Source organism: Podarcis cretensis (genome assembly GCF_951804945.1).
Source record: "Podarcis cretensis genome assembly, chromosome: 1".
Lineage (NCBI taxonomy): Eukaryota > Metazoa > Chordata > Lepidosauria > Squamata > Lacertidae > Podarcis > Podarcis cretensis.
Window position 1 is genome coordinate 133,365,040 of NC_137170.1, and position 113,051 is coordinate 133,478,090.

General features: G+C 43.8%; 1 protein-coding gene across 1 annotated transcript; it reads left to right on the forward strand.

Moving 5' to 3' along the window:
• The first annotated feature begins 26,436 nt into the window (after positions 1–26,436).
• On the forward strand, positions 26,437–100,381 carry ADAM23 (ADAM metallopeptidase domain 23). The gene is made up of 25 exons (XM_079983800.1): positions 26,437–26,822; positions 28,200–28,426; positions 37,523–37,599; positions 43,315–43,378; positions 47,085–47,167; positions 50,328–50,391; positions 51,629–51,701; positions 54,674–54,747; positions 56,645–56,710; positions 57,871–57,942; positions 61,996–62,162; positions 62,890–62,974; positions 65,559–65,649; positions 67,114–67,165; positions 68,033–68,132; positions 68,546–68,617; positions 69,116–69,208; positions 70,984–71,064; positions 71,729–71,779; positions 74,050–74,113; positions 75,350–75,455; positions 76,293–76,412; positions 76,811–76,979; positions 80,569–80,680; positions 99,401–100,381. The coding sequence occupies exons 1-25, from the start codon at positions 26,621–26,623 to the stop codon at positions 99,631–99,633; spliced, it is 2,598 nt and encodes an 865-aa protein (XP_079839926.1). The 5' UTR covers positions 26,437–26,620; the 3' UTR covers positions 99,634–100,381.
• Positions 100,382–113,051: the final 12,670 nt, after the last annotated feature.

The window sequence follows — 113,051 nt, forward strand, 5'->3', positions numbered from 1 at the left end:
AAAGCAGGTCAGGGAAACCGAACCAGGTCGAGGAACGGCGCTGCGCCTCCCTGCTGTCCCCCGAGCTTGTGGGGCTGGCCGATGTCTGCCTCAGGCGGCAGGCTGCTATCCGCAGCATGGGGAGCCCTGCGGGGAACTCCTGCAGGGCTTCCCACGCTGTGGATGTCTGCCCGGCGCACGGGGCGCTCTGCTTCAGGGCGTCCCACCTGCCGGGTGGCAGGCTGCTATCCGCAGCATGGGGGGCCTTGCGGGGAACTCCCGCAGGGCTGCCTAGACTGCCGATGTGTTCCCGAAGTACCGGGCGCTCTGCTTTCAGTGCGCCCGGCGTTCTGGGAAGCAGGCTACTATCCGCAGCCTAGACAGCCCTGTGGGAACTCCCGCAGGGCTGCCTAGGCTGCGGATGTCTTCCTGAAGCCTGGAGAGCGAGAGGGGTCGGTGCGCATCGACCCCTCTCGCTCTCCAAGCTTCAGCGAAAGCCTGCATTCGCCCCATAGGACGCACCCAGATTTCCCCTTCATTTTTGGAGGGGGAAAACGTGCGTCCTATAGGGCGAAAAATACGGTAAATCAAGTTCCTTTTCTAGAGAGCCTATAGACTACGCCAGCAATTTAACTGATTTCTTCATTAAACACAGCCCAGACTGGTAGACTAATCCGCCCTATAAATAAGCAGGCTCTTTAAAAATAAATGCCACTGCATTTCGTACTGTCAGATCACTTTGTTCAATTATTTATCGCTCTTTTTATCATCTGCAGGAGAATTTTTATACAAAAGGGAACGGGATCTCTTATTCACTGGTTATTTATAAAACGCGTCAGTTTGAAGGATTTCTGCCCCTGACAGGGCTACCAAAGGCTGGCGGAGCAACTAGCGGCACTCTGGATTTTTAATGGAGTCTCGGAAATGAGAAGTGGGAATTAAAAAGGAACAGCGCTCCAGTCACCGCCTCTGTACGGCGTTGCTCAGTGTCGTGCGTTCCTCCTTGTTACCAGTGTGTGTCTCAGATCACTGCCTGGGAAGACATCTTTGAAATCCGTCACAGGGCTGGACCGACTTGGAACGCTCTTGTAAGAAGAAAAGAGTCTCATGGCATGGAGGAAAGGAACCCTGGTCCATGAAGCCTAGAAATCCAGGCAGAAAGTGTGTGTGGAGGGGGGGGGGGGACAGAGAGGAAAGAATGGCAACAGTGGGTGCGCAAAGGATTTCCTGGATAGGGATAAATCTTCATTTTCTTCACGTTGAATGAGCATTTGCCTGGGGTGAGGGCCAAAGAAGAAAAACTAGTTATTTTTTCTCGGAACCTCCACATTCTGCCCAGGCTGTTCCCCAGCGCGCTCTCTCTCTCTCTCTCTCTCTCTCTCTCTCTCTCTCCACCCGCCCCAAGCCTGGCTTGAGCATTTTTGATCACAACCCTTGCCCAGGGTCAGCTCTAAAGTGAGGTAGCTCCCTCAGGCGGCAAATTCTGAGGGGTGGAAAGTGACTAGAAAGATGTGTCATGTGCTCTGCCCTGCAGCCCTTAAGCTAGCTTGCTGCCCTAAGATAGCTGGCATACCGATGAGGTGATCTGAGGCAAGCCAGAGGTGGCATGCTTCTCCCGCCCAACCGGGGTGAGGGCCCAGATCTGTATCAGGTTGGCCCTGCCCTTGCCTACAGAGGTATGTGTGAAAATTTCTGGCTCTCGTGTGGCTTCAGTGCAGAGGTTGGAATCATATCCTTTGTTTTTCCCTCTTTTGCCTTGCGTCCCCAGGAAGATTGTTGTGCTCCCTTTCTGCTCCGCAGTCCTGGGAGGCGAGGAGGGCAGATGCCTAAGGACCACTCCACACCCCACCGGCCAATGACAGAAGCCAGAGCATGCTTTCCTTCTGGAGTCCCCCTCTGCGTTTTCTCCAATTTGAGCACATCACGAAGGGGACGTTTAGATAATCGATTAAGGTTCCATCTCGCTGTCATTACTTATGCAGGAAGTCCTGATGCAAACTGCCTCCTTCCAGGACTGTCAACCCCTAAAGACCTTTCCTTAACAATAAATCCTATTGATTCCGCGGGCAAAAGAACACCAAGGTGTGCGGAAATGGATCTCTTAAGAGGTCGGTCCACAACCAATGGAAATGAAGTGCTGATTCAGGGATGGGACTGGGCAGTGATGGTGGAAGGCACATGCCAGCTTCTAAAAGGGACCCCCTTTGGCCACCTCTCCAGAAGAACACCGCAGAAAGCCTAGCCCCTTCTGTTGGGGCCGGGGAAGGAGCAACTGCCCCAAGGTTGGCTTTCCTCTTCTCTCCTGCTTTGATCAGGTCATTGAAAAATATTTATAACTTGCCCTTCATCAATACAGACACCAGGACAGGGTACCGTGTATAAAATAAGCTCAGCCCACCAAACCACAAAACAATCAACAATATATGCTAGAATACACTATCCAACTAATGCAGTGGTTAAGGACAACAGAGCAAGCCATTCCTTCTGCTATTATTATTGGTTAGATTGCGGGCACAATAAATGTTGGAAATGTAAAGAGATTGAGGGCACATTCTTTCACCTTTGATGGACATGCCCTAGGATTAAGGCCTTCTGGGAGACGATTTATAATGAAATGAAAAAGGTATTTAAATATACCTTCCAGAAGAAACCAGAGGCCTTTCTCCTGGCCATGGTCGGCCAATTGGTGCGAAGGGAGGATAGAACTTTCTTTATGTATGCGACAACAGCAGCAAGAATACTCATCGCAAAGTATTGGAAGACACAAGAATTATCCACCCGAGAAGAATGGCAGACGAAAGTGATGGACTATATGGAATTGGCTGAGATGACTGGCAGAATCCGGGACCAAGGAGAAGAGTCGGTGGAAGAAGATTGGAAAAAATTTAAAGTATATCTTCAAAAATATTGTAAAATTAAGGACTGTTAGAAAGATGTTGGAAAAAGAAAATTAGGTGGTTTTGGTAGAAATGATATAAAGGATTAAGTAAAAATGAGTTGATGAAATTGACAAAAGAGAGGACGTTAAATTATAATATATTAAATTAAATTACTTAAATGAAAATAAGGTTGGAAGGATTTGCTGAAATAACGATTTGAACTAGAATACAAAATTGGGAGGTGTGAGGAGGTCAAGGAAATAAGTAAAGGAAGAAAGTTATGTAAAGGTTTAATCTGTTTATTTTCTTTTTTAAGTGAATGTATTTTTTTTTTTCTGTTGCTGTTGTACTCTTTTTTTTTGTATTTTGTATTGTTCTTTTTTCTTTTTGTAACTTTTAAACTCCGAATAAATTTTATTAAAAAAAAAAAAAAAAAGATTGCAGGGATTGCTTTTTTCTTTCTTTTTATACCTGTACAGCACTATGACCATTTTGGCTGCTATATAAGTATTTAAACAATGGCAGTGGTGAAAGGGAATGCTCCTTACAGAGGCCTTGTGCTCGGTCAAACAACAGGGAAGGGGGAGTTGCAACCATTCTGGTACCCTTGCTTGCAAGCTCTGGGATTCTGTGGATTCTCACGTCATAACAATGGACCAAGAGGAAAGGTGAGAGTTGAGGCCAGAAGCCAGCAGTGTGGAATGGTCCAGTCTGTCAATTTTCGTTTCTCTTAGTTTCCTCCCCGACCCTCCAAGCTTAAATTCAGTACTCCACATTTCCAGTTTGCAATTCCTTTTTTAAAACAAGTCCTCATAAGAATTCACCAACACTTTAGGGAGACTCTCACTCCTAATATATGCATTTTTGCATGCAGTATTCTCAATATATGCATTTTTGCAAAGTGCGTATGCATCTTTGTGGTTTATTTTCACAGTTGTATGCACAATTTACCCCACTATATGCACTTTTGTACACATTACTTGGCTGGGAAACTGCATTGCAAATTTCAGATAAGTGCATATTTCGAGTTCCTGTTTGGCAAATGGGCAAAGCTGCATTTTCCTGAAAAACCTATGCCTTGCGTGCTTTGACACCTCATTCAGATCTCTGCGATGGTTGTCCATAACTCTCCAGACAACCCAGTCAATTTGTTGCTTTTAATAGACTTTCATGATACGCAAGGTCATGGTATTATAATTACTGCCTCTATCATTTTGTTTGTCTCTTTTTAAATTGCTTCTACTAAAATGAGGGTTCCCTAATTACCGCAGAGCTTCTGACCGCTGCGTTATGGTTTAATCTGCACTGAGGTTTCAAGCTGTCCATGAATGTGGTCTGATGGGAGGAGCTTGTCTAATTGGAAAGGAAAAGCAAGATGTCGCAATAAAACTACACAGATTGTGCACCCAAGCTTTGGCACTGAGCAGTATTCACTTTGGCCACAGCTCAAGTTGTGGTTCCAGTTAGAGGAAACATGCCAATAACTTTTTGCTGATAAATGCCTATTCATTTCAATGGAAAAGGTAACCCACATGTTACACAAGCTGTAAAAACAGAACTATTCCTCGTCTGCTCCCCGCATCCCAATTGTAGGCAAGAGTGCTCCTTGTCCACCTAAGAAGACAGGGAATCACTGAGACAATGGACTTCCCCCAACCCAAATCACGAGTGAGGCAGCAAACATTAGATAGCGCCCAGGAAATTATGCAAGAATGCTGTCTCTCGTCAACTCAAATGGCATAGCTGGAAAAGTTCTTGGTAGCTTCATGGCTGGAAGTCAAATCCATGTACTTGAAGTTTTAGCAGTTTGCCCTGATCTGATTAATAAATGAACTCCTCTTGGCTATTGTTCACACCCTGTCCATTATGTGGGATGTTCAGCCAGTCTTATACTCTTTTCATGGGAAGGCAGAAAATTATTTAATGTAGTTTTAAATGTGAGTCCTTCCTATGTGCTATTCCTCCAGGACCTTTCGGCAGTTAAGGTACTTTTTTGTGTGCAACCCATCTCTTTTGTTGAGTTTATACCGTTCTGTTTTGCTTGGGATCGTTGCACTTATTTTTATACTTGTGTTTTACCCGTTTGCTTGTTTGTTTTAATAAATCTGCATTGTATCTAACGAAGTTGTTATGCCTGTGCAAGGACTTCCGCTTGTGCAGGGGAACTTCCTTTCCCTCTCATCTCCCCCAAACCACTGTGGAGGGTTGAGGAAACCCCGAGTGCAGATTTGAGCGGCATCTGGGGAGGAGGGGAAGGTCCACCGTGGAACTGGAAGTCATTATGCCATAGCTGTCAACTTATTTGGCAGGAAACTCCCTTATCCCAGCGCTGTGTCCCACTGCTGTCCCTTATTGATGATATCCCTTAAATTTCCCGGGTTTCAAAGGAAGCAGCTCCTCTCCCTCCCTCCCTCCCTGCCGGCCAGGGAGGAGGGAGGCTCCAACTGTGTTGCTTGGCTGCGTTGCTCACCCAATAAGGAGTCTAAGAATGACTGGGGGGTGGAGCTTGCATGCCTTGTGCCAATCAAATAAGCCGCGTTGCCTGGGGACTCGCCTTTGCTCAGCGCTTCCCAGCGGAGAGGTGATGGTGGCTTTCCTTGCTGCATCCCCTTTGCCGGGTTGCTGCACTGTGGGAACCACCGCTTGAGTCTTTGTTTGGCTGCTGGCTGGGCTTTCTGCCTTTGGCTCGGAGGGGCTTAGAAGTTGAAGATATCTGTGCTTGGAAAATCCCTTATTTTGGCTGCTGATCCCTTATTTTTGAGGCTGCTGGTCCCTTATTTTCAAATCTGTAAGTTGACCGCTATGCATTATGCAGGCAGGACAACTTTGTCGGATGCACTTCTTAAAACTATTTTCGCCCGAGGGAAAGGGGTTTCCTTAGGGACAGCGGTGCAAAAGGCCTGATCCTGACTGGGACCTGCGGTGGCTGCTATGTAACCTTTAAAAAAAACACAACCGCATATATAGCTCCAAACTGCATGTTCAATGTCATCTATTGATTGGTCCTGTTTTGGCCTCTCTGGCAATGCCATTTGAGGGGCAGGGCAAACAACAAAAAGCAGAGCCTGAGACCTGGGCAAGAGTCTGTAAAGTATAGAGTTACACTGAGAGTCAGTGTGGTGTAGTGGTTAAGAGTGGTAGTCTCGTAATCTGTTGAACCGGATTCGATTTCCCGCTCCTCCACATGTAGCTGCTGGGTGACCTTGGGCCAGTCACACTTCTCTGAAGTCTCTCAGTGTCACTCACCTCACAGAGTGTTTGTTGTGGGGGAGGAAGGGAAAGGAGAATGTTAGCCGCTTTGAGACTCCTTAGGGTAGTGATAAAGTGGGATATCAAATCCAAACTCTATACTCTGCAAGAGGGGTGAGGAAGGTTTGCAAGTGGAGGGGGCCACACCTTAGCGAGGTTGGCTTGCAGACCTAAGTTCTTAAATGGGGATTGCAGGTTGAGTCAACCTCTCCCCAGTACCAGAGAGACTGGGTTACATGCTTAGGATTCCAAGATAAAGAAGCAGTGGCGATTTACCCCATTGTTTGAGCAAATAAAACCTGCAGATTTTGTAGGACCTGGGAGCTTACTCAGCTAGCTCTCTCTATATTTGAACTGAGTGCGCACACTGGATTTACAACATCCAGACGAGCGTTTCTCCTTTTCGTTTTGCTCCACTATACCCCTTGCTCCGGGTAATGTCGTGCCCAATGAAGAGTTTGGAGAATTCAAAAAAGGGCCGTATTTTTGCAGTTTTGGGGTTGGAATTGCCCAGGAGTAGAACACAATCCTGCTTTGACACATCTCTCTTGGCTTTGATTTTCTTGCAGAGGAAGGTGCTGCAATTGGAACACCCTGTATAAGAGCAAAGCGCTTTCTTCACCCAGCTGCTCCTCGCTAAAGAGCTGGTACACAGAACCAGATGAATCTGTCTGCGGGTGGCATCCGGCTCCCTACCCCTGCTCTGCAACCACATGGTTTCTCTTTTTGCAAATCCATCCTCGCGCACACGGAGGATGAAGTTATCCAATGGATAAGGTCACGCATTAATTCACATGGCACTGCTCCAAGCAGTCACATAAGCAGGGATCTGGGTAAAGAGGAGTTATATCTGCATGCTGGAAAGGCATTCGTTCTGCTCCCAAGTCCATAGACACCTTTGTGCCAGGGACATTGGGGAGTAAACCCACATCTCCAACACACTCCAGTGGGTTCGCCCTGTGCACTGGATGTAATGGTTGTGAAACAGTGGTGGGCTTTGGGCTTTCAAATTTCAGTGATGCTGAAAATCGGTGCGCGCCCCTGCCCCTCGCCTTCCGTTCTAAGTCATTGTTGCAGTGTCCCCCTGATTTGGCGCCCAGTGCAGGCAAACTGGTCACATTCCACTAAATCTGCCTCTGTTGCCAAGGGGTCACCTCCATGTGCAGAACCAAATGAATGGGCACCCCAAAATTCATGGGGGGTCTGTATGGGTTAGGATCTACGTGTGTAGGCTCTTATGCAAACATGGTGTCTTTTGTGCAGAAATCATTATCAGGGTGTGTGTGTGTGTGTGTGTGTGTGTGTGTGTGTGTTGGAAAAGGGCAGGTTGGCAAGTGTGGCCTCTGGTCCTTTTTCAGTGCATCTGTCCAAATGGGACAGTGGAAACCACACATCTGGAAACATAGTGAATGCAGATAAACAATAGCTTTTGATAACTCTGGTCATCTTTCAATCATGGAATTTTTGGACTAAGCTACACTCAGTTATATCCTTGTAACTCTGTTGTAAAAATGTGACACCTAATGGTGCTGTAAAAAAAAAAAACTTTATGCAATTTTACATAGGGTTTTTTTCCCTTTTGTTATAACAGTCTAATGGCTAGTTTTTTTTTCATGTGTGTAGATCTAGCCCTTGTCTCCTCCTGAGATTCTGAATATACTAACAGAGAGAGGAATGTTTGACTGAGAGACCAAATTCCTTTGGGAGGAAGGATGGGAGATAAATTTAATAAACAAACAAACAAACAAACAAACAAACAAGATAGGCCATGCAAATACACATATGTGCATGGGGAACACATGGATGCTCACTCTGGCACACTACTTGCTCTCCTGTGCACAGCATGTGCCCTGTTCTTATACTCACAGTTTTTCCCTTTCAGCAAAGGAGAAGAACAAGAGAAGACGACTCTTTCTTCAAGGTGGGTGAAAGGAGAATGGGAAGCCAAAAGGGCTGGGCTGGATCTGATGGGAGTGATAGTCCCAAACATCTGGAGGGCACCAGGTTAGCAAAGGTTGGTCTACACAAATGAGGCTAGGAGCTGCCCAGTTTGACAACAGGATATGGGTAACAGCAGGGGACAGGCTGCTTCTGACAAAGCACATATCTTATCTTCTGATGAGTTAGTAATTTGCGATCTGCTGAACAAGAAATGCTAGGGGAGCATGTTGTTCTCAGCGAAAGTGAAAGCAGAACATCTCAGACAACTGTGTAGGTGACCAAGGCTCATGTAACTGTTCTGCAGCGCCGGGGTTGAAAAGGAGAGGTGGGAAATTAGCCTTGCTTTCTCACCTATAGGGTTTGGTTAGAGCCCGTTTACAGACTGTAGCCAGAAAACGGTCCCATTATCTCCTGGCAAATAGAAGGGAAAGAAATGGAGGCAGTGAGAGATTTTACTTTCTTGGGCCCCATGATCACTGCAGATGGTGACAGCAGTCACAAAATTAAAAGACGCCTGCTTCTTGGGAGAAAAGCAACGACAAACCTAGACAGCATCTTAAAAAGCAGAGACATCACCTTGCTAACAAAGGTCCGTATAGTTAAAGCTATGGTTTTCCCAGTAGTGATGTATGGAAGTGAGAGCTGGACCATAAAGAAGGCTGATCGCCAAAGAATTTATGCTTTTGAATTATGGTGCTGGAGGAGACTCTTGAGAGTCCCATGGACTGCAAGAAGATCAAACCTCTCCATTCTGAAGGAAATCAGCCCTGAGTGCTCACTGGAAGGACAGATCGTGAAGCTGAGGCTCCAATACTTGGGCCACCTCATGAGAAGAGAAGACTCCCTGGAAAAGACCCTGATGTTGGGAAAGATGGAGGGCACAAGGAGAAGGGGACGACAGAGGACGAGGTGGTGGGACAGTGTTCTCAAAGCTACCAGCATGAGTTTCACCAAACTGCAGGAGGCAGTGGAAGACAGGAGTGCCTGGCGTGCTTTGGTCCATGGGGTCACGAAGAGTCGGACACGACTAAATGACTAAACAACAACAGCCAGAAAACGTTAAGCTTTTTCTGAAGCAGTGTAAGAGCAAGTGTCCACAGCTAGATTCCACCCCCCCCCCAAAAAAAACCCAGGCTTATATAATAATACTAGGGGCTGTACTCCTGCTCACTCCATTCTCCAGCCTCCTGCCATTTTCTGCACATTAACCCCATAGACTGAGCTTTCTGTTTCCACCCCATGTTGCAAACCCATTTCTGAAGCCACCTCTCTCTTCTATTCGGCAGCCCTGCTTTGCACCCCCATTTCAACTTCACCCCAATGTCTATGCCTCCCCCTTCTATTGTGCAATCCCCACTAGCATGCAAACTTCTGCCACTGCTTTAGGTAAAGGTAAAGGGACCCCTGACCATTAGGTCCAGTCGCGGACGGCTCTGGGGTTGCGGTGCTCATCTCGCTTTACTGGCCAAGGGAGCTGGCGTACAGCTTCCAGGTCATGTGGCCAGCATGACTAAGCCGCTTCTGGCGAACCAGAGCAGCGCACGGAAATGCCGTTTACCTTCCCGCCAGAGTGGTACCTATTTATCTACTTGCAGTTTGATGTGCTTTCAAACTGCTAGGTTGGCAGGAGCAGGGAGCTCACCCCGTCGCGGGGATTCGAACCGCCAACCTTCTGATTGGCAAGTCCTAGGCTCTGTGGTTTAACCCACAGTGCCACCCACTGTTTTAAATCACCACTTTTTGCCACTCAGCATACCTCCACCCCCACTTTGCTCAAACCTCTGCTGCTGCTTTAAAGTTTAAACCACCCCTTTCCCCCTCTCGGTGTGTCTCTCTTCCCGTTTCTGTGCCATGGCTAGTGCTGTTGCACAAGCCTCCTTCACGTTTGCTCCCCTCTCCCCACCCAGACTTCATGCAAATCCAGGATTGTGATAAAGCACTGCAAATCCCCCAGCGAGGGCTGCGCAGTGACATTCTTACATCTTTAGAGAGATTATCCTTCCTTTAGTTATAGGTTAGTAGAAATTGCCTCTTCTCCTCGTCTAGCTGAGCAAGTCTTAGGTAGCACAAGAAAACTGCTGCCGCTGCAGCTGAAGTCGTCAGACTGATAGAGCACGGAGCAGCGGCTCAGAAACTTCTTCCACTTCCATGGGGTATATTTATCACAGGAAGGAAGCAAAAAAGAAAGCACTATGCAGCACAAAACAAGGTCGATGGACAAGTGCAGGTAAGGATAGCGTTTCTGAGGCTATTTATATAACACCAATTATATTAGAACCATTGATCAGGTTCCTAGGTCTATGGGTTACATTTATTCTGCTAAACCAGGCATAGGCAAACTCGGCCTTCCAGATGTTTTGGGACTACAACTCCCATCATCCCTGGCCACTGGTCCTGTTAGCTAGGGATCATGGGAGTTTGGGTCCCAAAACATCTGGAGGGCCAAGTTTGCCTATGCCTGTGCTAAACCTTCTGGTTTAAGACCCCTCACTCTGGGAACCTAGAACCTCAATGTATACATTGGCAGTATATGCGATGCAACACACCTGAGACATAAGAACAAGATCTACTATATATTTTGGGAAATGGTTTGTCTGTCTGTTTGTTTGCTTGTTCTGTTATGTGTTTGGATGCCTCTTGAGAGCTCATCAACAGACTTCGTGTGAGGGCTTCCAATGTGACACGGCAGTTTTCATTGCCATTGTACCACTACCGGCATTTTGAATCAAGATAGCAGGACAAAACATGTATTTGGTGTGACATCGCCCAGATCACAATTCTTCTGTCGCTCTCCATATGAATGTCACATTCCCCATAAGCCACTTTGAGACATGGAGAGTCTGAATTATTTAAATAAATAAACCGCCTTTGACACCTTGAACATTCCATTCAAGGTTACGGAAGGCAGGGCCTGCAAGGACATACAGCATCTTCCACAATTGCACAACTGCAATTACTACAAGCATCATTCTTGCAATCCAATTTCTTGTATTGTTCCTGCATTTAACGACATCAGCTCTGGCACTAAACGTGCAAATAAAAACAAACCCTACCCAGAATTGCAGATTCAGTCCATCCTATACGGTCCATTGAGAAATCTCTATGTGGGACAAGAAGCTACAGTTAGAACTGGATATGGAACAACTGACTGGTTCCAAATTGGGAAAGGAGTACGACAAGGCTGCATTTTGTCTCCCTGCTTATTTAACTTATATGCAGAATTCATCATGCGAAAGGCTGGGCTGGATGAATCCGTAGCCGGAATTAAGATTGCCGGAAGAAATATCAACAACCTCAGATATGCAGATGACACAACCTTGATGGCAGAAAGTGAGGAGGAATTAAAGAACCTTTTATTGAGGGTGAAAGAGGAGAGTGCAAAATATGGTCTGAAGCTCAACATCAAAAAAACGAAGATCATGGCTACTGGTCCCATCACCTCCTGGCAAATAGAAGGGGAAGAAATGGAGGCAGTGAGAGATTTTACTTTCTTGGGCTCCATGATCACTGCAGATGGTGACAGCAGCCACGAAATTAAAAGACGCCTGCTTCTTGGGAGAAGGGCAGTGACAGGCCTAGACAGCATCTTGAGAAGTAGAGACATCACCTTGCCAACAAAGGTCCGTATAGTTAAAGCTATGGTTTTCCCAGTAGTGATGTATGGAAGTGAGAGCTGGACCATAAAGAAGGCTGATCGCCGAAGAATTGATGCTTTTGAATTATGGTGCTGGAGGAGACTCTTGAGAGTCCCATGGACTGCAAGAAGATCAAACCTCTCCATTCTGAAGGAAATCAGCCCTGAGTGCTCACTGGAAGGACAGATTGTGAAGCTGAGGCTCCAGTACTTTGGCCACCTCATGAGAAGAGAAGACTCCCTGGAGAAGACCCTGATGTTGGGAAAGATGGAGGGCACAAGGAGAAGGGGGCGACAGAGGACGAGATGGTTGGATAGTGTTTTCGAGGTTACCAGCATGAGTCTGACCAAGCTGCGGGGGGCAGTGGAGGACAGGAGTGCCTGGCGTTCTCTGGTCCATGGGGTCACGAAGAGTCGGACACGACTAAACGACTAAACAACAACAAAATACGGTCCATTCTCCTGGCAGTTTTCCCACCAGCAGGTGGCGGCTACAATTTTAAGGCTGGCCACTTTCCCAAACTTTTACGTTTAGGATACAAGTTAAGCATTAAACCTTTAAAACAAGGAAAGTGACAGGAGGTTCTTGATCAGATTAGTCACAAATGGGAGGGTTTTTTTTTGTTTAATTTTTAAAGAGCAGGTCTTTTATCTGCTTATTTTGACCTCTGTCTTCTAAAGCAACAAGAAAGCTTATTGATCCCAATTCCTGCAGGACACGAAAGCTCATTACCATTAAATGGAGAACTTCCATTTCGCCCCAGTTAAGTGTAAATATTTAATGGGCATTCCTTTTTCTTCCCACCTGACTGGAACTGATGAATCAGCCTGTCAGAATTTGGATATGATCTTTAAAGAAACTCCAACCTATTGGCAGGAAGATATTTTATATAGATAAGATTTCTTGGGAGCATCCTATGCGAATGATTATGTGGAATCTGTAGATTACTGAAGCAGCATATTCAGAGTTTTACTATCTACATACTGGCCATATGGTGCAATAACTAGAATGTTAGGTTCAGAGATGTGAAACCTCTGTAGTGGTAAGTCACTCACAATGCAATCCAATACCTGTGCACTTGGAAGTAAGTCCACTGAGTTCAACAGGACTTACTCCCAGGTAAGTAGATAAAGGAATTCAGGCAGGGGGACCTTGGGCTGTATTCCCTTGGGAATAATCTGTTAAGGGCTACTGGCTGCTGCTGGTGGGTGGGACTGCAGTCAAGAGGTAGGTGGGAGCAGAGCTCAAAGTGGGTCAAGCACCCCTTCCCTCTCTTCCACCCCTCCACATGTTCTCTCTTCTTGCCAGCTGCATGTAATTAGGCCAGAGGTTCCAGGAAGTTCTTGGGCCGCAGACTCTAGCGGCCACTTCCCTCAGCTTTGTGTCTCTTTCCCTTTAATAGGCCCTCTGCTCTCTTTGCCTTTTCTTTCTTTTTTTAAAAAAAATAATATTTATTAAAATTTTCAAGGGTTACAAAAAGCAAAAGTAAAAACAATAACACCAAACAAAAACAAAACAACACATCACAACAAGAGAAAGAAAAAAAAAGAAGGGGACAAAAAACAAAAAAACACAACTAATCTTCCCAACTTATTTTTCATTCGCTTATTTCCTTGACCTCCTCACACCTCCCTTTTTTGTATTCTAATTCGATTATCTATTTCAGCAAATCCTTTCCATCTTTTCCAATTTTTGTTCTGTAATTTATCTCAATATAATGTAACTTTACTTTCCCTCCTTTCACCAATTTTTTTTCTTTTTTTAACCTTATTTTAACATTAAAACTAAAATGCTTGTATGTGTTTAACTCCTTATAACATTTCTGCTAAATCCATAAAGTATCAATCCATCATTTTTCTATCACTCATTAATTTTGCGATATTTCTATATATAAACTTTAAGTTTTCCAATCTTCTTCCATCAACTCCTCTCCCTGGTTTCGGATTCTGCCAGTCCTTTCCGTCAATTCTATATAGTCCATCAACCTGGAGATCTTATGTCCAAGGCTCTTAACTCTTTTCCATGTTCCTTCTGCAGATCTTCTTCATATTCTTTAATGCTTGAGAGAAAGTCTCGAGAGAACTCCATCTTAACATTACTTTTATTCCTTCTGGACAGTTCAGCCAAATTTCCATAGTTGAAGCTAGGGTCTATACAGTGTTTCAGGGCGTATTTCAAGATTCCTCCAAATTCTTTGCCTCTTCTTTCTTTGACCCAAAGCTACCCTCAACAGCTATAGCCTTCCCAGCTTCTGTATGACTTCAGAGCACTTCAACCAATGGTCACCTAGCAAGAAACTGCACCAGTTCCTGTCCCCATTCTACTCTGGGAATTATGGTGCTGCGCATTCCAGGTAGCCTAGCTGACCAGTGTGTTCAGACATTCTGGTCATGGTTTGAATACTCTGGAGAGCAGCCAATGCATGGATAGTAACTTGTGTTGTATTGCCAAAGGCAGAAGCCCCTCACTGTGCGTCTGTTGTATGGCAAGAGCTTCTCCAAGGAATTTTGTTTAATTATTCCTGGTTTTAGGGACGCGGGTGGCGCTGTGGGTAAAACCTCAGTGCCTAGGACTTGCCAATCACATGGTCGGTGGTTCAAATCCCCACGGTGGGGTGCGCTCCCGTCGTTCGGTCCCAGCGCCTGCCAACCTAGCAGTTCGAAAGCACCCCCGGGTGCAAGTAGATAAATAGGGACCGCTTTATAGCGGGAAGGTAAACAGCATTCCGTGTGCTGCGCTGGCTTGCCAGATGCAGCTTGTCACGCTGGCCACGTGAACTGGAAGTGTCTGCGGACAGCGCTGGCTCCCGGCCTATAGAGTGACATGAGCGCACAACCCTAGAGTCCGGCAAGACTGGCCCGTACGGGCAGGGGTGCCTTTACCTTTTTATTCCTGGTTTTAAAAGCCAATATATAAAGCGGTCTTGACAGAAACCCTCTTCACAAAGACTGGGAGATGTGACAGTGGTCTTCAAACATCTGAAGGGCTGTCCTGGAAAAGATGGAGTAGACTAAATCTCTGCTGCTCCAGATGATCAGTGAGGGGGCAGAAGAAGGGTCCTTGGTCGTGTGGTAGGGTTTGCTCACCCAGCGTAGGCCCAGTCATCTGTATTTGTTTATGTCCACTTCTCTAATAAACAACATTTCTGGAGAATAGGTTTTCTGGTTATCTTTCTGGACACCGATAAACAAGTTATATAACCCCTCGTACCTGTCTTTGGGAGGACATCCGGATAAACATCCCATCTGATCTTTCACTAATTCAATTTGAGGTCTGGATCTGTCCACTTTGGGCTAATCAGTACATGTTCAGCTAAGAGTAGTTTCTTCGCCTAGATAAATTTACTTGTCGGTAAATCAGATATATTGGTAAATAAACACAATATGCCTCATTTCCAGGAAAATTCTTCCTAAATATGTTTACAAAAACAAAAAACCTATGTTAGGGGACAACCTCTGAGTAATGGATAAAGCATGTCACTTGGTGGCCTTCCAAATGTTTATATATGATAAGTGCTGGCAGCAACATGTCTGAGGTTTTGTCAGATACTGCCACAGTAGCTGCAAACTCCCCCAGATTAATGCAATACCAGTTTTTAAGGTCTGCTTTATAGACTGCAACACCTCTCCTGTCTTAGGACTTTGGGATGTTGGATAACAAACGCTGGTTTAATCCAGATAAGGCAGAAGAACTATTGGTTAGCGGAAATGCTCACCTGAGATTGGAAATACAACCTGTTTTGGATGGGGCTGCACTCAGTTTTGAAGACTAAGTTTTCAATATGGAAGTGCTCCAGGATCTGCCTTTATTCAACGGGGGGCTGTCGAGGCTACATTTGTGTGCCAGCTGCTTCCTTTCCTGGAGAAAGTGGAACTAGTCAGTCACACCTGCCTTAGTCATATCAAGTTAGATTAGATAGTACCAATAATATACTCACATTCAGAGCATGTGGGGCTGCACTTTAAAGATGTTTGGAAACTACAGTTCATGCAAACTGCTGCTGCCAGAAGAATTTCTGATGCTTGCTAACCCATGGTTTGTTAAACAAACCATCCATGAGTTGATGGGTTAGCCTGGAGATGATCAAGCAAACAATTTGTTTTGTGAAGGGTTGGTTTATTCCCCATCTCCTGTTCCCATTGCCTCCTTGATATCCCAAACACCTTGTCCATTAGTTCTTCTGGGTCCTCTGATACAGATGGGTTGACTGTTGCTTTGCTAGGGATGCAAAAGATGTGCCTTAGGTAGAGCTGGAGTGTTTTTTGTTATGTTTTTGGGGATCTTCATCAAAGGAAGTCATCCTGGCTGATTTAACTGGACAGAGAATCCCAGACGACACTTCAAATACTGCACCATCCAGTGTAAAATAGGACACGTGGCAACCTTAAAGTGGGAGAATATGTAACTTTGTGATGCTTTATCTTTGTGACTATCTTTGTGATACTTTAGTCCCAAGCTATTTGGGGCTTCAGAGATTAAAAGTGGAACCTTGACCTAGATCTGGAAACAGACCAGAAGACAGTAAAGTTGTTTTTTTTATGATTTACAATATGCCTTACAGTTCCAGTAAGCAGTTTTGCTGCTGGATTTTGTACTAACCTAAGTTTCCAGAACAAGGACTCTTGAAGGGCACCCTCACACAGCAATGTTTCTGGAAGGAAACATTACTACAGCATGCCTAACTCTGGCCAAACAATCTTTGTCTAGGAGAGGATGCAGCTGGTGTACCAGCTTTAGCAGCTGGGAGATGTGACGTGCTACCAAAGTCACTTGGGCTTCCAAATATAGGCCTGGATTGAATAGCAGCCACAGAGTGTAAAGCTGCTCCCTCAGGGAGATTGCAGCTCCAACCAAAACAGACAAAGTCCAAGCACCTGCCATCAGCATCTCTGCCTTCTCAGGACTGAGCTGTAGCTCACTGTCAACCATCTAGTTCAATTCCAGTCATAGTACTTCCACAGAATCTCCTGAGTCTGAGACAAAAAAAGAGCAGTAGTCTTGGGTGTTATTGAAATATACTCGGAGTCGAGAGTGTATTTCATGCTCTTTATTCAGCTCATAGCGGTGAGGAAGAAATGGAAGTTCCTCCAGAATGTCTGCTTTATATACATTATTTACACAATGGACCCCACATGATTGGCTAATTCCGGGATTCTCCTGTAGGCCAATCATGTTGCGGATTCACTTCCACCTGGAGCTGGATTGGGTGGCTCCTGTGGACCAATCAGACTGCTGCATTCTGGATCCTATTGTTCTAGGACCAATCAGACTGCTGCAATTTGAATCCTATTGTTCTTGGACCAATCAGACTGCTGCTGTGATGGCCTGGGATTCGGATTCAGATGCTGAACCTGAGGAATCCCAGCCTGCACAGGATTCCGCACCTCCAGAACCGGCTGAGCCGGGGCTGGGGCCTGAGCCTGAAGGGTCCTCGCCTGTGCTGGATCCTCAGGTGCAGGCTCCAGCTGAGTCTGCTCTGGCTCCTGAGGTGATGGAGGAGCCATTGCCTGCAGGTGCTCCACTCTCAGCCCCGTCAGGGGAAGCTGAGGTTGCCTCTGGGTCCAGTAACCTCCAGCCTCTCCTGAGCTGCAGAGACTCAGGGCAGAGAGGCAGAGGGAACTAAGTTCCCGCAGGAGGAGTGCTCACCTCCAGGCCAGGAGAGGCGAGTCACCTGAGAATTGGGGTCGCCCTGTGCCTTGGGGCAGATAAAAACCAGCCAGCCTCAGTCCCAAGTTGTGAGAGCAACTTCGTTGGTTGTCGGTTCCTGCCTGGACCCTGTCCTGCTATCCTGCCGGAGCTCCTGACCTCACCCGACTACCTGCCCTGCATCCGGCTTCAACTTTTATGGACTGCCTCCATACTACACCTTCGACCTCGGACTGGACTCGGACCTCGCCTCTCGGTTAGCCCTCGGGACCAGCACAGCTGCATTCTGAATCCTATTGTTCTAGGACCAATCAGACTGCTGCATTTTGGATCCTATTCAACTCAGTACATAACAAATGTCATCACACCTAAAATGCCATATAGATTTTAAACAGCATGGAGGACAGAAACAAAGATGCAGAATATCATATAGCTAACCAGTCACGGCACAGTAGAAGTTGGCTAGCACTACCTTCTGGGAAAAAGCCACTGAGACAGGAAAGGAATACAATGCAATTAATCCCCATCCCAGATAGCTGCTTCACATGGTATTGAAAGCCTACTCACCACCAAAAAAGGGGGGATAGCACTGGATGCAGAAAAAACCAAACAGAGAACAAGTTTGCAAAGTGCCCCCAAAATTAATGTGCTTGAAGCATTTCAGAATTAAGAAGTTCCCTCATCGGGGGCAACACTGCTTACCAGTGAATTCAGCAAACGACAAAGCTACAGAAGTTTATATTTGCAGGTTACTGGTGAGAAGTGTTGCCCTTGATGAAGGAATTTCTTCATTCTGAAACATGGTGGGCATAATAAAGCAGTCTGGCACCTTGAGAACTCATTATCTCTGATCTAGAACGTCATTCTCCCATTGTAAGTCATCCACCAGGGGAACCAAAGCTGTTTTACTGCCAAATCCTGACCCCCAAACCAGAATAAATTCAGAAATGAGCATCCAAGAGAATCAAGAATTATCCAGTAACCAGCTGCTTAAACATGGTTATCTATAAAGGGCATAATCTCTGGGAATGGCTTTTTGATTGCTTCTTTTAAGATGGTTGGCAGGCACCATCCCTTTTTGCAGAGAGATATTATCACTTCCCAGCTCAGCCAATTATATATTTGATGTTTGATTTTATGAGCCAGGAGGGGCAGGGATCAAGCAGGCAGGTGGTAGGCTGCACTTCTCTAAATGCCTTGTCCACATTCCTCATTATACACAACGAAACATCCCACAACACAGGACTAGATGATGCTCAGGTTGTAGTCACTAAAATGTACCAACAAAGCAGACAACACAGGACTAGATGACATAGCTGTCAAGTGTCCCTTATTTGAAGGGACAGTCCCTTATTCCAGCGCCATGTCCCGCTGCTGTCCCTTAATGATGGATGTCCCTTAAATGATGTCCCTTAAATTTCAAAGGAAGCAGCTCTTCTCCCTCCCTCCCTGCCGGCCAGGGAGGAGGGAGGCTCCAACTGTGTTGCTTGGCTGTGTTGCTCACCCTATAAGAAGTCTAAGAACGACTGAGGGTGGAGCTTGCATGCCTTGTGTGTGGCTAGTTAATGCAAGCTGAGGGGGTTTTTGAAGGCTGGACGCCATTTTGTTGCACGTGCTGCTGCAAACTTTGCAGTGCAAAGCCAGGCCGGGGAGCCATCTTAAGTTGAGGCTGCATAGGCCTTGTGGTGCATGTGATTCAGATTCTCTTCAGTTGAACCTCTGGTTACAAAGTTGGTTGGACAGTGTTCTCAAAGCTACCAGCATGAGTTTGACCAGACTGCAGGAGGACAGGAAGACTGGAGTGCCTGGAACAGGTGAGGCTGCAGATCCCTTATTTTGGCTGCTGGTCCCTTATTTTCAAATCTGTAAGTTGACAGCTATGCTAGATGATGCTCAGAGGATGTAGTCACTAAAACGTACCAACAAAGCAGACTCCAAATCATAATGGATGCAAGCATTTTTTTTCTATATATCCTTGAAATGTTTTACAAGCAAACCATATTGGGCGTTCAAGGGGCTTACAGTGTTATCTTGTTGGCCAAACTGGGAAAGCCGATGTACTATTTGTAAAAAGTTTTGCTGGATGGCCCTGTGAGGATAGTAGAGAATTATTATGCCACCCATATAATGAAATCCACCTCAAGCCAGGAATATCTATTTTCAGATGCTGTAGAAGTGTTTACTCTATTTTTTTTTCTCCAAAGGAGGCAGTACCTACATGTTTCCTGATATCTGTAGCCATAGAATGAGCACAAAAAGAGGTTGCTTGCAGTGTTTCTTTGAAGCTAAATTTATCTTTTAAAATATTCATTACATTGGTAGCTGTTTCTGAGAATGAGCTGGGCTGCTGTACGAAGACTGAGGAATACTTCAAAGGAGCTATATGGAACTGAGTTAACATTCCTGCGCTCAGTTGGCACCTTTGATGGTGCCATACCTGTTGAAGCCTGCTGAGCAGATTCATATTTGTGGCATATAACTCATCTCACATGTAAACACACACTAATGAAATACTTGTTTCCATAACCAAAGTTTTGGGGTGCTTTTATTTCTGGCTCGTGAGCCTTTAGGAGATATTTGTGCCACATGCTTTGAAGATTTTCTGCATAGCAATGAAGACTAGAATAGCTGCATACAGCTTGAATCCAGCACGGTCCAGCAATATTCTCCCAAAGGCCTCCTGACACAAAGTAGAAGGGGAACAAAGGGATATCTAGTCCAACTCTTTGCCCAAAAGGCAGGATCAGCTTCAGCTGCATCTGTAAAATGTGGATGTTGCATGTGTACAGGAAGTAGGACCTAGCTGATCACACAGCTAATGGTTACTCCACTAATCAAACCAAGCCATATGCTACAAGGACACGTGGCTCCTTGCCTCCAGGGCCACTGGACATTCTTGACCTAAAACAAGGTGATTAGCCCAGATCTCAAGCATGAGCAAACTGTACAAGGAGGTATCACTTAGAAATGCAGTTGGATGCAACTCATGCCAGTAAGTATGAAGGGAACCCCAAAGGTAGAATACTGTAACATATACCAGTAGACACATGGCTTTGTTTTTTTGTTTTGAAAAGTTTTTATTATTAAAATAATTCAGCATTAATACACACATATTGCGAATATACAAGCATACAAACATACATTTCATACAATCCTTTAAAATGTTCAAACATACCTACACTCAATCCCACAGATAATTCCTTTTCCCATCGCCAGCAGAAATTGTCGCAGTGAAAAAATTTAATATGAAAGAAAATTGGGCTACTTATAAAATTGTATTAAGGGAAGAAAACGGAGAATTGGAATTAAAGGATTATACAGAAATTAAAGCTCATATTAGTGACTGGTTCCAATATATTCAAATTAAGTATAGATTAGCGAAAGACAAAAAGTTAGGATTTGAAAAAGAAATATCAAAATTCGATAAATACTTAATACAAGAAAAATCAAAAAAATATATCTAAACTGTATAATCTGATCTTAGAGTGGGAAACAAAGGATGAACTGGTTAAAGCATCCATGATTAAATGGGCGCAAGATATTGGGAAGAATATTATGTTTGAACAATGGGAAAAATTGTGGAAAGAAGATATGAAATTCACTATGTGTTATATATTGAAAGAAAATTACCTCAAAATACAACATAGATGGTATTTAACACCTGAAAGAATAGTAAAAATGAATAAAAATTGTAGTGATGTCTGCTGGTGATGCAACACTGGAAAAAGGTAGTATGATGCATATATGGTGGAATTGTTTAAACATCAAACAATTTTGGGAAGCAATATATAACAAAATGAAAAAAATGTTCAGATATTCATTTAGGAAAACACCAGAAGGTTTTTTATTGGGAATAGTACCAGGAAGTCTAAAGGAAGAAGACAAGACATTATATTTATACGCAACAGTAGCCGCAAGGCTACTGATAGCGAAAAAATGGAAAAGTGGTATTATACCGACAAAAACAGAGTGGCTTGCCAAATTATTGGAGTATTACAATATATCCAAAACAATGGGAGAAATTGGAAGGATCTCAAAAGAGAAGATAGACAGGGACTGGAAGGTGTTTAAAGGATACTTGCAAAACCATATCGAAAAATCAGAACTCCTATTAAAGTAAACAAGTTCTGTTTTAAATACTGAAATACTAAATAAGATGGATAACAATGTGTAATAGAAAAAGAAGCATGAAATTAGATTAAAGGTGTGTGAAAGAAAGTAATAGAAGTGGAAAGAAATTGCAATTGAGTAGACTGGAAGTCTAACACAAAGGTGGGGTGAGGGGTGAAGATGGGACACATGGTTTTGTATGCCTGCATATGACCTTCTCTCTTTCTCCCACCCCCTCTTGTTACATACTGATTAATATAATCTTTAAACTAATTTCATGCAAGATTACGAAGCTGTGTGGAATTCTGGAAATGTGCTAGTCATTAATTGTGCCAGTAAAGGCTGGTGTTTAGTGTGGGAATGAAGGGTACAAGAATTCCACAGCTTTCATCTGTTCTGTGGTTCAGTCTTCAGAAAGAGGGAAACCTCAGTGGCGTAGCGTGGGTTGTCAGCACCCGGGGCAAGGCAAGTAATTTGCGCCCCCTAACCCATGGATTTGCGCCCCCTAACCCTAACCCCCAGACGTTGCACCCGGCCCCCCCTGCACCCCCCACGCTATGCCACTGGGAAACCTGGATCTCTTTGGGTTCAAGATCCACCTGTCATAGATTCTTTGTGCAATGCTGGGCAAGGTATACATTCTGCTCTTCAGTTTCCCTGTCTGTAAACAGGGAGAATCCCCGCCTACCTGTGCAGTTTGTAGGAAGAATGAACATTAAGGGCACTTGCAGGCTGTTACTATTTTGGGGTGGGATTCAATCACATACCAGCAAATGCAGGGTGATCTGGAGTTGCTCCACAACAATCCCATAATCCCCCCATTGGACATTTTGTGACAAGGAAACATTTGCTTGATGTAATATTGTCTAACCTCCCTGCAAACAACAACAACAACAACAACAACAACAACAACAACAACAACAACAACAATTTATTATTTGTACCCCACCCATCTGGCTGGGCCTCCCCAACAACAACAACAATAATAATAATAATTTATTATTTATACCCCACCCATCTGGCTGGGCCTCCCCAGCCACTCTGGGCGGCTTCCACAGAAACCAAAAATACAGTAAAATATGCTCAATACAGGGGCATCTTACCCATAGAGGCTAGTGGTGTGGGGCACCAAGTTTTGGAGGGCGCTAGGGAAGAGGCGGAGGCTGGATGCGGCGCCTCCCGGCATCAGCTCGCCACTCTTGCCCGCCTCTGCCATGCCAAAGCAGCGTCACACCCGGAGCCTCCATCTGCCATCTGCACGACGCCACCAGCTGAGCTGGGAGTCCAGCCTCCACCTCTTCCCCTCCGGGGGAGCCATCCTTCAGCCGCTGCCCGCCTCCTTCAGCCCCACCGGCAGCACCTTCCTCCCTAAAAAACTCTGGGAAAATGGGGGGGGGGGCACCAGAGGGAGCTTTGTACCATAGTGCTGGATATGCTTAAGATGGCCCTGGCTCAATACATAGCTTATGTTCGCATTACCACCTTTGTTGTTGTTTAGTCGTGTCCGACTCTTCGTGACCCCATGGACCAGAGCACGCCAGGCACTTCTGTCTTCCACTGCCTCCCGCAGTTTGGTCAAACTCATGCTGGAAGCTTCAAGAACACTGTCCAACCATCTTGTCCTCTGTCGTCCCCTTCTCCTTCTGTCCTCAATCTTTCCCAACATTAGGGTCTTTTCCAGGGAGTCTTCTCTTCTCATGAGGTGGCCAAAGTATTGCAGCCTCAGCTTCAGGATCTGCCCTTCCAGTGAGCACTCAGAGATGAATTCCTTATGAATGGAGAGGCTTGATCTTCTTGCAGTCCATGGGACTCTCAAGAGTCTCCTCCAGCACCATAATTCAAAAGCATCAATTCTTCGGCGATCAGCCTTCTTTATGGTCCAGCTCTCACTTCCATTCATCACTACTGGGAAAACCATAGCTTTAACTATACAGACCTTTGTCGGCAAGGTGATGTCTCTGCTTTTTAAGATGTTGTCTAGGTTTGTCATTGCTTTTCTCCCAAGAAGCAGGCATCTTTTAATTTTGTGACTGCTGTCACCATCTGCAGTGATCATGGGGCCCAAGAAAGTAAAATCTCTCACTGCCTCCATTTCTTCCCCTTCTATTTGCCAGGAGGTGATGGGACCGGTCACCATGATCTTAGTTTTTTTGATGTTGAGACCATATTTTGTGCTCTCCTCTTTCACCCTCATTAAGAGGTTCTTTAATTCCTCCTCACTTTCTGCCATCCATGAAGGAGATTACTACACTAGAGTGAAGTAAAGGAGTTCCCCCCACATTTCATAGCTCTTTCCACTAGCTTTGTACACAACCAGGGGGTGCTGTCTGGTAAGGGATAGTTTTACCCCATGCAAGGTGTTCATACCTTGGCTAGAGCCAAATTAGGAACGGCTTAAGGACTCCATTTGGTGTGAAGCTGGACTGAGAAACAACACATCAAATGGTAGCATCTTCTAAACAAAGTAATTTATTTATTTATTTATTTAATTAATTAATTAATTAATTAATTAATGTATCTATATCCTGCCTTTCTTCCAAGCTGGGATTTTCCCAAGTACAGGATACATATGCATTTTGTCTAATGTCATGTCAACACAGATTAAAAACCCAGCACTGGAAACAAAACAAGCGACCAGCAAGCAGGAGTGCGAACACAGCTGATTTGGTCTAATGTCCCTGTAAACTTTGTGCAAACATAACAGAATAGAATGCTTAATAAGTAGGTTGTCTAGAAGTGATCTAAGTATTATGAAGCACTTTGCTCCCTCATCTTTTCTAATTGCATAGAATTTCAGCAGATGCCGCTTCTCCTACAGCCACAGCAATATGAGAAAAGATGTTCAAGAGTCCTTTCCATCTAATTTAACTCTTATTTTTCATTGATTTGTATCCCATTCATAGTCCGAAAGATCCCTGGCTTACAGCTTCACCCAACTTTACTGCACCTTTTCCACAGGGAGTGGAACCAGTATGTTGACCAGTACCCTGGAATAAATTGCTTCTACTCCCTACACAGTATTTTACAGTCTTACCAGCGTCATTTCTTTTTCTGGAAAGCTTTTGGGTAACCCCTCTAGTCCCTATAATTTACTCTAAGACAAATTGAAATAGCCACACATTCTTCCCCTTCCCCCATTCTCTCTCTTTTCCCTGGGTCTATTTCAGATAGCAAAGAGGGGTATGGTAACTCTCATATCCGTCTTTTGCAAAGCACCATGTGCATAGAGGGCATTATACAAATTAATACATAGAAAAGTGTCTGTTCCTCCTTGCAGTTCAACTCCCTCTCTTTTTACCAACAGCACATATCCATTCCTTCTACTGGTGCAACTTTCTCATCATCTCTACATAGCAGCATTTATAAACCAGTGCCAGAGAAACTGGGTGAAAGGAAGGTGAGAGGGAAGAGATACAAATATTTATGTGTGTATATGTATACATACATACATACACCTACACAATTACAGGTTTGAAGCCAACTTAAAATAAAAAGAGCTGGTAAGCAAAGGAATCTGTGGTACTTTCCATGGGATCCAGGGACATGTCAGCTAATACTCTTCCCTTTCTTCTTCATTTGCTTGTCTCTGCAGCAAATCTCGAGGGGGAAGGGAGAAGGGCAGGAATTGCATAGGCATGAGAGAGCGGGGAAAATCCCGCATGCAGGATTTTGGTGTCTAACAACCCCCCCTCCCTCTGCAATTGCTCTCGCGCTCCCCCGCCTCTCTCAGAGGCCGAGATGCTGCATCACGGCACCTGCTGGCTACCTCTGTTCCATTATTGGGAAGGAAGGAAGCTCATGCGCCCTGCTTGCCTGCATTTCGCAGGGTGCTGCTGTAGCTTTGGAGTTCAGTACATACCAGCATCTCTCTCTCCCCCCCCCTCCTCCCTCTCTCACAGGGAGGCCCACCCATGAGGCAAGCTGAGGCGGCTGCCTCAGGTGGCAGGATCCACAGGGGCAGCAGATCCCGATGTAGCTCTTTATTCAGGGCTGGCCCATCCATGAGGCAAAGTGAGGCCACCACCTTGGGTACCAGCATCCACAGAAGCAGCAGGTCCCGATGATGTAGCTCTTTATTTGGGGCCGGCCCACCCATGAGACAAGGTGAGGCAGCCCACTCAGGCAGCAGGATCCACTGGGGCAGCAGACCCCGATGATGTGGCTCTTTATTTAGCGCCGGCCCACCCATGAGGCAATATGAAGCTGCTGCCTCAGGATCCAGAAGGGCAGCAGACCCTGATGACGTGGCTCTTTATTTAGCGCCGGCCCACCCATGAGGCAATATGAAGCTGCTGCCTTACGATCCAGAAGGGCAGCAGACCCCGATGACGTGGCTCTTTATTTAGCGCCGGCCCACCCATGAGGCAATATGAAGCTGCTGCCTCGGGCAGCACGATCTACAGGGACAGCAGCAGCAGGAGGACCCCCCTTCTCGTGAGGCAGCCCACTCAGACAGGAGGATCCACTGGGGCAGCGGACCCTGATGATGCCCTCTTTATTTGCGGCAGGCCCACCCATGAGGCAATATGAAGCTGCCTCAGGCGGCAGGATCCACAGGGGCGGCAGCAGCAGGAGTACCGCCCTCCTCGTCACTGACGTAATTCACCCCTTCCATTTTGTGGTTCACCTCAGGTGCTCTCCCTCAACTCGGCGGCCACTCAGAAGAAGCAAGGCACGGAAAAGGATCCCCGAAGCACCACCGCCACCACAAAAAAATCCCCGCCATTTCCCTCGAGCGCGCGCTCTCTCTCTCTCTCTCCCCCTTACCTCAGGTGCCTCGCGCGCGGGGCTGAGGAGAGCGTGGCCTGGGTGGGCGGCTCTCGACGTCACGCGGCGCGGCGGCGGCGCGCGGGGCCTGAGGGCGGGCGGGCTGCCTCGACGGCGGCGAGAGGGAGCGCGCCTGCGTGTGGACGCGCCTGCGTGTGGCAGGTGCCGGCGGTGGCAGTGGCAGCGGCAGCAGCAGCAGCCGCCGCGTCCACCTGAGGGGAGAACCGCCGCTGCGCCCTGCCGCGCCTTCCTGCCGCTCTCTTCTTCTTCTTCCTCGCTCCCTGCACCATGAGGGAAGAGGCGCCTCCGTCGCCGCCGTGAGCTGCTCGGCCGCTTCCTCACCGTCCTCCAGGCGAGGCGTCCCCCTCGCCGCCGCCGCCGCCGCCCGTCCTACCCCGGGGGAAGCTATGAGCCATGAAGCCGCCTGGCAGAACTTCCCTCCGGCGGCAGAAGCAGCAGCAGCAGCCGCCCTTCTCCGGCCGCCGCCGCCTCTCGGGCTCCGCCGCCGCCGCCGCCGCCTTGCTTTGCCCGGCTCGGCCGCCCAGCTCCATCCCCCTCCTCTTTCTGGCGCTCCTGCTTTTCTGCTCAGGGTCCCCGAGGATCTGTGGGGTCGCCGGTGAGTGCCCGCTTGAGGGAGGGAGGGGGGGCGGAGAGAGATCCTGGAGGGATCCTGTATTGTGCGCGTGAGCTTGGACCGATCCTGGATCTCCCTTACACGCGCAGCTCTCTTTTTTTGCGCGCTCGTGTGTGGTGCCAATGAGCTAAGAAATAAACGGGGGTGGGGTGTTCTCTCTTTCTTTTTTTTTGGGGGGGGGTTTTGAATATATCGCGCATGTGGTGCTACACATAACGAGTCTGTTTTAGTCTGCAGATCCCACCGCCCTGGCTTCTTAATGTTGGTTAATAACAGACCTGGGGAGATGAACCAGAAAAAGGAAAAAAAAAAAAAAGGGGGGGGGGAGAAAAATCACCTTCGTGACAACCGGCGAGAAGTTCTTGTTCCGCACCGTCCGCACAGATTTGTTTCGGTCTTGACGCAGTTCCTTACCTCCATGGCATCCTGCCTGGTCTTCGGTAGGAATAATTGATCGTGACTGCAGCCGGATTCCTCCTCTGATCGCTCCCCCCCCCCTTCCCCACGTCTAGATCATATATGTGTGTGTGTGTGTGTCTGTCTGTCTGTCTTTGCAAATATGAAATTGTTTTTACATGGCGGACCTGTATATTTACTGTGTTACGGCGACTGGTGCTTACTGGTTTATAAGGATGGGCATGAAATGGTTTCGGGAGCCTCTGATGCAGCAAAACGCTGCTGGCAGGCTTTCAAGGGTGCTGTTTTTGTGCAGGGTCTTAATGCAAAATAGAACAAGACAAGCAGGATAATGAGGGTTTCGGATACTGCCCCTTCTTGCACTGCTCATCCGAGGGAACCTACCTTTTGCGAACAGAAGGGGGGTTGCGGTGTTCTTCGAGAACCCTGGGGTTTTGTCTGCAAAGAGATATGTGCTTGTTACTTATCCCATGAAGCATGTTTATACGGGAGTTTATTGAGACTTTCTCTCTGGTAAGTGTGCTTAGGAGTCCATCACTAAAGTTAAAGGAATAGTGAAAAGTTGCCCTTATGTAAAGGGAATTGATTAACATTCAGTACACATGGGTTTATGGCTTGAGTTGCTTGCAGTAGAATCACTGATTTGTACATAGCCACATTTATGTGGAAAAGTGGCAGAAATAGGGTCATGAATGGCAGGATTGTCCTTAAAAGAACTTGTTTCAAGGGTTCAGATCCCTGCATTTTGAATTTCATGATGCAAAACTATATAAAATCAAATAAGGAGTTATATGTACAAATAAGTACAAAATCTAATCAAATTAATTGGTTTCATGAGGGTTACTGTATATTTATTTTAGCAATTTAGCAAGATGCAAAACATATTACAAAAAGTGTTCTGTTCCTCTGTGAATTGATGGTAGGTTTGTCTGTCTTCCCCAGCTCTGCATTGGAATGAAACTGCAGAAGAACTAGAAAAAAGCCAGGCAGACGAAGATACTGCATTTCAACAGACTAACAGCAGTAGCTACAAAAATAACAGTCGAAGCAGTGCATTCCAGAAAGAAATCACATTGCCTTCAAGACTTGTATATTATCTCAATAGAGACTCTGAAAGTCCTTATCATGTCTTGGATACAAGGACAAGGCACCAGCAAAAACACAATAAGGTAAGCTGTTTTTTAAAAAATAAATAAAAGCAATACAGTACCGTGACTCAAAATAGTCATGTCTCTTGAGGGATTGTCTTACTTTAAGAATGTTTATTCAGCATGTCTGTAATGCTTCAGAATTCACTGCACAGTTCTTGGGTCTGAAAGATGCGTCAGTCAAAAAATAGGGTTCAAATACCAAGAGACCTTGCAGGTAACAATACCCTTGTCAAATTTCAAGGATTATTACTGCTACCACAGAACAAAACTTGAAGTTCAAACCATGGTTTACTTGTTTCTTTAGAGGCCTAAAATATTTTGCCCTCCATCCAGCTTACCTGATTGAGAAAAATAGAATCACATTGGTAGAATAACTATGTAATCTTTCTGTGTTACAGACACAGGGGACCCCAGAGAATTACAGTTCTAATTTCTTTATCTTAAACAGGAAGCCATTTTTAAAGCAAAGCACAGAGGGCAAGATTCAAATGTCATGCCAATGGTTGTGACAGGACTTCCTATCCTCCCCGCTGCAGCCCCCTGCGCCTGCCCCCCCAGTCTGCTCTGGAGTTCCATTTAACCTTCTGGAGCAGATTTGGAGGCATGGGGGTTTGCAGGGGGAGATGAGGAAAGATAAGCCCTGTTCCAACAACAACAACAATTTATTATTTATACCCCGCCCATCCGGCTGGGCTTCCCCAGCCACTCTGGGCGGCTTCTAAAAATACTGTAATACATCAAACATTAAAAGCTTCCCTAAACAGGGCTGCCTTCAGACGTCTTCTAAAAGTCTGGTAGTTGTTCTTCTCTTTGACATCTGGTGGGAGGGCGTTTCACAGGGAGGGCGCCACTACTGAGAAGGCCCTCCGCCTGGTTCCCTGTAACTTGGCTTCTCGCAGTGAGGGAACCCCAGAAGGCCCTCGGTGCTGGACCTCAGTGTCCATTGTGCAAGTGGATACCATAATTGTGTATCACTCTCAGGTCTTGATACAGCTAAAATTGTTCATGGCTATGTGCTTTTGAAAACAATGGCGCTAAAGGTGATAGCAATCAACTTGTTCTATTGATTTCAATGGGCTTAATTGTAGCTAGCTGTAGCTCAGTCAAGTCATGGTGTTCAGAAGCACATTACAAAATAAATGAATGACCCTTCTGTTTGCTGACAGTAATGTACAAGTTGGATATAAGTCTGTCAGTTTCATCTGTTATGTATTACAACCTTATGCCCTCACTGAAAGCTGTGCTTTTCCCAACATGTCCATAAGAAATGGGCCCAGATATGAGTTTATCCAGCTACAAAGTCTATCTGATAGAGTGTGTGTTGCAACCCATTTATGAATATAATTCAGTTCCAGTACTGGTTTGGCAGACTTTGTTAGCGTAGATGGACTGACATTACAAAGGAACTTTTGAAGAAGAACCCTAACTTGGGAGGGAAGAAACCAAAATAGTCTCATAAGAATTAAATGTCATGGAGTGTTGAAAGACTTAACTGGGGAAAAGCTGCCAACTGCATGGGAGGGAGAATGGAATCCAGCAACTTGAAAGGGAAGAGACAAGAATGGAATCAGTCATCTCATGGCCATTTCCTGGTTCACACATTGGTTTAAAATGTCACCACAGAAGACAGATCTGTCCATAGGCATGAGTGAAGAAATTGAAGATTCCAATGTACTTGATACTGGGCAACCCGCTAAGAATCACAAAATGGTGGAGCAAAGCACAAGATGGAAACAGCCCAGTGAACCCCAAAACACCCCAATGAGGACTGAGCATGCTCAGTGCAGGATGGTGACTGGCCAAGGGGGAGTGGAAGGCAGTGGCTGGAAACCTTAACAGGAGCATTCCACACTGCAACCTGTTTCAGGGGCATGCTTCTCATAAGTATATTTGCCACCTTGCCAATAGACACCTGTTTTGTGCTTTCTAATTGCAGGTGTGCTATAAGATTGACATCGTTCAGTCTTTTTCTCTGAGGGACAGGGGAGAGCCAATTACCTGCATTCTAATATAGGATGCTTCTTGGGTATTTCTTAATAGCATTATTTCAAGTTAAAGAGTAGCACTTCCTCTCATTATTAGTAGTTTTGTGCTACTGGAACCAAAGGGTTGCATGGTAAGCCTAAAGTCTTTGGGCTATAGCCAATGCTAATCCTACTCAGAGAAGACCTAGTCAAATTAATGAACCTAAGTTAGTCATGCCCATTAATTAACCTCATTGGGTCTTCTCTGAGTTGGACAAGCACTGGGTACAACCCTTTGTATCACGTGTCAGGTCACTTCTTAAACTTAGGAGATCTTTGACATCCACTTCAAACTTAGACCTTTGATTTTTAAATTAAGGCCATTTCTATAGCATTAACTCCTAAAATCTAACTATAATCGCTTCCATAATAATGGGAAATATTGGATTATGGTAAATACTAAAAATAATCAATTGTGGCAATACATGATTGAGATTCAGAAGGACCTGGGCTTGTGCACAAAACACTCCCTTGGATGTTCTAGAGGCAGTCAGTTAAAATGGCTAGTTTCCTTGCTAGTTTCCCCTGGAAAAAAGATAAATGTTCTCAGCCATACAGTGGTGCCTCGCAAGACAAAATTAATTCGTTCTGCGAGTCTCTTCGTCTTGCGGTTTTTTCGTCTTGCGAAGCACGGCTATTAGCGGATTAGCGGATTAGCGCTGTTAGCGGCTTAGCAGCTATTAGCAGCTTAGCGGCTTAGAAAAAGGGGGGGAGGAGGAAAAAAACTTGCAAGAACTCGCAAGACGTTTCGTCTTGCGAAGCAAGCCCATAGGGAAATTCGTCTTGCGAAGCACCTCAAAAGACGGAAAACCCTTTCGTCTAGCGAGTTTTTCGTCTTGCGAGGCATTCGTCTTGCGGGACACCACTGTACTTGTTGTTCCATCTGCACAAGTGTTCCAGCCTCCCAGACAGAATGATCCCCCACTGTCCTCTTTGCACTGTTCTGGGCATTCTGCTCTCCTAGGCCTGTTTGGGTGCTCAGGGCTTCCACTGGGGCTTGTTAGGTGAATCCCGCACAATATATACCAGTGATATACACTCATGATTTGAGTGTGGATCCTTTGGCAGCCAAAACAGCACTATCTGTGCGCAGGTGAAAAGTAGCAGAAGGCTTGGGAGAACTCCATGGTTTAGAGAAGTACCAAAATATTTAAAATACACTCTTAAGGGTTATGGGGACTCCAAAAAAGCTTATTGAGGGCTGAGCGTGCTCAGTGGACACAGGGTGCTGGCCGGCTGTTAGAGTGCAGGGAACAAAATGGGAGGGGTAGGAGAGAACAGAATGAAATATGCTAGAAAAAGGGCATGGCTGGGATCCAAAACAAGAGCTCTCTATGCTGCATCATTTTGTTGGAGTTTCCATATGTCAGGTTCAAAGTCCACCTTGCATGAGGGTCTCTGGACAGCTTTAGGCTAGTTAATGGTCTGATCTAGTCTGCAGGGTTGTTGGGAGAAAATGAAAAGTCCATGTATGTAATCTTGAGCTTCAGGGAGGGCAGATTTCAAGACTGATGAATACGTGAATATCTATATGTGGAGCTTTGCTGAATTAATTATACACCAAGGTTGGCATAACTGAAAGATAAAGGCCACAGCAATCTGGAGCCGAGTGAGTGATTCAGCAAAAGGAGCTGACAGAGAAAAGAGAAAAATAGCTCTAAATATCTGAGATTCTGAGATGAAAGACTTCGGTTAATGCAATAGTTACACAGAACTGTGTGTGCAAATCTTGTTTGACATAGGCCTCTTGTCAGCTGGTTCATTGTGAAACATGCTTTATTCCTCCTAGGGGGTGGTACGTATATAGAGACTCCTAAAGCACACATGTTTTGGCAGTGGCCAAGATATAGATATGGATGATTTGGAACCTTATCTTTACATCTCAACTAATTGAGAATGTCACCATACTTTGTACCCCTCAGCCCCTTCTTCTGTGGGTGTCAACACTTCAATAAACTCTCTAGTCCTTATGAATCATGCACATAGTCTTGCAGGCTGCTTACCTCTGCTTGACTGTATCTATGCACCAGCCACGAGCAACAGCATAGTCTCTGACTCAGGGGGTGGGGGGGAGAGCCAGCCAGATTAGAAGGACTGCAGAGGTGCTATAATGAAATCTCAACAACAAGCCTGAACTGGAGCAAGTTGGCCAGGACTACCCTTGAACGGAGACCCCCAGAGGCAATGCTTCCTTTGCCAGGTTTTGCTGATAGATCAGCCACCTCTCTGCCCTGGACTTGACACTCCCTAGTGCTTGCTTGTTTTTACGGGTCATGCCCCAGATGGAGTAAACCGAGAGGTGGATGAGTGTTAGGCTCAAACCAGAAGTCTCTTCCTCTAAGGATTTTCACTCCTCAGGAACAGGGTAGAGCATTGGACGCAGGAGTAGGGATGCTTGAGGAATTTCATTTCTGTGAATTCCAATATGAAATAATCTGATCTGCTCTTCCTGTATGAAAGTGTGGATCGTAACGTAATTATGCTATTCTTTTCATTTTGCAATTCTCTGAATTTTAGCGATACAGTTTTTAGCTCAAAAATAATTCAAAATAAGTTCTAAAATATGTATTTTAGGATAAAATATGTTTAGAAATGCATACACCGAAACTCAGAACACACAGATTAGCAACAAATTAATGTAGGAACAAAACACAAAAAGACATTCATAATTTATGTGGATGGGAAGTATAGTGATTTGTGCAGCCCTACCTAGGAGGGCATAAGGACTGAGATTGGCTCCACACATTGTTGGTGCAAGTTGCTAACTTAGAAATGCTTGAGTACCTGCTATCTGATTATGCTGCACTGTTGAACCTTGCTGTGTCTTTTGAACTGATGATCAAGGCAGAACAGTATGTTTCTTCATAGAGGCTACATACATAGGACTATGGAACTGTAGGGCTGTTTGGATCTGGTGGTAGTTTAAACAATGAGGTAGGATCCTTCATAGTACCCAGCTATACTCAAGACAGCTTATCAAATACAAATCTAAATTACATAACAAGTTAAAATCGACACAAACGTGAAATCAAATAGCAGTATAACAACATCATATAAATACATCAGGAACAAGCAAATAAAAGAAATTATCATAGCTGGTAAGTGAAAGGGCAATTAAAACATGATGAAAGCCATATCAACAATAGAAAATGAAAAAGATATTGGAGGCTCTGACTAAAAAATGCCAGAGTAAAATAATCTTCAAAGTCTGCTGAAAAGCTGGCAAGGAGGAGGCCAGAGGGATTTCTTTTGGGAGGCTATTTCGTAACTTAGGCTCCACAACTGAAAAGACCCCTTTTCATGGTCCGCTATCTACACTTCCTTTGGCAAAGGGACCATGAGAAAACCTTAAGAAACTGAAGATGAATTTCCAATAGGTTCATAGGGGAGGAGACAATTTGTATTTCCTGGTTCTGAGCCTGAAAACTAGCTGGAAGGCAGTGAAGTTGGAACAAAATTGACCTAATATAGTTTGGCATACCAGCTCCAGAAATAAGTTTAGTCACAGCATTCTGAACAAGCTTTCCTTAGGAAATCCCCCATTTTTTTGGTATGTAGTTGGTAAAAAGCACTCCAGTGTTGTCAACTGTGCATGACACATCCAGGATTACCTTGATTCTGCAGACCTGTTGCTTCAGGGTCTGTGCAACACTATCTGGAACTGGCTGAGCACCGCTTTCAGTATAATCAGTACCATCAATTAGTAGTACTTCCATCTTGTCTGGATTAAATCTCCATTTGTCCACCCACCAATTTCAGTACTCCCGGCAGATATAATTTACAACTTCACTGCCTCCCCAGGACTGGGTGATGAAAATGAGAGACTGAGCTGAGTATCATCAGTAAACTGATGACACCACAGACCAAATCTCTGGGTGACTTTTCCCAGCGGTCTCAGATAATAAGAATGTGGCTAGTAATCTTCTAAATTGCCCCATGCCAAAGGGACCAAGGGCTAGGGAGATTGCATTGCATCTTGTTTACACAGGTAAGATTGCTTCAAAGATAGCTTGAGAAAATATCAGGAAACCAGGCTAAAACAGCTACATATCATTTCATGTCATTTTTATTTATTAATTACAATCAGAACATTCTTCACAATACTGTTAGTTGCAGTTGGTTCCCATGTGCATTATATCTTTGCCTCAAGAAAGATAAAAGGAAAGGAAAATAAAGGAATTCCAACATTGTAAAGGAGGGGGGACAGGAGAAAATGAGTTATATAGTTAATAAGCTATTACTTAAGGTAGCATTGTTAGTCTTTTCAGAATTGACATAGTGTATTCTTTGAAGCGTGGGACGCAGGTGGCACTGTGGGTTAAAGCCTCAGCGCCTAGGGCTTGCCGATCGAAAGGTCGGCGGTTCGAATCCCTGCGGCGGGGTGTGCTCCCGCTGCTCGGTCCCAGCGCCTGCCAACCTAGCAGTTCGAAAGCACCTCCGGGTGCAAGTAGATAAATAGGGACCGCTTACCAGCGGGAAGGTAAACGGCGTTTCCGTGTGCGGCTCTGGCTCTGGCTCTGGCTCTGGCTCTGGCTCTGGCCAGAGCAGCGATGTCACGCTGGCCACGTGACCCGGAAGTGTCTCCGGACAGCGCTGGCCCCTGGCCTCTTAAGTGAGATGGGCGCACAACCCCAGAGTCTGTCAAGACTGGCCCGTACGGGCAGGGGTACCTTTACCTTGAAGCAATTTAAGGGAAATAAAGCTATTATATTCACATTAATATATTGTTGTTGTTTAGTCGTGTCCGACTCTTTGTGACCCTATGGACCAGAGCTCGCCAGGCCCTCCTGTCTTCCACTGTCTCACGCAGTTTGGTCAAACTCATGTTAGCTGTGCTCTGGCAAGGGGTTATATATGCACATGGAAGCAGAGTCCCTAGCTAGATGGCAAACTGTGTTTTCAAACTAGTGCTTTACATGTAGTTCCAGTCCTCTCCTAGATCCAACCATTGGGGCTGTCTGCATGTGTGATGGCACATCTCAGTTTTAGGAGATGGGAGCAGGCTAGACCTTTCAAAAGGGCTTTGCATGTGCAGTTCCAGCTGCTCTGTAAATACATAGTTGGATTACAGTCAGTGATGATTATTTTTGGCTATAGCGGTTAGAATGCCTGTAGTGAGAGTATTAAGCGCCCTGAATGTTAAGAAGGCTAATAGTCTTCATTGAGTATGCCACAACCTCAGATAAACAAAGAGGTTATCCTGCTTTGCTTACAAACTCTGTTGATTGTTTTAATAGGATTGCCGGTTCAACATAAGCAGCAAACTACTGTAGAATAATGAATTATTTAAAAAGGGATTCTGAAACAATTAAGGGCTAAAATAAGGCTTTGCCACATTTAGTTACCTTTTCAAAAATGCTGTCAAATTCATCATGTGGGAAGGATGAACTATAAAAAATTCTTAATGGTAGGGTGGAGTATAACTGTGTATTTCATAGGAAGAGGACGTAGTGGTGTGTAATTTCTTGGGGGTTCATGTTAGTTACACAGCCAGAGTATTTGAAATCATTTTGTCACCATGAAACTTCTAGAGCTGTGTTTTTTAGGTACTTTTGTTTATTTATTTACATACTTACTACAAAGTTTATATGCTACTGTTTAGCTAGTAAGGCAGGGGTCCCCAACTGTGGGCAGAATTGCTCACCAGACAAACTGTGGCAGGTACCCCATCCCCACAACCTGCTCTTTTGGCTACAACAGAATGCTTCTTTCATTTTCGTGGGGATGGGGAAAGCACCTGGAAGAGATTCAGGACCACAGGTAATGTTCCTATTGTTGAAGCCAGTCATCCAAGTTGTCTCTGCAAGGTCCTAGAGCAACTAGCTAAGTTTTATAACAGGGCTAGGTAGATATTGCCTGGGGGCCTGACCTTGGGTTCTGCTTCTTGGCTAGTTAAAAGGCTGGTGCCTTCTTCAGCCACTGTTGGTTCCTTCAGATTAACTGGCGTTCTAGCTGTGAAGAACACTCCTCAGAGTTCTATTGATTCCCCAAGGTGTTTGTGGACCAGCCATGAGAGTCTGGCAGCAGGGGTATCTCTCCAGGGTTTGGGGAGAGGAGGTGGGCTCCAGTGTCCTTGGACCCACACAGGATGGACCAGGGACTGGATCTAGCTCCTTCAAAGAACTTCAGTTTGCTGAAGGACACTCCATCTGAAAAGTCCTGGTTCTAACCTTGGCTCCCCCTTAATCCTTGCTTCAGACTTTCATGCCAGGCTTGTCTTCTCTCTCTGACAACACCCCCAACTTCTCATTGATTGCCGTCAACATTAATGATTATACTAGTCAAATATTTCAAGGAGGAGACTATGTAGATGGCAGCCAACTCCGTTTGTATTTCATTTCGACGTTATATTGAGTTTCCAGCCATTTGAATTTGACTTCAGACCCACTTATGGGATGGAGGCAGGTTTGGATGCTCAGGTGAGTGATATATGCTGGGAACCACGAAATGTAGAACTGTTAGTTCAGTTGGACATCTCAACGGTTTTTGATACTATCAGCGATGGCATCATCATGGATCACTTGCCTAGCATGGGACTTTGAGGCATCATTTTACAGTGGTTCTGGTGATATGTGTTGGACGCCTTCTGTTGGACGCCTTGTTTCAGGGGTTCCTCCTCAGGTACCAGCTCGGAGGACCCTTCAAGGGGATCCTCAGCATTGAACTCAGTGGACCCAGCCTACTCTAATCCTGCCCTTAGGCTACAATCCTATCTCATTGAAACAAGTTGTGTATATTTCTGAGTATACATTTTATTTATTTATTTATTTATTTATTTATTTATTTATTTATTTATTAAATTTATACACTGCCCTATACACAACAATCTCAGGGCGGTTCACAAAAATAAAATAATAAAAAATAAAATAAAATAAATGTCAAAATATTTAATGCATGTTGCCACACCAGAGGTTTACAATTTTCATACAAAAACACATCAAGCAGAGGAAGAGAAGAATATAGTGCAAAGTGTCCACGGTTAGGATTCCACAGTTTGTGCATGAGCTGGTGTGCTGTGAATAATTTGGCAAACTAACAGAATAACTTTTGTGTGTTTCTCGCCTTCTCCCGCTTCCCTCCTTGTCTTCAGGCTGTGCATCTGGCTCAGGCAAGTTTCCAGATTGAAGCCTTTGGATCTGAATTTATTCTTGACCTCTCCCTGAATAAGTAAGTGCATGTTTATGGCCATTTTTTCTTCCTTTTGTATTATTAGCCTTGAGCTGTTTTAGTTTTAAGAAATGAGGAGGCTCTGCAGTCGTTTCCTGAAATACTGTTTGATCATTGAAACCCTTTAAAAGAGGCAAAATCTGTGGAGGAAATGTCTGTCGAAGACTACTAGCCATGATGGCTCAGCTCTGCCTGAATACCAGCTGCTGGAAACCACGGGAGAGGGCAGGGCTCTTGTGTTTGGGTCCTCCTTGTGAGTTTTCCCCAGGCATCTCCTTAGCCACTTTTGAGTGTAGAATGCTAGACTTCTGGGCTGCATCAATAGGAGTATAGCATCTAGATCAAGGGAAGTAATAGTGCCACTGTATTCTGCTCTGGTCAGACCTCACCTGGAGTACTGTGTCCAGTTCTGGGCACCACAGTTCAAGAAGGACACTGACAAACTGGAACGTGTCCAGAGGAGGGCAACCAAAATGGTCAAAGGCCTGGAAACGATGCCTTATGAGGAACAGCTAAGGGAGCTGGGCATGTTTAGCCTGGAGAAGAGGAGGTTAAGGGGTGGTATGATAGCCATGTTCAAATATAAAAAGGATGTCACATAGAGGAGGGAGAAAGGTTGTTTTCTGCTGCTCCAGAGAAGCGGACACGGAGCAATGGTTCCAAACTACAAGAAAGAAGATTCCACCTAAACATTAGGAAGAACTTCCTGACAGTAAGAGCTGTTCTACAGTGGAATTTGCTGCCAAGGAGTGTGGTGGAGTCTCCTTCTTTGGAGGTCTTTAAGCAGAGGCTTGACAACCATATGTCAGGAGTGCTCTGATGGTGTTTCCTGCTTGGCAGGGGGTTGGACTCGATGGCCCTTGTGGTCTCTTCCAACTCAATGATTCTATGATTCTATGACTAGATGGGCCATTGGCCTGCTCCAGAAGGTTCTTCTTAGGTTCTTATGCTTACCTGTGCTAGGCTGCAAAGAAGTACATGTATTGTTGTTATTATTATATATTTATTTATCACCTGCCTTTTTCCCTGACAAGGACTCAAGGTGGCTTACAGATAAAATAAGAACAGCAAAAAGCATAGAAAAGAACTAATACAAATCATTAAGAAACAATTAAACATTAATAGAATTAAAACTATGTAGACAACCACAACAAAAACAGCATGCCACCAGCCCCCTTGTTAAAAGCAGCCAGTTCCCCAAAGCCTGTTAGAACAAGGCAGGGGGACAAGAAGTGGGGAGCCAGTCTAAATTATCTAGGGGAGGGAGTTCCAAAGTTGGGGAGCAGCCACCAAGGAGGCCTTCTTCTGCATCCCTACCAAGTGTCCCTGTGAGGGTGGTGGGACTGAGAGAAGGGCCTCCCTCCAAAGATCTCAGAACCCATATGAGGGAATATGGTCTTTCACTTGGTTGGACCAAAGCTGTGTAGGGCATCATAGGTCATAACCGGCTGTGATGGGATGATGAGCTGCTTGTGCGTAAAAGCTTAGTCCCTCAGGGTTTGCTCAGCTTAGCAAAACTCTGTCTTTAGCGGAGCCCTTAAGCATGGCTCCCTCATTCGCTGGCAGAATCCGACAGTGGGCGTTTGCGGAATCTCTTCCAACATAAAAGCTCCTTAACGGAAACGCGTCTTCTGGACTCTCGGCGTGACAGTTTCCGGCGAGGTGTGGGTGTCCCTATAGGAGGTCCTGAAACCTCCTCACTGTTTTCGCTGGAAGTGTCCCAGAGCCCTTCTTCCGACTCCCTTTCCCTCGGAGCTCCTTCTCTCCCCCTGCTGGTTCCTTCCTCTGCTGTTAAGTCTCTCCTAACCTCCTTGAGCCCTTCCACCACCTGCTCTGATGGCAGTTCCCTGACACCGGCACTTGGAATTGTGCTCGGAAACAGACTGATAGCCAGTGGAACTGTTATAACAAGGGAGCCATATGCTTCCTATAACCATCCCTGGTCAACAATTTGGCTGCAGCCCTTTCAGTGAGTTGAAGTGTCTGAGCAGTTCCATTTACAGCATGCTATAGTAATCCAAATGGGATGTAACTATGGGTTGTATCTGCAAACCCAGACTCAAGCCTGGCCACAGCATTCTGAACTTCAGATGATTGCAACTTTTGGTAGTGACCATAACAAGGTAAGATCTGTGAAATGTTATGAGTCGGTTTAGAAGTGGGAAGGCTTCTAGCCCTCCACACTCCTGCCCTTTTTCTGCCCTTGAACTCTCTCATGCTTCACTTACCTCTTGCCCATCACTCCTCCTCAGTATTGATTCAAAACCGGGAATAAAAGCAGAATGAAGTGGGTCTCAATAATCTGCTTATTCGAAGCATATCTGCAGCTGGTTGACTGACACTCTTTTGATCACCTTGGCCATTAAGAGAATATTAGAGACTGAACAGTAGTTTTCTTAAATTGCTGGATCATGGCAGGAGGACAACATCTTTCAAGGCCATGGGTATAACTCCCTTCCATAGTGAGCCATTAACTGCTCCATCCAGTAAATCCCTTCCTGCTAGGTTTTATTAGTCATGATGGACAGGATTAAAGGCGATTTACGAAAATAAATAAAACTGGAGAAAAAGTAAAAGGAAATTAAATAATTTAAGTGCAAAGTGTAGCCAAAAAAAAAAGCATGGTCAGCTTATATGGTCCTTGCTTGACTATTTCAGCCATTTTAAGCGAGAATGCATCAGCACAAATATTTGTCAGCTGTGCAGAAGCACCATTCTCTTATTGAAGTTCAGTTAAGATCTGTTTTTGATTATTTTGTTAGTAGCGTGACTGCTTTTGGAGCGAGAAAAGAATGTTTATGAAACTTACTGGATTTGCAACCAGTTAAATTATTTTAAAATGTGGACTCGCATATTAGCACATCTTTCACATACTGATAAATTTGTCTCGGGAACTGCATTTTAGCTGAACTAGAAGTTATTTAGGTTCTAACACCTAACTTCTCTGTTCCATCATGGTCAATGAAATGATGACATTCAGAGTCATGCTTAGCGTTATCTACTGTCACCATAAAAAATGTGTCCATTAGAAATGTGCAAAGCAGGTGAAAAACAGGAGTTTTGCTGGATAAGAGATGGGAAAAGTCAGCAAATAAGTTGATAGGAAGAAAGCAGAGGTAAGAAGGGCTTTTTAAGGTTCCTTTAAAGGAAATTGTGGAGGAAATTTAGTGCACAAAATACACACTTTTTAAATTGTTACAGGTCATTGTACAGTATTTATTTTCAAAAATTAGATAGGGCAATAATCTATCACACTAGCAGAATGGCGTTATGATCTGTTGAGGGTAGTTGGAGAGACACAATTTATACTGCAGGGAACACTCAGTGTTCATTTGCAGTGTTTCTTTGCACAGATGAATTGTCCCCTCTTCCTTTAAGGATTCTTATCAGTTTTTTCAAGGGTAGGGAAGCTTTGCAACAATGTCCTTTAGCTGCACTGCTGTGAAAATGTTTGTTATTTATTTGAAGCAATTTTATCCTATTGAGAAAAGGTTCTCAGAGCAGCTTGCAAGGACCTGAAGAAAGTCACATATAAAGTATGCATTTCAAGCAACATAATTGACACGAAGCTGATATATTACCTTAATGATTTTAAAATAAAACATGGCAAAGGAGGTAGAATGCACATTTAACGCAGCAAAATTAACAAAAAAAATCTTAAACATTTCAAATGAAAACATTACTAAAGGAAGTCAAATATAAAATGCACATTTAAAGCAGCATAATTAGCAAGAGAATAAAATAAAATATCACAAGCATAGAACATATATGCTGCTGTTGCTGCCAATCCTGCCATTGGTGGTTTATGGTGAGTGGTGGCTGTGGAAGCTCAGGCTCAATGACCTGGGTCTGTACTACGGGCTTATCCACACTTAGCTTTCCTCCATGCTTTTTTGGCAAGGTATGTGCTTTAAAGCTCTGTGAGCACCCTTTTTTCGCCCCAGAGCTTTCCCTGCGTAAACCTGCTCTTTAAAGCCGAATTGGAACAAACGGCAATCCACAGAAAACTCAACTTGCTGTTTGTTGTACTTCAGCTTTAAAGAGCGGATTATCGCAGGGAAAGGTCTGAGGCGGGGGAAAAACACTTGGACACAGAGCTTTAAAGCGCAGATCTGTGCCTGGAAAGCACAGGGCAAAAGTTAAGTGTGGATAAGCCCCAAGAGACAGCCAAGATCAGGGGTCAGCAAACTTTTTCAGCGGGGGGGCCGGTCCACTGTGCCTCAGACCTTGGGGCGGGGGCAGACTATATTTTTTGGGGGGGAAATGAACAAATTCCTATGCCCCACAAATAGCCCAGAGATGTCGGCTTTAGAAGGTGATTGGGCCGGATCCGTCCCCCGGGCCTTAGTTTGCCTCCCCATGGCCAAGATGGTCTCTTCAGCAGCCTCAACTTTTGTAGCTGGAGCCAGTCAGGGCCCTGCCCTTCAAGCCAGCTGGGAAAAGGCCTGCAAGGCAGGGAGCAGGTCTTCCAGGACTCGCAGGCAAGATTTTTCACCACCTCTGAGTTGACCCCCTTTGTATTCCGTGCGTGTGGGTACAAGCCTTTTTCTTCCATCCTCTGATTTAGGGACTGATCCTCATGTTCTGTTAGAGATATAGTGGTGCCTCGCAAGACGAAAATAATCCGTTCCACGAGTCTCTTCATCTAGCGGTTTTTTCGTCTTGCGAAGCATCCCTATTAGCGGATTAGCGCGATTAGCGGCTTAGCGGCTTTTAGCGGCTAAGCGGCTATTAGTGGCTTAGCAGCTTAGAAAAAGGGGGGGGAGGGGAAAAACTCGCAAGACGTTTTCGTCTTGCGAAGCAAGCCCATAGGGAAATTCGTCTTGCGAAGCGCCTTGAAAAACGGAAAACCCTTTCGTCTAGCGGGTTTTTCGTCTTGCGAGGCATTCGTCTAGCGGGGCACCACTGTATTGATAAAACAATGTTTTCACGAGTCAGTACATTTTTTTAGCTTGTGTTTTCCCACAGCCTTGGTAGTATCCACCATCCTCCTTAACAGTTCTGCCATTTCTTTTATTTTCTGGGCTGATATCTGTCCCCATCTTGGTAGCCTCTTAGTTGAGAATTTCCTTTCCAGCGGGCTTTCGCCTCCCAGGGTTCACTGATGCATTTAACTTTAACTCTTCTCTTTCCTAATTTGGTGTATTGGTTTCATTGTTATACTATAATGTTGCTTTTGATATGTTGTCCTGAGCATTCAAAAACATAAAAAGCAGCATGTGAAAGCTTTGTTCTTCTTATTTTATTGTTTGTGTTGTAATTATTTATATGTTTTAAACAAGTTTTAATTCTATTAACGTTTACTTTTTAAAATTATTGTTTTTTCTTTGTTTTTAGGGTTTCTTGTTTTATCTGTAAAACAAGGGGTCCTGTCAGGGAAAAAGCAGGGGTATAAATAAATATATAATAATAATATAATTTTAGTAATAATATTTGTTTACACACGTGTTTATTAAGATAAAGTTGTTCAGTTGGGTGTAAGTAATGCCATAGTGAATACATCTAATCTTAATTTTCATAGAAAAAAAGTACAAGTGAATATGGTAGATTAACTGTGATAATCAATAATCAAGGCAAATATTCTTTATTACTTTATTGTTTGCAGGATGAATTATGTTAAAATATTGAATGGATAGATAACCATACTGAGCACATTCAGGTTTTCTAGCAGTATTGTTTAAAGAACTATATATATTTTCTCTCATTTCTTTGTAGTGATTTATTATCCTCTGATTATGTGGAGATTCATTATGAAGAAGGAAAACCACAATATTCAAAGGTAATGTAGAAATATTTTATCCTGGCCAAAGAGTGAGCATTTACCAGCATATCCTCTACATGTTCCCCCCTCCCTTTTCCTTGCACATTTCAAACTCTAGGCAGTTTTTGAGGTGCATTTCCTGTAGTGACATCTGTAACAGGGTCATTTCTGTTAGCAAGCTTACAGATACCACACCACCAAAAAGCACCCCGCATTGTCTGGAAGCATATTGCAATAGTTAGAAAAGGACCTGCACATCAGTGATCTTGCGTCAATTTGACACTCCTAAAATGGTTGCCGCCTATAATATAATAATTACAGATTGTATACACTTGGCAGTTAGGAACCACTTAACAAATGTAATTATTTTTGTTTTAGAGGAGCTATATTTAGTCATATTTTCCTGTCTGCTATTAAATTCATAAATGTGTACCGAGTGAAATTTCCTATGCCAAGCGTTAACAAAATTACGGTAGCCACCTGATGTATATTCATTGCTGAAAGCATAGATCATGCATTTTATGGTTTATGGAACTTACAGCATTAAGTAGGGCATCTCTTAAACGTATTGTAAATGTTTGCAGATTTCTACTAATTCTCACCTGTTCAAGTTGTGTGCAAAAGTGTAGAAGTTAGTATTCTAACTTTACCCATTTCTGTACTGTTAAGTTTGAAAAAAGATATTTAACGGATAGCATGTCAGTTAGGATTAGTGGAACGTAAAACTACGTTGCCTGCCTCATTGCAGTGCTCTCAGTCTGGCTGCTTGCATGGAACCATGCCTCCTTAGGTCATAATTATCCCGCCTTTACTTACAGAGATCGGCATTACCATTATCCTTTGCAGGTGAGGGCGCTTCAAAACTTTCCATAAGGATTTGGGAGACTGTGGGCCTGCTTAGATGTTATCTCTCCCCTTGCTTCTGTATATGTGAGATCAGAGGGAAACTTTTTGGCTTGTGTGCTTACTCCCTTGCTTCAGTCACCATGCATGCATAGACGATGTCCAAACCTGGAAATCCTATGGGTTTTTTTTAGAGTATGCCTCTAATGTTCCAAAGGGAATCAGTGTTGAAATAATTGTTGGATCTCACAGTTGGATGTTAACTTTTATGTGTGGTGAGGAAGTTTTGGTAATCCTGGGACCGTTCCATATTTCTCTGTATGCTGTGGGTTAAAGCCTCAGCGCCTAGGACTTGCCGATCGAAAGGTCGGCGGTTCGAATCCCTGCGGCGGGGTGCGCTCCCGCTGCTCGGTCCCAGCGCCTGCCAACCTAGCAGTTCGAAAGCACCCCCGGGTGCAAGTAGATAAATAGGGACCGCTTACCAGCGGGAAGGTAAACGGCGTTTCCGTGTGCGGCTCTGGCTCGCCAGAGCAGCGATGTCACGCTGGCCACGTGACCCGGAAGTGTCTCCGGACAGCGCTGGCTCCTGGCCTCTTAAGTGAGATGGGCGCACAACCCCAGAGTCTGTCAAGACTGGCCCGTACGGGCAGGGGTACCTTTACCTTTACCTAGATGTTGTGCTGCCCTCAGTTCCATGTTTCTCTTTTGCACTGTGGGAGGGCTTGGTGTATGTACTGCTACCTCATATGCACAGCTGCAATAAGACTGAAAAACTAGGAACCTAGCAACTTCATTGGCCTTCAAACGAATTTACAAAATATAGTTGTTGTGTTGTTTTTGTTTTTTAAAAAAACATCTTCCTGGCCCTTACTCAGTGCTAAAGGGACTATTTGCATTATCAGCAGCTCTGGAGTTGCTGAGTCATGAGTCTTACACAGAACCTTTGAGTCAGCAATTGCACCATCTTTGCATGCTGCAGTAACTTGATCTAGATTTCCTTGAGGATATTTACAGACTCAGTTGATTTGAAGAACCTTGAAATTGTGTGTTCCATAGCAGGTATCATTACATCCCGCAAATGCAGAACTGATTTATTACCCTGAAGGTCAAAGATAGCCCTTTAATATTTAATTTAAGGAAAGATTTTAATTAATTTTTTAATTTAAATTTAAATTGCCCATATGTGGAGACTTGAAACTGAGATGAAATAATTTAGAAATAATTGCTGCAAGACCAACGTATAATTGCTTCTTTGTGACCTTTGCAATAAGCCTTTTGAATGCGCAAACCATAGCATACAATTTTACTGAAAGCACTGGCTGACTGCAGAGGCATTTGGGCCTTCTGTTTTCTTAACATTTTTGTGCCAGAGTAGAGTTAGTAGTATGCACTTCCTGTGTTCCTTAGTGACCAGAGAGAATAAGTACATCATTGCATATCTGGCTAATTTGCTTTGTCATTTACTTTCTTGATAAGCTAGTAATCATTATTTTGTTCTTCCTCTCACAGGGCAGTGTTTTCCAGAGATCTTTATTTTATTCATTGATCTTAGAAAACAAAGTGAAGATAGCAACTCTGGTTTCAGATAGAAATACAGTGGTACCTCAGGTTACATACGCTTCAGGTTACATATGCTTCAGGTTACAGACTCCGCTAACCCAGAAATAGTGCTTCAGGTTAAGAACTTTGCTTCAGGATGAGAACACAAATCATGCTCCGGCAGCGCAGCAGCAGCAGGAGGCCCCATTAGCTAAAGTAGTGCTTCAAGTTAAGAACAGTTTCAGGTTAAGAACGAATTAAGTACTTAACCCGAGGTACCACTGTATAATAGATTCAGATTATACATCATATTACTTAAATCGTGCTTTTTTTCTAAAAAAAACCCCCAAAAACGTTTAGGGGTACTCTCATTTTAACTTGAGAAAATCACCATTTTATAGTTCAAATCGGGGAAAATAAATACAGTAAATGGACAAAACTACAAAGATTCACAAAATGTTTAGGGGTATGTGTCCTCCTAGGAAAAAAACACTGCTTAAACCACAGACTCCTAGATTATCAGTCAATTGACTGTACAGTGGTGCCTCACAAGACGAAATTAATCCGTTCCGCGTGTCTCTTCGTCTAGCGGTTTTTTCGTCTTGCGAAGCAAGCCCATTGATGGCTTAGCTATTAGCGGCTTATCGGATAAGCAGATAAGCGGCTTAGCAGCTTAGAAAAAGGGGGGGGGGAGGAAAAAAACCCTGCAGGAACTCGCAAGACATTTTCGTCTTGCGAAGCAAGCCCATAGGAAATTCGTTTTGCGAAGCACCTCCAAAACGGAATACTCTTTTGTCTAGTGGGTTTTCCGTCTTGCGAGGCATTCGTCTTGCGGGGCACCACTGTATTTCTAACTCCTCTGTAAATATTGTGCTCTCCTTTTAAAAGAACAATGGATTATTATTATTATAATAAAAACATGTTAGTAGGTATTTTGGCTCTTAAAACATCATAAATGAAGCAGATACGTCTATAGTTTATTAGAATATAGGACTGATGATTCCTCAAGAACTTTCCTTCGAAACATTAGTTAAAGGTTTGAATTCTTAAAAATTCTAATCCTACCCACTGAGTGGAAAGTTTAGATGAATCACTACTAAGTCTGTTTAGAACTGCTTTAATTCAGTGTAGCTTTTTGTTTGTTTGTTTCATTTAGGAGAAATACATGCTTCTTGTACTTTCCTTAAAAATGCTGGAATTCAAGACGACATGCTTTTTGCCTTGTATAGCCTTTATGCTTACACCCAAGAGATCCCTTACCTTATACAGTCCAGGTGAACGCTAACCCTTTTATAAACAAATTGCAAAATCCTTAAATGAAGTTGTCCATTTTATTCCTCAGGGAGGAGAACACTGTTACTATCATGGGAACATCAGAGGTGTCGAGAACTCCAAAGCTGCGCTTTCAACATGCAATGGACTCCAGTAAGTACTGGTATTATCACAGAACCATAGAACTTTAGAGTTGTAAGGCATCCCAAGTCGAACCCCCTGCAATCCAGGAATCTTGCTAGTTTATGTAGTTGCAGGGACGTCTTTACCATTGGGCATAGTGGTGCAGCAAACCAGGGTGCAATGCGGTGGAGGGCGCCAGGCGAAAAGTCTGGGGAGGGGAGAGTGGGGAGATAAGCGAGGCGGAGCAGGGGCTTGGTGCCTGCATGCCTCCAGCACCCGTCTGAGGCGGGAAGGCTCCGGATGCTTTCCCGCAGTCCAGATGTGCTGGTCCCAAGGGTTAACCGTGAGGCAAGGTCCGAGTCCAGTCCGAGGTCGAGGGTGCAGTATGGAGGCAGTCCATCAAAGCTGACGCTGGGTCCAAGGCAGGGAGTCGGGTGAGTCAGGAGCTCCGGCAGAAAAGCAGGACAGGGTGCAGGCAGGAACAGGCTACCAACAATGTTGCTCCCGCAACTTGGACTCGGGCTAGCTGGCTTTTATCTGCCCCAAGGCATAGGGTGGCCCCAGTCCACAGGTGACTCGCCTCTCCTGGCCTGGAGGCGAGCACTCCTCCTGCAGGAACTTAGTTCCCTCCGCCTCTCTGCCCTGAGCCTCTGCAGCTCAGGAGAGGCTGGAGGGTTACCAGACCCAGAGGCAACCTCAGCTTCCCCTGACAGGGCTGAGAGTGGAGCACCTGCAGGCAATGGGTCCTCCATCACCTCAGGACCCAGAGCAGACTCAGCTGGTGCCTGCACCTGAGGATCCAGCACAGGTGAGGACCCTTCAGGCTCAAGCCCCAGCCCTGGCTCAGCTGGTTCTGGAGGCGGGGACTCCTGTGCAGGCTGGGATCCCTCAGGTTTAGCATCCGAGTCCGAATCCGAGGCCATGACACTGGAGCTCTCTCCGCTGGCTCTGCGACACACCACCTCCTCGGCTGCGTGGTGTGTACTTGCATCCTAAGCTCTGTGCATAATAAATGTGACTCTATCACCTCCCCCCCCCCCCCATCCACTCTACCTCAAAAGATCCCCACGCTCGAGGCTACACGCTGCAACTGCTGCCCCCTCCCTCCTTCCCTGGCTTCTCCACCGCCATGCACGGAGCCTGCCTCCTCCCGCTGCCCCCACCACCTCTGCACTCCTTCACACGAACCGCATTTCCTTCCCCTGCTCAATCCTCTCTCAGTCAAGCTCTCTCCTACCTGCCTTCCTCCCCAAGCAAGGTCGGCGAAACTGCGGCCGAGTGAGCGTGCTTCTACGCTGCATTGACATGGATGGCCTTGCTTGCTTCGCCTGTCCCTGCCCAGACGAGACCCCTGCCTGCCTTCTGTGCCGCCCCCATCGTGCCCGGCTGCCCAGCCCCACACCTCGATCCCACCGCAGGAGCCGATGCCCAGCCGTGCTCGAGCAGCAGCGCGAGGGCGGGAGCAGCCTTTCCTAAAAAACTTTAGGGCCCCCCCTTTAAAAAGATCAACAACTCGGGGGGGGGGCGCCGGAGGGATCTTTGCACCATGGCGCCGGATATGCTTAAGATGCCGCTGTATAGTTGCAACATAGTTACTGGATGGGATGTGGGGGGGGGGAGTCTCCCTCTCCGGATGAGCCCCTCTGATGCTTCTGCTGCCACCTCACAGTCAGTGAATGCTTTAAGGAATTGTGGAGGAAGATGAGAGGCTCTCAGAAAAGGTGCACAGGGTGGGTGGCCAGGAAGGGGTTATTTGGGGAGCCTCAGATTTATTTCCAGTTCAATCAAAGGTGAACAGCCGATGTGAATGCTTGGATGAACTACGGGGATCTTCCTAGATACCCATATTTTTAACTACCGTATTTTTCGCTCCATAAGGCGCACCTGACCATAAGGCGCACTTACTTTTTTTGGGGGGGGGGGAGAATTCGAGGGGAAAAAATATACGGCTCTTGGGGACTTTTGCGGGAGGTGGGCGAAGGGAGAGAGCCTTGCTCTGTCCCTTCCCCCACCTCCCGCAAAAGCCAGGGATAGCCGCGCGAAGCCTCCCCAGGGCAGCGGGTTGAAGGCTCCCCGCTGCCCTGCGGAGGCTTCAAGGGCTACCCCAGAGCTGCTTGGGAGCTTGTCGGGGGAAGCCGGGCTTTCCCCCACCGCCAGCCCCAAAGAGCAGGTTGGGGCTGGCGGGGGAAGCCCGGGTCCCATCCCCCCCCCCAGCCCCAGGGGCCACACATTCGCTCCATAAGATGCACAGACATTTCCCCTTAGATTTTAAGAGGAAAAAAGTGTCTTATGTAGCGAAAAATACGGTATGTTTCTGATTCTATGGTTCTGTGGAGCTGAGTGTTATTTTAATTTCAGGTAGGTAGCCGTGTTGGTCTGACACAGACGGAATAAAAAATTAACGACTGTTAACGACTGCAATTAGTCCTACAGGAAAAAGCAAGGGTAGTATGCAGATGACCAGAAACAGCTTTAGCATGTGTAATGAGACAAGAATCCAATATTCAGACCAGGTCTTGCCATAGTTTTCAGTATATAAACCCTCCCACTACAGTCATACCTCGGGTTGAAGTAGCTTCAGGTTAAGCATTTTTGGGTCGTGCTCCACGGCGACCCGGAAGTAACAGAGCGTGCTACTTCTGGGTTTTGCTGCTTGTGCATGCGCAGACGCTCAAAATGACATCATGCGCAGAAGCGGTGAATCGCGACATGCACAGACGCGGGTTGCATTTGCTTCAGGATGTGAACGGGGCTCCAGAACGGATCCTGTTCACATCCAGAGGTGCTACTGTATATATAAGGGTCTGGTGACTTTTGTTTCAGTGTATCTGAAGAAGTGTACATGCTCACAAAAGTTTATACCCAGAACAAACTTAGTTGGTCTCTAAGGTGCTACTGGACAATTTGTTAATTTTTTTAATTTATTACGTTATTTTACTGTTATTGATGGGTATCACTATTCATTTTTTTTTCTGGTTTTAAGATTATGTTTTATATATTGCTTAATGGTTTTCGAAGCCTCTTTGGGAGTGTTTGCCCTAAACAGTCTTATAACTATATTAAATAAATTGATGGGCTCTGTACTCAGATATTCCAGTCTGAAACAGTACTGATGATTCTGTAAATGCCTACTCTGGTATAGCTTCCTTGACTTGATTATCTTAAATCTATGTTTTTTCTTATATTCTAGTGGTATGTTTGAAGATAGTTATTACCTATATTTGATAGAGCCTTTGGAATTGACTCACAGTACGGTAAGTTAATACTGAGCTATGTAGGTGTTGTTTTGGTTTGTTAACTGATTGGCTTGAATAGAAGATAAGAATTCTGTAGGTTAGTAATATGTTTGCAAACTGCAATTCCATCTACACATATAGTAGTACTCATTTGCAGTTAAGATTTTGAAATAGATGCAAATGCTCAGATTTAAAGTTATATTTCAGCTTACAAAAGAAAGGGGTGGGGAAACAAAAAAGGGGGAGGTAATTATTTGCTTGCTTAAATTACAACCTGATAAACAAAAATGGACACATATATGACTGAAGTTCAGAAACATCTTGCCAGCAATCAGCAGGAGAATCCAGGTTTCAGAGACTTTTGTCATCTAAATGCATATTCATAGAATATGAAGATTATTCTTTATTCTTTAAATAAGTTAATGTTCGACAGTGGGATTTGCTGCCAAGGAGTGTGGTGGAGTCTCCTTTGGAGGTCTTGAAGCAGAGGCTTGACAACCATATGTCAGGAGTGCTCTGATGGTGTTTCCTGCTTGGCAGGGGGTTGGACTCGATGGCCCTTGTGGTCTCTTCCAACTCTATGATTCTATGATTCTATGATTCTATGAATATTCAAATATAGCAAACAAAGTCAGTTGTACATAAATCAGATTCCCCTTTTCCCTTGAAGGCTTCCAGCTTCAGGGAAGCTCTGATTCAGTAGATAGACTTTAGGCAAACTTCAGAGGATCAGGACTATTCCCTTGTATCTGAAGATGTGGTGTGGAAAATAGATACAGATGCATGTGAGGCTCTCTGCCCCAGCCTCTTCCTGCTCACTAAACCCTGTTTCCTCTTCAGCTTCCGAAACTTCCTCCTCCCAGTCTTCTCCATCTAACTGCTTACTGTCACCCCACCTCCAGTCTGCTGGCTCTGAGCCTTCTATCCCTGGGGGTTCTTTTAAGGGTTCCCCAGCTGGTGCCTCCCCCCCCCCACTCCTCTACATCTAGCCAAGTCCATGACGGAAGGAGAGGGGAGATTGTTTCATCAGCACAAGCATTGCTGCTTGCCAGACAGAACAATAATAATGGCATGACATTGAATTCCTCACTATATCTCATAGTGTGGCTTTGCACATTTGGATTAATTGTTGTTGCAATATTAGTTAATTTAAAGGGCGGAGCTTCATACCCATGAACAATATTCCATAAATTAGAATGTCTTGACCTTGAATTTGTCCCATGAATGACAGACCTGTTTTTCTCTTTCGTTACAGAGAAGTACAGGTAGACCACATGTCATCCAGAGGACGTTGGGAACAAATACTTCCAAGCAATTGGAAGACCTTGGTATGGGACTTTTGATACCCTGTTGCAGTGATATTTAATGCTATACAGTGGTACCTCAGGTTACATACGCTTCAGGTTACATATGCTTCAGGTTGCAGACTCTGCTAACCCAGAAATAGTGCTTCAGGTTAAGAACTTTGCTTCAGGATGAGAACAGAAATTGTGCTCCGGTGGCGCGGCAGCAGCAGGAGGCCCCATTAGCTAAAGTGATGCTTCAGGTTAAGAACAGTTTCAGGTTAAGTATGGACCTCCGGAACGAATTAAGTACTTAACCTGAGGTACCACTGTACAACGACTTTGTCAGTTATAAGTCATTTAACTTTCTGCTGTAACAGAAAGGAAGTTTAGGGAAGCTTTTAATGTTTAAAGCTATATTGTTTTTAACACTTGATTGGAAGCCGCCCAGAGTGGCTGGGCAAACTCAGTCAGATGGGCGGGGTATAAATTATAATTATTATTATTATTATTATTATTATTATTATTATTATTACTATTACTATTACTATTACTACTACTACTTCTACAAGGGCTGAAACAATTGGTGGTTGTCTGTATTTGAATGCTGTAGCATTAGAAACCTCTTCAGATGTTCTTTGAATGTGTGCAGAAATAAAATGCGGAGGTGGAGCAGGACTGCGCCTGTTTCCATCAGTGTCTCCATCCTTACTGTTTCCAACCCTGAGTGTGGCATATTGAGCAGAAGATCTGAAGAGGGATCCTTTGCACATTTGGAGAACACACTTAAGAATCCTTCCTGTGGTTAAGAGCCTCATGTAACCAGGGTTCCTGATTGTGGGGGTGATTACAAGCATGTTTAGCCAAACATGTGAAAACTCTCCTTTCAGTCCTTCCTTCTGAATGAGCAAAGGTGGGAGGTGGAGTCGGTGGAGATGGGGACTTGGAGGGTGGGTCTGGTGAATATGCTTCTGCTCGCTCTCCATGCATTATTCTCCCACACTTCTGAAGAATGCCTGGAGGCAGGGGTGACCTGAGGGGTTTCAGCACCTTAGGTGAAGCACCTTGTTGCCATGATGGGGGGCGGGCAAACTCCATGATGGGGGGCGGGCAGAAGGGGAGATTCCCCCCTCCCTGGCTTGGCTGCGAAACTGGGTGGTGGAACACCCCCCCCCCTTTACCAACTCAGCAGGAGGGGAGGTGTTCCACAGAGCTCTGCCACCAGTCCCTCTCTGCCCCTAGATTCGGGGAAGCCAGCTGGGCAACAGAAAGTGGATGATGCCTTGGAGGGGTGCCACCAGACACAGCTGCCTCACCCTGCCTTATGGGTGGGCTAGCTCTGCCTGAATGAGACCAACATGCTCAATTTCCCTGCAGAACTAGGTAAAGGTAAAGGGACCCCTGACCATTAGGTCCAGTCATGGCCGACTCTGGGGTCGCGACGCTCATCTCACTTTATTGGCCGAGGGAGCCGGCGTACAGCTTCCGGGTCATGTGGCCAGCATGACTAAGCCGCTTCTGGCGAACCAGAGCAGCACACGGAAACGCCGTTTACCTTCCCGCTGGAGCGGTACCTATTTATCTACTTGCACTTTGACGTGCTTTTGAACTGCTGGGTTTGGCAGGAGCAGGGACCGAGCAACAGGAGCTCACCCCGTCGCAGGGATTCGAACCACCGACCTTCTGATTGGCAGGTCCTAGGCTCTGTGGTTTAACCCACAGCGCCACCTGTGTCCCGCAGAACTAGGTAGACATAAGCAATATGGTTGATGATCTTCCTTTCTTAAAATATCCATTTTTCTTTTCCAAAAAATAATAATCATTTTTAGTGACAACCTGATATTTACCTTAATGGTGAAAATGTTAGGATTTCATTGGCATCTACAGATGAGGAAATCACATTCCAGTTGTTTAAAATATTTTTGCCAGTGCTCATGGAACTGTTGCATTTCAAAATGTGTAGCTTTTTTATCTATATAATTTTTTGGTCAGGGGTTCAGTAATTAAACCTCAGTAGTAAATTACTCTCTGGTTCTAGTATTGCTACCCATACTGATTCTCTGGAGGAATCTGTCCCTTTTTGATTTCTAGTTAGCTGGACTCTGTGTCCTCTGATGCCACAACTGATGAAGCACTGGCAGTGTGAATCAGTGTGTGATTTTGGGTAGTCATGGACACCAGGAATAGAATTAAGGAGGCCGTTCAGTGGTTCCAAGGGTGAAAGATCTACATGGAGAAACTGTGTCTGAGAACAATTTTGGTAAACAGCAGTAAATAAAGTTGTCAGCTAAGCACATTAAACAAAAATCATGTCTAAATAGACAGGTTTTTAGCCTTTTTTAAAAGGGTGAAGATAGAGAATTTGGGGGACAGCACAGCTGATTTTGTAAGCTAATCTGCTGCTCCCTACATATGACTCCTGCAATTGCAATTTGAGACAGCAGTAGTGCTAAGGCCAGCCCGGTATTGAAGGCCAGAAAAAATATATAGATCTAGACAGCCCATTTCTTCAAGAAGCACCACAGTTTGCTTGCACAACATGGCTAAGAATGGCGGATTTGAAATAGACCTCTAGGTTACCAGATCTTGGGGAAACAAAGTGTTATGTACTGAAGTTCTCACCCTGGGCCAGCAGGGGGATACTGTAGATAGTTTTCACTCAGGTCCACGTCAGTTATTTTAGGCGGGAAACCCTGGGTTGTTGTTGCTACAATGTTGACAGCTGGCTGTCTATAAAAGCAGGCCGGCTGAGCTGTTTGCTGTTCAGTTCTGTCCAGCTTACAAATAAAGAGCGGCTCTGGAGAAATCGTTGTGTCGTCTGCTATGTTCGCCCACAACTTAACACAAAGGATGGAGTCCATCTGAGAGGAGAAACAGGAGAAGCGCCAGTGCAGGGGTGGAAAGGAGACACAAACTGTTAGGTGCACAGGAAATTGATTTATTGGCCAATTTGATAAAGCTATGGGTAATATCCCATGAAGCTGAAACTTCTTTTCTATTGTTTTTTTCTTCCATAGATTATGACTCTACTTCTGAATGGCCCTTTCTGTCTGAGTTGCAATGGCTAAGACGGAAAAGAAGGAGGAGAGCTGTGAGTGTTACCAGTAACACAATTTTCAAATATGTGTATTCACTTCGTGTATGTTCCTGGCATAAGAGAAAAGAGGCAGAAGCTAAAGTTATCTTACATTGGATATGTAGCTGCACTCAGATTGATGATTTGCTGTTTCCTACCAGTAAAGATTGAAGAGACCCAGCGTACAGTCCGTAATTGCATATTTAACCCAGAAACAAGTAAACAATTTTGAAAGATGCAAAAGAAAAGGCAGTGTGCGTACAGAGATCAAATTGAATTGTTATGTAAATCACTAATGATATCATCAAATGGTGCACAAAAAGCTGGTGTAAAGAATGAAGAAAATTATAATTTAATCCTGAAATACTGCAAGCGCTCCTCTTTAAATAGTAGTTTGCTCAGGATTTGGGATAAATTTAAGGACTGAGTTAGCTAAATCACCATTTGCTGCTGGAATGTATGATTTAGATTTTAATCTTAATATAGAATTAGAGCCTTTTACACCAGGGGTTGCCAATTTTGGGGGGACCAACAGGCGCATTGAAGTTTTAAGATCGTGCCACCAGTCTCAAAATGGCCAGAGTGGGGAGCATGGCATAGCACAAAATGGCTGCTATGTCTGTAAGAGCAGAAAAAAGATAGGATCACAAAATGGTGTGGCCTCTCCCATCAGTGGCTGAAAAGGCACCCACATCAGCCTCTACTGCACATGCTCACAGAAGGAAGCTTTCTGCACCTCCCACATGATCAGAGCAGAAGGGAAGGTGGTTGTCTAATCCTGACACCCAGTGTAGTGTTGGTATGTTGAAGGGAGGGGTGTTCGGTGTAGGAGAGGCCGAGCCAGAGCAAACAGAAACTGAGCAGGAAGAGCAGTCTCTCGTGTAATGTGTATTTTTGAGAAGATACCTTCCACTGGGTGCCACTGAATGTACTGGTGGGCACACTGGCATGTGTGGATGCCACGTTGAAGACCCCTGTTTTGCACTGCCAGGCAGGAATGACTAAACATATGAAACTGCCTTATGCCTTATGAATGTCAGATCAACAGTACAGTGGTACCTCGGGTTAAGTACTTAATTCGTTCTGGAGGTCCGTTCTTAACCTGAAACTGTTCTTAACCTGAAGCACCACTTTAGGTAATGGGGCCTCCTGCTGCCGCCGTGCCACCGGAGCACAATTTCTGTTCTCGACCTGAACCAAAGTTCTTAACCTGAAGCACTATTTCTGGGTTAGCGGAGTCTGTAACCTGAAGCGTATGTAACCCAAGCGTATGTCACACTGTACTACGCTGACTGGTATCAGATTCCAGGCAGAGCTCTTTCCCAGCTCTTAACAGTGGAGGCTGCTCTGTTAGGGCAAATGGGGCAATGCCCCATTAACCTGGCCTTCAGCTAGCACTTGCCTGCCCTTTTACCTGCAACCAGCCCAGGGCAGGGGGTACCCCTGGCTATCAGCTTCCTCCCTGATAGCCTTGGTGTTGCCCTTGTAGCAGGGGGAAGGATAGGGACAAAGCTAGAATCGGTTGGCTCTGCCAGTCATTTGCTCTGGCTCCACTAACTGTTGGCCCCTCTGCTTTTCCCCTTACTAGTCCCAATGAGCACCAGCAACCACTGCCCACTGCCTTAGGTATTATTGACTGAAGATACAAGGGACTAAGCTTGGGACTTCTTAATAAAGTTTAAGCTCCACTCCAATGGATAAAATGGCCATGGAACAGATCAGAAGAACAAACGTGCCAATGAAATGAATATATTATAGTTAGAAATGCTGTCATTAAAATATATCATCCTAAACACTTGAGAGATTTCAGTTGAATCAGGTTTAGGTACACAGAACAGCATTGCATGGCAAGTGATAAAGCAACCCTAAATTCATTTTTAAAAATCCAACTATAGCTTTTAAAATCCTTCAGGTTTCCCGTGGCATATTTGAAGAAATGAAATACTTGGAGCTCATGATTGTTAATGACTATAAAATGGTAAGCTGGCTGTATTAATTAATTCTATTGTTATCTAATTTAGTTACAATATGCCCACTTATTGTCTGCTGCAAATGTTATTTACTGATACAACTTCCTGTATTTATTACAGTTACTGAAATCCTACCTTTCAGACGGAGGGGTAGGAAAGAAATGATAAATGATGATAAATGATAAATCCCAAGTTTTGCTGTTGTTATCTTCATTTATTACCCATCCTTCGCCTTAAGGCTCTAGGTGGCTCAGAACAATTTAAAATGCAGCATTAAAAATAGTTTAAAACAAATTACAATCACAAGAATATTGTTGGTTCTAAAAATATACATCTTAGGCCAAGGAAAATAAGATAAATTGTCACCTTCCTGATTTATGTTCAGATTGCCCTGGCCCCAGTGGCGTAGCGTGGGTTGTCAGCACCCGGGGCAAGGCAAGTAATTTGCGCCCCCTAACCCGTGGATTTGCGCCCCCTAACCCATGGATTTGCGCCCCTAACCCTAACCCCCAGATGTTGCGCCCGGTGCGGCCGGCCCCCCCTGCACCCCCCACGCTACGCCACTGTCTGGCCCTGACCACCCATCTAATTTGGCACCTGAGACTGATCCTGATAAGGATCCGGCCTGTGAAGCCAAAAATGTTCCCTACCCCTTAAGGCCTACATAATTTAGTTATCATGTTCCGTTTTAAACACTTTACTGATTTTATCTGTGTTTTAGTATGTATACTTGTTTTTTCACCGTACTGTGAATAATAGCTGCTTTTATCAATAATTTTATTATGTACACAGGTTATATAGTTTTGTGATTAAGTGGTATATAATTTTTTCCAAGTAATATATAAATCTGTTTTGATAGTCTGATTCACAGCCTCGCATAGTATTGTTGCACTTAAAGGCGGAATTGAGAGCAAATGCAAAGGAGACATGGGACCACTAGCTCCAGGAATTAAATATATTTTCAAAGTGAAACTGATGGGGGAAAGTTGTTGCAGTTAACTATTTTATAGTAGTTTTCCCCCTTTTTTTCATGACACAAATGCTTGTGAATTCCATAAACATTAGCAGTTCAAGAGGAAAACACTGATTAGCAGAGCCGCTGTTTGTTCTTTGCATTGCCAGGAGGCAAACCTCTTGATCAAATTATGATTTAACATTTTTCTTCTAGTTTAAAAAGCACCGATCATCCCATGCTTACACGAACAACTTCGCGAAATCTGTGGTAAATCTTGTGGATGCTGTAAGTATTGCAATAATTGGTACAATTAATGCCTCATGATTCAACATTTGACTTTGCAGACGTTGGGATGAAAATAGTGGTGATAGAGGATGTAAACTTCCACAACCTTGGGAGCACGAAGCAGTATATACCAATGGCAATCCTACTAATCCTTATGTAGCCAAAAGGGAGTTATCAGTAGGCCTGGAGGAACCTCTGTAGATCTCCAATATTAAAAATTGGGCTGGGTGGGGCTATCAAATACCCCAAAACAGTGAGGACTAGGTGTGTGGTGGTGGGGAGGCTACAACTAAAAACTAGGAAAGGAGAATGTAATAAAGTGTCCTGGAAAAGGTTTCTGCAGGACAAATGGAATAATGAGCGGAAGCGCTCCATGCTGCAGCATTTTGCTAAAGGTTCCACTTGTGACTTTTTAGTGCTCATTTTATTTACATCCTGCTGTATCATTAAACAAACAAAAAAAAACCCAAAAAAACAGCGGTTTACAACAATATACAGTAAAACCAAAACCGAACAATAAAATTACAATAAGTTAAAAGCAGAAACAAATTAAAAACGAAACATCAAAAGACCATTGTGGGGGATGTACCGTATTTTTCCGTGTATAACACGAGCCCATGTATCAGACGACCCCTATTTTGGGGAGCCCTCAACAGTTGTTGAGCTTCTTTTGTAAGTTCACTGAGCTGTTGAGCAGCTTTTCGACGATCCCCCGCTCTGGCTGACGGAACTGGTGCCGTAATACACCGCATAATAATAATAATAGTAGTAATTTTTATACCCTGCCCTCCCCAGCCAAGGCCAGGCTCAGGGCAACTAACAAGCAATAATAAAAACAAGTTGAATGAATACAACTTAAAAACAAGATTAAAAAACATTAAAATATTGAAACATTAAAATATTAAAATGCAGCCTCATCACAGAAAGGAAAAAGAAAGAGAGGGAGGGAATCAAATTGGCTCCAAGCCAAAGGCCAGGCGGAACAACTCTGTCTTATAGGCCCTGCGGGAAGAAATCAGATCCTGCAGGGCCCTGGTCTCATGAGGCAGAGCGTTCCACCAGGCTGGAGCCAGTGTTGAAAAGGCCCTGGCTCTGGTTGAGGCTAATCTAACTTCCTTAGGGCCTGGGACCACTAGGGTGTTGCTATTTATGGACCTTGAGGCTCTCTGTGGGGCAGACCGGGAGAGGCGGTCCCGTAGGTACGAGGGTCCTAGGCCGTGAAGGGCTTTAAAGGTCAAAAGCAGCACCTTAAATCTGACCCTGTGCTCCACCGGGAGCCAGTGCATACTGGCACTCACCAAATACCCTTCCTAAGCCTGGAAGAGCAGGTAAGCAGCCTCCTCTCCGACATTTCCCTGCTACCGCCGCAGCACCAGCCCTCGCTTACTTAGCATATAAGACAACCCTCAATTTATCACAAAAAAAATAATCAGAAAAAAGGTTATCTTATACATGGAAAAATACAGTACTCTTAATGGCAGAATAGAAAAGTTTTCAACGGGCATTTAGAAGTTGCCACCCAAGACCAATTCAAGACCAGTTCAATAAGTAGGTCACTAAAAGTTATATGAGACATCAACACATCATGCGCAGTTAAATCACCCGGGCCAAGACACAATCCAAAGAAACATGCGACAACAAACCTGAAGTGATGTGGATCCTACTGTAATAATGGTGTCTGTGTATATAATACCTTGATTAACATAATTTTCTAAATATTGTTATGGTCTTCTGTTAATTTTGTTGTTGTTTAGTCGTTTAGTCGTGTCCGACTAGGTTAAATGCTGTGAGACCCCATGATATTAATAATTAGGTAGGCTGGGCCTCCTCCAGAATTCCACCCCGACTAACTGGATAAGTTTATGAAACTAAATGGCACACTAAATTAAAATCTTATTTTTAAATGTACCCACACACAAAGATAGGATTCCAGGACAAATACTTTACGTCTGCACCCTCGAACATACACAGAGCAGTTTCCTCCTTGTCAGGGAACTGACATCGGAGTCAGAGGTGGAGGCAAGGCTCTCGAGCGATGCAGGAGAGGGGGCCAGCAGGGAGAGAGGAAGCCCATCGGCGGGGGAAGGAAATCCGCGCAACGCCAGTAGGAGAGGGGGGGGCGGTGGGGGATTCGGAGAGGGGTCTCCAAGACTCTTCGCCCGAAACAAGTGCGGAGAGCACGGGCACACCTCTGCCCACTCCTTCCCTGCGCAGAAGATTTCCGCGCAGGGAGAGTAGGAGGAGACTTGGCGTCAAACAACTTCTATGCTGGAAGAGGTTTAAGAAACGCCCACTGACGGATTCTGCGAGCGACTGAATGGCCACGGAGTGAAGGGCTGTCAGCCGAGACAAGGTTAACCAGGCAGTCTAGCCAGCAGCGACGGTAACTTACGCACAAGCAACCCCTTATAACCATTACACTCCTTGCCCCTCATCCCTTAACCAGGGGCAGATTTGCAGTAGAGTTGGGAAAGGTTGGGATGCCGTGGTGGTGCACAGACAACTATATTGCATTCTACATTATTCCTCTGTAGTACAACCTCAGTTAGGGCAGCTTCCAGATTTGTACGGTAGGCAATTGTGTTGGACTTGTAGGAAGGAATATTGCTCTGCTCCTGCTCCGCTGAACTTTCCAAGCTCTGAACGTCCAATCTCACTGAACTTTCCCTTGTTGTTTGTATTAGAGCTTAGCGAGCGTTCTGCTGAGCCAAGGAAGGATGCCGGCTTGAGCAGCATATAGTTGCACTCCTCTTCCTCTGCCTCTTCCCGAAGTGATCTGTGGGGCTTTACACAGCATTTCCCACAGCGTACTGTAGGAACTAAATCAGTTAGGGAACCTCCAGCCTGCAGATCTATTTGGGCAGCCAGCACCCACTCATTGGGCTCACAAGAATGCTTGGGCCAACCCATATCTACCTTCCCTGCATCTGATGTCATCTGAGGGGCAAGTAAGGGGTTGCGCCAAAAGGATACTACCAATTGGCAGTGCCTTCAAAGCCTCTTCTGCACCACTGCCTGCGGACTGCCTCGCCAGAGTGGTGCATGCTCTAGTTATCTCCCGCATGGACTATTGCAATGCGCTCTACGTGGGGCTACCTTTGAAGGTGACCCAGAAACTACAACTAATCCAGAATGCGGCAGCTAGACTGGTGACTGGGAGCGGCCGCCGAGACCATATAACACTGGTCTTGAAAGACCTGCATTGGCTCCCAGTATGTTTCCGAGCACAATTCAAAGTGTTGGTGCTGACCTTTAAATCCCTAAACGGCCTCAGTCCAGTATATCTGAAGGAGTGTCTCCACCCCATCGTTCTACCCGGACACTGAGGTCCAGCACCGAGGGCCTTCTGGCGGTTCCCTCACTGCGAGAAGCCAAATTACAGGGAACCAGGCAGAGGGCCTTCTCGGTAGTGGCGCCCTCCCTGTGGAACGCCCTCCCACCAGATGTCAAAGAGAACAACAACTACCAGACTTTTAGAAGACATCTGAAGGCAGCCCTGTTTAGGGAAGCTTTTAATGTCTGATGTATTATAGTATTTTAATATTTTTTGGGAAGCCGCCCAGAATGGCTGGGGAAGCCCAGCCAGATGGGTGGGATATAAATAAATTATTATTATTATTATTATTATTATTATTATTATTATTATTATTATTCACTTCCCAAGTGCCTTGCAACCAGTGCTTCAGAAGCACTGCAGAAAGCGCTTTGCAATCCCCACGCTCAGGGATCAGCTAGTTGTCAGGCATTTGAGAAGCGCTGCACAAAGTACTTTGCAAGTCTTATGCTCAGCACTTCCCAAGCTTAGGACAGGTAGGGTTGGTGAAAGATGAAGAACTAGTGCAGTAAATAAGATGGCTCTACATAATCATTTGCAGTGTTGAATTTAGTGCAATGCTGATTCTTTTAAAGGAGACTGGAGGTGTATTGGCTAATTGTATTCCAATCTTTCCCTCCTGCTTTACCCCTTTTGTCCTTCCACTGACTCTGACTGGCTAACTGTGCACGCTTTGACCCAGTGTTCTACTCCTGTGCCTGTCCTGTATCTGCCCACAGATTTACAAGGAGCAGCTGAATACCAGAGTTGTTTTGGTTGCTGTTGAAACCTGGTCGGACAGAGATCGTATAAATGTCCACCCCGACCCAAGACAGATGCTTCATGATTTTTCCAAATATCGACAGAATTTCATCAAGCAGCGTGCTGATGCTGTACACCTTCTCTCGTATGTAGCGCAAGCTCTGTTTGGTACATGGTCTCTCTTTCCTGAAGGCCTCTTTTTCTAGTTCTTATTCTGTCTGCTTATTTACAGTGGTGCCCCGCAAGACGAATGCCTCGCAAGACGAAAAACTCGCTAGACGAAAGAGTTTTCCATGCTTCGCAAGACGAATTTCCCTATGGGCTTGCTTTGCAAGACGAAACGTCTTGCGAGTTCTTGCGAGTTTTTTTCCTTCCCCCCCCTTTTTCTAAGCCGCTAAGCCGCTAATAGCCGCTAAGCCGCTAATAGCCGCTAAGCCGCTAATAGCGCTAAGCCGCTAATAGCCGTGCTTCGCAAGACGAAAAAACCACAAGACGAAGAGACTCGCGGAACGGATTAATTTTGTCTTGCGAGGCACCACTGTATATCTCATAGGTATATCTTAAATGCTGCTTCTTTTAGGTATTTTATTATTATAATTTTTTTAAAAATACAGAATGCAGTGGAATCGTTTTTATCCTCTCCTTACTGTTGTCTGAAAGAGGAGAAGCCACTTTAGTTCAACAGTAAAACACATGCTTTGCATGGGGGGGGGGGGGGAATCCAGCCTTGGACCTTGACATTTCTTGCTAGGGCCGTAATGGAAATGAAATTCCCAATAATTTACATGTGCCAAATAAGAAGATATTTGTAGGGCATCGTATATGTGTGAGATAACGCTTTTTAATATTGTTTCGTTTATCTTGTTCTTCAGGAATGTGACATTTCATTACAAAAGAAGCAGCCTGAGCTATTTTGGAGGAATTTGTTCTGTGTCTAGAGGTGTTGGAGTAAATGAGGTAACATTTCTCTTTTAAAGGTCTTGTGAGGAAGGGAAAATTTATGAAATAGTTCCCGCATCATATACCTTCTTTTTAAACGGTGCTTCTTGTCATATGTTCAAAAATTTCAGATTTTTTTTCATAGATATTCCTAAAAGTCTCAAGCCTGAATTGCAGTCGACTGAAAATAATTTGACTTTTTATTCTAGAGTCAGCTTAGCATAGAACACCTGAATACAGGCTGAAAGCAGCCATATCTCACTGTAAGGAACATGGGACAAACCCTCTATGAGAGATGAATTAGTTCTCTTTATAATGCTATTCATTAGAAAAAAAAGAAAGGAAATCTTCAAGCATTTAAGGGTCCAGTACACTACTGATAAAGTGGCATGCTTTGGGTAAAGCCTGTGTTGTGGATTATTTGCAAAACTGTAAGCCTTGATTTCTGTCAATTAGTTCAGTATCGGTTGTTGTGCTTGGAACTTAGGTTTTAAGAAAGATTCCGGAATTAGGATTTCTCTAATGCGTTAGGCCTTTTGGACCATGCTGTCTCCTAGATTCCTCATATTGGAATCAAAATGGCCATTGAGGCAATAGGTAAATACTTCTTCTCATGCAAGGCGTCGTACCTGTTTTAGCTGTTTCTGCCGTATGTGTCATATCCCATATTGTTCTGGGGGGGGGGATCCCCCAAACCTAAGAAGCAGCTTTTCAGGTAGTTTGGGGGAAGGCCTGCAGTGAATAGGGTGAATCCTTGAAAATGAGGTGTCCATCCTTCCACCTCCATTGAACGGAACCGCACGTTTCTGTTTTTATTTCTTCAAGTCAGTGCACCCAAATGGTTGCGTCGAAGTGTCGTTTGACTGCAGTTGGAAATCGAAAGATACTTTGGTTGGCCTGCAACTAAGTGTGAAATAACCTTAAAATAGTCCTCTGCACATACAAAATTTGTTGCTGTTTTTTGAAAGCTCTACACCAAAGGTGGGGAACCTGTAGCTCTAGAGATGTTGTTGAACTACAACTCCCAACACGCCGTCATTGTGCGTTCTGGCTAGGGCTGAAGTTGAGAGTTGCCAACTTGTAACCCTTCAGATATTGTAGATGTCAGGAAAATTGTCTAGAGCAAAGCTTTCCAAACTTTTCATGTTGGTGGCTTGCATCATTTAGACATACATCATTTCACAATACAGTAAAGGGAAAGGGACCCCTGACCATTAGGTCCAGTCGTGACCGACTCTGGGGTTGCAGTGCTCATCTCGCTTTATCTGCCGAGGGAGCCGGAGTTCAGCTTCCGGGTTATGCGGCCAGCATGACTAAGCCACTTCTGGCGAACCAGAGCAGTGCACAGAAACGCCGTTTACCTTCCCGCCGGAGCGGTACTTATTTATCTACTTGCACTTTGATGTGCTTTCGAACTGCTAGGTTGGCGGGAGCAGGGACCGAGCAACGGGAGCTCACCCCGTCACGGGGATTCGAACCACTGATCTTCTGATCGGCAAGCCCTAGGTTCTATGGTTTAGACCACAGCGCCACCCGCGTCCTTCACAGTACATTAGTTCAGTTTTACTAGCAAACCTGAGGAGAATGGGGAGCACCTACACACTGCAGCTGACACACTAATGCGTTGCGACACACAGTTTTATTTACGCATGAATTTGAGGTATTCTCCCACACAATAATGAATCTTCCTGTCCTATGTGATGTCAGTTTTTGTGGTGAGTTATTGAGGGTTCTTTTGGCTGCACAAATAAAAGTTATTCACTAGGTAACTATGTAGCATATGTTATACTGACATTACTGCTTCCAAGTGAAATCTCTGGCCATTAGCTGCCATGGCAACAAATCACCTGTACTTGACCAACCCTTTAGTTATGTAAAGGGCCATTCTCTGAACAAAAGAGAATGTACCAGGATATCTGTTTTAACAAGTAAAGAGTTATCTGCTTCATAAAAGGCTGTCTACTTGTAAAAAAAGAAAAAGAATGTTGAGTACGATTCTTTAAAGTGTAATGAAGACTAACTGTTAAGAACAGTGCAAAAACAGTTAAATGTATAATTCACTGCATGAGCAAAATATGGGGGAAATCATATTTTTGCATGCAGAATGGGACAAAAGGGGGCAGAGAGTTGAGGCTTTATGCAAGATAGTGAAGTGGGGATTTACAATCCCTAAACATACGTTTCCACATCCCTTCTCTGCACTATAGCTTTAAGATGGTTTTACTTATATGAATGGACCAGCTCCAAAATACCTTATCATACTGTGTGTCAACATTGCTGTTATTTTTTAGACTCTTGTATTCATTTTGGGAAAATAATTATTTGCTATCTTTTGGAGGTGTCACTAATAAAACTGGACCCAAACATACATTTATCATTTCCAGAAACAGGTGTTCCTATTGTTTAAGTGTACATGTAGTGAAGAGTTTGAGGATACGATCCTAAACACATGTGAAAATAATTCGGATTAGTGAGATGTTTCCACTGTTTTAGCGTCTGAATTCCATACAGAATAACTAGTTAAGCAAACACTTTCTCCTAGGAATTGCAATAATTGATAGTACTTTGGTGTGCTCTCTACCTGAATCTCCTTTTCCAACAGTATGGCCTACCCTGGGCAATGGCACAAGAACTCTCCCAAAGTCTGGCTCAGAATTTAGGAATACAGTGGGAGCCAGGGGCCAGAAAACCAAGTAGGTATTTGGCATACAATCTCTCTTGTTTTTACGTACAAATTGAATTTGTAAAACTTCTACATATTTTGGACTTTTTATTATGTATAAACAGGGGTCAGCAAACTTTTTCAGGAGGGGGCTGGTCCACTGTCCCTCAGACCTTGTGGGGGGCCAGACCCACCCCCTCCTGAAAGGGCCCCCCCTGCTGATGCCACTCACGCTGCAGCCGCCGCCGCCGCCTCGTCTTCAGCAACATCAGCGTCCTCTGTCCGCTGCCTCTTTCTCCCACTTGGCCGCCTTAGTAGGAAGGAAGGGGCGGTGCCCAGAGGCGTCCACGGCTTCTGATTGGCTGCAGGAGCTTCCTGCAGCCAATCAGAACCGTGCCGCAGAAGTCCGTCTCTGCATGGCGAGGCCTCCACTCCGTACCTGTTTAGCCTGACTGAGCGGGCGGCAGGGTCTGCAAGGTTCGCAGGCCGGATTAACGAGCCTGGTGGGCCATATCCAGACCGCGGACCTTAGTTTGCCAACCTCTGTATAAATAAAGGATTGGGCTGCAACAGCTGTTCTGTCCTTTCCTTGCCATTCCAGTACCAATCTTCCTCTGGGGTTTGTTGGACTCTATGCAAACACCTGGGATGTAGTGTGCAGAGGGGAAGAAGATCAACCAAAATCTGATTGAGGCACCTTGCACAAGCAGACATTTTACTTGTGCAACTCTGTTCAACACATAACGTTCATATTAAAGGATCTGGAATGACCATTTGTGTAGCAAATGAGGCTTCCACCCATTGTGGTGTTGTAAAACAATGCATTTTATAACCAGCAGCTAATTAATTTTTTGTTGTTATGGAGTAAGGAGATGCTATGACTTTATTGCCTTTATTATTTTGAGGAACTTGTTTGTTTCATATACTGTTGTGTTTGATGTTTGATGATTGCAGGGTTGGTTGTTTTTTAATGGTATCGTGATTATTGCAAGCCGCTTTGAGCTCAGCATTTGTTGTTTGAAAAGTGGAATACAAATATTAAATGAATGTAAATCAACTAACAAATGTCCTTGGTTGAGGCTTGCTGTGGCTTACACTTGCTCATTCATGTTGTGATAAACTGTGACATGCAGATGTGGGCACTGGCCTTGAACTGACACATAATGACTTGAGCATACACTCAGAGGCTAGAGAGCTCAAACTGCATTCAAGCTGGCAAAGGAACGATAGAGACTAGAAAAGAAATGATCTCTGCTGGATTTTGTGAACCTCTAATAGAAAACAGCAGCTATTTTCTACTAGGGGTACTTTATCCTAAAACATATCTTTATTTGGTTATGTAGTGCTTGCTGTATTCAACACTTCAGACAGATACGGGAGCAGAAATGCTTCTTAACCAACCTCCTCTCTTTTATGCGAAGGGTTTATTTTTTATTACTCATATATATATTTAACTACTTTCATTCTTGGTTTTGCATTTTTCATTTTGTTTCAGAAGGATGTGAGTGCACAGAATCCTGGGGTGGATGCATCATGGAGGAAACAGGGTGAGTTGTAATAATTGGTACCTGTTACAGATTTTGGTTTTTCCTGGTTCTTCAGAACTAAAATAAGCAGTCTATGTTTAGACTCATTTCTGGGGTGCATGCAGCATAGCAAGAATTATTTACAGGGCTTGGTAAGACATAAACGGGACCACCTCTCCCGGTATGCCCCACGGAGAGCCTCAAGGTCCATAAATAGCAACACCCTAGTGGTCCCAGGCCCTAAGGAAGTTTGATTAGCTTCAACCAGAGCCAGGGCCTTTTCAACTCTGGCTCCGGCCTGGTGGAACGCTCTGCCTCATGAGACCAGGGCCCTGCAGGATCTGATTTCTTTCCGCAGGTCCTGTAAGACAGAGTTGTTCCGCCTGGCCTTTGGCTTGGAGCCAATTTGATTCCCTCCCTCTCTTTCTTTTTTCCTTTCCTTCTCCTCCTGCAATGAGGCTACATTTTAATATTTTAATGTTTCAATATTTTAATGTTGTATTTTAATTTTGTTTTTAAGTTGTATTCATTCAATTTGTTTTTATTATTGCTTGTTAGCCACCCTGAGCCCGGCCTTGGCTGGGGAGGGCGGGGTGTAAATAAAATTTATTATTATTATTATTATTAACCATGACTTAACATCAGTGAACAGCAAACTAATGCATCTTGCTCAATATTCCCACTTTGCTGATATCCTAGCATGAGCAGCAGACTAAGAACCTGGGAGCACCATGTCATCCCAACTGAGATTGTGGTTTGTTTCTCCCTAAACACACAACAGTCAGCAAGCAAGCAAAGAATGTGGTTTATCTCGTGTTTGTCCAGTAAATTATTTACTGTGAAGCATTTTCCTCATTCTTTTTTTCTTTTTCTTTTTTGGCCTTTCAGTGTCTACCACCCCAGAAAATTCTCAAGGTGCAGCATTGCAGAATACAAAGATTTTTTGCTTCGAGGGGGAGGTTCCTGTCTTTTCAACAAGCCAACAAAGGTACCTTGATTTAGGGTGGAACTGGATCCAAGCATAAATTATCCCTTGGGGAGAAAAGTGGCTTAGGGATGGGAGCAATTTTACATGGTTAGGAAAGGGTTAAGGAGATCTCCCTCCACTGGCCCCTTATTTAATTTGAAGACATGTGTCAATGAAATGCTGGAGCTGGAGGGTCTGCATCTCCACCAAAGGTCTGGTGGAGCTTTGTCACCATGCTGGTTTATAGTGGGTGCGTGCAGTCATGCAGGTTCAAAAATATATAATATTATATTGATTGATTGAATTTAGATACTGCCCTATACCCTGAGGTCTCAGGGCAGTTCACAGAATAATTCAGTATGCACCTGGATCATTTAATGATAAACAGTTGTGATCTTTTAAATAATAGTGCTTTGTGTATTTGTGTTTTTCAGTTGTTTGACACCACTGAATGTGGAAATGGGTATGTGGAACCAGGAGAAGATTGTGATTGTGGTTTCCAAACGGTACCATTTTTTATACACATATACCCAGTTACTTTATCCTTCCCATCCATAAGATGAAGTGTCCCTTAAAATGAAAGCTCAGATAATGCTTGCTTAACCATGAGGCTCATGGCGTATATTTTAACTACTGTAGCAAAATAATTGAGTCAGTGGACCCTTATAAAAAGGAACTCATTCTTTTAGTGAGAAATTCATAAAAGAATTTTTAAGCTCCATATTGTTTAAAGCCTTGAGTTGTTCACCTTAATTGGACCATTTGAATCCAGAATCCTAAATAAAACGTATGCGTTAAAGTTAATTATTATACTTACTTTCTTCTTCTTACTTTAGTATATAATATTCCTTGCACTGGATCGCGGCATAGTTTTATGGTGCAACCATATATGAACACTGTCAATTTATCATTTTAGTCAATACATGATTGAATTGTTTGTATGATTGTTCGCTGTAGTTAACTTTGATTTTTAGTATTGATTGATCAGAATGTGTTTTCCGCAGGATTGCAAAGCAGATCTGTGCTGTAAGAAATGCTCACTTTCTAATGGAGCTCATTGCAGTAATGGTCCATGTTGTAATGAAACCTCCTGTCTTGTGAGTTCGTTTTTTAAAAACTTTTTTACCTTTGCTAGAAATATGGGCTAAACCGCCCTCTCTATGTGCTGCAAATGGCTGAAGCTAGTTTAAGAGACTTTTAATGGGGCTCAGTAGCTGATACCATGATAAAACATCAGTATACAGTGAATTGATAACTACATATCATAAGCAATGATAGTTCAGCATCTGATGAAGTATGTTTACAATGTTCTCTCAAAGCTCTTTACGTTGGACACCTCTGTTGTATAGAAGTATACACTCTGATAGAATACTACAAATGCTCTTATTCTGCTTTCCTGTTCTTTGTTATTAGTAACACAAAAAACATTAATTGCTCTTCTCCTGGTTTCATGATACAGAGGGGAGGGAAAGCTGAGTGTAGTCAGATGTGCACTCTGGACTTTAAGAAGGCCAAATTCAAAAAGCTTAAAAGTGAGATTCCATGGTCAGAAATACTCAAAGAGAAAGGAGTCCAAGATGGATGGGAGTTTCTTAAAGGTGGAATTTTGAAGGCCCAAATGCAGACAGTTCCAACAAGAAAGAAAAGTGGGAGGCATCTAAAGAAACCAGTGTGGCTGCATAAGGAGCTTAGAGATAGGAGCTGAGATTTATTAAGGGCATGATTAGAAATGGAAGAAAGGGGAAATCACAAAGGAGGAGTATACACAAATAGTCAACAGTTGCAGGCTGTCAGGTGGGCCAAAGCTCAGGATGAGCTCAGGCTTGCAAGAGAGGTTAAAAATACTAATAATGGTTTATTCGGCTATGAGCAAGAGGAAGAACAAGTGGTAGGTACTCTGCATGGAGAAGACGAAGAAATGCTATTGGGTGACAGAGAGAAGGCAGAATGAAAAATGACTCCTCCAAGTCCACCCCCTGTCTCTTCCTCCTCTGGGGGATGGTAGGAATCACTCTGGGCACTGTACCTGTCACAGCTACTCAGGCCCAGGATCGGTGTCTGAGATGAGAGCATAGAATCAATTTTTGCAGCTCCAGTGACACAGCACTGCTTCCTGACAGTCCCATTTCTGTGATTCACAGGGAATGCCTCTTGCAATGGGCCCTCTGTGTGTATTGCAATGGGCAATCTTTCTCCTAGGGACACCCCTCCTGTGTTGCTGTTCCAGCACAGTCCACTCAGCTCTGTTGAGAAACTCTGCATCTTGTCCAGGGGCTTGAAGTGTGGCTAAGCAGCCCTCAAGCTGCTGTACCTTCTCTTCCATCAAGACGGCCAGTTTGCACTTGCTACAAGTGTACTTTTACACGTTCTCCAGCAGGAAGACAAACCAGTGTTGCAGGTCACTGCAGCATCTTCTCTCAGCCTCCATGTCTTTTGGTCTTGTGCACACCATGAGACAGTACTCCACCCGCCCCCCAAAACTCTCTGCTAAATGCCCTCGCAAACACCCCTGTTCACGAGCTCCTGGTCATGAACTCCCAGCAGCTGCAATGAGCTAAGTCTGTTGCTGGCTGCTAAACTGCCCCTGACTTCTTTACACAGAAACAGCCACGGAGGCTATCACTGAGAGCAGAGCAGAGGAGGGATGCCGAGAGGGGCTGCTTAATCTCTTCCTTTCTTGTCACTTTTCCAGTCAAAATCAACACCTCTCTCCCACCCCACCCTGAATCAATTTGCCTTCTCACCAGTGGGGTAAAAAACGCATTCCTCTATTTAATCATTATTCCTACTCATTAAAGAAAAGCTATGCATGCTTGGAGTGATTTTATTTAAGCCATCTTAGTTATCAATAAAAAAATCTTCTGACTTCCAGTTCTTTCCCCGAGGCTTCGTATGTCGCTCTCCAGTGAATGAGTGTGATATTACAGAGATCTGTCCTGGGGACTCTGGCCAGGTAATTAAGTTAGATGCGTTCCATACTACCTTGTAAAACAGTGAAATCATTATTATTATTACTTTCATGAGGACTGCAAGATTCTTTCAGCGAGAGGGAGATGTGGAGAAGATTAATTTATTATTATCTAATTTATTATTGTGCATTCCTAAAACCTAGCCTGAATTGTGTTTTCCTAAAAGGAAACTCAGGCATCTTTGTACATGTTTGCTCGTGTGTGTGTGTGTGTGCGCGCGCGTGCGTGCGCAGTGGATTATCAAGTAAAGAAATGCCAGGGCAATTAATTGTAAGAGAATCAATTAAAGATGCACAGACATGCTTACCCCCATTTTTCTCTGATGTAACAGGTATTATTTTAAAAGAGGCATTCATTTTTGTGCGAAAGAGAGGGCAGATGCTCCAAAAATGATATGTGCAGTTTTATAGTTTGTACTCATGCTAAAGATAATTAAGCATTTTAAAAATCTGCTGCCCAGTTAATCATGGGTGTCTTTTCAATCCATTTAATCTAACCAATTAAGCAACCAAATGTTGCAGCCAACCTCGGTATTCATAACATTTTGTTTAATTGCTCTCTCTTGGTATTCTTTTGTCTGCCTATATACCAAATGTGTTGTCCTATAATTCAAACCTTTATAATGAGATGATCCCTTTCATCCTTCAGTGCCCACCAAATCTTCATAAGCAAGACGGATTTGCTTGTGATGCAAATCAGGTAAGTAAGTCTTTAATATATATAGTACAGAATATTTATTTTTTTGCCAGGCTATATTTTTTATCTCTTGGTCTTTTTATTTGCTGTTTGCTTCATTCATTGTTTTTATGTTGTCTTAATTGTTGTGAGGCTTCTAGCCACTTCATGTTGTTTTTTTAAAAAGGTAAGTTTTCAATGTTTGCTGTTTTGCTGTGTTAGATGTTTTAATTTATTGCAAGCCAGCCAGAGTGGCAGGGGCAATCCAGTCAGATGGGTGGTATATAAATAAATTATTACTATTTTCATTATTAAAGAAGAAAACTCAAACTACAAAGTCTTTAGATAAAGAGTGCATGTAAAATTCATGCTGTTCATTAACTTAATGGTTGCCCCGATGGCTAAGTTGTGAGTTGGAGCTGACTCCCTAAAAATTATTTTGACCCCTCAATACCCCTAACAATTGGGCAATTTAAAATAATTGGGTGTTGCTGTTGTGGTGTTGTGATGACTCTGCTGTAGAGCTATTATGAAGGGCCTTCTAAAACCCAGCCACCTCCGCCACCTTGCACCTTTGTCACCTTGTGAAGTCCTCCACTAACCGTCTCCCTCAGTTGTGGTGCCACTGCAAGGTTTTATGGCTCAGAAAACAGGAAGGAGCACTCCTCTGTGTTTCCTGATCTCCAGCACCATTGTGCCAGGCTCCAAACCAGAGGGAGAAGAGGCTGCTTTGCAAGGTGTGTGCGAGGGCTTTTCTCTGGGATAGAAAGCAGAACGGTAGGGGGCAGACTGCCTTGAGTGTATGCATTGCCAATCTCTCTCTGTGTGCGTCTGCCCCCCTGCCTGTGCGTATGTTTCTGAATGCGTGTGTGTTCTGGTATGAGTGTACAAGGCAGTGTGTGTTGGCCAGTTTTGCAATGCCCACAGCTGACCTATGGGCCTTAAAGAGTTGCACAATCCTGAGCACGTGGCTCTTGGGCTGAAACAGTTTGGCCACCCCTGCAATAGTAGTATCCAGTGCTCAGCCTGCATATATACTGTATTTTTCACTCTATAAGACACACATTTTCCCCTCCAAAAACTAAGGGGAAATGTGTGTGCATCTTATGGAGCGAATGCAGGCTCCTTGGCTTCAACGCAAAGCCTCCGAAGCGCAGTGGGAGCGCTCCTGCCACGCTCCGGAGGCTTCGGGTTCCTTTTGATGAAGGGTGGGTGCCCCTTCATCTAAGGCGCAGCGCCCCTTCAGCTAAGCGGGAGGAGAAATGGAAGGGGCTCTGTTTCTCCTGCCGCTTTGCTGAAGGGGCGCTGCGCAGAGAGGGGGAGAATTTTTTTTCTTGTTCTCCCCCTCTAAAACAAGGTACGTCCTATGGTCGGGTGCGTCTCAGCATTTAAGGAATCAGATTCTAACCTGCACTCAGCGTCTTCTAGGTGTGCTCCATTACGTCTGGAATGACCTCTCTCGCAACATTCTCTCCCTGCCCTTCGAATCCCTCATAACTTATAAATGTTAGACAATAGCAACGTGACCATTCTGAGGTTGTTGGATACTGGTATCTGTGCAGCATCTGTCAATGGGGAAACAATCCAGTTTTTCGCATGTTAAGATTTTATAGTCCTCTACTCTGAAGAAATGGGACGCGGGTGGCGCTGTGGGTTAAACCACAGAGCCTAGGACTTGCTGATCAGAAGGTCGGTGGTTCAAATCCCCGCGATGGGGTGACCTCCCGTTGCTCAGTCCCTGCTCCTGCCAACCTAGCAGTTCGAAAGCACGTCAAAAGTGCAAGTAGATAAATAGGTACCGCTCCAGTGGGAAGGTAAACGGCGTTTCCATGCGCTGCTCTGGTTTGCCAGAAGCGGCTTAGTCATGCTGGCCACATGACCCAGAAGCTGTACGTCGGCTCCCTCGGCCAGTAAAGCGAGATGAGCGTTGCAACCCCAGAGTCGGTCATGACTGGACCTAATGGTCAGGGGTCCCTTTACACCTTACTATGAAGAAGCTGCTCTTACTGGGAACCATCAAATTGTAGGATTTGGAAGGGACTCTGGGAGGCATCCCGTCTCAGCCCACTGCAATGCAGGAATCTCCTACATGCAATACGGAGCAGTATTAATTTACATTTCCTAAAGAGACTGACCCAGGAAACTGCTCCAAGCATTCGCTTTAGTAACAAAGCAGTGTTGAAAAAGAAAAAGAAAAAGAAAAAGTATGTCTGGTGCTGATAAAATAGGTCAGCTTTCTCTTGTCCCTGTCTGAAAGACAAAATTTATATTAATTGCGGTTTGTTTCTATTTAGGGTCGTTGCTACAATGGAGAATGCAAGACGAGAGATAATCAGTGCAAATACATCTGGGGAACGAGTAGGTTGATTTAAGTATGCTGTATTCAGATGCATTTCTTTCTTGTTTGTGCTGCTTGCTTTTCCCTTTGGTATAATTTTTCAATTAAAATTGTACTTTTCAGTAATAAAAGGTAATGTTCAGAAAAGTCATTTTTGTAGTTTTTAATACACATGCATACACACGCATGCATGCGTACACACACACACACACACACACACACACACACACTTCTTGTTGCTTAGTCATTTAGTCGTGTCCGACTCTTCGTGACCCCATGGACCAGAGCACGTCAGGCACTCCTGTCTTCCACTGCCTCCTGCAGTTTGGTCAAACTCATGTTAGTAGCTTCAAGAACACTGTCCAACCATCTCATCCTCTGTCGTCCCCTTCTCCTTGTGCCCTCAATCTTTCCCAACATCAGGGTCTTTTCCAGGGAGTCTTCTCTTCTTATGAGGTTGCCAAAGTATTGGAGCCTAAGCTTCAGGATCTGTCCTTCCTTTCGTCTATTTAAGTTTTCTTAGGGACAGGAAAGGCCTGTCTCCATCTGCATTCTAGAGCCATCATGGTACTTATGGCCACATTCTATATATATATGAGACAGGCCTTTCCTGTCCTAAGAAAACTTAAATAGAGGAAAGTCTGCTGCCGCCTCCTTTCTCTGGAGTCCTCTCAAAAGCCACTCTGTTTGGAGCCGAGAGACCCACCTGAATAATGTTGGGTGCAGTACCTGGGCTGTTAGCAGGAGAAGACAGTAGGAAAAACTTTCCCTTCATAAATTTCCTTAAATAATCTTAGGCTCTAAACCCAATTTTGTGTGATTCTCCTTTTCTGCAGCAGCCCTATGTCCCGTTCTACATTTTTCAGGAAGCTCCCTTGACCTTCCTCTGCCTGAGAATCTTTTCTTGGAGTAAGGAAGAGGGGAAATTTTATTTCTGTAACTTTCTTAACTTAACCTTAGGATCTTCCTTCTTACTCATTTTTCACAATGTAATTTAATAAACTTTCAATGTACCGTCACTATGCATCACATGCTTTCCACTATGTAGTGGTAAAAAAATAACCACCAAGTTCCTGGTGCATGTATTTTTACAAACACATTACATTTGTAACATGCAAAGCATTTAGGACATTCACCTTTAAAAAGTAACGCTAGCACCCTCAGCAGTTCCTATTCTCTTGGCTACTTTTTAACGGGAGAGCATTTTGCTTGCCTGGGTATGTTAGTAGAAATTACTTTCACTTTTTCTTCCATAGAGGCTTCAGGATCTCATAAACACTGTTACGAGAAGCTAAACACAGAAGGCACGAAAAAGGGAAACTGTGGAAAGGATGGCGAGAAATGGATTCCATGTAACAAGCAGTAAGTTTAACCTTTTAGAATGAATATAAACGTCGTGGTTAGAAATTCCAATTACTGTTTTGTTTTTCTGAAATAAGAAACCGGCCTAAGTTCCTTTGGGAGGAAGGTTGAGATATAATTTCAATAAATATGCAATAAAAGTTTCGGTAGAGAATTTAAACACATTTAGGATACAAGACACTGTCTGTTGTGCTCAGCAGGGTCCTAAATTTCATAGCCCATTTCTCCATCTGATGCAGAGCTCATATTGTCTTTTAGTTATTTTCATTGCTTAGAAACACTTTGACCTGTTGATTTGTAGTGCTTTGTGTCACCACTCTCTACTATGCTGTGATCTCTTTTTAAAATTCTTTTACATTATATAATCTGAATAGATGCATATTCCATAAAGAGTGGAGAATAGGATCTGGCTGGTGAGTCAGGTCCTCAGCTAACCCACCATCTACAGGCTATTTTGTCAGGTAGGCAGGGTAACCCACCTGTCAGTGGTCCAACAACACCATAACATCAGGTGACCCAGCTTCAAATGAAATATTTTTTCATTTCTTTGCACCTTGGCTTAGGCTCAAGAGGTTACTGCAAAGGAAGATTCCTTCAGCCTATATCAGTGGGGATTACAGTCAGTGCCCATCAGCCGATTTCCCCCTTGCTTTTGGCAGGGATCCGTTGTACTCGAGTTCCTGACCAAGAATTCTAAAGTGTAGTCTATCCCACTGACCATTGGCTGATCAGTCCTGATTGCAATCTCAGCTTCGGCAGGATTCAGCTGCACTTGGGAACAATTTCCATTTTACAAAATAGGTTGTTAATGTAGTATGTTTTTATTTTATTTTACAGTGATGTGTTCTGTGGGTTATTGCTTTGTGCAAATCTTGATGGCGTTCCACGAATTGGTCACCTTCAGGGAGAAATTATCCCAACTTCTTTTTTCCACCAAGGTGTAGTAGTGAATTGCAGGTGAGTAGTGTCATATACAAGGTGTATTAATGCATTTTTAGCACTTTCAGTTGAATAATTAAGGTATATTTTGGAAGTTAACTTCTCAAGAACTAAAACCAAAATTTTGTTTCATAAAACTTTAGTTTACATTTCTGTAGTACATGCCCCAAACATTCTCTTTTAAGTATTGGTATCATTGCCTTCTAGACACCAATTTTTAATATCAATGTTTCTAAAACTTACCTGCTTTTGTTCTTGCTGCCCCATTGAAATAATTCAAAGTTTTACTATTGACTTCAGTGTAGTTAATATAGTACTTGCTTCTGAGTATTTTGAGATCCGTGAGCTAGTTACATTTGCTTACTTTATAAACTTTTCAGTCATGCTAAGAGCATAAAAAAAACTTCCTCTTCCAGCTGTGCCCACGTACTTCTAGATGATGATACAGATTTAGGATATGTTGAAGATGGAGCTCCATGTGGTCCTCAGATGATGTGTATGGACAGAAGGTGTCTGTCTATCCAGTCTCTGAATATAAGCAGCTGCCCTATTGGTGCTAATGGAAAAGTTTGTTCTGGACATGGGGTAAGTCCCAACTAAGTTTTGCCCACTTTCCTAGTCCAGCTAAGATTAGTCCATATTCCTAGTTCAATTAAAAAAACCATTTTGTAGTGTTTCTCATCATTAACCTCTGTGTGTCTTCACACTGGACACTGAGAAAGACATATTGCTCTTTCCTCTCAGTACGTAGTTCTGTTTACCTTCATAAATGCTGGCTGATATTCCAGCAGGTGGGTTGTTTTTCTCAGTTGTGCCTAGAGCAGAACAACTTGCTGGAGATCTGGAAAATAAAGGCCACAATTTTAATTTCATTTAAGAAGTGAGTGCTTCTGGATTAGGCCTTTCACTAACCAGCTGCCTACAGGAAGCTTTCAGTCTGCAAATGAGCACAATAGCACTCTCTCACTCACATTCCCCAGCGTACGGTATTCAGAAGCAAATAGCCTTTGATACTGGAGGTAGAACATAGTCATGATGGCTAATAGACAATGATTGATGTATCATCTATGAATTTGTCTAATCCTCTTTTAAAATGGATGGCTCTCACCACTCTTCCTCATCCAGCCAGTCCTTGAAAGGCATTTTGGACTGCTTCAACTGGATCTGTTTGCAACTCCTTCCAACACTCAACTTCTCCAGGTCTTCTCTCATTTCCAGATGAGAGTGGTGAATGCGAGTCCTTGGCCAAGAGTCTCCATGTTGGCCCTGGTTTTTAGACCTACTCAGGCTCTCAATGGAGCCATCATGACCGCTTCCTCTTTGCTTGGATTTGCTGATCCAGCGTCCCATGTGGTATCTGGATCTGAAGTGGGTGAATGTAGAAGAACGGTGTTTGGACAGCAGTGCCTGAAACTCAGGCTATTGATACCTTCATGGGATCCTGCATTCTTCCACAAAACAGATCAGTCAAAGTACCATATTTTTCGCACCATAGGACGCACTTTCCTCCTCCTAAATAGCAAGGGAAAATGTGTGTGCGTCCTATGGAAAGACGGCAGGAAATCGATGCCAGGCAGGAAGACACAACCACACTTTGACCACTGAAAGTCCACCCCAGCCTCCCCAGATTTCCACTGAGAGGGCCAGGCTAATCTCGATGGCCATAAGTCTGGCTCAGCATTATTAACTGGACTTAGATAAGCCATGGTTCCCCTTCCTACCCTCCTCTGAGGCTCGATTTAAAGCAGCAAAGTGGACAGGAGCCGTCTGCTTTGCTGCTTTAAATAGTTTAGTGCAACATTTTATTCAGAATATTTTTTTCCCGTATTTTCCTCCTCTAAAAACTAGGTGCGCCCTATGGTCAGGTGCGCCCTATGGAGCGAAAAATACGGTACCTGAAAGGCTTTCATTGCCTTGTGTGCCTCAAAGATGATTTTAGCTTCTTCTGTGTCCATTCGGCAGGTACATTATAGCTTTCAGGACATCGTGCTACCATCCTTTCGTCCCAGTCCAGTCCACCCTCTTGAGAAAGTTTGGCATTGGATGTTTGATAGGCACTTGAGAAATGCTTGAATCAGGGGTGTATCTAGCTGCTCCAGCACCCGCAGCAGCGGGGGAAGGCAATCTGCCCAGGGGGGCACCGCTGCGAGCTGCCCACTGAGTCTTCCTGGCGGACACAAGCCCCACGCTGCCGTTTCGGGTAGCGCGGGTCCCGAGGCACTGCGTCACTCCCAGGAGAGATGCATGGCTCAGGTACGCTGTAGTGCTGCCCCTCATGGTGTGCCATTTTGTCACCCCATTAGGGATGATACCCAGGGTGGGCTGCACCCTCCGCACCCCCCTTCCTACACCCCTGGCTTGAATTGTACAAAGGACTTCCGGCAGTCAGAGGGGGTGTTTGCATCTTTCTATCCATGAACTCCAAGAAATAAGTTTTCATTCTCCACTCTGGCCAGTTGACTGTGGGCCTGCTTTGCATTGGTCTGTGACTCACTTAAACTGCTGGTGCAGTCTAATATCACAGCAGTCTCAGGCCACTCTGCTTTCACTGTGGATGCCTTTGCATCTAATGCTTCTGTTTTGGACGTTTGCTGAGATGCAACTTGATCTTCTCCAAGCGCCTTTGTTTCTTTTTTGTTGCTTCTCTAAACCCCAAACTCATTACAAGCTTGACTTGTCTTCATCTGTTGGTGCTTCATTTAGGAGATGTGTGTTGCAGCAGGTGGTTCCACAGAGCTGCACGTGCTTTTCTTCCCCTATGCTTATCTTGGGACTGCTTGAGTATATTCCATCTGATGGACAGACACCATAGAAAATGGTCCATTGTATTCACCTGAAAGGTGTCTGTCCCCATGTTGTTCAGTCTTCGTTCTCTGTCCTCAACTCTGTTGCATTTCCTGCCTTTGGGCATGAGGTGGCAGCGTAGCCCATTTCATGGGCATATGTCCATGAAAACCACCTTTCAGGTGACTACAACAGACTGTTCTCTAACAGAGGAAATCCTATACCCAGTAGAGTGTTCCAGAGGTTAAGCACATGGGAGATTGCAAAGATCCCTGGGGTTGGCAAACTTCTGATCCCCTTCTGACCCCCTCTAGGCAAATGGTGAAGCTTTACTTAAGAGTAATATAATAATAATAATAATAATAATAATAATAATAATAATAATAATAAATTTATTATTTATACCCCGCCCATCTGGCTGAGTTTCCCCAGCCACTCTGGGCGGTTCCCAATCAAGTGTTAAAAACAGTACAGCATTAAATATTAAAGACTTCCCTGAACAGGGCTGCCTTCAGATGTCTTTTAAAGATAGGATAGCTGCTTATTTGCTTCACATCTGAAGGGAGGGTGTTCCACAGGGTGGGCGCCACTACTGAGAAGGCCCTCTGTCTGGTTCCCTGTAACCTCACTTCTCGCAATGAGGGAGTGGCCAGAAGGCGCTGAGTGCTGGATCTCAGTGTCCGGGCAAAACGATGGGAGTGGAGACGCTCCTTCAGGTATACAGGACCAAGGCCATTTAGGGCTTTAAAGGTCAGCACCAACACTTTGAATTGTGCTCGGAACATGATTAAAGGAATGTGTATGCAGATCAAGTTCTCCTGCGGTCAGTAGAGCAGCATGCAGATCTGAGAGCATCTTTTTTTTTTCTAGTTCTAAAGTATAAATGGTAAAGGTAAGGGGACCCCTGACTATCAGGTCCAGTCGTGACCGACTCTGGGGTTGCAGCGCTCAGCTCGCTTTACTGGCCGAGGGAGCCAGCGTACAGCTTCCGGGTCATGTGGCCAGCAGGACTAAGCCGCTTCTGGAGAACCAGAGCAGTGCACAGAAACGCCGTTTACCTTCCCGCTGGAGCGGTACCTATTTATCTACTTGCACTTTGATGTGCTTTCGAACTGCTAGGTGGGCAGGAGCAGGGACCGAGCAACGGGAGCTCACCCCGTCACAGGGATTCGAACCGCCGACCTTCTGATCTGCAAGTCCTAGGCTCTGTGGTTTAACCCACAGCGCCACCCACGTCCCACAAAAATATAAATGTATAAATGGATATATAAATGGATAGTATAAATGGATTTCCCCCTAAATAGGACTACTTACTCTACCTAGGAACTTTAACAGATGAACCAAGCATATGATTATTTTTTATTATATGGTAACACGATTTTTCTTTTAGGTATGCAGCAATGAAGCCACCTGCATTTGTAACTATACCTGGGCAGGGACAGATTGTAGCATGCATGACCCCAAAAGGAAAGAAGAAGCAGAGAAACCAAATGGACCAAAGGGTTTGTGTAATTTCAGTTTTTCTTCCCACCCCCAACTCTTATATAATTACATTTTTGAGCAGGAAAATTTGGAGCAAAGTGTCCATGGTGTGTGTGTGTGTGTGTGTGTGTGTGTGTGTGTGTATGTGTCTGTGTTTCTAGGTAAATAGCATTTATGCTAGGTATGCTAGGTGAAAAGCATTTATGCTTTCACCTGTAGCGTTCCAGAGATGCTCACAGAAAATATTACCTACCGTGAAAACATTTTAGCTGTTGCCTTTTCTGTTTAATGACATAGATAATATAGGTAATATATTCTATTTGAAACCCATTGATAATCTTATATCCCAGTATGACAAGGGGTTTGTTTGTTGGTTATTTCTATTTTTGATACGTTATAACCATGAGAAGAACACTTCAATCCTTTACTAAATGCAAATCTCTATTAGAGTTAAGTTCGGTATGAAGGACATCAAATGCCATTTACCACACAATCCTGTGCATGTCTATTGAGAATTAAGTCCTGTTTAGTACTGTGGGGACTTAGCAGGAGTAGCAAACAAAGTCCTAGTTCTGTTTCACGACAGCTTCCACTATCCCTTTCCATTGGTCATAGTGGCTGGGGCTAATGGGAGCTGGGAGGGCACCACGTTGGCCACCCCTCTGCCGCCTTAAATGTTTTGCCCAGTTATGCTATGGAGTCCCTTCTTTCATATGATTTCCTGAAAGATTTTGTAGACTATATCGCTGAAGAAAAGTAACAAAAGCATCAAGAAATATTTCAAATGTTAATTATTCTTAATTTTTTTCCATGCTGAAATAGATCTTTGTTTTATTGTTGCATGCTTAGCAGGCTTTAAAGTTTGGGGTTTTTAAAAAGCCCTTTGAATCTATTAACCATAGCATCCCGAAAACCCAGTACTAAAAAGTGAACCAGCCGTAGCTTGACTTTTTGGGGGAAATTGGTTTTAAATTTTCTCATTTTCAGTGCACCCTGTTACATTTCCCATATTTTAACCTCTAGAATTTGGCAGACCGTTTTTTATTTACAATATAGCCCAGAATTGAGAAGATACTGTTTTTCAATGTATGGATATTTTTCCTGGGTTGTGTTGGTTCGTTGTTGTGAGTATTTTGAAAATCTGTATTAGTACTTGAAGTTGATTAACGTATGGTAGATACACCACTGCATACAGAATTTACAGTGCATGCATTTAATAATAACATTATCATTTTCTCTTAACCAAAGAAATAAACGTTGGATCCTAGTGGCAATTCAGCATATTAAACTTTTAAAAGTTTTGTAAAATATTAAAGCAAAGTTTCCAGAGGAAGAAAGTTGGAAATAGTGCCTTGGTACCTCATTCAATTTGGGGAGCTGGCACCCCATGCTTACTGTAAATCTGTACACTGATCTTTTTCAAGGGCCTCCCAATAGTGAGCCACAACATAGGGAGAAGGATAAGTTAAAGCTATCTCTTTGTCCATTCTTACCACCTTCCTAAATGGATGGTCCAACAATATAGAATGTGCAATCCCTAGGGATTCTGTTCTCTAGTGGGAGAACAGTCGCCATCTACCAGTTTTATTCCTCCTTAGGATACCGTTGGCAGACTTTCAGTGAGCCATTCCTGCTATGAGGTGAGTCTTTCTTTCCTGATTCCTGTTTCTAAACCCTTTTAGAAATAATAATAATAATAAAAGAAATGGGTTGGGAAATGCTTTGGGAATGTGTAAGAAAGAAGGGCATTTGTAACTCGGAACACAAAATGAATCAAGATCCTAGATTCAGGTTAATCGAGACCTGATGGAGAGAGTGGAGGAGCCAGTCAGATTGAATGGGACCAATATGAAGAAGTGTGCTGTGTTGCATTAGGAAGAGAATTAAAACCAGGGTCCAAAGAAGAGACATGTGCTGTGTACATGGCAAAGAATTGTGCATACAAGCCGAGACTTTGATTCTCAATTTCACCGTAGCAGTTCTCAATGCTGAAGAGCAGTTTGAAAGGCAGCTTTTATCTTTGGCAGTGAGGTGTGCTAATACATAATTGGGCAGCAAAACTCTGTTTGCATATCCATACTTGCTTGCATACTTTTCTTGTATCCCAGTGAAAAAATTCCCGGTGATGGTCCATTATCTAAGGATCAAAATGCCCTAGATCTGAAAAGACAATCTGCTTTTGAGTTATACTCTGCAGCATTCCAGCATATGCCACTAATTTATTATTTTACTTCTTTAATTTATTATTTTACTTCCAACCAGTCACTTATTTAAAAGCATTCGTGAAACAAAAATATTTTTTGAAAGAAGTAGGTCAGAAACCATGCTTAAGGTTAAGGTGACATGGATTCTGTTATGAGAACCTTAAACCTGTTTAGCTGTATTTGGGACTTATGAATAGGTGAACATATAAAATTATCTTCTGAAATCAGAGTGCATTTGACATTCAGACAAAAATATCAAACTAAGATTTTTCTCTGCTCTCCCTGTCTTTAAAATTGTGAGCATTCAGCAAAACCTAAACAAGATCTTCAAAGAAGTACTGTAACTGTTAAATGTTTAACCATGTAAATCAGGAAAAAACCAAATTTGTAGGGGTTTTTTTTTTAGATTTGTCTTATACATAGATTGTCTTATCAATTATAATACCATATATTTATGCATTTTTAATTATTACAGATGTTATATAAACCAGTAAGTTATGTTAAGATAATTGATTAACTTCTGTTCCTGGTGCATAATTGCATTTCTGTCAGAACTTATCATCCATCAGTTGCTTTTTCATTTTCCTGTATTTCAGGATCTAAAATCAGTGTCAGTTTCAGATATAGATAAATACACTTAACTCTGAAATATATAATCAGCCAGAAGGTCTCTAATGGATTATAATAAAAGTTAAACTATTTTCCTGAAAAAGCTAATTTTCAGTGGGCTATGGTAACAAATTTAACTGTGAAATCAGGATAATTTGCCAACATTTTGTAATCAGATATCCATATTTCCCAAATTCATCTAAGAATAGAGCTTCCATCTAAAACACAATTTGCATTCAAAAAATCTTTACCCTTCTAGTTGTTTCTGTAGTTGTCTCTAACCAAAACTACAAAATTAGGCATTAGAATGGAGGTCCCATGGTTTTTGTTCTAAATTGTAGTTCAAACACATCAAGCTAACCCATTTGAACTTTAACATATGAGAGACAATGTTTTATTCTTTCATGGAATGGCTTCCTATCTTTGTGAATGAAATAATCAGTACAAGTAATGAGCCACAGAGATAAAAACCAAATCATGAATAATGATTGCATTTATTTTTTAAAAGTCATGGTAGGTTTTTTAAAAAACAAAATGTTATGTGTAAACACAATGCATAAATTGAAATATACCTTCTTTCATTTCTAAGCGTGATAAAGATAGAAGGAATTTATTCAAAAAAAGAAATAAACTACATTCAATATAATAGTTGGGACTCTTGAAGATGAATGAAGGTCAAGAAAAATTATAGGGTGGTGTTCAAATAACATCCTTAAGGACTTGTGCATGGTCAGTGGAAATTTTGACCTACGCTACATAATAAATGGTTTTTGAACCTTTGGTCACTACTAAAAGATGATTGCATGCAACACAGAATTCAAAGCATTGCTGACCCTCAAAACTAGTAATACAGTTCTTTAATCCTGGCCCTACTTTTTCAAGAGTTCTTGTCCCCAAACAATTACATATTTGGGTGTTACGTAATAGACCAAAATGAAAAGAGAGGCCCAAAGTCATGCCACTAATCTTGGTGTGCTAAAGAAGTATGTTTTCTGGGTAGCTTGTAGGAAAGATAAGAAATTTGATTTCATTTGTGCTGGATTCTGGAGACAGTAGAGGAAGGTAGAAAGCAGAGCTGAGACCTCCCTTCTCTTTAAGAATGAGCTAAATAGGTAATTAAGCGTCTTCAGACATGTGCAAAATCTGTTAATTCCATTGTTTCCACTTGGAAATGTATTAAAAGTTAAAAACAAACTAGTGGTCTTTTTATTTGTCTCTAACATTTCCTTGCTGTTCCCTGCAATCATAAGTAGGCCTTATAATGAAAAATGACAACATAGAAACCTTTAGAGAAAGTGGTAGCCATGAAGTTTATATGATGCACAAGTTTGGTACATCTTCCAGTAACATTGCTACTTGGAATGCTGTATTCCCATAAAATTGGTCAAGATGCTTCGCCTTGCATAACGAAACGTAAGGTGCAGTGAAGAATACACCTGGAATCAAAGGACAAATTCGGCCCATAGTAAGAGAGCGCAAGGAATTTTCAGCCGTGTTTCTAAAACACTCATAAATGTAAACAATGCATTTCTTGTGCTTTATTGGTCGGTATGCAGTATACCTGTGATGTTACAAAATAATTTCGTTATTTGTGAAGGTTTAAAAATCGTGTCCCCTCTTAAAATGGAAATGGGTACTGTATTGCGTAGGCTGAGAAAATATTTATAAACTCTGGAAGGCGCAAGCCATGGAGGGCATTGCCATAGAGCTTTAGTGGCCTTTGGTGATATGCATATCAGCCGTTCATTCGTTACAACAGGAGACCCATGCACACACCTCCCATTTACAGTCTATCCCCCCTCTTCCCCAGAATCCTGGCCACTTGTTCTCAGAGCAAGTAACCCTACATGCCAGACTGTGTTAAAGAAAGGGATGGCTGCCTTAATATATATAGAACATGAATGGTTTTCTTTCTTTTTTTTAATGACCAGTGTGTTGCAGTATATGGAGCTGAACGCCAGCTTGGGGGGGGGGGGAGTAAGGAGAATACAGAACTCCAATGAGCCCTATGCCATTTCCATTCCCCCGCATGTGGCTGCACCCATGGGGGTACGGATCACACCTATTACTTACAAAGCACTGCTCAGTTACAAAATAGAGGCAGCTTTTAAATAGGGGACGTGCATCACATTAGGCAAATATAATCTCTGATAATTCCGTAATTCTAAATGGCTGTAAAAATCAAATGAAAGAAAGTATTTTTTATCATTTTGGGGTGCCATTTAAAATTCTTCTTTTCCAGACATCTTCTGTGTACATGATGACTTGCTTTTTAAAAAGTGTTCCCTTTTCCCTCTATACAGTGAGCATGGCCACTAACAGACTTATAGGTGCAGTGGCAGGGACCATTCTGGCTCTGGGGGTGATTTTTGGAGGCACAGGGTGGGGAATAGAGTAAGCATATTTCTTAGTCTAAGAGTTTCATGTTTGGTGCCTAGTGTGTGAGGTAACTGTACGCATCTGAGCCCTCTGTGTACTATCCCATTAGCTTTGTGTTCTGTGGTGACCGTATTTGTCATGTGATTTGGATGTCTGTGTCATGTGATATGCTCATGCAGTGTTTAACCCTCTCCTGTCTGGGACAATGTGGGGCATAAAACAATGTATGTGAATCTTATATAAGGCAGTTCGATGTTTACATGTTTTCTATGCTCTAAATTATATAAAAAGATTTTTTTTTAAAAAAAAATATATTAGTCATTGCCAAATGCTTTCTAATAGACAACTTAGACTATTTGATAAAATTTGGTTTATTGCCATTGGAATTAAGTGTAACAGCACGTAAACAATCCAAGTTGAATAATAAGAAAGTAGAACAATAGCCAGCTTTTAATAACTGTTGACTCTTCTTTCTTTAGGGTTTTTAGTAGTCCTAGACCAATAGTGTTCCATGTTCCATGTTATGCTCTGATTCAGTAGGGAAGCTCTGTACATGACAACAGCTTCTGCATATTAAGCCAACAGATAAACAGATCTTACTGCTGGATGTGCAGCCTCATCTGTACCACAGTGCTCATCTGGCCTGGCTAGAGGTGTCTTTTGATGTTTATCCAAAGTCATCTGTTACACGTGTCTAAAGATGGATTGGGGCTTTAAAACTATGGATATTTGCTATATTATTTTGAGATAGATCAGTTTCTGTTATGAACACATTGATTGACATTTATGCCATTGAACCATGGGATTAGAAATAGATATGGGATAAAATCATTTGATATTCTTTGTGGAAATATATCACAGACCAGGTTTAACCTTTCACTGCAGTTATTTCTTTTTGCTTCTTTTCATTTTTAACAGTGAGCAACTCACCTGCATTTTGCTGACTGTTCCCTTGAACATGATCTCTTTTTTTTTTTTAATAGGGTCAACAAGTTATTTTGCTCCTGTAATTTCTATAATAATTTTAAAATGTATCTGCACACTCTGTGTATTAGCCTCAGGTTATATAACGGCAGGACGTGACAAGGACACTGGTTTCGTATATCCACGATTTTCTATCATTTGTCTTACATTAATGACAGTAGAGTTTGTATTTATTATTATTATTATTATTATTATTATTATTATTAAAAATGAGTTAAGGAAGTTCATAGAAAGTAGGTTTCCCATCTGCTCCGCGCTTCCCCCAAGAGGAAGGAGGCTGGTTTGAGGAGAAGAAGACAGGAAACTTAACATTGCATGAATTTCCTTAACTGTGAATCCTACACATTGTCTACTCATAAGTGAGCCCTGTTAATTTGAGCGGCACTCCCAGGTAGGCGCCTATAAGATTTGCAGCCACTGATTTATCAAAGCCCAGTTTGGGGCGTTTTCCCCATCCTAGAACTCCCTCTGCCCTTCGTTCTGGAGGGATATCCCCCCCCCCCAGCCTTGCTAAGTAATGCAGGGAAGGGAGGCAAGAGAAACCATTCCTCCTGTGTATGTATTTAAATTAACTTACTTCAATACGCACATAGTTATTTCTGGCAATAACGATTATAACAATCTGAATTTTTCAAAGTCTTCTTTGATCTGGAAATTAAGCAAAAAGGCAGAGAAAGCAGGTAGAGAGAAACAAATTTTGCATGATAAAGGAACCCAAGCTCGCCTCATTTCCACTGGCAACTCCTAGGAAGGCTGTGGAATTGCCTTTGGAGTGATAATCCAGGCTTAATCCAGACAAGACTGAGGGGCTAGAGGTGGGGAAGCTGGCTGATCTAGGAGGAATGACATGACTTGGACTGCACTCCTCCAAAGGACCAGCTTTGGGGGTTGGCTGTGGAAGTGCAAGTGAGGTTTTGGCTAGGAATGCCTTTTAGCAGCATTACATTAGTTTGTGTGGGCAAAAGGTCCTTTGGATAACTCAATCCCAAACACATCAAAGGCTTTAAAGATTTAAGACAGCATTTTGAGTCAGGTCTGAAAATGCACAGGTGACCAGTGCAACTGATACAGATGCTCCACTCATCTTCCTCTCCTCAGCAACCAATCAGCAGCATTCAGTACCAGCTGAAGTTCAGACTGTCCTCAAGGCAGTACCATGCACATCACATTTCAGCCTTAACTGGTGACTGCTGCATAGATTACCGAGGCAAGGTCCAATCTCTCCAGAACAGTGTTGCCTGTGTGGTCAGCATTGATTTCCTTATAGTCAAACTCCCATTCTTGGGTGGCAGAAGGTAATCTTCAGTTCTAGAGTCCACCACATGTTTTATGCCTGCAATTTTTGTCTGCTTAATAATTTCTGGAATGTGTGCATAGAGGTGCCCAGTGTATTTGTTTTATACAGTGTTTGCTTTCTCCTCTGTTTATAGCCACATTTGGCAAAGATTTGTTTTTTGGCAACAAACGAGGTCTGCTTTTGTGTCAATAATCCTTGTATAGTTGCAGAATATCTGAAACACCAAACTCATAACAAAATACAGATTATAAAAACATAACCTTTGCTCTACTATCTTTTTTATTTATTTATAATGAAGGTTACAAATCCTTCCAAGACGAATTTACAGTTAGCATTAAAATAAATTCTTTAAAACCACAATAAACAATATCAACATATAAAGTCAGCAGCATCTTTTCCCACAGGGCAGTTGGTGACAGGTGGGCTTTTGGGTGATGGAGTAGAAGAGTCCAGATGGAGTAGGGTTATTGGCCCATTTGCTTGGTTGGGTCCTTCCCACAAGGCAGTTGGTGGGGTGGGAGAGAGACCATCTAGAGCAGGCTCCAGGAATCCCTCCCATTGGGCAACTGATGGTGGACGAGCCTGTGGGAAGGTGAGGAAGATATCTCACCTGGAGCGTTCTTTGATTTTTTTTCCACCTGCCTTCCTGGAACTCACTCCAATGCAGCAAGGGTGAGTCTGGTGAAGTGATGGGGTTCTATGTAGAGATTGCCTTTGGGCATGGTCCTTTTAGCAGGGGGAGATAACGCAGCCAGCACTTGATCACGAGCAGGTAGAATGTCTCATGCTATATTTGCACAGATGGACAACTGGACAGTGTCGTTCTTACAGCATCGGTTATATTTTGTGGGGAAACTGATATCAAGCAGTTCACACACCCCGCCCCCCACTCCCTGCCCCTCAACAGGTAATAAAATCAGATGTTCCTGTGCTAACCCTCTGTATCCAGGAGGGGAAGGGATCTAGGGATAAATTTCCTGCTCCTGGGCATTAGGACCAGGACTAAAGTAAAGTAAAAAAGCCAATGCAATTCTGGGCTGCATCAATAGGAGTATAGCATCTAGATTAAGGGAAGTAATAGTGCCACTGTATTCTGCTCTGGTCAGACCTCAACTGGAGTACTGTGTCCAGTTCTGGGCACCACAGTTCAAGAAGGACACTGACAAACTGGAACGTGTCCAGAGGAGGGCAACCAAAATGGTCAAAGGCCTGGAAACGATGCCTTATGAGGAACGGCTAAGGGAGCTGGGCATGTTTAGCCTGGAGAAGTGGAGGTTAAGGGGTGGTATGATAGCCATGTTCAAATATATAAAAGGATGTCACATAGAGGAGGGAGAAAGGTTGTTTTCTGCTGCTCCAGAGAAGCGGACACGGAGCAATGGTTCCAAACTACAAGAAAGAAGATTCCACCTAAACATTAGGAAGAACTTCCTGACAGTAAGAGCTGTTTGACAGTGGAATTTGCTGCCAAGGAGTGTGGTGGAGTCTCCTTCTTTGGAGGTCTTTAAGCAGAGGCTTGACAACCATATGTCAGGAGTGCTCTGATGGTGTTTCCTGCTTGGCAGGGGGTTGGACTCGATGGCCCTTGTGGTCTCTTCCAACTCTATGATTCTATGATTCTATGGTTGCTTGCTCCACAAAATGATTTCAAGCAGGTGACAATATTCGGCTTCTCAGTGTTGCAAAGCCTACATTTTCTTTAAAATATTGGTGCTACTGTTTAAATGTGAATTTTTAGCAGCAGCATGCAAACAGCATACAGCAATATAAACAGAAAGTCTTAAACCCTATGTAGATATGCTTTTTCTCCTTGTTCCCTGGGTGGTGCTCTTTGTTATTACGACCAGGTGCATTGAAACTAATCTCACAGCATAATGTTCTTTACAAAATTCATGTACTCCGATAAGCAGTGACATTCTCTCATCGATGCACCTGGAGAGTGAAGGGGTCAAAAAGAATGGGCTCTTGGACCCATTAGTTGCCCCTGCTTGCTCCACTTCTGTGGTTGCTTCTTCTCCGAAAGTAATTCAAACACCGTTAGAGATTGGATATACTGTAAGCTTTTTAAAACAGTTGACTATCTTATCAAAGCAAAAAAAACAGCAAAAACACCCTATGACTTCTAATATTTGAATGTTGCAGCATGGTTAGGTATATGTAATAGTAATAGTAATAAGTTTGGATACATTTGAACTGGAGTTGGGAGTTTCAGTAGCAGCAGATATTCCGGTAAGGAATTAATTTGGAAATGCAAACAGGGTGGTATCCAACTAAAACATACTTGGAATTGGCCCATTAAAATCAGTGGAATAAGTCCATTGATTTCAGTGGGTTTATTCTGTGTATTCATGTTTGAGCAAGAGAGAGATTAAATAAGTTTGGCCCTTTTGACAATGTTTGTTTAAAGTAATTGAATAGCACACTTATTTAAAATTGCTTGATTACATTTCCCTTGATGTGAATTAATTAAGTGGTTGGTTCTTATGTCTTTCTTCCCATAATCCTTTGTCACAGGTCCTAGCGCCACCAATCTTATAATAGGCTCCATCGCTGGTGCCATCCTGGTAGCAGCTATTGTCCTTGGGGGGACAGGATGGGGCTTTAAGTAAGCAATGCCGCATGTCTTCTCTTCAGTGGCTATGGCATATCTCTCTTCTGCTTACATCACTAAATTTTGAGTTCCTGCTACAAGATCTCCGGTAATATTTTACTGTAATAAATCTGTGTTTAGTGAAAGGGCTAAAATATGCGTTACAAAATCTCAAACTTGTCACCAGGATGCAAAGTTGTCAAAATAGCAAAACCAGTAGATTAAGATTAATGGCCTCAATGAATGTGAGCCAAAATGCTGATTTAAAATGGGGAAAGTACAGTGGTACCTTGGTTTACGAACTTAATCCGTTCCGGAAGTCCGTTCTTAAACCAAAGCATTCTTAAACCAAGGCATGCTTTCCCATAGCAGTGGGGGACTCAATTTACAAATGGAAAACACTCAACAGGAAGCGGAACATGTTCTGCTTCCAAGGCAAAGTTCACAAACCAAAACACCTACTTCCGGGTTAGCAGCATTCTTAATCAAAGTTGTTCATAAACTAAGCTGTTCTTAAACCAAGGTACCACTGTACTGTTTATCTGCTTGTGCTGTTATAAACACCTTATAGGAATATTCCCATTATGGTAGGAATTCTAGAGTCTAGATGTACCTGCGCCTGAACATGCTCAGATATCCAGGAACTAGAATATAAAAATATACACCAGATTGACAAATGGTATGAATTTGCACCTTCTCAGGGGATCTCTTCCCATGGTAAAGCACTTTTCAGTGAGCTGCTTTAATCATGCAAAGTACAGCCCTGAAGGTTGGTTTCTCATTACAAGTCTGCTGGCAGCCTGCCCACTGCATTCACAGCAGGCATGGAATGATCAACCTAGCTGTCTGAACTGATTTTTAGAGCAAAATTAGAAAATATGGAGAATGCATGGCTGTTGTCCTGTAAGCAATAGTTGGTAACAATGCAGCACCTTGGCATGACCTTGTCTTTTGAAAGTTTCTTTGTCCTCTGTGCTTCTGCTTAGCTGCTGCTTGCTAGCACAAGGGAATTTTCAGCACAGTGAAGCCATGTCGTGCATGTTATCTTGCTAGAAGTAACACAAAGCATTGGAGGGAAGGGAGGGAGATGGTCTGATGGGTTCTCAATAGGCGTGCATTCTCCATCATGCTAGTTCTGCTGTTGAAGACTGTTGTTGCGTACAAATGCATTTAAAAGATGAAAAACCGCTTTGGGTAAGGGAAAGGTTGAGACCTAACTCCTTCCCTGCCAGTCTCTACTCAAACTATATATTCCCTTCTCCTCCCCACACCCAACAGCTTCCCCCACTGTAAGGTTTTGAAATTTGCTAAGGCATTGAGATGACAAAAATTTAAGACATACTAGTCAGTGCCTGGTGAGTAGGTGAGTTTATGGAAATTTGTTTGCAATCTCTGTTACTCTTTTGAGAAATCCCTTTTTCTCAGAGAGTTTACTTGGGAACCATCCCTTTCATTTATAAGATAACAGCTAACATTAAGATGCTGTGAGATGTGAACCGCTCTATGGATGAAGGGCAGTATAATAAGTAAATAAATATGTTTCACCAGTTGTAATTAGAAGTGAAGATTACTGTGACGCAATAGTCCAACAGCATAATAACAACAACAGCAACAACAACAACAAATTTTTATTTATATCCCGCCCTCCCCAGCCGAAGCCGGGCTCAGGGCGGCTAACAACAATAAAATAATACAACATTCTAAAATCATTTCATTATAAAATTAATTCAGATCAAATTGATGGCAACCATTGGGCTAGAGTTCTGTGAAGATTGCCAAAGGAGGGAGTCAGGCTGCGCCTTGGTCAAAGGCCTGGTGGAACAGCTCTGTCTTGCAGGCCCTGCGGAAAGATGTCAAGTCCCGCAGGGCCCTAGTCTCTTGTGACAGAGCGTTCCACCAGATCGGGGCCAAGGCCAAAAAAGCCCTGGCTCTGGTTGAGGCCAGCCTAACCTCTCTGTGGCCCGGGACCTCCAAGATGTTTTTGTTTGAAGACCGTAAGGTCCTCCGTGGGACATACCAGGAGAGGCGGTCCCGTAGGTACGAGGGTCCTAGGCCGTATAGGGCTTTCTTAAGGACACCAAGATGGCTTCCTCTATTGTAGTATTAGAAGCATCTTCTCTATCTCTTTGCACACCCTTCCTACCAGATGGCTCTTGCTGTCAGTATCTGACAGCACAGATCATCTGGGGAGAGAAGGAAACACTTGGATTTGTTTAAGTTCTCCCTTTTTTCATTGCAGGGGGTTGGACTGGATGTCCCTCGGGGTCCCTTCCACCTCTTCAGTTCTATGATTCCACCACCTCCTACCCTTCCCGTTCTGCACTCTCTTTCACTATATATAGCATTGCAGTTTGGGGAAGCTTCTGTGAATGCAGCAGCTACAATTACTGTTGCTAGGATTGCCTAAGAGCCACATTCGTTGGCGGCCCAACCTTCTGCGGGGCTCGTGCCAGATTCCACACATACTCTTGCCTAAGCACACACATGCACACACACACACACACACACACACACACACACACTGTTGCTGATCTGCACAAAGCAGGTGTTATCACACTCTCTGCTCATCAAATGATCAATCTGATATTTGTGGAGTGGGTGATTTGCATGTCTTTCAAGGTACTGGTCTCTGCCCACCCCAGTGCAGTGTCTACATAAAAATAATTATTTTGCCGCTGCCACCAAAATTGTGGAGTCTTGGTGGCTGAGCAGAAATAAATTGTTCAGAGGTTGGATTAGGTCCCCAAACTTTATGCCATTCTTCATGCCATTCAAAACATTCACTTGAAGGTGTTAGTTTTATTGAGATGAACCCCATTAAATTAATAAACCACCCATTATCCATTCTGAACCACCTGTGACTTTTTATCATTCACAAATGCTCTCAGTCTTTCAATGTAAATAGTCATAAAGAGTTAGGCTAAGATGGTATTGCTTGAGCATTTATTTATCACGTCGTTTTTTTACATACAGAATTATGACATAAATTCAGATCTGATCAATATTGCAGTTTACATACGATCAGGCAATATAATGCTTACCTAAAACCAACATTCAGTTTGTGTAACTGATCAGTTATTGGAGCTCAGATCCATGAGGCAAATTACTTGCCTCTTAATGGAGTTCTAAGTTTTCCATGGAAGTTTGTGCATGCTGACACTCTGTATCATGGGATCACCATAGTAAAATCATAAGTCTTTGTTGTATGTGTTGAATATAGAAAATTGACACAAAACCCCATCAGTGAAGTACATATAAAAGATTCAGATTTTGACTTCAGGCACATATATTTCTATTTTAATAAAGAATGTGTGGGGGGTTTGTGTGTGATTATGTGTGTGTCAATGTACTTACTGGGTTATTAAACTTCATGACCTTTAATTTTACCACTGATATTCTAAAAGTGAATAAAGCAAAGTCTGTGTTTAAATGAAGGCTTGAGCCATACCAGCCCTGCCTCCCAATTTCCTTATAAACTACATAATACTATATGGATCCTTTTGACTTTTGTCCATGCACACTTTAGTCATTCATCTGTAGCATATATTTCCCACTTAGGTAATACTTTGCATCCTGTGTGTCATTCTAGTGTACAATATATATACAACGAAATAATTTGGTTCCCCGGTATGGACAACGGTTTGCTATAAGTATCACAATAGTTCTCTTATTAATTTAAAATGAAAGTATTTTATTCTGTAGCAGAACCTCAAATATGATGGCCTCGCCTAGCTCACAGCTTGAAGTGCATGTTTCTTTGGGGTAAAACTGAAAGAAGTATTCACTGTGTGGAAGAGGCCTAGCCCAGGTAGGCCTCCTTATATTTTGCTGCTTCGTTGAGTATGTGTGAGGGTTATTGTGGAGCCGAGAATGTTTATGATAATTTGGTAGGAATGGAAGAAAGAAAATTCACTGCAAAGCAGCGGGACACAGCTCTGGTTTCAAGGGTTTTGATGGTGTCTGTGTTTCAGAGCTGTATCCAACACAGCAGGCACAGAACCATACATTTAGTTTATGAATACTCGTTTTTCTGAAATTTATTTGGGTTTGGATCCAGATATGTGCAAGCAGAAGGCCACTCACTCCAGCAGAGCTTTCCTTGGCCCCTTGTCTACATTGCAGCCCAGCATCTTCCGAAAAGCCACTTCTGATTATCTGAACAGGATGGGAGAGGGGGCATGGGGGCCTGCAGAGGGAGGAGGCTGGTGAAATTCAAGAGGAGGCAAGGAGTGGCTTTTCAGGCGGCCCAGAGAACCCCACTGAGGACAAAAAGGGTAGGAAATGTCTGCTTAAGCAGTCTTCTGCTCATGCAGGTCCCGATACAAACCATTTTGTATCCAGTATTCAGATTTTAAAGTAATGCTGTTCAGTTGAACAGTACAAATTTAGGTGTTCATGTGAGAACTTTTTGATCTGTTTTCTCAACTGTGAAAGGTTTCATTTAAATGACCTTTCTGTTTAACATTTCTAGACACAACCAATTTTTCTGATAATTTCATTCATGATTTTCCCAAACGTTTTGCCCTAAGCAGCCTTATAATAGAGAACAACATAATGTTGATGATATTGTATGGGTCCCCTGAGAACATAAGATGGACCAGCCCCCAGTCCCCAGTTTCTATGTGTGCACCCATAAACGACTGAAATACGTGTGCATGGTTTTTACAGTCCTTTTAATTAAAACAAACAAACTTGAATTCTTTGTAGCATAGATAGTTGGAGAGAATTGTACTGAGACGCTGTGCATGATGGAATATGTACATTATTCTTTTTTAGCAGTATCTTCTCTCTTGCGGTGTGATGTGGCAGGTACATGTCAAAGTGTTTTTAGTGTACGTGCTAAGGCAGGAAAGGAATCAGTCTTGACCTCATGCAGGGTGAAGAAGCAGCACCGTGCTTTTGTAAGACTGGCAGTGTTGCTCGATTTCTATCGTTCTGCCCAGACACTGAGGTCCAGCTCCGAGGGCCTTCTGGCGGTTCCCTCACTGCGAGAGGCCAAGTTACAGAGAACCAGGCAGAGGGCCTTCTCGGTAGTAGCGCCCGCCCTGTGGAACGCCCTCCCATCAGATGTCAAAGCGATAAACAACTACCTGACATTCAGAAGACATCTGAAGGCAGCCCTGTTCAGGGAAGTTTTTAATATGTGACATTTTAGTGTACTTTTCATCTTTGTTGGAAGCCGCCCAGAGTGGCTGGGGAAACCCAGCCAGATGGGCGGGGTACAAATAATAAATTATTATTATTATTATTATTATTATTATTATTGTTATTATTATTATTATTATTCTATCTCTGTAATACGTTGTGCAGAGGCTTGCCCTCTCCCTTCCTCTCTTTGTACCAGAGATGGTACAACTTATTTGTTTGTGGGAGACTATATTCTGTTTTCCTGACTGTTGCCCAGGGGCTGGAAGCATTGACCTCAGTAGTGAGGCTAACTCCATCAGTAAGAATATAAGTGTGCAGGGCATGTAGGCAGGCACAGGTGTGGCAACACATTGAAAATCTAAATGATTGGTGTATCATTGAAGTGTGTCCCTCAGGAGCCACATGAATTTGCTTGAGTAGCAAGATTTGCCCTGTGGACTGTTGACAACCAGCTCTTTAAATCATGAATGAGCAACCTCTGGCCCATAGGTATAGTTAGGCCCACCCCAGGTCCCAGTTTGGCCTGTGAGGCTGTTTCCCCAAAGCCACACCAATCCACTCAGAACCTGGCATCACATGGGCAGCTACGATTGAACACTTGCGAGCCTTAACGTCTGATCAGCTGATGGACCATGACAGCAAGCTGCTGGCGTCAACTGCTGTAGTGCAGCCGATGGAAAGCATAATAAACATTTGAGGGCTGATTGTATACCAGTAGAATAATCCTGGGTGGTTTTAAAAGCTGCGGAAGGTGTGAAAACTCAGGTCACTCTAGTTTGCTTGCCATGATCTCACATCATGCAATTAAGCCATACATTTTGCAAATAAGGGAAGACCACAAGCCTTGTTTCATTGTTGGGCTGATATGCTACAGATACGGTACATCTCTTTTCTTCCAACAGACACAGCAAGTACTGTTTTCTAATGTTAGCCTTGTCAATATACAATAATTAAAGGATCCAGTATGAGGGAGGGCAGAGGAGATGCATTCTTTATATTCTTCTCACTCGTTTCATTTTGTATGAAGATCTGCAGGATTTTTTTTTATAATGGAGGGTGAAATGCTTAGTATTACCAATGTACTATTTTACAAACAAAGATAAAGTGATGATGTGCATCCTAGGGGTTTGTTTTTTAAAAAAAGAAGAAGAATAAAGACATTTTTAATATTTTGAAAAGAGGAAAATATTTTCCGGTCGAAAAGACAGTTTCTGAGTCTGCAGGTACATTTCTTTCTTGTTTTGCAGTGCAGAAAATAGCTATATCCTCTCCCCACCTTCCTTTGCTTTCAGTTTTTAGAGGGACATGAGATAAGATACTTAGCATTTTCTCTGGGGGAGGCAAGAATAGTAGCTTGGAAAGTATGGAAACCAACCTGAGGTCTGAAGATGTGATCTCATGTCTACAGCGTCACAACTTTTCATGATTTCTTAGAGGAAAAATAACATGCAAACTTTTATTACCAAGACGGTAGTTAGCTTATGATGTAGTCTTGCGCACGCTTACTTGGAAGAAAGTCCCATTGAAGTAAATGAGACTTGCTCTTGAGTAGACATGCAAAGGGTTGTACTGTAAGCATTAGTACTGAGAGACGTAATCTGTCCTGACAGAGCATTTCTAGCTATGTAGTTTTCACATCTATTGAGATCTGAGTTTTATAAACTGTCAGTTACATTTTGTATGTTGTAAACCAAAGCAAAAAGCCTTGCCCATAACTGCACTGTTCTGTTGCTCTTGAACCGCATTGTTTTAGTACCTCTAGCAATGCAAGGTTAATTGTGTTATTGTGAAAAACTGACTTTGAATTCATATACAGGTAATTTAAAATACAGGTTTTGGCATTGCTTTCAAACTCTCTCCATCATGAAAAGCATTGTGAGGTATGCAAACATTGTTAGCAAAGACAGTGTCTTTATTATTCACACTAAATTTCAGAGTTCCAGTTACAGTATCTGAAGAAGTGTGCATGCACACGAAAGCTCATACCAAGAACTAACTTAGTTGGTCTTTAAGGTGCTACTGGAAGGAATTTTTTTATTTTGTTTTGACTAAATTTCAGAGTTATCCATTACTCTGTTGTGGCTAGAACAGCGAGAGTCCTATGGTACCTTTAAACACAGTGCAAACCCGTACATGTCTGCATGTCTACTCATTGTAAGTCCCATTGAGTGCAATGGCGCTTACTCCAAGGTAAGTGAAAATAGGATTGTAAACTAACTGATTCATTATGGTTTAAGCTTTTGTGGATTAGATGCACAAAATGTTATTCTCAGTTATATATGCACGTAAATACAGTAAAAGAACATTCAGTGAAGCCAGTAGGCTGTGTGATACGAAATGCAACAGGTCTGCAGAGAATCATGGTCTATCCACAACAGCTGCCATTGATGATACTTATCTTTTGGGCAATTTATGCTGGTATTCCAAGGTAGAAAAGTAAAACGAAAGCATAAACCTGATCTCACTGCGTTAGAAATGTCAGACCCACCATTGCTGAATGAGCAGTAGCGAGATTACTCCATTCTATGGGAATAATGCAATCACTGTGGTTAATAGCACATATTTGGGGACATATTTCTGTGTACAAAAGGCAATGAAAAAGGGTTCTTATGCAATAATGTACTGATCTGAAAAGTGCATGTTTGAGTTAGTTATGTGGCACAAAAGCGAAGCCTGAAAATAACTGTCTTTTTGCCGTTATCCACAACTTACCACAATAAGTGCAACAACTGATGTTTAAATTCTATTCACTGCAGCCACCGTTGCAGGAGCATGCAGTGGAGGAGACCCAAGGCTTTATGTTCCTTGCCGTTAGGGAATCTGTGAAATCCTGCTCTATGTTTTACTGCATGACAATTTGGTGGCGGTAGCAGTACACATGCCCAGTGTTAAGACTAAATGCATGAGCCCCTTGCTTGATGCCCCACATAAAGCCAGATTATGGGGAGGTTGCATCCAGTTTTTGTGTTGCCTTGTAATGTCTTGCTGTTTATTTATATACAGTACTGGTATAATAGGAGAATGGACGTTTCTACAAAAAGTTTTGTTTGCTAACAACAGCAGCAAAATTGCAGTGGCGCAACTAACACGTTCTGGTGTCCATTCTTCTTCACAAGCAGTTTCTTGGCATCTGCTGCTGGAGACTGGAAGTATTTTGTTCCCTATTGTAGTAAAGGCTCACACAGGGGATCCACAAATTGTTTTATATTTTAGCTTCATTGAAGCCTTTCAGAACAGCGACTTTTGGCAGCAATAAATAAATAAATCTATGGCATATCAGTGATATTACAGAAAAGGGGGTGAATACAGCTTCATATTCTGTAGAATCCTTAAGAATTGGTATCAGAATTGAGCTTTAAAGCCCATCCTAATATGAAACGGGTTTATTTCCAGTTTACATCTCAAGCGTCTTAGTGTGAGCCCTTACTACATAGTGTGATGATGAAAACATGACCTTGTTTTCAATTATGCCTAACTGACATATTTCTTGTTTCCCTGTCTTACTATTTGTCTCCTCTTTAACTGGAAGAAATGTCAAAAAGAGAAGATACGATCCAAGTCAGCAGGGTATCTAAGGAACTCCTTGGAAGAGCTTTTCTGTGCATTACTGGATTCCAGACATGGTGGCTTTTTGTAGTAGCTGCACAGAAAGTACGTCACTGCAGAAGAAAATTAAGACGAGCGATTTACTATAAATGGCAAGTGGAGATACTTATGAAAGGGCTGAAGGAAAACTTGTCCTTTTCGGAGATTCAAATTTAAGAACTCCCTCCACTCATTTCTCCTTTTTTTAAGGTGATAAGAAACGGGACAGATGTTATAAATGAACTATTTTGACCGAACTTTTTTAAATACAAAGAACAGAGCAAACAAATCAAGTGCAATAAGTGAACTGTTTCAAAACAGTCAAATAGGTAAAAAGTTTCATAACTGATAACTTGAGTTCGCATGACCTTTTAATATTAACGACAGACTCCAGTGGCATGATAAGCTAACTTTTGAAATGGTAAACTGCATGGCATATATACAGCAAACGAGCTAACAAGCTGACCCCAAGCCAAGTCTGCATACCAAGAAAACAAACCAAAACATAGAAATGCTAATTCTGGGTACTTAGGAAATCACGTTCCACCAAGATACACTATTCTCCAAGTTGTACAACCCCTTCCTAATATATATTCCTCATTCATCTCAATTTTATTTTGGGGGCAACCTTATTTATGGTCCTGCAGGTCTTGTATAGTTTTCAATATAAAAATGAGCAATTTTAGCCATGCCGTTCTCAGATAATGACACATTTTCCTAAGGGTTTTGTTCTATGTGTGAGTCTGTCTTCTCGGGTTGTAAAGCTTTCTTAAAACATTGCTCCCCTTTTAAGTTTTTGTAGCATGTTGTATAGCGGGGGTTCTGGGCTTGCTCTAAAAGGCATATCGCATGCAGACAACAGGGAGTTCTAGCAGAAAACAGGCGTGCTTTTTAAATTTGTATGCTTGAAACCAAAAAACAAAAACACCCACCCATCCAAAACCTATTAATATGTATAAAGTGCATATGTATGCAATGAATCTTTTCAAATGCATTATTTGCTGTCATGCAGATATTTTGTATATAGTGTAAGAAGTCAACACCCTCTCAAATCAATCACAGAAGTGCCAAGCTTATAACTCTTTTAATTTTACCATCTGTTTTCCTTTCTCTATCTCACATTATACGAAAGGAAAAGAAGCCTAAATAAGCCTTAAATACCCATAAAAATATTGAGAGCTTTTAACAGGTTAAGGCTTTCCCATGTATTATTTTATAGTCCCCAGCACCACCTCACTTCCCAGGTCCACATCTGTTGATAAAAGTGATCCCAATAGCCATGTCTCCTTTGAGTTTACCTGCGTAGTATGTATCTTTCAAGTCTCGAATGTTACTTCCTAGACTATCTGTTGTTACTGTCATGGCTCAGCTCCCTTTGGCCAAATAAGAAAGGTATCATTGTATATGTTCAAGTAGTGCTTCTCCATGCTTAAGCAAAGGGGGGGGTGGCTTAGGTCTGCATTATTCTCCCTCCCCTGGCCCACAAGCCTCTGAGCACTTCTATCAGGTGTAATCACAGATGCGAAGAGCAGCAATGGCCAGTGGCGTAGCGTGGGGGGTGCAGGGGGGGCCAGCCGCACCGAGCGCAACATTTTGGGGGGGGCACGCTCGCACTCGCAGCTCTCTGCCCCTAGCTGGCTCACTCACTCTCTCTCACTGCAGTGCTGGCTGTGCGAATCCGATCTGAGCTGCCAGGTCGCCGCCCACTGTGGAGGGGGAGGGTGCCAGGCGTGCGTTGCAGTGCGGAGCGGAGAGAGAGCGAGGGAGGGACTATCTGGGGGAGGGACAGTGCAGCGGCCACCCAGCGCAGCGCTGAGCGCGGGAGAGAACCACACCCGACCAGCCCAGGCAGCAGCAAGAAGAAACTGGCAGCGGCGGCAGGTTAGGGGCGCAAATTACTTGCCTTGCCCCGGGTTAGGGGGCACAAATTACTTGCCTTGCCCTGGGTGCTGACAACCCACGCTACGCCGCTGGCAATGGCACCTGCCATTAGCATGCCACAGTGAGTTGCATTGTGAATAAGGCTGGCTGGGCTACACCTCTGCACGGTGCTTGTGAAAAGGCTTTATGCCGAAGTCCAGATCAACGTCCTGCTGCACTGCTGCTGCAAAAACGCTTGCCAGTTTTCCACGCCTTTAGTGGCAAGTCATTCTGCATTCAGCCAGCTATGATTTTCAAGATGGCAAGTATCTCGTAACCCGATTCCTGCTGCATCAGATGGATATGCTTAGAAAGTACTGTACATGCTTGGTCTGGTTCTCATTTATGTCAGCTACTTTTTGATTACAATTGACCTTTGGTTTGTACTCCAAAAGCTTTTATTCTGGTTACAAGTATTCAGAGTATTCAGGTATCCTAGTATAATTCAGCTGCTCCGGTAAAAATGACCTCCAGTGTATATTGGTGTAAACATTTTGCCCTTTTAAAATTATTTCCCCCGTTGCATAATTTGGAACGGTCTTTAAAATGAAGCAGACTGTGATACTTCTAAATTTACATTGAGTTAGATTTTGAATTTAACTGTAGGCATTAAGTTAATGAAGTAATGGGAAGGGAGAGATTCTTTTCATTCCTCAAGCTGCAGTAGCAGTTGTAGATTATCACAGTGGCCCTCACCCTATAATCCTATAACGTTTTATGGGCAAGTCACAGCGGTTTAGTGGGTGACAGTTTTCACAGAGTTATATACCTGATTAAAATGTGCTAAAGATGCAGTGGGAAAGCGGTGTTACTGGAATGCATATTGATATATAGCATTCACAGTGCTCTAATAAAGGCAGTCTTGCAGGCTGTGTATCTTACTTCCCTTCTTAGATCTGAGTCTCTAAAAGCAAACTATTACCTGGGTCACACTTAGTGGGAAGGCAAACCATAGCTTAGTGCAAATGCGCTCGTTTCCAGAGAAGAGCTGAAGGCTGCATTGCACCTATTGGGGTCTTGCTACTGATCTGTGCTAAGCCGTGGTTTGGCTCAGATGACCTGCTAAGCCAAACCATGGTTTAAGTCACTGCAACAAGAGGACCGGAGCAGGAGCAAGTGGCTGGAGTCTCTGGAAGCCTTCATACTTGGGTTGAGCCATAGTTTGGCTTAGCGTTACACGCAAACTGAGCCAGTGTGTTCCCTTTCAGGTCTTCCCACTTGCATCACGATATCGATCAGCAGAGCTATCTTGCTTCATGTCACTTTGCTTTTGACCATATCTGGGATAAGGGTATCTAAACTGGTGCTGGGGTCTCCTTTTTGGTTCTGTTCTGGGAGCGACGTGGTAACCACAGTAGACAACGCCATTCAATATGGTTCTAAAAATCAGATTGTTGTATTTTTAAAAAATCTTGAAGTGATTCAGAAAAAAAACATTGTAAATGTGCGATGTGATGTTTTTAATCAGACCACACTGGTCCCCAATTATGTATATATGGTAAGAGTTGGTGTAACTTTTTGTTACACTGGCACTTTCATAAGAAATATTATTTCTTGTCTAAATTTCTCCTCTGCTGTTCTGTTATGTGTATGTGTGTTTAAAATACACAAATTTTATGTATAGAATGTAAATTACCACGCAACCACATAGCTCACAGAAGTGGATTGTAATGTTTTCTGTGGTACTAGAGTTATATAATCAAACCTGTTAAGGTAGGTACTTACTTTTTTAGAATTCATTTACCACATTTTTAAGAGAAGATATGTTGCCTATGTTACTTGCCTTTTTTCTTTTTTTTACCACAACCAGTGTCATTTTAATGGTGTTTTGACAGAATAAATGTTAAGTTACCATTTCATCCACTATTCTTCTGTTCCATAAAAAGGGTTCATCCTGACAGGAAAATGTATGGAAATTTTATATAGCTTATGTTGATATGCTGCATGACCCCACTGAATTGAGCAAATTCTCTACAAGGGGAAAGCTCCACTACGCAAATTGAATATATATATATACATATATAAATATTCTAGGTGCATGTTATAATAAATTACATAGAACTGGAGTTTTACAAAGTTTTCTTTACTATGCAATGATAGGTATTGCACAAACTTAAAATTCAAAGACAAATGTCTGAGGAACTTTACAAAAGAATACTTGAATTTATTTTTGATCTAAGAAGCTTTCAGTCATATTTTATATTCATTGTTGCTTCCACTATTAATCTTCCTTTAAAATTGTTTGTAATTCTTTTTAAAATGCACAATATGACAAACCAGTTTTTGTTTGAAGTTAATACTCATTCATACCTTGTTGGCTGCTGATGAATGGAAATTCAGTTGTCATTGTTCTGCATATTAGTTAAATGAGTATTAAAGACTTCATGAACATGGAAAGTTACAACTTCTATATCTTTCTTCCTCAAATTAAATTTCTATGTTCCACATCCAAAACATGTTGCAGTTAAAAGATCGGATAGTACTTAACACTGGAGGCAACCGTTAATCAAAACAGAGTATATATATTCACTCACGGGAATGCTGTCATAAATCTCTTCCATTGGTAAAACTGTAATATTGAGTTGGTTTCTATCAGACATCAAAAATAAGAGTACGACTGCAGCTTAGCATTACTCGTACCTCTGCAGGGTCATTTCACACATTGCAGAAAAGATGGTCACTGCGTTTCTCGTTCCATATTTCTTGTGACATTTGGAGCACATTCACATGTCTGGAAACACATAGAGCCCATGGAACTGCAAACAGCCAAGGCTCCCAGGAAAAAGTTGGACGTGTGGTTTTTTTGAGAGACAGAAATTCCATTCAAAAATAATAGCGCTCATATGCTCAAGCTGCAGTGGTAAGAAGCAGCCTTAATGGTCTGACCCTGTTATTCAGTGGATTAGAAGCATAATGTACACCAAGGAGGGAGGAGGGCAAACCAGAGGCCTGCTTGAGTCCACACCAGCCCTGGTGCAATTTAGCTATACATCCCAATCACTCCAATCTGATCTAGCGTTTCCTGAGCACTTGGTGATCTCCATTAGTACTCTGGAAACAATAGAAAGTTGGAGTCCACGTTGTTGGCAACGGTTGCCAACTGCTGAGGAATCATCAGAGTGGAAAACAGGAAAGATCGTGGTGAATGGCATTCCCAGTGGCTTCGCTGACTCCATTGGGGAAGGGAAGGGGGCAAGGGAAGCCCGTCTTGTTGTATCAGCTGCGGGGGGTAGTACACCAGGAGAGGATGCCCTCCCCATAATCCCTTCTGAAGAGTGGGTTCTCTGTGGGTGATGCAGGTGGCACTGTGATCTAAACCACTGAGCCTCTTGGGCTTGCCGATCGAAAGGTCGGCGGTGCGAATCCCCGTGACAGGGTGAGCTCCCGTTGCTCTGTCTCAGCTCCTGCCAACCTAGCAGTTTGAATACACGAGGTGCAAGTAGATAAATAGGTACCGCTCCAGCGGGAAGGTAAACGGCGTTTCCATGCGCTGCTTAGTCCTGCTGGCCACATGACCCGGAAAGCTGTCTGTGGACGAATGTCGGCTCCCTTGGCCTGAAAGTGAGATGAGTGCTGCAACCCTATAGTTGCTTTTGACTAGACTTAACCGTCTAGGGGTCCTTTACCTTTTACCTGCATGCACCCATACAAGAATAAGGGGCATCTACAACCACAACACCTCTGTTGGGATACACAAGAGAGCCTTTAAGCAGAAATGGCTATGTTAGACACAAGCAGTATTACTACTACTCGGCCAATACTATTCAACCAGGGGTAGCCAACCTTTTTATACCTACTGTCCACTAATGCATCTTTCTTGATGGTAAAATTTCCTTACCGCCCACCAGTGCTCGATGGAAGGGGGATTCAGCTTGTGCTGTAGAACCCCCTACCGCCCACCTAGAATCCTGAAACACCCACTAGTGGGCAGTAGGGACGAGGTTGACAACCCCTGCATTCAACCAAAATAAAACCATTACAGTGGTGCCTCGCAAGACGAAAAGAATCCGTTCCACGAGTATCTTCGTCTAGCGGTTTTTTTCGTCTTGTGAAGCAAGCCCATTAGCGGATTAGCGCTATTAGTGGCTTTTAGCGGCTTAGCGGATAAGCAGATAAGCGGCTTAGCGGCTTAGGAAAAGGGGGGGGGAGTCGGAAAAACCTCACAAGACATTTTCGTCTTGCGAAGCAAGCCCATAGGGAAATTTGTCTTGCAAAGCACCTCCAAAACGGAAAACCCTTTCGTCTAGTGGGTTTTTTGTCTTGCGAGGCATTCGTATTGCGAGGCACCACTGTACTGTTTTGTAATACACACTATTAACACAAGAACTATGCCCTATATCCAGGCATCCTCAACCTGCGGCCCTCCAGATGTTTTGGCCTACAACTCCCGTGATCCCTAGCTAACAGGACCAGTGGTCAGGGATGAAGGGAATTGTAGTCCAAAACATCTGGAGGGCCGAAGGTTAGGGATGCCTGCCTTATCGCGCTCTCTCACACATACACATCCATTTTGCTGAACCATTAGAAGAGGTCTATAAAGCTGCAGGTGGCTGTCGAAGTTTAAAAAGATGTTATGTAAAGTAACTACTATAGATAAAAGAGTCATAGAGACGAGCATATTGGTATGAGCCAATAGGATACACATAAGGAGACAACTCTACCTCTCTTTCAAATCAGAACCAGTGAAGGCAGCGAAGGTCCTACATGAGTGTCTGGAGGCGGTTGGAGGATGGATGGCGGCTAACAGATTGAGGTTGAATCCTGACAAGACAGAAGTACTGTTTTTGGGGACAGGAGGCGGGCAGGTGTGGAGGACTCCCTGGTCCTGAATGGGGTAACTGTGTCCCTGAAGGACCAGGTGCGCAGCCTGGGAGTCATTTTGGGCTTACAGCTGAACACAGAGCCGCAGGTCAATTCTGTCCAGGGTAGCTCTCTACCAGTTCCATCTGGTATGCAGGCTAAGACCCTCCCTGCCCGCAGACTGTCTTGCCAGAGTGGTGCATGCTCTAGTTATTTCCCGCTTGGACTACTGCAATGCGCTCTACGTGGGGCTCCCTTTGAAGGTGACCCGGAAACTACAACTAATCTAGAATGTGGCAGCTAGACTGGTGACTGGGAGCGGCCACCGAGACCATATAACACCGGTATTGAAAGACCTACATTGGCTCCCAGTACGTTTCTGAGCACAATTCAAAGTATTGGTGTTGACCTTTAAAGCCCTAAACGGCCTCGGTCCAGTATACCTGAAGGAGCATCTCCACCCCAATCATTCTGCCCAGACACTGAGGTCCAGCGCCAAGGGCCTTCTGGCGGTTCCCTCATTGCAAGAAGCAAAGCTACAGGGAACCAGGCAGAGGGCCTTCTCGGTAGTGGCACCCGCCCTCCCACCAGATGTCAAAGAGAAAAACAACTACCAGACTTTTAGAAGACATCTGAAGGCAGCCCTGTTCAGGGAAGCTTCTAATGTTTAATAGGTTTTTGTATTTTAATATTCTGTTGGAAGCCGCCTAGAGTGGCTGGGGAAACCCAGCCAGATGGGCGGGGTATATTATCATCATCATCATCATCATCATCATCATTATCATTATTATTCCTGAAAGAATTAGCCATGAAATGTTGCAGATAATATCAACAGAGAGACTTCTGCTTTGGAGAATAAAAAGGAAGATATGCTGAGAACCGGCTCCCTTTCCTGGAAATCTTCTCTGTGGCCACGTAGAACACAAGATTCTAAAATGTTATCAAGACCACATGCAACAGGCATGTCTGTATTATCTGATTCCCCCACCCCCATTTGCTTACAAAGCCTCCACACCAAGTTCATCAAATATTTGTTCCCCCAACTCAACGTAATTCCTTTCAAGTGGAATTTATATGTTTGCACATAAATACTACACTCACCACTTCTTGACCTGATCAGTGATTAAACATGAATAACATGCTTATGACAGTTCAGAAGTGGGCAGGGGGAGCAACTGGGGGGGGCGCCTTATTTTGGGAGGGGGTACTTGCCCCTTTGGCACCACCCATGGTCCTGGGACCTGCTGTGGGGGGGGGTTAATACATTTAATACTACTACTAATTATTATTATAATACTAGCCTGCAGGCTTGAGGTTCCCAACCTCTATATTAGACTAAGCCCCATTGCTCACCTTTCTCCCCTGTTCTGTGCTAGGTTTTCATCTTTCCCCCCAGTCTGTGCTAGCTTTTCAAAACTATGCAACATCTTCTGGAGAAGAAACTCCAAATGTGATGCAATAAGTGGAGGTTGCTGCAGATTCTTCCAGGTGGCATCCTTGGAGTTGTGGAATCTTTTGGGGGAAAAGATCTAAACTCTACTTGGAGCCAGCAGATGACAAGGAGGCTCTTCTAACACTTCCTAATAGAAGCCACCAAACTTTGAGGAGAAAGGAGGAAACACGAAAAAAATTGTGGTATTGCTGGAGGACCCCCAAAAAACTGGCCCGAGGAAGCAACAATCCCAAGGGAAGAGTTGTAGCTGAGGGTGAGCCATCTACAAAAGCTTCTTGCAGGTCAAGAGATTCCCAGGGCTTTGGCAAATTTGTTAAGGGAGGGGCTGGGGAGTAGTCATGCTTGTTGTTGTTTAGTCGTTTAGTCTTGTCCGACTCTTCGTGACCCCATGGACCAGAAAACGCCAGGCACTCCTGTCTTCCACTGCCTCTGCAGTTTGGTCAAACTCATGCTGGTAGCTTCGAGAACACTGTCCCACCATCTCATCCTCTGTCGTCCCCTTCTTCTTGTGCCCTCCATCTTTCCCAACATCAAAGTCTTTTCCAAGGAGTCTTCTCATGAGGTGGCCAAAGTCTTGGAGTCTCAGCTTCAGGATCTGTCCTTCCAGTGAGCACTCAGGGCTGATTTCCTTAAGAATGGATCGGTTTGATCTTCTTGCAGTCCACGGGACTCTCAAGAGTCTCCTCCAGCACCATAATTCAAAAGCATCAATTCTTTGGCGATCAGCCTTCTTTATGGTCCAGCTCTCGCTTCCATACATCACCACTGGGAAAACCATAGCTTTAACTATACGGACCTTTGTTGACAAGGTGATGAACCATGCTTATAGATACTAATTCCAGCCTTGTTTAAGTATCCAAAACAGCACCACCAAGGAACTGGAGAAAGAGAGTAGCAGGCCTGGGGGACCTAAAAGTTTGCTGGATAGTGAACTTCTTCTCAATGTTGATAAGATAAAAAGACTCTGAGTTGAAATATTGGATCATTGTCTAGAAGGACTAACTAAAAGCTAATTGATGAATGGGCTGAGCATGGCTCTTTGCCAGCACCTTGCTCATTGGAAAAGAGTCTTCAGCTCTTTGATCTACACTGACAATCAGCTGATCAGCAAAGCTTCAGGACACTGCAGGGGTCTTCAAAGCACCCCATCAGCTGGCATCATTGTGATTGACACACCTGCCAAATTTGGCCCAGGAGAGGTAGGGGAGATCTGGCCCAGCATCCAGAATAATTTCTCCACCCCTGATGTATAGGATTGCAGCCCAAGGTAAAGGTAAAGGTACCCCTGCCCGTACGGGCCAGTCTTGACAGACTCTGGGGTTGTGCGCCCATCTCACTTAAGAGGCCAGGGGCCAGCGCTGTCCGGAGACACTTCCGGGTCACGTGGCCAGCGTGACATCGCTGCTCTGGCGAGCCAGAGCCGCACACGGAAACGCCGTTTACCTTCCCGCTGGTAAGCGGTCCCTATTTATCTACTTGCACCCGGAGGTGCTTTCGAACTGCTAGGTTGGCAGGCGCTGGGACCGAGCAGCGGGAGCGCACCCCGCCGCAGGGATTCGAACCGCCGACCTTTTGATCGGCAAGCCCTAGGCGCTGAGGCTTTAACCCACAGCGCCACCTGCGTCCCGGATTGCAGCCTACCAAGTTGGAATATGCACAAAATGAAGCAGAGGGGAGGATTTATGCTTCCTTTACAAACTGTGGGTTGCTACCCCCTTTTTTTCAAGTGATCAGAGTGGCTGGTACGTGGGTAAAAAAACCAATTTATCTTCCTCACTTCCTGTGATGGATTTCAACTTGGTTCCACTTACTTTCTCCCACCCGCCCCCAACCAGGGATTTTCTTGAGAATCCATTGAAACAGGGTGACTCACCTCCTTCGTGGAGTTGTAATGCGAAATTGGTTCTTTTTATTACCTACGAAGAAGGCTAATGGAGAAAGCAGGAATGGAACAAAGGACCTCTTGCCTTTATTGCCTTGCCAGGAATTCTCAACCAGTGCCCCAGCCATAAGGGCTGACTTCTTTATTTGTAAAGTGGTGCTTTTTGCAAAATGCAAATGATACACTTAAACGCTCCCGGATGTCATTACAATTAATTGTAAAGTACCTTGTAGAATTCCTCTGACCAAAATGAGGAAACTGGCCTTCAAGTCACATCCAGTTAATTGCTGGCACCTTCATTACAATATTATTTTTAGGGTCCTTTGAAAGATGTGGCGTTGCTACATGCAAACAGAGGAGCCTGTATCCAGAAATGACATGATGGGCTGTGCACCCTGGTTTCATGAATGAGGGCCACAGGTTCCCCAAACCTACTTCAGTACCACAAATTTGCAGGTATGGTTGCTATGTAATCTATGTTGGTAAGATATGAGAGCTACACCCAGTTTCTTTGAACCACTGTACAGTGGTACCTCGGGTTAAGTACTTAATTCGTTCCGGAGGTCCGTACTTAACCTGTGTGCTGGTCCCGGGGGGAGGTTACCGTAAGGCGTGGTCAGAGTCTGGTCTTGGGTCGAGGGTCTGGAGACTGTCCACAAAGGGCGAAGCGGGTTCCGAAGCAAGAAGTCGGGCGTGGTCGGGAACTCCGGAAGAACAGGTCTGGGTGCTGGCAGAAACAGGTTTCCGACAACGTTGCTCCCGCAACCAGGGACTGGGCTGACTGGCCTTTATCTCCTCTGAGGCCAGGGGCGGTCCCGGCCCCCAGGTGACCCGCCTCTCCTGGCCTTAAGGCGAGCACTCCTCCTGAGAGAACTTAGTTCCCTCCGCCTCTCTGCCCTGAGCCTCTGCAGCTCAGGAGAGGCTGGAGGGTTACTGGACCCAGGGGGAGGCTCACCTGCAGGCAATGGGTCCTCGATCACCTCCGGAGCCAGAGTGGATTTGAGGCATCTAATCATAAGCCTGCATTTTTATTAAAGCTTATATGTTTAATCAGGGCCTGTATCTTAAAAGACCAGTCTTAGAAGACCAGCTGCCTAAGAACCTTGGCAAAATGTTTTTCTCCTAGACAAGGGGCCCCCCTGATTTATAGCAGAAAACAATTCTCAAAGTCGTAAAAAGGGAATTACAGGCTGACAGCCAAGGTTACACTGACCCTACAAATTAAGGGTGGATAAATAGTAAAATGAGCCATATCTTCGACGCAGGTGGCGCTGTGGGTTAAAGCCTCAGCGCCTAGGACTTGCCGATCGAAAGGTCGGTGGTTCGAATCCCTGCGGCGGGGTGCGCTCCCGCTGCTCGGTCCCAGTGCCTGCCAACCTAGCAGTTCGAAAGCACCTCCGGGTGCAAGTAGATAAATAGGGACCGCTTACCAGCGGGAAGGTAAACGGCGTTTCCGTGTGTGGCTCTGGCTCGCCAGAGCAGCGATGTCACGCTGGCCACGTGACCCGGAAGTGTCTCCGGACAGCGCTGGCCCCTGGCCTCTTAAGTGAGATGGGCGCACAACCCCAGAGTCTGTCAAGACTGGCCCGTACGGGCAGGGGTACCTTTACCTTTACCTTTAAGGTTAAGAAGGTCAAGAGCAGTGAAAAAGACAACTGGCTTGGCTGGAGAATATAGGTTTTCTTTCTTTCTTTTTTTGAGGCTGAGAAACAAGAGAAGAAGAGCTGGCAGAAAGAAAGAGAGCATTTTTGGGAAGTCTTTTCTAAAGCTGTTTCTTTCTTAAACTAAGATCCTTTTAAGATTTCTTTTCCTTTTAAAAGGTTATTTATGTATTAAATATATTAGCTTAAATATAATTATGCAAAGGATTTAAGAAATGCTAGATTCTTATTTCATATAGTTGTAAGAGTTGTAACTATCCTGAAATTAAGTCAGCCACCAGCCCCCCCTTGCTAGACAGGAGACGCCATCGAGCACTCCTGATATATGGTTGTCAGGCCTTTTGTTTAGAAACCTTCAGATGAAGGAGATCTCTCAATGTTGATGTGAACTCAAAATCCTTGACATATGTTTAAGATAAAAATTCAAGATTAATCATCTGTTTTGGAAGGCAATAGGGCAAGGAGGGCAAGAGGTGAGCTGGTAATTAAGATTCCTTGTTGAGACACATGTAAGATATATTACTACTTATTTGTCATTTATAGATAGAAGAATATATAGCTTTTTGATTTCCATAAAAGGGCAGAAGGAAATGGGTGTATCTTTTGTGATTGGTTCTAGCAAACAGCCAATAGGAATTTTAACCAGGCTGATTGGACAGAGGCAGCCACAGGAGGAGCAAGGGGGCTGGATTAAGGAAATATAAGTGCTGGCCAGAATGGCAAGAGGCCAGGCCAGAGCTTGGTAACCATATACCACTGTGCCTCATATTTATTTGTCTGACAAATAAATTACTATTTTAATTTCTCTATTGCTGCGTTGAATATTTCATTCCAGCTAAGTGTTAACCACAAGCAGGGTGCTACAGATTCATCTGGTGTCTGCTCCTGAGGACTCGGCACAGGTGCAGGCCCTTCAGATTCAAGGCCCTGCCCCGGCTCAGCCGGCCCTGGAGGCGGGCACTCCTGTGCAGGCTGGGACTCCTCAGGTTTAGCTTCTGAATCAGACTCCCAGGCCATCACAACCTGAAACTGTTCTTAACCTGAAGCACCACTTTAGCTAATGGGGCCTCCTGCTGCTGCCATGCCGCCAGAGCACGATTTCTGTTCTCATCCTGAAGCAAAGTTCTTAACCTGAAGCACTATTTCTGGGTTAGCAGAGTCTGTAACCTGAAGGGTATGTAACCTGAAGCGTATGTAACCCGAGGTACCACTGTACACTAGAGAAATACACTGCTTGGGTACACAAGGTCAATGCAACTGTTATACAAAGTCTATAGACATTGGGGTGGCTCTCAAATTTTATGGACGTATTATATATATTATTATATAAGCACAGTATGATTACAACATTTACACTGGCCCCGTTGTCTTCCACTCCTCTTGTAGGCCAGTAATAATCAAAATCTGGGAATAGGGAGAACAGACTGTTTTGACTCTTCTGGACCTTTCGGTCCTCTTTCTTCATTTCCAGTACACTCTCTCTCTCAGAAGATCTCTCTTCCCCAAGCTACAACTCTTCTTCTATAATTTCCTCGTGTTGTTTCCATGTTGGGTTTTCCAGAAATGGTTTTTCCTCTTTCGGGTCACTATATAAAAAAGAAGTTCCTCAAGCCCTTGGCAATGGGACTATACCTATCTAAAATCTTTTTTAGAGGTAGATAGTAGACTTCTTGGCCATTTCCATCCCACTTGTTGCCCTGTTTTGCAGGATTTGGGTAGGGGGCTTTTTAAATGCAGGGAACGTTCTGCAGTATGTCAATCCTGCTTTTGCTTGCGATAACGTTAAGAGAAAATGACAACAGGTCCCTTTCTGTGTTGTCAGTGACAGCACAGCAGACATCCACATGTGGTTGTTGCAGGAGAGAACAAAATGCTGTTC

Bases quoted from the DNA above. Each gene is read 5' to 3' on its own strand.
- ADAM23 (XM_079983800.1), top strand. From the start codon at position 26,621: ATGAAGCCGCCTGGCAGAACTTCCCTCCGGCGGCAGAAGCAGCAGCAG. The intron at 51,702-54,673 runs GTATGGGACTTT...TTTCTTCCATAG, and splicing joins CAAGCAATTGGAAGACCTTG to ATTATGACTCTACTTCTGAA. The intron at 56,711-57,870 runs GTAAGCTGGCTG...TTTTTCTTCTAG, and splicing joins TTGTTAATGACTATAAAATG to TTTAAAAAGCACCGATCATC.